The 144,179-nt window shown below is 36.9% G+C and overlaps 1 protein-coding gene across 1 annotated transcript; it reads left to right on the top strand.

The window, feature by feature from the left end:
• The first annotated feature begins 29,677 nt into the window (after window positions 1–29,677).
• On the top strand, window positions 29,678–139,825 carry LOC100485356 (mucin-2). Its single transcript, XM_031900760.1, has 47 exons — window positions 29,678–29,774; window positions 30,926–31,187; window positions 32,793–32,907; window positions 35,686–35,776; window positions 35,875–35,990; window positions 37,078–37,291; window positions 37,401–37,526; window positions 38,178–38,295; window positions 40,256–40,401; window positions 40,834–40,937; window positions 41,035–41,104; window positions 41,610–41,747; window positions 42,408–42,572; window positions 42,682–42,776; window positions 44,279–44,405; window positions 45,560–45,815; window positions 47,380–47,426; window positions 47,719–47,732; window positions 50,153–50,304; window positions 50,507–50,645; window positions 51,701–51,811; window positions 59,592–59,771; window positions 66,122–66,361; window positions 67,769–67,925; window positions 68,800–68,931; window positions 69,423–69,564; window positions 71,213–71,301; window positions 72,037–72,198; window positions 124,014–124,082; window positions 125,179–125,390; window positions 127,276–127,450; window positions 128,406–128,650; window positions 129,492–129,675; window positions 130,242–130,422; window positions 131,265–131,440; window positions 131,571–131,640; window positions 132,114–132,226; window positions 132,608–132,639; window positions 133,053–133,230; window positions 133,738–133,842; window positions 134,157–134,197; window positions 135,060–135,170; window positions 135,328–135,426; window positions 135,589–135,717; window positions 136,701–136,740; window positions 138,090–138,213; window positions 139,632–139,825. Exons 1-47 carry the CDS (start codon window positions 29,678–29,680, stop codon window positions 139,804–139,806), a joined length of 6,264 nt encoding a protein of 2,087 aa, XP_031756620.1. The 3' UTR covers window positions 139,807–139,825.
• Window positions 139,826–144,179: the final 4,354 nt, after the last annotated feature.

The following is a 144,179-nucleotide window of genomic DNA, read 5'->3' as shown; positions in this document are numbered from 1 at the left end:
GGTCATTCAGGTAGTCTTGTCAAGTTACAGATATAAAGACTTTTCCCGTCCATCCAAGTCACCTGCGGATCCTCGAGCAAGAAGAGATCTAGCGGAGCTTTTAGATGAATTGTTGAATCAAAAGGTAATAGGTCAAGTTTCTCATCAACAAAGAGGTCTGGGCATCTGGGTTATCCATAGCATATTTATTTTCAGGATGTGGAAGTTGAAGCTAATGGGATTTTAAAAAGTAATAGAGACTATCGTATTTTAAAAAAGGGAGCAATATTGGATTTAGACTTCTGACACTATAGATATTAATGAATCCTAGTGGTATTTGTGATTTCTTCTAATATTAAATTGTATTTTTAGGACTAATATATCTTTATATATTTATCTAATACTATGAAAAAGTTGGTCTTGGAAAAAAACATGTTGAGGGAATAGGAGCCACCACTGTCCAGCACTGTAAAAAGTGTTAAAATTTTCCTTTATTTTAATCCTGTCAGTGTATGCAATTAGTTAAAATATCTTTGTAGTAAAAGTAAACTTGGAATAGAATATTAGAATATACACTTATCACTGTTAAGATTTTCTCAACTGGAAACTGCTTTGTGATGCTTAGTTTTAGAAAATTTCTTATCAGGGTCTGGCTTCACTCGGCACGTCATGTTGGATAAAAAGATGAGCATCAGTGGGTACATTATAGCCCTGTTCTCAGCTAAGTATGGACAGGGCTATCTGTATGGTAAGTACAAGGTCCTAATGTGACTTGCACCCACCAGCACTCACTACCTTGTTTGTCTGGTTTAGGGGGGTGGGCAGTAGGATACCTATATGCCCCTACTTGCCTTCCCTTTATGTGTTACAGTACTGCTGAATGCTGGCATCACTGCATTTAAGTATCTGCTGGTCAAAGGCCAACATGATTGTAAACAAAATTGCAATACCTATTAATAGAATAAAACTAATACAAACATGAAGAACAGCAAAACTGAAAAAAGTACAAATAAAAATCATAATAAACCAAGACAGCAAAAAAAAAAAGGACCCACTGTAACAATAACAAAAATGTTTTGCATACCAAAACAGCATATTGTGAGACATTGTCGCACTCATAATGCAAAACCACAGAGGACACACATTAGATTAAATAAAGCTTTTGTATATAAGTAAAACACCTAGCGAAAGTATTCTTTTTTAAGTCTTTATTTTAATAAAGATATTATGAACATACAATAAAAAGGAACAGTAACACCAAAGAATGAAAGTGTATAAAAGTAACTAAAATATAATGTGCTGCTGCCCTGCACTGGTAAAAGTTGTGTGTTTACTTCAGAAAGTCTACTATAATTTATATAAATAAGCTGCTATGTAGCCATGGAGGCAGCCATTCAAAGGAGAAAAGGCACAGGCACTTAGCAGATAACAGATAAAACACTATTGTATTCTACAGAGCTTATCTGTTATCTGCAATGTAACCTGTGCCTTTTCTCCTTTTTTCCAGCTTGAATGGCTGCCCCCGTGGCTACACAGCAGTTTATTATATAAATTATAGTAGTGTTACTGTAGCAAACACACCAGTTGTACCAGTGCAGGACAATAGTGCATTATATTTTTATTACTTTAAAGCTCTTTCATTTTTTATTGTTACTGTTCCTTTAATATGGTGCAAAAGGAAAAAAAGGGGGGAAGCAAATATGCATCAGAGAAATACACAGCATAATCATATTAACTTACATTTATACAATGGTACAAGTGCTATGCCATCCTGGTGTTTATTTATCAAGCAAATGTTCAGGGGACCGAAAACTCAGGCAGGTTAATATCAAGCCATGAGCTCCATATTTTATCGAATGTATCTGGGCATCCTCAAGCCAGGTAGGTAAGCTTAATAGAGAGAAGAGTTTTGTTAATTAGATTGACCCACTGGGTGACTGTTGAGGCATTGTTTCCCATCCAGTTCATTAGAACTAGTTTCTTGGCATAGTACAGCATTACCCTCTTAAGTGATCTAGCCTTAGTCAAAGGTACTAGATCTTCCACTAAACCTAGTAAGCAATTCTCTAGAGAGTGGACATATGGTAATGCCAAATGCCAGCCTTTTATGTTATTTTTTTTTATTATTTTTGGCAAGTGGTAAAAGAAAGCTACCTGTAATGAAACTTTAGTCAGATATTTCATATCCTTCTAATGCATGTAAACAAGGCAGAGTCATATAACTCCTTAACTTCATTCATGTAGGACACTGTTAGAACTTCATTTAACAATACAGAATAGATAGCAATCCATAAAGTTTAGCAAAATAATCTGCCACATTTTGTACAGCCATACCTTTTTCTCTCTGAAAAAAAATTGTGTCTGTAATTCCTGTGCCAGAGACATGCTGCTCTCTGCTCTCTCCTGCTCCCCCTACCTATGTGGATCTGAGCCAATTTAGCAGGAAGCTGACTCATAGTCTAACTAACTGAGCATGTTCAGTTGGTCTCCGTGTCTGTGCAGGAGGCATTATGGGAACTTTCTTTACACAGCTCAGAGTTTTTTCTTCCTGTTCAGCTTCTGATCATCTGAACGGGAGAAATATGGGGAGACTTATGGGCACTATTGAGAGAACTGAAGGTATGCCTGAAGCTTGAGATTAACTCTTTATTAGCCTTTACTTCTCCTTTAAAGAATCAATCTCTATAAACAGTACTTAGTGTCTCTCTATATTTACTAATTAATAACATAATACCAAACAATGTGGTATTAATACACCCACTCCTTTTCTTCATGAAATTGGAAAAGTGTATAATTTTGACAACCTAAATCCCCCTCGGCCCCTTAGGCTGATATATTACTTCAAAGTGGCACAGTCCTTAAAAAGTCTTATTTCTTGGGAGGATAAAGTCTGTAATGAGAGCAATGAAACATTTAGTTAAACAGTTTAATATTTTGATCAACTTTTTTACTTAAATACTTTCAGATAGCGATCTGATTGTTGAATCATTCCTTCCATGATAATAGTCTCTTCTACTGCAAGTGAAGACATAATGATATACGTATATTCTTTCCCTGGTTGTTAAAACAAATAATTAATCTTGAGTTGCTGGACTGCTTATCATGCTCTCCTGTCTCTCCACACTACCCTGCAGTTCCTGGTTCTGGGCAACTTGTAGGTCAAATGCGTCACTCACAGTTTCCAGTCCAAGAAATCTAAACAGAAACATATACTCACTGCAAGTGTCAATGCCCTGAGCTATAAATGTTCTATTAAGCCTAACTGTACTGTGAATGATAACAGATACTGTTCAAAATGTGAATCATGTTAATTATCTATACAGGGTTTGAGGATGAAGTGTTTTTAGAGAATCATTAGATACAAATTGAAATAGCATGCCCTTAGAATATCATAACAAGGGATTGCCGCCTACATTCTTTTACCCACTCCACCTGAAGCACCACAACTGCAGCTCATATTACCGCCCCCAATCAAACATTGCATCTTATATCAGACAGACACCATATATTTTATATAGCCAATCAGCACTAGGAAAGTTGTCCTGGGACTACAGTCCCAGTATATTGGTCTTTCTACACATGCCTTTATTAACCTATCAGTCATCACTATACCAATTCAATGGTATAAGTACACAGCTGCCACATAGGACACATACCCAAGGTGTCCATTTGAAAAGAATAATTCCAGAAAATCCCTTTTCAAAGCACCACATAAGGACATGTTTAATATATCTAGATCAATTTCATTGTCATGATCCCCATCCCCAATTTCCAATATTGCATGTCTGAGGGCCATGCACCTATTTCTAACCACAAACATCCCAACCTCTGAGTTCACCCTAAGGGGTATATTTATCATGCTGTGTAAAAAGTTAAACATTACCAGTGATGTTACTCATAGCAGCCAATCAGATGCTTTGGAGATTTTGTAACTGTTGAAATTTAATTGCTGATTGGTTGCCCTGGGCAACATCAGTGATAATACTTTGCTCCACTTGACCAGACTAAAAACATTCTTCAAAAACACCCATGGTCATGCAAAACTTATATCTGGGGAACCTTATGACTGTCAGCAAAACAAGGCAAGAGATGCAGAAAACCCCAATGCAGTTTTCTAAGACCCAGTCATCTCACATTTGCTTGCTCTCTTGGTATACCAACCATCTGCTATATTTTTATTCCAAAGGAGTCACTCCACCCAGAATACAGATGAAATTCATTGCTGTTATCCAAATCTCCCTTTGTCAACAGGATCTCCCAATATATTTCCTTAGGAGGACTCAGTTTAATAAAATAGTAGCCATAGATAACTGCACGGTAAAAAATCTGGCCTTAGTACTTCATGCAAAACAAAGGGGCCGATTCACAAAATGGCGAAAAAATGTTATTTTTAGCATGCGTTAAAAATATTATCACTTCTTATATTTGAAGAATTAACAATCGATTCACAAAAAGGACACTTGTCTAAATTAAGAAGCAATTTTATTGTCGCTATTTTTAAGCAATATTTTAAAGCATGCAATATGTTTATGCATTATTTTAAGCGTGATTTCAAAATCAGCATTTTAAGATGTAAGAATCATGTGAGGAGCCTGGAAATCCTGACACAATACTCATGATATTCATCTTAATGTCACACATGACTTGGATATTCAGAGAATGGTAATTTTTGTGATTCCGGAAAACATGCTCTTTGTCTAGTGGGGAATTAAATGCCACATGGGTGCAATCTATGGCACCTAAGTTTGGGATGCCACTCACACAATAGAACTCTCTTGTGTTCCAGTCATTTGTATCGATGGGAAACTTCATATAATTCCCAGAGATTGAACGTATTACATCCAGGACCTGCCCAAGGCAACGTGAAAATGCGGACTCTGACACCCCTTCCTATATCCTTCCAACTTTCTGAAAACCTCAGTTTCAGAAAAAATGAAGGGAGCACCGAAGTTTGATAATGCCAGGAACAGCATGGCTTCTGTGTGTTAGTGGCTGCAGATAAGGCTCCATTACCTCATACAGGCTATATACTGCTGTTCTATTTAACCTACAGCGCCTCACTTTTTCCTCCTCTGATAATCCCTCTAGAGTTGATCTTAAAAACTCGAAGATGCATCACTCTAAGTCTAGGACAATCACATACCTGTGCATACTTGATTCTCTTTTTCACAATTCAACAAAAATCTGGCTGCAAACTCCTTGTTGTCTTCACAAACTCTCACAAACCACAATGTTTTTTTAGTAACGCACAGTCCTAGTAGGTGTTAATATTAGCACAAATTATCTCAATATTTCATGCATTTAACACTTCAAATATGTCTGTGAATTATGCGTTAGTATAATTTCTATTAGATAATTACCACAATGCAATAGACATAACGCCTTGTGATAACTGAGATTTTTGCACATGCGATGAGTAGTGCAAAATTACTTTGATGAATTGTTACTTAATTGCATTAAGTGTTAAAAACTTTAGTGAATCGCCCCTATAGTCTTGCTGGAATCCAGGCCTTTTATGCCAGGTACAGTGAGGCAGACACTAACACTTTCTTCTTGAAGTACCCATTGAGATTTATTTACTGTAGAAAAGATATGCTGTATAAAGTTTAAATGTACAGCTTGGTAGTATTCAGAAAATTGGTTGAGAAGATAGAATAGAGTTATGAGTGAGATATAAAATGATGTCGACGGTAAAAAAAGATAGTTTAGATAGATAGATCTTAATAATTTATATAATTGCGGAGGTATCAAAAATGCATTAATATGTGGGTCATGACTAATTGTTTCTGTAAGGGGTTCCATCGGGAGGACAAAAATGAATGGCGATAAAGGGCAGTCTTGACAGGTGCCGTTTGATGGCGAGCTCTAATTTTACATTTTGATAAATCTGTCCCATAGGGGCCTATTTATGATTGTTGATGTTTTTATCCACTACAAAAGTCTGTTCTGTTCAGGAAATAACAAAAGTTACAGAGCGTTAGCAAACTCACTCAGGGTTTCCTATTTAATAGACCCCTAAGTGTTAGATTTTGGATCTGACGTTTACAATGCTCTTGCAAATGCTGTCCCATAGTGTAGTGTAGACAAAATGTTTGGTCTTGATATCTGAGGCAATTTTTTAAAATGTAATGAATACCACTAATTTAGTGTACACCACTAAATCATTTCAGCTTAGTACATCAGTAAAATAAAATATTTTCTTGAAATATTTCTCTATATTATACAAACATTAGAAAGCTTAGGTTGAAGCTCTAGCAAGTGCTGGAGCATTAGGGGGAAAATAATATGATATGGTATGCCAAACACTTTGCACTTTGCTTAGCCTCTGTGTTAATAACATATGTGAACATGTGTCCTTAAAGTTTATGTTATTGAGGAGTATATTTGCTATAAAAAGGTACAAGACAGCAGGCATTATCATCTACAAGGCACTGCCAACTACTATCTCTGGTTAATTAATCATTTGAATTAATCCTCAGTGGTTTCCCAGAATTATTTTTTTTTTGCCAGCCATGGATTCGCAGAGAAATTCCGCATTTTGCCATTGGCAAATTGTTTCGTGAAACATGTGTCGCAGTCGTGGAAAAATGGGCGTGACTAACAAAAAAAAGATGCAGGTGACAAAAAAGTTGTGTAACAAACGCGTTTCGCAGATTTTTCATCCTTTTATGCATTTTCTTGCCGTTTCGTGAACTTTACATCAGAGTGAAATGGGACAGATGTATGTAAAAAAATATATTTTTATATGTAAGTTTTTGGAAATTTTCCCATTCCTTGCCATTATTAACTGATTTCACTTACAGGTCCCTCATTTCCACACCCAAACTGCCTAGGTAAACTGCCTAAAATGTTTATGGTTCACAGAATTGGTGCTGTAACTGCAAAGATTCACAGGAAGGTTGGAAAGACACCATAGTTGAACACAAATATTGAATATGGCTGTCTTAACCGACCAGGTATATGCTCAGAATTCCTGGTTCCACTGTGCATGCCTTAGTGACCCCTGTCAAGGAACTAGAAACCTGATACCAGCTGCATTGTGCTATTCTGTAGTTAAAATTATAATACAGAAGGCCCTAAGTGTTTTGATGACAACAACCAATTGGATTTGGGTAGATTACATTGGGGGAAGGCAATAGTTTTTTGTTTAGTTTTTTTCAAAAAAGGTGTGGGCAGCCATGTTATTTAGAGTACATGTGCATAATGAGCAAGACTCTCTGCTCGCTCACTATTACATGCATGTGATGTTGGCGCGGTGGATGCAACTCACCTGCCTACGTCACACACATGTCCATAATGAGAGAGTTGTGGACAACATGGCTGTTTGCACCGGGAGCTCCCTCCCAGTGTGGACAGCCTAGCATTGTAAGTCTGAGTGTACGCTATATTAGTCCGCACCTCCGATGGGGAAACCAACTTTATAGTGATAGGTGCCCTTTAAAACTGAAGGATGAGGGTCTCCTTTTAGTTTAATTCAATCGGTTATTTTGCTTAGCCTACTGTAGCTTATCTACGTGCCTTATCCTCAGGCTCCTGCCTGAATTGTTTGATTTTCTAATGTTTTAGTGTGACTGGTGAACATTGTGTTTAGCCTTGGAGTGATGATGTGAATAAACAATGTTAAACATTGGGGTGATGATGTAGACAAACAGATGACTAGATCCCACGTAATCAGATAACGTATGTACATTATGTACATTGACATTACAAAAAACATTATTGCACATGTTGCACATATTTACACATTTTAATTTACTTCTAATCAGAATTTCACCTTTTTTACTTGTTTGCATCTTTAGTAGCATATTTTTAATTCATGTTTTGATATTTTAATTATCATTTTTGCCTGACTGCTACTGAAAATGCAGTACAGGTATAGGACCCATTATCCAGAATGCTCGGGACCAAGGGTATTCCGGATAAGGGGTCTTTCCGTAATTTGGATCTCAATACCTTAAGTCTACTAAAAAATCAATAAAACATGAATTAAACCCAATAGGATTGTTTTGCATCCAATAAGGATTAATTATATCTTAGTTGGAATCAATTACAAGGTTCTGTTTTATTTCTACATAGAAAAAGGAAATCAGTTTTAAAATTCTGAATTATTTGATTAAAATGGAGTCTATGGGAGACGGGCATTCCGTAATTCGGAGCTTTCTGGATAACGGGTTTCCGGATAACGGGTCCGATACCTGTACTAATATCCAAAAAACATCTACCGAGAAGGTTCATTTTTATTTTCCAGATACTTATTTAATCATGTTCCATTATGATTCCCAAAGCACCTCTGTACTAGGATAACTAAGCATTAGTAACCAGATTTAGCAGTTTGAATTCCTATCCCAAGAGTAATATAACAAATAAATGTAAATATTCCACACATCACAATAAACTAAAAAGTTATTGCAAATTAGTTATGTAACCAATGATATGTATGCTATTTTTTACATAGTGAAACTTGGCAAACTGATGCTATAGAGCAAGATTTAAGAGGATTTGCAGAAATTTAATTAAAGAAACTTTAGCATAACATTACAGCTTGTTGGTTGTGGTTCCACCAATTAATTTCATTGGGTGCTTTTTTGGAGGTGTGTAACTACTAACCAGATGCATATTATGCAGTTTGTTGCTTCTATGGCCATCTACTAATGACTTATAGGGGCAGATTTAAGTGCAAAATCAGACCACACCACAGTAAAATCCCACCAATCTCTATTTATTACTGTAGCATTTCTTTATTGATTCTTTTTTCAATTTTCACAAAATAAAAAAGCAAAATGTGTACGATAAATTGAGTATGATAAAATATTATACACTGATGGCTTATAAAAGAGTACGGTCTTTGGTTTGTATAGCTAAGAAGGAAGAAGACAGGAAGAAAAAAGAAAAGAAGAAACAGGGGAAAAAAAGACATGGCAGAACGTGGTGTTATGTAAGTTCCATGTTTTTCTGGATCTCTTCAAACAGTGGTAAATGATTATTCAAGAACATTCACTAGCAGTATTATTTCAGAAATTAGGGGGGAAAATAAGGAATCAATTCTTTAAGGCTACAAATGGGAATTTAGCATAAGGACCATTTGTTAGTGGAGCAGAATGTATAAAAAGGTCCCATAATTTAAATATTGCCTGAGTAGTAAGAAGATGTTATTTGGCGCATAGTCTTGCTGGAATCCAGGCCTTTTATGCCAGGTACAGAGAGGCAGATACTAACATATTATACTTTCTCCTTAAAGTATCCATTGAGATTTATTTACTGTAGAAAAGATATGCTGTATAAAGTTTAAATGTACAGCTTGGTAGTATTCAGAAAATTGGTTGAGAAGATAGAATAGAGTTGTGAGTGAGAAATAAAAGTCAACTACTATCTCTGGTTAATTAATCATTTAAATTAACCCTCAGTGGTTTCCCAGCAACTGCTGAAGGGTGGACTTTACTGAAAAACACATGAGGGTTTATTCACTAAGGTGCAATAAGTGTTATCGCATGCTTTTTTGTGTTAAAATTGACACAAAATTATGCGTGATTCGCTAAAGTATTGTCACATATAGGGGCTGATTTACTAAGACACGAATTTGAATCCGAATTGGAAAAATTCCGATTGGAAAACGAACATTTTGCGACTTTTTCGTATTTTTTTGCGATTTTTTCGGCGCCTTTTACGACTTTTTCGGAAATTGTCGTGACTTTTTCATTACCAATACGATTTGCGTGAAAAAACGTGAGTTTTTCATGGCCATTACGATGCACTTGTATCTTTTCGCGACTTTTTCGTATTGAGTGCTCGTAAGCGGCGGGCGAAACTTTCAGACTTAGCATGATTTTGGAAGCCTCCCATAGGACTCAATGGCACCCTGCAGCTCCAACCTGGCCCAAGGAAAGTCTCCCATAGGGCTCAATGGCACTTTGCAGCTCCAACCTGGCCCAAGGAAAGTCTCCCATAGGACTCAATGGCACCCTGCAGCTCCAACCTGGCCCAAGAAAAGTCACCATACTGAAGCTTGAATGAATCCGAATCTTTCGTACTCGGCGCGAAGGCTACAAAAAAGTCGCGACTTTTCGCAAGTAGTAACGCTACAAAAAAATCGCCAGATTTTGCACAACATTCGGAATGGCAACGAAAAAGTCGTGACAATTTTCCGAAAAATCGTCAAATACCGATCATTACGAAAAAAACGCAATCGGACACATTCGGCCCGTTCGTGAGTAAGTTAATGGGCCCCATAGTGTGTGTTAATTAGCACACAACCGCATACGTTAATTTTAACCCAACACGGTAATTAGCAAATTAAAAGAATATTAACACATGATTCACCAAAGCACCTAAAGCGCTAAATGCGTTAATAAGCGCGCAGATTTGTGCATATTTTAGCGCCTAATTGGGGGAGGCATTGGGCAGAGCACATTTTTCATTTTTGAGTGGAAAAAGCTAAAATGGAGTTTGCAATGGGGTTTTTGCTTGATTTGGAGGAGGAACATCAAGTCCCCGAGCCTTCCAGAGTTATGCGGCCTCGCTTTTTTCGCGAAAGGGCCATGTTAGAGGGCTTAAGCGAGGATGAAGTGGTCAGGCGCTACAGGCTCAATAGGGCAGCCATAGCCAGCCTGTATGAGCTGCTTGAGCCTTCCCTGCAGCCACTGACTCGCAGAAGCCATATCCGGAATGGTTAAACTCCTGTGCTCCCTGCAATTTTTGGCCACTGGTAGTTTCCAGAGGGTTGGGGGGTTACGGGGGGTGTCACAGCTTACCTTTTTTGCGGGCCCTGGCCAGGTCCTGGATGCCATCCGCTCGGTGTCTGGGAATTTCATCTCGTTCCCCAAAAATCAGAATGAGTGGAACACATATTTAGGAACAGGAAGAGCTACCACTCCCTCAATGTGCAAGTGGTGTGTGATGCACAGATGAACATCCTGAGCATTGTGTCTGGGTTTCCAGGCTCCTCTAACAATGCTTACATCCTAAGGCAGTCCACACTTTAAAATTCTTTCGAGACAGGACAAATGCCTCATGGGTGGCTGTTAGGTAAGTATTTGTGTCATGTCTATGGGATTTGTGGGACCTATCTTTCCCAGGTTCCTGGGGGGCCACATTAGCTGTTCTGGCCTGGGTTCTGACTTCTTGCTGCTGTTGGCTGGCTCCTCATCTGAGAACAAGGCCACATCACTGCCACATACGTGTGACCCTCTCTCACTTGCCTCCCCACTAAAAGTTTCCCCTTCAATTGTAGGACCACATTGTGGTAAGTGGAGCAGAGACAAGGAGCGTCCACCTTTTGGAAAAAAAAAAGACTTTATTTAATTTTTTGTTATTATGTTCATGATGCCAGACAAACTTCATGGACAATAATGATTGTCATTTGTTTTAAAACATGACCAAGTTTATTTTGCAAAAACTATTTGTGGACATTGATTCATTCCAAATGAGGCAACAAGGTAAAATCAAGTTGAAAAGACTGACTGTCCAAAAGTACAAGATGAACTGACTGCACCTAACCCAGCAAGACACACTTGTCCAATAACACACCTATCTTATTAGCAATACACTGCACTTCTGTAATTGAAACACCTGAAATATACACAGACACAATTCACTATTATGCCACTGCACAAGCCTAACACAAAACACAGGTCCAACACAATTTGGTAACAAAAATACCTGGAATCAGAGCAGATGACGATTGTGTGTGTCTGCTTGTGGCAGGTGGTGGTAAGGATGAATCTGTTGTAGAAAACATTGTATAACATTAATATTGAGCTTCTCTGCAAGAGTAAATACACTTGTATTAAAGCGGACCTGTCACCTTAAGAAATAATTTCAAATTGTTTTCTATTGTGTTTGGCAAGCAAAATAAACTTTACTTACACTATATAAATTATTTTAATCTTATTTTCTTCAGCCTTGGAATTCACAATTGCAGCAAGCAGGCAGGGGCCATTTTGTGGACACTGTTATCAAAGCAGGCATTGCATCCTGCCAAAATCTTGTTTCTGTGCCAGTATGGGGGGACCTGGTGCCCATGTCTATGCACTGGTTACACAATTACATGGTGCGGAGGGAGGGGGAATGTGAGGAGGGCAGCAACATCTAAGAAGTTCTGAATTGAAAGTGAAAGTAACTGTCTGCCCCACCTCTATGCCTAAGGCATAGAGGCGGGGCAGGCATTATATGATTGACAGCTGGGATTTTAAAATGCTTTTATAATGGGTTTGGATGTGGTAATAAAAAAATGATTTTGGGTTTCATGTTTATTTTGAAAAGGGCTTTTATTATACAGCTTTTTATGTCTGGGTGACAGGTCCACTTTAATGTCATTACACCTACCTTGGCCAACATTCCTGTCCGAATCGAAGGTGCTGGACACACCACTCACGCTCTCTCCATGGATAAAAGGTAGGAGCTGCTCCTCATACCTCATGAAGAACACTTTCTTTGCAGGGCCACCTACAGTTCCAGATCTAAATAAAATATATGAATGCTTTTATTGCATTGGCTCCAATAAGAAAGCCATAACAACGCACTCACTTTTTGTTCCTCATTGTTGCCCCAATCAATTCCCTTTACTTTCAAGTGTAACAATACTAAGGCATGCTCTGACACAAACCCTACTAAAATGCTGCAAGCTGCTGCTAAGTGGCCTCATGCATGCTATAAACGCACCTTAGTGAATCAGCCCTATGATGTTAATGATGGTTACAATAGTTCCCCTTTAAGAGAAACTTGTTGTTAGAAGCAATAAGAAGAGAACGAGACTTCAAAAGAAGTTACTTATGCACCTCTGTGTCTAAAATAATGGGTACTGTGAGCAGAGGGCAATGCATCAGTATGAGATTTGCACCTGTAGATAAAATGTGTTTTATTATATAATGATAGCTGTTAAATAAAAATAAATCCAGTTCATGGTAACATATTGTGAAGTTACTTTAAACCATATTAAAAAAATGTATTTCTTATGTATTAGTGATGAGCGATTTTTTTTCATAGTCATAGTTACATAGTTACATAGGGTTGAAAAAAGACCAGTGTCCATCAAGTTCAATCCATCCAAGTAAACCCAGCACACCTAACCCACACCTACCAATCCATACACTCACATACATAAACTATACATACAACCACTAATACTAACTGTAGATATTAGTATCACAATAGCCTTGGATATTCTGATTGTTCAAGAACTCATCCAGGCCCCTCTTAAAGGCATTAACAGAATCTGCCATTACCACATCTCTAGGAAGGGCATTCCACAACCTCACTGCCCTCACCGTGAAAAACCACCTACGCTGCTTCAAATGGAAGCTCCGTTCCTCTAATCTAAAGGGGTGGCCTCTGGTGCGTTGATTGTTTTTATGGGAAAAAAGAACATCCCCCATCTGCCTATAATCCCCTCTAATGTACTTGTACAGAGTAATCATGTCCCCTCGCAAGCGCCTCTTTTCCAGAGAAAACAACCTCAACCTTGACAGTCTCACCTCATAGTTTAAATCTTCCATCCCCTTTACCAGTTTAGTTGCACGTCTCTGCACTCTCTCCAGCTCATTAATATCCTTCTTAAGGACTGGAGCCCAAAACTGCACTGCATACTCAAGGTGAGGCCTTACCAGGGACCTATAAAGGGGCAAAATTATGTTCTCATCCCTTGAGTCAATGCCCTTTTTTATACAAGACAGCACTTTATTTGCTTTAGTAGCCACAGAATGACACTGCCTGGAATTAGACAACTTGTTATCAACAAAAACCCCTAGATCCTTCTCCATTAAGGAAACCCCCAACACACTACCATTCAGTAGATAGTTAGTGTTTATATTATTTCTACCAAAGTGCATAACTTTGCACTTATCAACATTGAACCTCATTTTCCAGTTTGCTGCCCAGTTTTCTAATTTTGTCAAATGGCTCTGCAAAGCGGCAGCATCCTGCATGGAACTTATAGTTTTGCACAATTTAGTGTCATCAGCAAAAATAGAAACAGTGCTCTCTATGCCCACCTCCAGGTCATTAATAAACAAGTTAAAAAGCAAAGACCAAGGACTGACCCCTGCGGTACTCCACTAACCACACTGGCCCAATTAGAAAATGTTCCATTTACCACCACTCTTTGTACTCTATCCTTCAGCCAGTTCTCTATCCAATTACAAATATTATGTTCTAGGCCAATATTCCTTAATTTGATCATTAACCTTCTGTGAGGTACTGTATCAAACGCTTTAGCAAAGTCCAAGTAGATGACATTATCTGCCATTCCAGCATCGAGGTTCCTACTCACCGCCTCATAAAAGGCGACTAAATTAGTCTGGCAAGATCTGTTACGCATAAAACCATGCTGGCACAAACTAATAGTATTGTGAACTGCAATGTATTCAAGTACCCTATCCCTTATTACCCCTTCCAAAAGTTTTCCTACTACTGATGTCAGACTAACAGGCCTATAGTTTTCAGGCTGAGAACGGGATCCCTTTTTAAATAACGGCACCACATTAGCAATCCACCAGTCTCTCTGCGCCATGTCAGACCTCAATGAATCCTGAAAAATTAAGTGAAGAGGTTTGGCAATCACAGCCCTCAGCTCATTTAAAGGAACAGTAACTCCAAAAAATGAAAGAGCTTTAAAGTAATAAAAATATAATGCACTGTTGCTCTGCACTGGTAAAACTGGTGTGTTTGCTACAGTAACACTACTATAATTTATATAATAAGCTGCTGTGTAGCCATGGGGGCAGCCATTCAAGCTGGAAAAAAGGAGAAAAGGCACAGGTTACATAGCAGATAACAGATAAGTTCTGTAGAATACAATAGTGTTTTATCTGTTATCTGCTATGTGCCTGTGCCTTTTCCCCTTTGAATGGCTGCCCCTATGGCTCCATAGCAGCTTATTTATATAAATTATAGTAGACTTTCTGAAGTAAACACACAACTTTTACCAGTGCAGGGCAGCAGCACATTTCATTTTAGTTACTTTATACACTTTCATTCTTTGGTGTTACTGTTCCTTTAATACCCTGGGATGAATCCCATCCGGCCCTGGACCTTTGTTTACCTTTACATGTTCAAGTCTCTTTTGAATTTCCTCCCGAGTGACCCATGCGTCAGTAGCTAAATTACTAGAACTGGGTATATTAAAAGGGAAGCCTTCATTATCTGGCTCCTCAGATGTATAGACAGATGAAAAATAAGAGTTCAAAATTTCTGCTTTTTCCCATTCTCATCAACCAACTTACCCCCCGTGATAATAAGGTTCTCACCCCTTTTTGCTTCATTTTTTTTACTATTCACATAATTAAAAAATAATTTTGGATTCTTTTTACTCCTAGCTACAATATCCCTGTCCCAGCTAACTTGAATGCCCTAAAAGCACGTTTTTTCTTACCAACCTCGACACTATTCAGCCATAAAGGTTTTGCTTTGCAATGCCTCTCCTTGCTTACAAGGGGAATATACTGTTGTGTATACCTGCAAAGCAATGTTTTAAAGATGTTCCATTTTCCTTCTGTGTCTAACCCAATGAAAAGCCTTTCCCAGTTGACACATTGCAGAGATGCCCTTATACTGGCAAAGTCTGCACGTCTAAAATTGAGCGTTTTAGTTACTCCCTTATAGAGGTGTCTCTGCAGCATTATCTCAAAGGAGACCATGTTGTGATCACTGTTCCCCAAATGCTCACCCACACAAATGTTAGACATGGATTTGCAGAAAATATCCGCAATTTGCCATTGGCGAGTTGTTTCACGCAACATCTGCGAAAATGTGCCACGGTCACGGCAAAATGGGAGTGGCCAACAACAAAAAAGACGCGATGGATAAAAAAAGTCACGCGACAAACGCATTTCGCAGATTATTCGGCCTTTCGCGCATTTTCTTGTTGTTTCGTGAATTTTACGGCGGAGCGAAATGAGACAGATGTATGTCCTTGTATTATAAAATAATATATTTTTATTTGGAAGCTCTTTGGAAGCTTATATATTAAAGCATATATTTGGGAGATTATATATTACATTACATACATTTTTCATCAGATTTAAAAACTTAAAAAGGTTAAAGGTTGTCCTGAAAAAATTTATAACAAAATATAGTTTTCCTAGGTACTAAAACACCACCCCAGGAAATCCAAAGACCAAAAATAATTGTTGGGCAGTAACTGCAAATGAAGTACAAAATTCTTCGGGCTGTGAATGCATTATAAATACATATACAGTACATAAGCATATATTGTACCAACATACAAATCCATAAATGAAGTGCAGTGAAGCAGACTATTTAATAAAATCCTCAAGTCAAAGGGAGTAATCCTTACAAATGTGAGAAGTTTGCTACAGGTGTAGTCACCTATAGCGGTGCAGTCAAATATATCTTGCGTTTTACTGAATGGAGGTGAATCAGAAAAAGCAGTAAGGAAACAGGCTATGCCTACTATGTAAAGGAGAAGAAGCTTTCTATCACATTTTAGGAGACACCAGGTATTCCCAGGGGTGCTGCTGCCATGAGCTGGAGGCACCCCCAAAGTTGCTGTTCCTTGCAAATTTAAGAGTCTGATTTTCAGTTTTATTGTTATACTTTTTATAAAGCCTTGGAGTGATGATGTGAATAAACAATGTTAAACATTGAAGTGATGATGTAGACAAACAGATGACTAGATCCCACGTAATCAGATAACGTATGTACATTACGTACATTGACATTACAAAAAACATTATTGCACATGAATATTTACACATTTTAATTTAATCTTAATCAGAATTTCACCTTTTTTAACTTGTTTGGATCTTTTGTAGCATATTTTTAATTCGTGTTCATTGTTTTTTGTTTGATATTTTAATTAGGATTTTTGCCTTACTGCTACTGAAAATGCAGTACTAAATTCTAAAAACCATCTACTTTGAGGGATCGTTTTCATTTTCCAGATACTTATTTAATCATGTTCCATTATGATTCCCAAAGAACCTCTGTACTAAGATAACTAAGCATTAGTAACCAGATTTAGCAGTTTGAATTCCTATCCCAAGAGTAATATAACAAATAAATGTAAATATTCCAAACATCACAATAAATTAAAAAGTAATTGCAAATTAGTAATGTAATCAATATTATGTATGCTATTTTTTACATAGTGAAACTTGGCAAACTGATGCTATAGAGCAAGATTTAAGATGATTTGCAGAAATGTCATTGACGAAATTGAAGAATTGCAGTTTGTTAGTTGTGGTTCCACCAATTTATTTCATTGGGTGCTTTTTTGGAGGTGTGTAACTACTAACCAGATGCATAATATGCCCTAGGTCCTTTTATAGATAGTGAATTCCAGTTTGTTGCTTCTATGGCCATCTACTAATGATTTATAGGGCAGATTTAAGTGCAAAATCAGACCACACCACAGTAAAATCCCACCAATCTCTATTTATTACTGTAGGATTTCTTTATTGATTCTTTTTTCAATTTTCACAAAATAAAAAGGCAGAATGTGTACGATAATCGAGTATGATAAAATATTATACACTGATGGCTTATAGCAGAGTACGTTCTTTGATTCGTACAGCTAAGAAGGAGGAAGAAAGAAAAGAAGAAACAGGGGAAAAAAAGGACATGGCAGAATGTGGTGTTATATAAGTCACATGTTTTTCTGGATCTCTTCCAACAGTGGTAAATGATTATTCAAGTACATTCACTAGCAGTATTATTTCAGAAATTAGGATAAAAAAAGGAATCAATTCTACAAATGGGAATTTAGGATAAGGACCATTTGTTAGTTAAGCAGAATGTATAAAAAGGTCCCATAATTTAAATGTTGTCTAAGTAGTAAGAAGATGTTTATGTTATTTGGAGCATAGTCTTGGTGGAATCCAGGCCTTTTATGCCAGGTACAGAGAGGCAGATACTAACATACTATATTTCTCCTTAAAGTATCCATTGAGATTTCTTTACTGTAGAAAAGATATGCTGTATAAAGTTTAAATGTACAACTTGGTAGTATTCAGAAAATTGGTTGAGAAGATAGAATAGAGTTGTGAGTGAGATATAAAAGTGGTGAGAGATAAAATTATGTCAGCAGTGAAAAAAGATAGATAGATAGATCTAAATAATTTAGATAATTGCGGAGGTATCGAATAGCCATGAATATGTGGGTCATGCCTAATTGTTTCTGTAAGGGGTTCCATCAGGAGGGCAAAAATGAATGGCGATAAAAGGCAGTCTTGACAGGGTTTGATACAGGAAATGATAAGCTCTAATTTTACTCTTTGATAAATCTGTCCCATAGGGGCCATGTATGATTGTTGAAGTTTTTATTCATTACAAAAGTCTGTTCGGGAAATAACAAAAGTTACAGAGAGTTAGCAAACTCACACAGGGTTTTTAATAGACCCCTAAGTGTTAGATTTTGGATCTGACATTTACAATGATCTTGCAAATGCTGTCCCATAGTGTAGTGTAGACAAAATGTTTTGTCTTGATACCTAATAAAAAATCTGAGGCAATATTAAAAACTTAATGAATACCACTAATTTAGTGTACATCACTAAATCATTTCAGTAAAGTACATCAGTAAAATAAAATATGTTCTTGAAATATTTCTCTATATTATACAAACATTAGAAAGCATGTGTCTCTAAGTTAATATTTTTGAGGAGTATATTTGCTATATAAAGGTACAAGTCAGCAGGAATTATCATCTACAAGGCACTGCCAACTGCTATCTCTGGTTAATTAATCATTTAAATTAACCCTCAGTGGTTTTCCAGCAACTGCTGCAGGGTGGACTTTACTGAAAAATACATGATGCTAATGATGGTTATGGTAGTTCATTTTTAAAAGAAACTTGTTGTTAGAAGCAATAAGAAAAGAAGGAGACAGTCAACATAATTTACTTATGCACCTCTGTGTCTAAAATAATGGGTACTGTGAGCAGAGGGCAATGCATCAGTATGAGATTTGCACCTGTAGATAAAATGGGTTTTTAATATATAATGATAGCTGTTAATTAAAAATAAATCCAGTTCATGGTAACATATTGTGAAGTTACTAAAAACTTTTATTAAACTATGAATATTTGGTATTAGAGTGTTCAATACCATGGGGCTTTCCGAATCAGATGTATTTTCATATTCAAAAAATGTATTTCTTATATACTATTGATGAGCGAATTTTTTTCCCTAGACATGGATTTGCAGAAAATTTCCGCAATTTGCCATTGGCGAGTTGTTTCACAAAACATCTGTGAAAATCTGCCGTGGTCATGGCAAAATGGGTGTGGCCAGAAAAAAAAACGCGTTCGACAAAAAGGTCACACGACTAATGTGTTTCATGGATTATTTGGCCTCTCGCGCATTTTCTTGTCGTTTCGTCAATTTTACAGTGGAGCGAAACGGGACAGATGTATGTCCTTGTATTATAAAAAAATATATTTTTATTTGGAAGCTCTTTGGAAGCTTATATATTAAAGCATATATTTGGGAGATTATATATTACATTACATACATTTTCCATCAGATTTTAAAGACTTAAAAAGGTTAAAGCTTGTCCTGAAAAAATTTATAACAAAATATAGTTTTCCTGGGTAAACTAAAACACCACCCCAGGAAATCCTCCTAAACTGAAAGAGCAAAAATAATTGTTGGGCAGTAACTGCAAATAAAGTACAAAATTCTTCGGGCTGTGAATGCATTATGAATACATATACATAAGCATATATTGTACCAACATACAAATCCATAAATGAAGTGCAGTGAAGCAGACTATTTAATAAAATTCTGAAGTCAAAGGGAGTAATCCTGACAAATGTGAAAAGTTTGCTACAGGTGTAGTCGCCTATAGCGGTGCGGTCAAATATAACTTGCCTTTTACTGAATGGAGGTGAATCAGAAAAAGCAGTAAGGAAACAGGCTATGCCTACTATGTAAAGGAGAAGAAGCTTTCTATCACATTTTAGGAGACACCAGGTATTCCCAGGGGTGCTGCTGCCATGAGCTGGAGGCACCCCCAAAGTTGCTGCTCCTTGCAAATTTAAGAGTCCAATTTTCAGTTATAAAGCCAGAAATTTAGATACATAAAACATAGGGGAAATTATCCCATTCCTTGCCATTATTAACTGATTTCTTCTACAGGTCCCTCATTTCCACACCCAAACTGCCTAGGTAAACTGCCTGAAATGTTTATGGGTTCCTAGAACTGGTGCTGTAGCTGCAAAGATTCACAGGAAGGTTGGATAGACACAAAAATTTCTATTGAATTGTCTCAAATGTTGAATATGGCTGTCTTCACCAACCAGGTGTATGCTCAGTGTTCCTGGTTCCACTGTGCATGCTTTAGTAACCCCTGACAAGGAACCAGAAACCAGATCTTATACCACCTGCATTGTGCTATTCTGTAGTTAAAATGACAATACAGAAGCCCTATGTGCTTTGATGACAAAAACCAATGTGATTTGGGTAGACTACATTGGGAGGAGGCAATAGTTTTTTTTTTGTTGTTTTTTTAAAAAGTGATCCCGGTGTGGGCAGCCATATTATTTAGAGTGCATGCGCATAATGAATAAGACTGTCTGCTCACTCATTATGCACATGCATGTGATGTAGGCGCAGTGGATGCAAATCAACTGCCAATGTCACACACATGCCCATAATGAGCGAGTTGTGGACAACATGGCTGCTGACAGTGGAAGCTCCCTCAGTCTGAGTGTACTCTGTATTAGCCTGCACCTCCGATGGGGAAACTGATTTTATAGTGATAGGTGCTCTTTTAAACTGAAGGATGAGGGTCTCCTTTTAGTTAATTCAACAGGTTATTTTGCTTAGCCTACTGTAGCTTATCTACGTGCCTTATCCTCAGGCTCCTGCCTGAATTGTTTGATTTTCTAATGTTTTAGTGTGACTGGTGAACATTATGTTTAGCCTTGGAGTGATGATGTGAATAAACAATGTTAAACATTGAAGTGATGATGTAGACAAACAGATGACTAGATCCCACGTAATCAGATAACGTATGTACATTATGTACATTGACATTACAAAAAACATTATTGCACATGAATATTTACACATTTTAATTTAATTTTAATCAGAATTTCACCTTTTTAACTTGTTTGGATCTTTTGTAGCATATTTTTAATTCGTGTTCATTATTTTTTGTATGATATTTTAATTATCATTTTTGCCTCACTGCCACTGAAAATACAGTAATAATATCTAAAAACCATCTACTTTGAGGGTTCGTTTTCTTTTTCCAGATACTTATTTAATCATGTTCCATTATGATTCCCAAAGAACCATAGGATAACTAAGCATTAGTAACCAGATTTAGCAGTTTGAATTCCTATCCCAAGAGTAATATAACAAATAAATGTAAATATTCCACACATCACAATAAACTAAAAAGTAATTGCTCTTTTTTACATAGTGAAACTTGGCAAACTGATGCTATAGAGCAAGATTTAAGATGATTTGCAGAAATTTCATTGAAGAAATTGCAGAATTGCAGCTTGTTAGTTGTTGTTCCACCAAATTATTTCATTGGGTGCTTTTTTGGAGGTTTGTAACTACTAACCAGATGCATAATATGCCTTTGGTCCTTCTATAGATAGTGAATTCCAGTTTGTTGCTTCTATGGCCATCTACTAATGACTTATAAAGGCAGATTTAAGTGCAAAATCAGACCACACCACAGTAAAATCCCACCAATCTCTATTTATTACTGTAGGATTTCTTTATTGATTCTTTTTTCAATTTTCACAAAATAAGAAGGCAAAATGTGTAAAAGACGGAAGAGGAAACACCACACAGGTGGTCCTGATCAAGACTTCAAATTACTGCACCATTAACCCAATTATTATCAGGTAGATCAAGTAGTCCATTAAACTGAAATGATAAAACTTAACCTTTATTGCTAATCATTAAAAAAGGAAAAAAAAACAAAAGAAAGATGTGTGTCATTGCTCAAATCCCCATTAGAATTCGCAAAGGTGATTATCAGATATAAAATCTGCTATGAGATATGGTAGGGCCGCTGTTATCTAGCCTTTAAAAGGTGATACAATGAATATCAAGGCTCTCAGCACTTAAGTGTTCCTGTGGAGACAGCCAGAGAAAAAAGCCCCTTTGAGTTTGCAACATATGTTGCCAGTTCAAACTCGTAGAGTGAAAGGTGTAAAAATGATACAATGAGTACCAAAGGCTCTCAGCACTTAAGCGTTCCTGTAAAGACAGCCAGAAATAAACCCCTTTAAGTTTGCAACAAATGTTGCCTGTTCAAACTCGTAGAAAGAAAGGTATAGCGTTTCTGCCCCTTATCTCATTTCAACACAAAGAAAAACGGAGCCTGTTAGCACATGTATTTGGAGGTGCACATATGCTCGAATTTTAAGCTATAAATTAGCAAATTCATCAGCCCACCACCTCCCCAACATCAATAGCCACCCGGCTATGATAAAATATTATACACTGATGGCTTATAGCAGAGTACGGTCTTTGATTCGTACAGCTAAGTAGGAGGAAGAAAAAAAAGAAGAAACGGGAAAAAAGGACATGGCAGAATGTGGTGTTATGTAAGTTCCATGTTTTTTTGGATCTCTTCAAACAGTGGTAAATGATTATTCAAGAACATTCACTCAGTGGCGTAGCGAGGGGGGTGCCGAGGGGGCCATGGCCCCGGGCGGCATATCAGAAGGGGCGGCGGCGGCTCCTTCTCTCTTACAGGCAACAGGCGCTTTTATAAGGTTGCGCCCGTGCGTATGACGTCACACGTCAGCGACGAGGCGCAACCTTATAGAAGCGCCTGTTGCCTGTAAGAGAGAAGGAGCCGCCGCCGATCGTCTGTTGGGGGTATGTACTATGGGGGAAATTGGGGGCACTGTGTGGGGGCTACTGTCTATGGGGAAATTGGGGCACTTTCCATGGGGGGGGCCAGGTCTTTGTGGGGTATTGTGTATGGGGGCACTTCCTATTGGGGGCACTGTGTATGGGGCAATTGGGGCTCTGTGTATGAGGGCACTTTCTATTGGGGGGCAAGGTCTTTGGGGGGTATTGTCTATGGGGACACTGTGTATGGGGCAATTGGGGCACTGTGTATGGGGGAACTTCCTATTGGGGGCACTTTGTATGGGGAAATTGGGGGCACTGTTTATGGGGGCACTGTGTATGGGGGCACTTTCTATTGGGGGAACTGTGTATGGGGGCACTTTCTGTGGGGGGGCAAGGTCTTTGGGGGGTACTGTCTATGGGGGAACTGTGTATGGGGAAATTGGGGCACTGTGTATGGGGGCACTTCCTATTGGGGGCACTAAGGGCAATTGGGGGCACTGTGTGGAGGGGGCTGTCTATGGGGACACTGTGTATGGGGCAATTGGAGGCACTGTCTATGGGGAAATTGGGGCACTTTCTATGGGCAATTGGAGGCAATGTGTGTGGGGGGCACTGTGTATGGGGCAATTGGGGGCACTGTGTATGGGGGTACTGTCTATGGGGCAGTTGTATGGGGGGACCGTGGCCAGAATAGCGTTAGGGGGGCCTGGCCAGCATAGTGTTAGGGGGCACTGTGGTAGGGTGACCCTAATACTTTTTATGTCTGTGTGTCCTGTACTGATGGGAGGGGCCCCGTGATTTCTGATGGCGGCCCTGCCACCATGGGCAGCCACGGACGCACAGCTGAATCCACTTTTGACAATTATGACATGCGCACCGCATTTCAAATTCAATCAAAAAAAAAAAAATTTAATGCTGCTTTTTTTATTTTGTCTATTTTTTTTAAGAATAACTAAATAGAGGGGCGGCAAATTTCCGGTCGGCCCCAGGCGACGAAAGCCCACGCTACGCCACTGCATTCACTAGCAGTATTATTTCAGAAATTAGGATAAAAAAGGTATCAATTCTTTAAGGCTACAAATGGGAATTTAGGATAAGGACCATTTGTTAGTTGAGCAGAATGTATAAAAAGGTCCCATAATTTAAATATTGCCTGAGTAGTAAGAAGATGTCTATGTTATTTGGAGCATAGTCTTGGTAGAATCCAGGCCTTTTATGCCAGGTACAGAGAGGCAGATACTAACATACTATACTTTCTCCTTGAAGTACCCATTGAGTTTTATTTACTGTAGAAAAGATATGCTGTAAAAAAGTTTAAATGTACAACTTGGCAGTATTCAGAAAATTGGTTGAGAAGATAGAATAGAGTTGTGAGTGAGATATAAAAGTGGTGAGAGATAAAATTATGTCAGCAGTGAAAAAAGATAGATAGATAGATCTAAATAATTTAGATAATTGCGGAGGTATCGAATAGCCATGAATATGTGGGTCATGCCTAATTGTTTCTGTAAGGGGTTTTATCAGGAGGACAAAAATGAATGACGATAAAAGGCAGTCTTGACAGGTGCCATTTAATAAAGGAAATGGCGAGCTCTAATTTTACACTTTGATAAATCTGTCCCATAGGGGCCTATTTATGATGGTTGAAGTTTTTAATTATTACAAAAGTCTGTTCAGGAAATAACAAAAGAGTTAGCAAACTCACACGGGGTTTCCTATTTAATAGACCCCTAAGTGTTACTTTTTGGATCTGACGTTAACAATGCTCTTGCAAATACTGCCCCATAGTATAGTGTAGACAAAATGTTTTGTCTTGATACCTAATAAAAAGATCTGAGGCAATTTTTAAAAAAATCATGAATACCACTAGAGATGTAGTGAACTGTTCGCCGGCGAACTAATTCGCGCGAACATCGGGTGTTCGCGTTCGCGCAAATTCGCGGACTTTTGCCGATGTTCGCCACTTTGGGTTCGCCGCGTTTTTTCTTTGGCGCCGCGTTTTTTCTCCTTGGTTTTCCGCCACGAACATTTTTGCGCGGGTTCGCTACATCCCTAAATACCACTAATTTAGTGAACACCAATAAATAATTTTAGCTTAGTACATCAGTAAAATAAAATATGTTCTTGAAATATTTCTTTATATTATACAAACATTAGAAAGCTTAGGTTGAAGCTCTAGCAAGTGCTGGAGCATTAGGGGGGAAATAATTTGATATGGTATGCCAAAGATACGTGAACATGTGTCCCTAACTTAATGTTGTTGAGGAGTATATTCACTATATTTAAGAGTACAAGACAACAGGCATTATCATCTTCTTTGCTGCAGGTGACTAATCTCCCTGCAATGCCATCCCTAGTAGTTCATTACCCAAACAAAAAAGAAATTCTTCCCTATGTAAGCAACTCATAGTCTTGCATCATTTTATTATGTAAACCACTGATATTTACCCATCATTCAATTCTAAAACCAAGCAGGGAATTTTTTTAAACACAATAGCATTGAAGTTGCATGAGAGATGGAATGATCTATGTGTTATTTACTTTATGACTGGTTTGCTTTATTGTACTTGAATTTAGCCATATACGTGAATCCTGACACGAGGAGCGGTGAACCTTTCCTTGGGTGGCAGCACCCCAGAAGTTTCCAGCAAATTTTTAAAAAGCTGCTCTTTTTAAATTAAAGAGACAATTTTCTGTTTTTTTCTTGTGCTATGGGCCATATGGATCCCTTTTGGAGCAGTAAAGGAAAGCATGGGGGGGGGGGGTCATAGAGGAATTGCTTTTGGGCCAAAATAGCCCCTGCAAACAGTGGGCCTTTCTCTGTTTCTTCTAATAAGCAAAATGCTATACTTTTTTCTTTGTGTACAGTAGGATCATGGTTTTCTATACTATCAAGCAATGTCTTTGGGTTGGTGGGATGTCACATTTTGCTCTTTTCTCTCTGACTTGAACCCAGTCATAAAATACACAAATCTAGGGGGAGAGATTCTGTAAGTGAATAAATGTGCAGAAAACACAGAAAAAAATAGCCAGCGATCAGTCTAACCCACGCTGTAGCGTTGACCAGCTGCTAGAAACACTCTTGTGCCAGCACTCGGCCTAACCCACATTCTGGAGTTGACCAGCTGCTAGAAATGATAAAAAGACATTATTTATACACAAAGAGAAAGAAAGCACTTAGTTTGCCTTTAAAGATAATTTTTACAAAAAATGAGGTGTTAGTACCACACTTTGGCCAAAATATGTAAGCTCATGTGCCACGTCAAGGCCCCTCATAAATGCGCAGAACTTGCACATGTGATGAAATTCGCCATTTGCTAGAACTACAGATTTCTATCAAGATATAACACTTTGCACTACAATACATGACTCTTACTGTGGCTATTAAACTCATTACTATTTAACAAACATCTTGTTTCTAGTTTTGTCATAATGCATATTGCAATCTCAGACCTTTCTTATATTACAGAAGAAGCACATCTTGTCCAGATTAGCAAATGCTAAGCAAACACAATAAGAGATTACAGCACAGCACATTTGGTACAGGTATCGGACCCCTTATCCGGAAACCCGTTATCCAGAAAGCTCCGAATTACGGAAAGGCCGTCTCCCATAGACTCCATTATAAGCAAATAATTCAGAATTTTAAAACTGATTTCCTTTTTTTATGTAGAAATAAAACAGAACCTTGTAATTGATCCTAACTAAGATATAAATAATTCTTATTGGATGCAAAACAATCCTATTGGGTTTAATTCATGTTTTATTAATTTTTTAGTAGACTTAAGGTATGGAGATCCAAATTACGGAAAGACCCCTTATCCGGAATACCCTTGGTCCCGAGCATTCTGGATAATGGGTCCTATACCTGTATAGTGAAAGTGCCCACTTTGAACATAGTTTCACTTAATTTCCTTTACAAAAACTGAATGTCTGGAAAGGAATATAGTGTTTTTTCAAAGTTTACCTGTACATAGTACAGGTATAGGACCCATTATCCAGAATGCTTGGGACCAAGGGTATTCCGGATAAGGGGTCTTTCCATAATTTGGATCTCCATACCTTAAGTCTACTAAATAATTAATAAAACATTAATTAAACCCAATAGGATTGTTTTGCATCCAATTATTTATATCTTAGTTGGGATCAATTACAAGGTTCTGTTTTATTTCTACATAAAAAAAGGAAATCAGTTTTAAAATTCTGAATTATTTGCTTATAATGGAGTCTATGGGAGATGGGCTTTCCATAATTTGGAGCTTTCTGGATAACGGGTTTCCGGATAAGGGGTCCGATACCTGTATTTTTTTTGTCAATATACCTTCAGTCATAATTTGTCCTTACCCCATTACTAATAGGCTGCACTCAGATCAGTTCCATACCAAAGACATTATTTATTGTTGTATACATGTAAGTTTTAGTAATGGTTGTTATGGTTCTATCAGAATAAAAATGGTGGGTTAAATGCTAAAAGTATGCAATGTTATCAGATTCATTGTTTTATTGTTTTTCATGAATTTCTTTTTTATTCTTAATGGACTCTATAAAAATCTCCATGTGACTTGTAAGTTTAAATCATAAGGATTCTTTATGTTACTGAGAAGTATTTTAGCTACATTAAAGTTCAAGACAGCAGACACCATCATCTACAAGGCATTGCCACTTACTATCTATCTACTGCTGCACGGTGGACTTTACTGAAAAAAACAAGAAGTTTATGATAGTTATTATAGTCCTCTTTTTAGAGAATTTTGTTGCTAGAAGCACTAAGAAAAGAAAAAACAGCCAAAAGAAGTTACTTATGCACCTCTGTGTCTAAAACATTGTACACAGTGAGCAGAGGGCAATCCACCAGTATGAGATTTGCACCTATAGATAAAATATGTTTTATTATATTTGATAGCTATTAATTCAAAATGCATTAAATAAATTCAGTTTATGGTAACATCTTGTAAAGTTACTAAAAGCCTAAGTAGTTCATTACCCCCCCAAAAAAATGTATCAGAATGACAATGGCACGTTAAATGATAGAATGATGTAATGTTAACAGATTCATTGTTTAAAGGAGAAGGAAAGGCTAATAAAGAGTTAATCTCAAGCTGCAGGCATACAGTTGTCTCAATAGTGCCCCAAGTCTCCCCATATTTCACCTATTCAGATGATCAGAAGCCAAAAAGGAAGAAAAAATGCTGAGCTGTGTAAAGAAAGTTCCCATAATGCCTCACTCCTGCACAGACACCCAGACCAAGTGAACATGCTCTGTTAGTTAGACTATGGGGGAGATTTATTAAGACATGAACGCTCTGAGTGTATTTTCACAGCTTTTTTCGCACTTGCGCGACTTTTTCATACGCTTGCACAAAAAATTCGGAAAGGTTCTGCTGCTGTTTACAATAGTTCGGTATGAAAATTTTGTGACTTTCGGATCGCCAATACAATATTATCCTGACTAATACGATTTTTTAATAAGCATTTTCGTGATATTTACGATCTTCAGAAATTATCGTATCCAATCCGAATTTTTCCCATTCGGGATTCGAACTCGAGTTTTAATGAATCGGCCCCTAAGAGTCAGCTTCCTGCTGATTGGCTCAGATCCACATTCCTAAGGGGGGGAGTGAGTTCTTAGCATTCTTGAGGGAGGGGGGAGCAGGGGAGAGCAGAAAGCAGAGAGCTGCGTGTCTCTGGCACATGAATTACAGACACAAGAAATCTTTACACAGAGAAGTCAGTGCAGCGTTTCTGTGAGTGCTTATGGCTGTGTTTACATAGACCTTTCTGATAAAGCTTACTTAGTTTTTACCTTTCTTTCTCCTTTAATTGTTTTCACTGATTTCTTTTCATTCTTGTGACTGGTACAATAAAGAGATTTTATGTTGTTTAAATATTTGATTTATTTGAATATTTAGCAGGCTCCGGATTTAACGTTTTCCCGCTTTTTACACCGTTTGGTTGTGGTCCCACCAATTTTAATGCATTCCTATGGGCTTTATTCCTGCATTTTACACTGTTTTTATCATGCCTTTCCCTCGCTTAATTTTAAGCTTACTACAGCGGATTTTCATTAAAAGAGTACATATTTTTGTTTTAGATGGAACAATACAGTGCTCTACAGTATTCTTTTCCACATCTTTTTATGAATTTATAGTGATATTCAAACTTTTAGCAAACACATGCATTAAATGCAAAATGTTTTGCCGTACTGTAAAAAGTTGTTTCAGTACTTCTGCTAAAACCTGTGAAAAAACTGAGTAAAGGAACTGTGTTGCAAATAAAAAAATTACTCCTGAACATATTTCCTTTAAATTGTTGACATTTATGTGTCCTTAACACATTTCCCCGATGTTACATCTTTATTCCATGGTTCCCTGAAAAACGTAAAATGGGGGTTCTACTGTAATTCTAACTAATAATAATAATAGTTAATAATACTAACTAACTAATAATAATAATAATCTCATTAACTTCAAAGTTTTCATAATGAAACAGATTTTCCAAAAAATGCTGATGTATAGTTTTAAACTCACAGCCAAGGGTATTCTAGGCAATATTCACATATCACTACTTTGGCCAAGGTGTTTCTATGTCCCTATAGAACATGCCCCTATACAACTTTGATCTGATGCAGGATCTCTGACATGCTTGTGGTCCTGAACAACAGCGTTTGGGTAACCACAAATCTAAATGCAAATGTCACACAAGGGGGTAAAAACAAAGTCACTTCTGATTTGTTCCATCTAAGGACACACCAACTACATGTTTTGCATACATGAATAGATGGAAAACATTTAATGTTTGACCTTTAGCATCCCTTTCTTAAATAATGGATATTTCCATGTTCCGGCTAAGTAGAGGTCAGAAAAGGTCCTGCTGAGCATTATAAAAGGCAAGAAATGAGAGAAGCAGGTTGTCATTGCATGGCCAAGGAGCAAACCATGGGATTCCAGATTCCTAGGATCTGGGTATGGTTGGCTTTGACACTTTCCTTCTCAAGTGCCTATGACATTATTCCAGGTAAAATTCAATCTGTTTTTTGTTACTTAATTAGTCTCCCTATGATCATGATTATGATATGTTTTCAACTGCAGATTGGTAAAGAAAGCAGCAGAGCCCAATTATGGCTGTCCCTGCCACATGTTCAAGAGCGCTAAAGCCTCTTCATGATTATTTACATCAAACTTGCAGCAGGGGCAGTGCTGCACTTTGCACCTTGCATAAGATAAAAAATCCATCATGAGTGCAGCATCAGCGGGTGCAAGCCAGCACTTTCATTACCATCTGCCCCAGAGCAGAGAACAATATAATCACCATAACAAAATAATGCTTATGCACACAATTGAAATGTCCTAGGGGATCTGTCTTTATTTTTGACTATACTGGTGATGATTATTTCTAAAAATGCCCAAGATTTTTTGGAAATACCAAATTTGGATGTAGAAACAAAAATAAGTTCTTCTAGGGATTCATCTACTGCTAACATGGGTTATCTTCAAATAGGATAAGCTAATACTAGTATTTACAGTATTACTAGTTACTAGTATTAATTAAAGTGGATGGAACAGTATAATCACAATAACATTGTAATAGCGGTACATATGAGGCATGTAATGTATGGCTGGCATGGCATACTGTATGCTTTAAAATTGATTTAGCTGCATCTGTACAACACAAAGTGGCCACAGTTACCCTGAATATTTTTAGCTCTGATTGGCATAACATTGATGTGTGTTTGATGTGTGCCCAATTCTTGGGCATTGCTCTGCAGTGATTGCCACAGGTCACTGTGGGGAACCTGGAACTACCACCTGGCTTGGAGGTGGTGATAATTCCAGGGTTTTAACAGCACCCCATGCCCCACTCCCCATGCCTACTTTAAATGAATGGGATTTTTTTGCACTGCATGGAAATTTGAGGACCAGAACTACGTAAATAAATGTTCCCAAAAGTATTCTTGGAAATTTCTTTCAAATGTTTTAGTTCATATATACATCTAGCCTTTTAGTAATTAATGTATGTATGTTGTAATAGAGCCTATATAAATATAAAAATATCATACTCTACACAACGTATTTAGCAGTTTTATGTAACCTTTTGTCATATAATTTCAAACTACTGGATTCAAAAACATATAACCTTGACATCTTGTGTGATTTGTAAAACTGTAGGTAGACCAATCGACCACACTAAGTCTATCTGCAGTTCATGGGGCAACTTCCATTACAAGACATTCGATGGAGTGATCTATCAGTTTCCGGGCACCTGCAACTATAATTTGGCTTCGCACTGTGGGGACTCCTACCATGAATTTTCTGTCCACATCCAGCGTGCCATAGAGGATGGTGACCCAGTCATTCACCAAATCCTTATTCAAATCAAGGATGTTACCTTAGAACTGAAGAGAGATGCTAAGAAGGTGAATGGGGAAATGTAAGTCAATTGCATATTTTTACACTTAACACAATGAATGTGTGCTCTACTGCACAAGTTGCCACTCAATTTGTCCTTATCTTTTTTCATAAATATCTAACTTTGATACAAACTGTGTTTATTCTTGAGATTAACACAGAACAAGATCAAAGTTTATTTAAATACTTAGTGACATTTTACGCATTTTCTTTAATATATACTTTTAAAGGAAGCCTGTCGTGTCCAAATCCATCTGCTGGTAGTTACACAGGGAAAGACAGTAAATGCACATCTTCAATTCTATACTATGAAGTTTTCTTATATTTGCCATAAGTTATAGCATTTGTGAGACTTTGATAGCCTTGTTTGTCTACTGGTATCTCCTGTTGGAATTAATTTTTCTTTGCCAGTAATGATGTCATCACTTATCTCATGGTTTATTACTTGAAAACTCAATCAATGTTTGGGGGAAAATATGAAATTTAATTTAATTCCTATGAATTTTGTTTTACATTCCTAAAGGGAATGGGGGGGGGCTTGCTCTCCTTAAGTTTAAATATGTTGCAAAACAGGGGCACCAGCCCGGGGTACGAGGTAAGCGGTTAAAGTCACTTGGGGGTGCCTAACATTTTGGCACCCCCAAGTGATTTTGCCTTTCGTTTTCCTTTAACTTCTGAACAGAATAGCTCTTGTGGGAAAGGAGTTTGGAGGTGGGGGTAGTGGAGGTGGTGAAGGGTGAGAATAGGGTAAAATTAAGTTCTCCTTTGACTTTAAAGCTACAACTCCAAAAATCACCAAACATTATTTGACTGCTGCATTCTAAAACACGTGTAGGAAGTCACTACAACCTACTACTGGACATCCATTATCATCCAAAATTTAAACATTGATTGTTACTGTATGTATAACATTATTTATGATTGAAGTTTATTACCTGGGATGTCAGTTCAAAAGTATCTTACTCAAAAAAAAGTCCAGTAGTTATCTTTTATGAAATTCTAATTCTGTTGTTTTTAACAAAATACTAAGAACCAATTTATCAAAACGTGAGTTAAGAGCTTAATACATAAAAACTCACACATGTTCTATTCATTCCTGTGTGATTTATAGAATCATTTTTATCAAATCTGCTCCTTAGGGGCCCATTCATGAAAGCACAAATTTTTGATTGTTAAAAGCACGATTGGAAAAAATTTGGAGTAACCACAATAATTTCTGATGTGTGAAAATGTAATGAAAATTATTTTCTTGGTCGTATGAAAATATTGTGTTTGTGATCTGAAATTTTCGGATCCGAATGATCATAAATGGCGCAAAAACCTTTCTGCATTTGAAACTTCAATGCATGATTTCGGAAGCCTTCCATAGGACTCAATGGCACTGAACAGATCCAACCTGGCCAAAAGATAGTCATGATATCAAAGCTTGAATGAATTCCAAAATGGTCGTAGTCTTTGCGCAAAATATTACTTTTTGGTGGAAGCAGTTTGAATGAAGTGGTCCTAACGAAAAATTCTATAAATTAGAAAAAATATGATTTTTTTCTGAAAAAAAAAATAAAAATTGTGCTTTCATGAATAGGCCCCTTAGTGTTGCTTATTAAGACTGATTTATAATCTTCCTCAGCTTTGAAAGCCCTTATTTCAACTATGGAGTTTCAATAACCAAGAAGGATGGGTACACAAAGGTGCATACAAAGATTGGCCTGACCCTCACATGGAACCAAGAAGATTCAGTTATGGTGAGTATCTAGTATAAGAATACTATGTGGCACTTTCTATGCACTATAGGCTTTTATTTGAAATAAAATATAGAATTATTACCAATAAACCCCCCCCCCACAAATGTGGTTAAAAAAACAACCATGATTTTCCCTGTGATCACATATTGGTTTCTGTTAATTGCAGCACATTTATTAAAAATCTAAACAGGATACATAAGATCACTTGACTGGAGGTGACAAATCACAGGTGAAGTCTCTAATAGCAGTTGTCTATTTATTTTCAAACAAGAAAAAAAATGTAAATTGTTCACCTTGCATGAATGCTAAAGATACACTTCGCATTGATTTGTATGGCATCTCAACTGATTCACAGTGGCAAGATTTTAGTTTTTTGTAAAATTTCTTAAACAATTGAGAAATAAATTAAATTTATGGATTGATATCCCCTTAAATGCTTAGTTTGTAATCTAAGACATTGCAGTGAGCCACATTCAAATGTAATAAGTGTTGGGGAGCAACACAAGTATGGAAAAAGTTCCTGGGGTGCAAATAAAAGCTGTAATTGGCCATGTAAACTGATAGCCTGTAGAAGGCTCTGTTTGGTTTTACACTGGGTTTTATGCAATCAAAACTTCCCTCCTAACCAGAAATTCAAAAATAAGCACCTACTTTGAGGCCACTGGGAGCAACATCCAAGGGGTTGGGGAGCAACATGTTGCTCCAGAGCCACTAGTTGGGGATCACTGCATTAGATAAGGTGTAACTATAAATCACACCACTTGTGAAATGTATATATAACTCACACCACTTGCAGTAAGCCCAATGTATATTCATAATGGAATGGCAGCAAACTTTGTGTCCCTGTAGGGACTGTAGCAGATGCAGGTGCAGGGTAAGACATAGCAGTGCATTAACTAAGAATGGCAGTTTTAAACCAGACCATGAACCATTGTATGCTCACAAGCCACACAAGAATGCTGAACTTGCTAGGATAATTAGTACTGTATAATATCTCCTAGAGCACCAACCTGTTGGCCAATTCGCACACCCCTATATGTAGCTCCATTAGAAAATGACCACAAGTGCACAACCAATGGAGCAAATGTGCAGATATAACAAAATGATGAAAAAATAAAATACACCTAAAAAATAAAGAAAAAAAAAAAAATACAATTAAAAGTTATTAGTACTCCCTATTAGCCCTGTGGTAGCCTGATTTTTAGAGCAGTGAAGGCAATCTGGAATTAGTGGCAATAATGACTTAATGCCAGTTGAGGAAATAAGCGAAAATAGAGCATTAAATAGAGCAGTGCTGTCCTACTGGCGGCCCACGGGCCACATGCGGCCCTCGACCCCCCTCTGTGTGGCTCCCCACCTGTCTGGCTGCTTTGATGGCTTAACTTTGTGTAAGCTTTAAATGGTATCAGTACTGAGATTAACTGGCCCCCTGCATGGTTCACACCTCAGATTCAGGCTGTAATCCCCCTGTATTGTTTAAAAATGTAATCCCCTGTGTTGTTCACACCTTTTAATCTCTGCATTGTTCAACCCCTGTAGTGTTCACACCTCAGGCTCAGGCTGTAATCACCTCATTGTTCACACCTCAGACATTGTATGTACTGCCTGGCCTATGCTGCCTTTGTATAGGCAGCATAGGGTAGGCAGAGTATGGCACATAGGCAGCAAAGGGCAGGGAGGGTATGGCACCCACAGGCAGCATAGGATAGGCAGAGTATGGCACACACAGGCAGCATAGGACAGGCAGAGTGCTGCCTGTGTGTGCAATACTCTGCCTACCCTATGCTGCTTGTGGGAGGTGAATCTTGTTGTGCTATCCACAGGGGACGAGGCATACTGATTTAAGGGTATGTCTTAATATGACATAATATAATTCTTTAACATATGAATGATGGTTGATATCCCTGCAGCGGCCATTGTGATAAAATGGGTGTGGTTTGAAGTGGGTGTGGTCTAATATGGGGGAGTGACCAAAACTGACTTCCATTAGCGGCCCTCCATCATGTATGTAAGAGAAATTCCGGCCCTCGGCACCGCAGAAGTTGGACTGCACTGAAATAGAGCATAGACAATGAAATAAAATGTCAGCACATGAGGAACGATGTACATACTTAAGGAAAAAAGCAGGAAGGGGATAGAAATACAGCCTGACTGTGTGTTATGTGCTAGGAAAAATGTGAGGTGATGGGGGACATCTAGGAAATGATGACCACTGAAAGGTTACAGGGGAACATAAATAGTAAGGGTAATATAAACCCACAAAGTAGAACAATTGATAAGAAAATAACCCAACAATAAGTATATATATATATATATATATATATATATAATAGAAAGAGTGCAGCACCCACAGGGACTTGATACAAAAGAAAAAGTGGTTTTATTGAAAAAATTCCAACGTTTCGAGCACAACCAGTGCTCTTACTCAGGGACAAACCAACCTGCACCAAGGGCATTTGGACTTGTATAGGGTGTGCTTCTCCCTGTGTACTATATATATATATATATATATATATATATATATATATATACAGGTATGGGACCCATTATCCAGAATGCTTGGGACCTGGTGTTTTCCGGATCTAGGAAATGTCATTCATATGCTTTATTTTACAAAGACATTATCGAAAGCTGCAGATATTTTTTTTCCTCCTGCCCTGAATTGGATTCTGCCTGTGTATTTATTTCCAGTTTTAAGAAACAATGATATTGTAAGTCACATTTTTGTATCATTTAAGCATTGATAAATTACTTAAAGCATGGTTTATCCTCACACAGTTGGAGGTGGATTCCAAGTATCAAAACAAGATGTGTGGCCTCTGTGGGGACTACAATGGTGCTCCAGTCAGTAATGAATTCTATCTGAATGGTAAGTTTGCTTTCTAGATTAGGCCATACTAAATAATTTCAGAACCTTTTTGGGGTAGATTTGCATGTTCAATTATTAACTGATCTTTTCCATATTAGATATGCCACTCAACCCTATCCAGTTTGGAAATATGCAAAACATCAATGATCCCACTTTAACCTGCACAAATGTAGATGAGAGCCAACAAATGAACGTGTCCAGTTGTGGGCAATACGTAAGTATACTGTACATGTATTTAGTCATAATTATAAAAGTATTTGTGTACCCATCAGCAATTAGCTTTATCAAGTTCAGTGCAGTTACAATAACAGTATAAAAAATCAGTTTGGTAGTTAGTCATGTTAGTAAAGAAAAGTCAGTGGGTTCCTGCACTTTAGGGAAAAAACTGTATCCTATGTGAGTGACTAGAATTAAGGGACCTCTTAGGGCTCTGGCACACGGGGGAGATTAGTCGCCCGCGATAAAACTCCCTGTTCGCGGGCGACTAATCTCCCCGAGTTGCCTACCTCTGCCATCCCACCGGCGAACATGTAAGTCGCCGGCGGGATGGCAGACGCGGCGGCGCGATTTCGCGCAAATCGCCGAAAAAGACTCGCAAGTCTTTTTCGGCGATTCCCTGAAATTGCCCCGCCGCGTCTGCCATCCCGCTGGCGACTTACATGTTCGCCGGTGGGATGGCAGAGGTAGGCAACTCGGGGAGATTAGTCGCCCGCGAACAGGGAGTTTTATCGCGGGCGACTAATCTCCCCCGTGTGCCAGAGCCCTTAAACTAACAATAATGCTAATCCAGTGTAAAAATTGGTCTTATAGTATCAACAAAGATATATGCAAAATCCCCATGCTCTAACAAGACATTTGCACATTTTATGTATACTTTTGTGGTATTTTTTATTGTCTGATTGTTGATCCCTTTTAAATTGCCCCTTTATTGGTTCCTTTTATTTGCCATTACCCTGGTAAGTGACCAAGTAAAGGTTTTCTTTGTCTGCTCTGATTTAATTTCACTTACAGAAAGACTTGTGAGTACTAGGCTAGTCTTTTAGTTTCCACTTGCATCTTCAAGGTTAACTATAACAGAAGAAGTTTTCACTTAAGGCTGCAATCCTATTTTGATATTGATAAGCACTCTGTAAACAATAATTTGATAGGTGAAACAACACAAAATAAATTTCTCTAGAAAGCTGATTAAACACAGTTATGTCTACTACATTTTATAGTAACAAACCATTATTATATCTAAAAAATTAGTACTCCAGAATGCATAACATAGACTAATTCTAATTTTTTTATTTCTTTTTCAGTACTCTGTGTGCAAGAGTTACCTCAGCCAAAGTGCTTTTTCATCATGCCAAGATCTTTTTGACATATCAGATTATGTTATGGCCTGCATGCTCGATGTGTGCTCCTGTAGCAGTGCCGATGTCTCATGTCTATGCAGTACATTAACTGAGTTTTCAAGGCAATGCACTCATGCAGGAGGGATCCCACAGAACTGGAGAACCAATGACCTCTGTCGTAAGCATCTTTTTATATTCCTCATAATTGTATGATGACATCAAACCTTATATCCTAGTTCTAATTTTTTAAATAAATGTTACAAACATATATTTTTTTTATTTAAAAGCTAAACAGTGCCCTGGGAACATGGTATACAAGGAGAGTGGTTCCCCATGCATAAGTTCGTGTTCTCACCATGAAATAAAAAGCCATTGTGAGGAACATGATGTAGATGGCTGTTTCTGTCCTGATGGTAAGTCTTGTGGAAATGTTATGCTACAGAATATATCTGTTGCATCTGTTACATTATTAAGGGGATAGCCAACCAAAGAGTATAGGATTTATCCTTCACAGTGTCAGTGTTACAAACAGTAGGAGCCCCAGAGGTCCTAGACTGGCCAGACATGATAATAAAGATTCTAGTTGAAATATACTGTATGTAGCCATGCAAAAATCTGAGCAGACAGAAGAAGAAGATGTAAACCATCACTAGGCCAAAGGGCAAAGCAGGTGGCAGCTGTCACAGTCAGAATCATGGCCAAGGATCAAGGATGCTGCCATGTATCCGAATCTGTGAACACAAAAGGGTCATAACCTTGACAGACTAAAAATTTAAATAGTATTAACAAAAAAGTGTTCAGATTCTGCAGAAAAGGGACTGCAAAGCATCCTGCAATTGTCTGACAGTGAGTAGTCAACATTCAACAAGTAAAAAAGTTCATATTCACCTAACATTAGTAATTTGATTAGATCAGTAATAGCATACAATTTTCTTTCAATTCCCCAAACTCCTTTAGACTACAGTCTAAAATTCCCTAATTGTATACATTTTTTAATGAAGTCCATCAAATGCTAGTACTTTATTCCAAAGAAAATGGCAACTGACTCTCTTGGCTTTCTTTAGGCACAGTGTGGGATGACTACAATAAAGCAGGCTGCATTTCAATTAGCGAATGTCACTGCAAGTATCAAGATCAGCTCTATGCTCCAGGATCAAAGATTTTAAATGATTGTGAAGAATGGTAAGGTTACTGTATGGCTCACATCAAGAAAGTTTATAAGTACCCTAATATGCATAAATGTAAACATTTAATTTTTATATATTTTATTTACCTTACAAATACAGTATACAGGTATTGGACCCCTTATCCGGAAACCCGTTATCCAGAAAGCTCCGAATTACGGAATGCCCGTCTCCCATAGACTCCATTTTAATCAAATAATTCAAAATTTTAAAACTGATTTCCTTTTTCTATGTTGAAATAAAACAGAACCTTTTAATTGATCCCAACTAAGATATAATTAATCCTTATTGGATGCAAAACAATCCTAATGGGTTTAATTAATGTTTTATTGATTTTTTAGTAGACTTAAGGTACTGAGATCCAAATTACGGAAAGACCCCTTATCCGGAATACCCTTGGTCCCGAGCATTCTGGATAATGGGTCCCATACCTGTATCAGCAAAATATTTAAGAAAGTTTTACATTTCATTTACAATATATCTTGAAGGCAGAGACTGACCCATACCACTTACACCTCTAAATATATTCATGTAGCTCTTATATTATGGGCCCTTTTTTATTAAGTGCTGAAGTAGGTATATTTTCTTCTTTGGCAAACATCAACAATTTCCTTCAAGTAAATATAGCTTATAGATATAGCTTCAAGACATCCCTATATAAGACATAAATATTATCTTGATGTAGTAATTACATTTTTTTGTAGTGTTTATATGTTGCTAAAATTGATTTATTTTAGCAAGACATAAAGAAATATCAATGAGCAGTAAATTATTGGTGATTATACTTTCCTCTTGGAGATATTGGAATTTTACTAGTTTTGGGCTGAAAAAAAGGTTAATTGATAATGTTGTTGAGAGTTATTTCAAAGTTCTTTATGAATAAATTAAAAATTAGAAAAAAGCAAAGCAGAATTGTCATTGAAAAGGTTGCCAGCTCATAATATTGTTAGTGAGGGTAAATGTTCTTTTGTTTCTTGCAGCTCTATATTTGATAAGCAAAATACTATATCAAATTACTATATTTCAAATGCAAGATGTAGGAAAGCCTCTTTTGCCTTTTGCTGGTGGCACCCATTTTTTTTTTTTTCAAATAAGCCAATACCCATTTGAAAAAACAAGTGAAATTAGATAATTATTATTAACATTTATTTATAAAGCACCAACATATTCCATAGTGCTGTACAATAAGTGGGGTTCATACATTGGACATACAGAGTAACAAATAAAGCAACCAATAGCTGATAAAAGAGGTGGAGAGGGCCCTGCCCAAAAGAGCTTATGAAAGAAAGGGTTGATACACAAGGTGTGAGAATGGGCAAGATCAGAATTAAGCAATGTGAGAGGTGTGACACAGTTTATTGCCTTTAGCAGCACACTGAGGTTATGTTAAACTAAATGGGGTTAAGCTTCTCTAAATAAATGTGTTTTTAGAGATTTTTTGAAGGCTCAGAGATTGAGAGAAAGTCTGACAGATTGTGGGATGTGGAGGGATGCTCTCATCTGGTTCCCAATTTATTTCAGTACATGACAAATATACTTTATTTGTATCAGAATTCTAAATAGGGCATATAGTGTCATGCTATAAGACAATACTGTACATCAGCCCAGTGGCAATTCTGTACATCTTCTAGAAAAGTCCCATCAGTGATGAGGACATTTGTGGTGAGAGGCTGTCCTAAAAAATCCACTGCCATATAGGTGCATGGTTGGTCACACAAGAAAGTTGAATGTAACAGATATATGTGAAAAGATGCCCCTATATATATTTCTTTACTCTGTTACTAAGGAATATGGTGGACCTACAGTTTCATTCACATCACTTTTGTCCTAGCAAAAGTACTTTGCATTCTAATAGTTATATTTTTTGCTTTGTAGGCTACTGCCATGCTCTGAGGAGAGTTCTCTGCTATGCGTTTCGGTGCTTTATTATTTTAAAGACTGTTTCTCTTTTTTTTTAGCTCTTGTAATGCAGGTAAATGGACCTGCACCCATGGAATATGCCCCAAAGTTTGTTCCATTGAAGGAGGAGCTCATTTCAAAACATTTGATGGGAAATCTTACAAGTTCCATGGCAACTGTTACTATTTGCTAACAAAGGCAAGGCCCCTTTCAATATCATATTTCAACTGATAGGAATATTTTCAAATTAATCAGTATTAAAGTTGTATCGAAGTACTGATGAAATAATACTAGTGGGGATTCATGGAAAAAAAGAGGCAAAATTTAAATTTGCACCTTACCTGTACAATTTAAAAGCATACATTTGTATTGTGTGCTTCTAAGTGCAGGTTATCTTATTTACACAGTGTTGTGTACAGTGTTTCTATCTGTAGTAATAATCTGCTGCTATTTTCTTCATACTTAGTAATGATTTTTTTGTACTTTATGGGGAATTTTCATTATCGTTGCTGTAAAACACTATATATATAACTATAATTACTGTTGAAAATAATTCAAATGTTTGTGTTATGACTTACAATATATGTATTAGATTCCACTTTTAATGACTGTTTTGACCTCTAGATTGAATTAAAGAATGGTGAGACCCATGCTATTGTAGCCGAGCTGACTCCATGCAATGCTCACTCACGGGAGACTTGTCTAAAAACCATCCAGTTCTACACAGATGACAATAAAAACGTATGTTCATGGAAGAAGTTTTATGAAATATTATACCATTTTTTATTTTTACTTATATGTATGATAATTGTTACATAACATTTCTTCAATTATGCAGGTCTTGTCCATCAGAGCCGATGGTTCTGTTTTATTAAATGATCTCAAAATTAGCATCCCTCAAGTGACAGGTAAGATCCATTATATGGTAGGAATGAGATTAATTAAGATATTAAAGAAGTTTTTGTTTTCTTGAGGAGGCCTAGATATATATGCAAACAGAGTACATTATAATGCTATATGTGATCTGTCATTTAATCCAGGACTTGCTGTGCTTTGTAAGTAGCTGTTTGTGGTGCTATTGTTATCCCACAGGAATCCACCAAGTCCAGTTTTTTTAAGGGATCTACTCTATTGAACAAATGACTGCAATGTAAATTACATGTGTTTAGCACTGTACTACCTTAATAAATAAACCCCTACAAATAACTACACAGAAAAGATGTGTATATTTTGATTATACGATTATGATTTTGATTTTGTGAGGAGTTGGATACTGTGAGATTCAAAGATTTTTTGGGCCCTCAGTGTTCACAAACACTCTAAATAGAATGCTGTATAGCATTATAATTTTATGAGAATAAAAACTCACTTAAAAATATTGGTATAAACAGACTTTGAACAATCTCTTTCTAGGAAGTTTCTCAGTTATACAGCCCACAGAATCAAACATCTTTGTCAAGACAAAATTTGGTCTCCAAATTCAAATCTATCTTCTACCACTGATGCAGCTGTATATTAGCATGGATAATTCTGCTAAGAATACCTTTGAAGGTAAGTTTATAATTATAAACATAAATTAATGATATCTAACTAGCCTAGAGGCAGGGTGAACATTCAGAAAACACCCTGCTCTCCCTAAGAAATATTTTACATTTCTATATTTAAAAAAAACACCACCACCACCAGTGCCAAGGAACTAGGATAAACTATAGACTTTTCCAGATCATATTCACTTTTTTAATGGTGTTGAGAAAAGGCCACATAGTTGTCCCAAAGGGCAAGCATAGTAATATAGTAATTTAGACTGAAAAATACATAATTCCATCAAGCTCAAACTTTTTGTCACAATAAAAAGTAATTAATGAAAATGTATATTGAAATTATCATCCAGAATATTGTAGTATAGTATAGTATACACTATGCAAAAGTTTACACCTTTAAAAAGGTTATGTCCAGTAGATTAAGACAGGTGGTCTGAAAGATGCAATTACAGTATGTGTTCTGTTCAGAAGGACAAAAGCATACAGACAGCAAAGAAAATTGTTCTTTCCCATATACTATGATTTATTTTTACTTTTTATCCTGTTTTATGAAGTTTGCCTAGAATAGCTAATAGAAAGCTAATCACCAGTCAGTAAACTTGCTGGAATAGAGTATCTATTAGTGATCCAGAGTGAACAGAAAAATGTAAAAATATTTTCTTCTTCATAGGTCTTTGCGGTAACTTTAATTACATAGAAGGAGATGACTTCAAAACATCTGCAGGTATAGAAGAATCAACAGCATCAGCCTTTGCCAACACCTGGAAAATACAGTCTACCTGCCAAGAGTCAGTAGAGGTTTTAATAGATCCTTGCAGCTTCAGCATTGAAACGAGTAAGCACCCTATTAAATCAAACCAGTTACACAGGCTGTATATTCTTATACCATTTCTTACAGACCTTTACTTTCTCCATTGTCACATCATTTAATTTATCTCCTGCAGAAATCTATGCTGAGAAATGGTGTTCTAAGTTAAGAGATTCAGAGTCTCCATTTTGGAAATGTCATTTTGCAGTAGACCCAGTAGAATATTATAAGGTAATTGTTCTTAAGCTCTGACTTTGTCAGTGCCTTATGTTAATGTTATGCATGCAATAATTTCTTTCCTTTTTGTTTTATTCCTTTTTGTTACTGTTTGTAAAATTTCTTAAATAGCTCAATAACCCCACTGTGACAAAAAAAATAATTACTTTTAACCTCTTTTTACTGATGCAAGTAATTCACAGCTTTGTTCAATCACACAGGTTTATCTTATACAGTTTGTAAAATATATGTAGGAATCAAAAACCTTTACATAGTAACTATAAGAGCCTTATTTTAGTTGGATGACTAGAACTTCAGCTCTTCTTGTACAGACAAAAATATTGCACTCAATATACTAGCAATGAATGAAGCCCACCTTACCCTCATTGGAGTGCAAAAAATGTGTGGGAGACATTGGCACCAATATAAAAAATGTTCCAGCCCCCACCCAACTGTGGGTCTGGCAAAATATTTATTTATTATTGTCTATCTGCAGTCCTTCATTTAAGTATTGTATAATCTCCCTGATCCATCTTCTAATATTATTATTGAATAGTAACTTAACTCTAACACTCTGTTGCAAGTTAGCAAGATGCTAAATGTCTAAAGAGTTTGTCAATCTACAAGTATACATTTGTCACAAGAGAGACTATTCAAAACAAAACATCTTTCCATTACAGTCCATAAAGCATACTATTTTTATATATTTACATGTATGAGTGATTTCAAACAGTAATTTTTCACCAGCTTGCTTCCTTAAATCAGGCTAACTTTGTTTATGCACAGATCTAGTCACCTTTAGTGAGTAATCATCAGAAAGCATATATTGGTAACCTGTTTCTATGGCTTACTGCAAGTACCCCAACTTTGTGCCTTTTATTACATATGGGGTGAAAAAATCTACCTAAAGTTATTTGTATGATTGCCCACTCTCCCTGCATCTTCTCAGACTTATTTTTCCATAATCCACTTTTCCAACCATGTGACTAATGGTAGCGACTGCAGCCTCTGTTTTCATCATCCTGTCTCAGACACATCCTCTTTTAGAACCCCCCTTTGCACATAAACTCTTTCCCCATCATCACCTTGTGCAATCATTCTCCTTCCCTACTGATACTACTATTTGATTTGCACACAACATCTTTTTCCATCTTGAACACAATTCCTTTCATTCTACCCTTTTTCCCTTGGACCTTTGTTGCACATATATTCTTTTCTCTTAGCTCATTTTTGCACACTTTCTCATTTCCTAGTCTCACTCTTGCATACATCATCATTAACAGCTTCTTTTAACATCAACCCTTCCTCCAAAACTTTTTCCATCATCCATTCTTTTGCACTCTTCCTCTTTTTCCCATCATTCTATGATAATTAAATATATAGAGAGTGATCACTTCATCATACATCTTTCTATTCCATTCAATTTTAAACATTTTATTTTGTCACTATAGATATTTCTGTATAAGAGCCTTAACCTGAACCTATTTTAGAACCTTAACATATTTTTCCTTCCATAGAGATGTGAGTACGATACCTGCAGCTGTAGTCATAGCGAAGCCTGTATGTGCGCAACACTGTCCTCATATGCCAGAGCCTGTGCTGCAAAAGGAATCATCTTGTGGGACTGGAGGAGAGGAATCTGCGGTAAGACAAGTTTAATTCTCTTACATTTTATTTACAGATATATAAAGCAGGATACTGTGTGTACAGTATGTTCAGTTTCACTGCAGTGGGCAAGAATTCAGGCACACATCAGTACAAAGGCACAAATATTGTACCAGTAACGTCTATATTCTTAGAATTGTACATATTCATTAATTAGGTATTATATCTGTTTAAAAAAGTCATTTTCAGTAGTTCCCCTCCAGTTCCATGAGAATGCTTCTTGAAAAATTCCCAAAATAAATGTGACCTATGGGTCAGTACCTAAAACTGGATTGTCTTGTTGTATAAAACATAAGCACCTTCTCACTTTCCTCCACTGTGAGTTGCAAGTTAACCCCCATTCATTAAAGATATTTGCATCAAAATGTGCTCTCTGCACTTCAGTATAGTTTTGCTCATTATCACACAGTCAGTCCTCCCTTCCATTCCAAACTGAGCTGCCAAACACTGCTGCACTTATTGATGCATGGGAACCCTACAGCATTGTAGGAAAAATGTAAATTGTAACTGTAATCACTTTGTAGCTTTTTAGAACTTAAAACTGCTTTTTTGATGGTTATTAATAGATAAATCAATATTGGGTTATTAAACAGACATGCTTAATTCAAGTTCCATTTTTCTTAATGGTTCAAAGATCCAACAAAGAACAAGGCATTGCTATAATTCTGTATATTATGGCAGTAATATGCACAGCAAAAAAGGGGAAAGTTGTGCTCAACCATTACATTTTAAACCATTAGGCGGGGGTGAAATGAGGTTGTGACCACAAAATACATATAGACAACAACAAGAAATCCTCTGCACTCACCCATTATCAATATATATAGGACATTAAGACATTCTGTGCATTAAGCTACTAAGAAATGCCCCCCCGTTAAACAAAACAGGAATTGTTTGGCCAACTACGTCAAAGTCATCCCTTCTGGCCAGTCCTACATTGACCTAAGCGATTCATTAAGAATTCTACTGCTTCAATATACGTTTAGCAAAGGGACTAAGTTTTACCTGCAACTTACTTGCTTTCAAGGTTAAAACCCCCACACAGTTATTTGAGGGTCAGAAGTGTATGATCGTTTACCTATTAGTATTTAGGTATTTAGTATTTATCTAAATATACTCAAAATCCTTTTTAGATAAAGAGATTCCCAGCTGCCCAGGCTCCCAGACATACTTGTATAACATCACTACTTGCCAGTCTACTTGCCGCTCCCTGGCACTTGGAGAAAAAGAATGTGACAGTGAATTCACCCCAATTGATGGCTGTGGTTGCCCAGACGGAATGTATCTCAATGAAAAAGATGGTTGTGTTCCCATATCACAGTGTTCTTGCTACCACCAAGGAATGTATCTTAGACCAAATGAGGTTTTCTACAAATTAGATGAGCGATGGTAAGTATAGAAATAAGGGATCCTACATTAATAGCTGGACAGGCACATTTGGCCTCACTTTTTTCATGTCCTTGCCTCAACTTTGCATATTAAAAACTGTTTCCGTATTGCATACTATAGCCACAATCAAATAACTACTGGAGTTATTTGATAACTACTAACTAATTCCGCAATTGCAAGGCCTGTTAGGCACTGCGAAAGGAGTGATTTGTTTGACATGAGCATGTGACATGTAGCAATGCCCCAAGTTCATACAAGAGACAGATGGGATCTAAAAATGTTCATTTCACTAGGCCAGGAAGTTGCAATGCTGTATCCCTCCACCTTTTTTTTTTTAACAAATCAAACTCTATTGAGCTTATTTATCAATTTTCAAGTTTGTGAATTTGAGTGTTTTTTGTAATTAAAAAAAAAAAAACCTCAAAAAACCCTTCAAAAACTACCATTGACTTCTACATGAACTTGCAAGCCTTTAGCTGCCCAATTTTGAAATTCCAATTCTTTAAGTTTTTGCATTTAATAAATACCAAAAAATGTGAGGTTTTTGTTACCCATAATTCGAATTTTGGGAGTATTAGCAACAAAAAATCATACAGCAAACCTAGGAACTTCGGTTAATTTTATTAGGTTCAGCTTACTAGCAGATTTATTGCATGCTGGACTGTATTTAGATCTGGGGATGCCCTAGCTCAGGGATCCCCAACCTTTCTTACTCATGAGCCACAGTGCCAATAAGAGCTATAATTGGCTATCTGGTAGCTCCTATGTTGACTGGCAGCCTACAGAAGGTTCTGTTTGGCAATTTCACTGGGTTTTTATGCAACTAAACCTTGCCACCAAGCCAGGAATTCAAAAATAAGCCCCTGCTTTGATGCCATTAGGAGCAACATCCAAGGGGTTTTTATATAGGAACTTGAGGTTTGGCCCCTTAAGCTCTATCCCTAGCACAAGTCCTTGGGTGCCTATGCAGTAAATAAGGTACTGATTGTGGTGTTTGCTCTTATATACTCCCCATGTGTGATTTATATGTTACTAGCATAAGCATTACAATTGCATACAACCGCCACCTTGAAAGTTACAATACTTCTACAGTAGGAAAAGTAGTACATCAACAGATACAAGTACTTTATTTTTTTTTATGAAAGAAAAAGTTAATGCTTTGCTGATCCCCTCAGCTAGGGTGTGTTGTTGGGCATTTCTGTAAGACTTTTACAGTGTAAACATAATGCACATTAGTTTTTTTACCAGTGGAACTTACAATCTAACTTTCCTATAACATTCACAAACACTTTGGCCAGTTTAATCAAGAGCCAGTTCTAGCTCAATGTAAAAAAAAAACATCTTTAGAACTTCATATGGTTGTGCAAAGACCCATTGATACATAGAAAGGAAAAAATACAGCACTCTAAAATCTTTTAAGTAACCAAGACCTCAAGATTGATGCTTTGTTTTCCAATAGAGTGATGCGAAAATTTTTAAAAAGCCAATGTTTTGCTTAATATTTGTACACTGTGTTTTTCTGGAGTGTTTTTGTCATTTATGCTGTTGTCTGTTTTCTCACCAGTCACTGCCATGAAGGAAAACTTAATTGTGAATCTTTTATCAATGAGAGTAAGTAATAGATCACTTTTTTTACTTGTCTATAGATGTTTCCATTTCCTAAAGCCGTTTTAAAGGGTATTTGATGCTTCATAGTTGTTTTTCAGAGGGCCATCAAGAACCTCAAATGAATGCACTTTAACAACTTTTAGTTGTTATGCCATAATCCATGGACATTTTAACTTTTGTGGTGATTTTACTTTTAGTTTTTTGTAAATAAAAAGCATTAGCTTGAACATATATATATTAATATATTATACATGAATTAACATTCACAGATTAACTGATTTTCATCTTCTATAAGGTTTCTTATATCAGGTAGGACACCTAATCTAACACAAGGTTTTTGTTGCAGCTTGTGCCAATGGGAAAGTCTTCCTTGACTGTAAAAAGGAAAAGAGATCTCACATTTCACGACATAGGAGCTGCCAGACCCTGCATATCGGACCTGTATGTTGTATTATTTGTTTTATTATAATTTCAACAAGTTCTTGCAAAGTGCCAAAATAGGATAGTATTGTATGTAATTTATACACAAATGCAGACTATGAGCAGATGCTCCTCTACATAGTTATTTCTTTACTACAAAGCAGATAAAACTCCAAAGTTAGCTATATGTGTTGATATATTTGTTGACATGTTTCTGGCACCATAGGTGATGTGGGATTTAGATTTGTTATATATATTTGTTATAATATATTCATAGACAGATATATATTCATTGACAATATATTCATAGACAGATATATTCATAGACAGATACATATTCATAGAAGACTGCACTGATTAGGATTACATGCTGAAAGTTTCATTAAAGAAAATCAGATTTTTTGATTGGTTGATGGTGATTCTCCTCAGAAAAAAACAAACTAAAAACTGACTAGTGCAAGTGAATATGAACCCCCCCACCAAGAAATAGCACCAAAAACTGAACTAAGTAACCATAGCAACCACTGTGCATACTAGAAAAACAGTGAAATCGTAATTAGAAAAAAAGATTTACATATGTTACACAAATGTTAAATAAATGTAAACAAAATATAGAAAAAATACAAATGGATAGAGCTAATGTAACATACTGATTTGGTTTTGTATGGTACTGAATGGGAATCGTAACTAAGTGATCTGTTAAAAGGATATGTAGCAACACAGAAGTGAAAAGGAAATAATAAAGTTAAGGCTACCCAGTCAGTACCTGAATAGTGTGCAACTCCAAACTGCTCAAGATCAATCACCTGGTAAGGCTTTAGCTGTGTAAAAGAGCAAAGGGGGTATGATAATGGGCATTGCAGAGTGAATAGAAGAAAACAAAGAAACACTGTTGCTGCAACTACTAAAGAAAACTATCTTAGACTAATGCCACACGGAGCTTATTCTCGGCAAGCTGAAAAACTCTTGCTGAGAATACACCCCGCTAATGTAAAATTTGCCTGCCCCCCAAAACATGGAATACGCTCATGTATCCGATATCCTCCAAAAAAAAACACAAGACTTGTGATTGTGATTTTATCCCAAATACAGATGTGAATACTGGGGGGGGGGATGTTGATTAGTTTGGTGAGAGTGGGCTAGTGTTACAATCAACTGCAGAGAATTAAGGGTGTTTTTGGAAGAAATAGTGAAGAGTACACACTATATCTTTTCTCTCCCTTGATTTACTAATGAGTGTTGAAGGTGTATTATTCATTTTAGCCTTGTGTTAGTCACTGTGATATAATTTCCTCAACCCCTTCCCCCCCAATATATTCCTTTTATGAGAACAATGACAAATTTCGTATGTTGTCTCTCCCTTCAGTTTTTTGTTGATTTTTCATGTGAAATATGTGTCTATCTGACCCTACACATTCCCTTTATATACAGTATATTTGTCTCCAGATAAGTAGAAGGTGCTCCTCTTTATATTTATTTAATATTTCCTTCCATTTATACCATAGTAGAGCTACAACTAACTACCTATGTTCTCAGAGAACAGATATTGGGGGAGAGATGTAGCATGAATTAATGAGTTGATTAATGAATTAATTATTGGATTTTTGTGATTTTATTGCATTTTGCACTGTTCTTTGTTACTTGTTGGTGCCAATGGGAATCGAGTCTGCTACATATTTATTTGGGGGCTTCTGTATGCCAAATAGTTTGTTAAATCTATGCATATTGGCCATCAAACTGCTCATTAGATCCCTGGCATTCACATTTAGAATGTTTTATATTGGCACGTTACAATATGTGGGGCATAAAATAGGATAAAAAGCAAGCTTTGTGACAATTTACAGAAAATTAATAAAAACTTCTAAAGCTTTGTAGTTTGGTAGTTTGCAATAAAAAGATACATTTACCTATTTTCATTTCAGCAGAATGTGTAAGTTTGGAAAATATATGGTTTTCTGGGATCCCCATACTGTTAGGGGGTTATATGGCACATAATACACATACCAGGAGCTTATTTTGCAGCAGCCAGAGTACAGAACATACATGCACTATTTACATTTGGTTGCCTTTGTACACCACATAGTTTGGTAAATATATGCATATTGGGCATCATTGGTATTGACATGTTCAAAAGACATGAAACATGATTTCAGATGTATTTTTGTCCATACAGTAAAAATCCCCATATGGCCCACATAAGCATCTACAACTTGGGAGGGTGGGTGGAAATTCCTGAAATTTATAGAAAAATTGACAGCTTTGCATGTTGTAATTTTTATTTTGAATTATTTTTTTCTTTCTTTGGATAGATGGGGGCAGGCTGCATCTCTGGATGTGTGTGCCCAGACGGTTTGCTTGATGATGGGAATGGAAGATGTGTCCATGAAAGTTCCTGCCCTTGCTCATATAATAATGAAGTGTTTCCTCATGGATATAGGCTGATTGAGGAATGCAAATCCTGGTGAGCCTATTTTCAAGTTTATGTTTACAGCACTAGATAAAAGTTGGAGATAATGATGCAGGTGACACTCATACTTATATCCCATTAAACTGAAAGGTGTTCTGTTTGTACTATATGTGTGCATTAAACCATTAAAATATTTTTATATGTGCAATTACAAATCAAAAGAATATTAGTTTTTACAGATATGTTATTTCTGCAGCACATGTGAGAGTGGGCTTTGGTCATGCATACAAACACCTTGTTATGGAACATGTACCATCTATGGGAGCGGCCATTATATTACCTTTGACAAGAAATTCTATGAGTTTGATGGAAGTTGTGAATTTGTAGTTGCTCAGGTAAGCAATTGGATGTTTTTAGGAATACTATATCTTACTTAAAACTATGTTTTGCAACTATTTAGCATATAAGTATATGTCAAACAAAATATATAGATGATTATGAAAAAAATAAATGTTTGAATTCTATATCCAAAGGGTGTGTGCTGCATGCTTGGGTGAAAAAGCTTAAATAAAATGTAAACTCCAAAGGGGGATGTGTGGAAAGGGTCAAAGATGACTCTTTGGGGCCGATTCATTAAAACACGAATTCGAAAATTCGGATTGGATACGATAATTTCTGAAGATCGCAAATATCATGAAAATGGTTACGAAAAAATCGCATTAGTTACGATAATATCATATTGGCGATCTGAAAGTCACAAAATTTTCGTACCGAACGATTGTAAACAGTAGGGAAACCTTTCCGATTTTTTTGCGCAAGCGTACGAAAAAGTCACGCCAGCGTACAAAAAAGTCGTGCGGGCGTAGAAAAATTCGGCAAAAATACGCTCTCGGAGCGTTCGTGGATTAGTAAATATGCCCCTTTGTGTGCATTGATGCTTTATAATAATGTGCATACTATGCAACCACCAAAAGTGCATTAACTACATAGTCAGTGGAGCCCATTGTAAGGTTGAAAATACATCTTTACAGCATAGTGCACTGTTGTAAATCTATAGAAATGTTTTCTACACTGGCAAGCCAGAAAGTCACAGCTGCACTTTACATTCCAACTGACTGGACAGAGCAATTATAGATAAGTGTCTATACTGGAACTGTCAGAAGTACATTTGAAGAAGACAAAACTACATTATGACCCCATAAGGCCTTCCTTGTTTAGTTTAATGGTGGGAGAGAAAGACTAAAATCATTTATTAAAAAATATGGACTGTACAGTTAGTTCACTTTGTTTCTGAAAGGGTTTCACATAATTAACATGATTTAATTTTTTTAAAAGTAAGTGAAATCAAAAGGGAAAAAAAGTGTAAACCTAAAGATAATGTTCCATTTGTAATTATGTTATTATTGTCTTATTTATATTATATTTTTAATGGCATTTATTTAAATTATAGGACTATTGCGGTGACAGTGCATCAAATGGTACTTTTAAAATAATCACAGAGAATATCCCATGTGGCACTACTGGAGTAACATGTTCAAAATCTATTAAGATATATTTAGGGGTAAGTATTGCAATGTTATACTTCTCTGGCACATATTTCCTGTGTAAAATATTATTTAGTAGTAAAATTGTTTACATTAGATAAAAGGGCTTTTGGGAAATTTGGGAAAAATTACATTTTAAGTCTGCAATCAGGTGAGATGCCCCACCAAATGCCCATTTAACATCAGAAAAACGTTATGATACACATTACTTCTCAAATCTTTTTTTAACCCTTTTACTGCCAGCCATTTTGGTCAAAGCGGAACTTGTATTGCCAGACAGTTTTTGAACATTTTGCACTGTTTCACTTTAGGGGCCTTTCCTCGGGGGGACTTTTAGTTTACCAAGGAAAACAATATATCGTTTTTTTCAGAACAACCTAAGCTTTCAAAATATGGTAGAATTTTTGTGTAATTCCAATTCTGTAACAAGATATAGGCTTCTAAATGTCTAAAAATGCAAAAAAAATCAAATTTTCCATAATATAATCACACATACTAGAAACAAAAATTATTTTATGCACGAATATACAACTGATTTGGAAAGTCCCATGTCTCCTGAACGTGCCAATACCAAATATATATAGTTTTATGGAGATTTCTCACTTGTATAGGTCAAAAACTCCCAGCAGTACACTACCAAATTCCCAAAGCACTGCTCCAAAAAAACTGCATACTTTGGATTTCAAGGCCAAAATTCCACTAACAGAAGGTTTATCCCAGAAAATTGTACATTTTTGGAAAGAACAGATTCTGGGGAATACAGAATAGGCACAACTGTCTGTCTACTCCAAACTATCAAGTCGCAATGCTTTCCTAAAGTTATTGGTTTTTATCAAAATTTGTGATTTTTTTTAAAAATCGCTTCAAAGCTTCTAGTCTATAGTATCTTATCTCCTACAGGTCATAAAGTAACCAAATAAAACACCCTAAATATGAATGCCTGGGGTCCACTGAACAGTTTGATGCCCAATATGTATAGGTTTACCTAAGTATGTGGCATGTAGGGGCCCCAATGTGAACATACCCCCATATGAACTGTCATTTCTGTCATTTCAGCTTCTGCAAAATCAACACATTTACATCATTATATGTGGGATGAAGCTAGTAAAAAGTACGCTCACCCCAGAAAGTCATATATTTTTGGAAAGTACACATTCCCCCGAATCTAAAATGGGTACCCATGTCTTTCTACTCCAAAGTACCAAGCCGCACAGCTTTTCTAAAGTTAGCAATTTTGATGACATTTCCAAAAATCCCCTCAAAGCTTCCACTTTGAAGCATCTTATCTCCCACATAGCATTAGGTACCAAGATAAAACACCCTGAATTTGAACGCCAGGGGTCCACTGAACAGTTTGATGCCCAATATGTATAGGTTTACCTAAGTATGTGGCATGTAGGGGCCCCAATGTGAACATACCCCCATATGAAATGTCATTTCTGTCATTTCAGCTCCTGCAAAATCAACACATTTACATTATTATATGTGGGATAAAGCTACAAAAAAGTACGCTCACCCCAGAAAGTCATATATTTTTGGAAAGTACACATTCCCCCGAATCTAAAATGGGTACCCATGTCTTTCTACTCCAAAGTACCAAGCCGCACAGCTTTTCTAAAGTTAGCAATTTTGATGACATTTCCAAAAATCCCCTCAAAGCTTCCATTTTGAAGCATCTTATCTCCCACATAGCATTAGGTACCAAGATAAAACACCCTGAATTTGAACACCAGGGGTCCACTGAACAGTTTGATGCCCAATATGTATAGGTTTACCCAAGTATGTGGCATGTAGGGGCCCGAATGTGAACATACCCCCATATATACTGTCATTTCTGTCATTTCAGCTTCTGCAAAATCAACACATTTACATCATTATATGTGGGATAAAGCTAGTAAAAAGTATGCTCACCCCAGAAAGTCATATATTTTTGGAAAGTACACATTCCCCCGAATCTAAAATGGGTACCTATGTCTTTCTACTCCAAAGTACCAAGCCGCACAGCTTTTCTAAAGTTAGCAATTTTGATGACATTTCCAAAAATCCCCTCAAAGCTTCCACTTTGAAGCATCTTATCTCCCACATAGCATTAGGTACCAAGATAAAACACCCTGAATTTGAACGCCAGGGGTCCACTGAACAGTTTGATGCCCAATATGTATAGGTTTACCTAAGTATGTGGCATGTAGGGGCCCCAATGTGAACATACCCCCATATGAACTGTCATTTCTGTCATTTCAGCTCCTGCAAAATCAACACATTTACATCATTATATGTGGGATAAAGCTACAAAAAAGTACGCTCACCCCAGAAAGTCATATATTTTTGGAAAGTACACATTCCCCCGAATCTAAAATGGGTACCCATGTCTTTCTACTCCAAAGTACCAAGCCGCACAGCTTTTCTAAAGTTAGCAATTTTGATGACATTTCCAAAAATCCCCTCAAAGCTTCCACTTTGAAGCATCTTATCTCCCACATAGCATTAGGTACCAAGATAAAACACCCTGAATTTGAACACCAGGGGTCCACTGAACAGTTTGATGCCCAATATGTATAGGTTTACCCAAGTATGTGGCATGTAGGGGCCCGAATGTGAACATACCCCCATATATACTGTCATTTCTGTCATTTCAGCTCCTGCAAAATCAACACATTTACATCATTATATGTGAGATAAAGCTACAAAAAAGTATGCTCACCCCAGAAAGCCATATATTTTTGGAAAGTACACATTCCCCCGAATCTAAAATGGGTACCCATGTCTTTCTACTCCAAAGTACCAAGCCGCACAGCTTTTCTAAAGTTAGCAATTTTGATGACATTTCCAAAAATCCCCTCAAAGCTTCCATTTTGAAGCATCTTATCTCCCACACAGCATTAGGTACCAAGATAAAACACCCTGAATTTGAACGCCAGGGGTCCACTGAACAGTTTTATGCCCAATATGTATAGGTTTACCTAAGTATGTGGCATGTAGGGGCCCCAATGTGAACATACCCCCATATATACTGTCATTTCTGTCATTTCAGCTCCTGCAAAATCAACACATTTACATCATTATATGTGGGATAAAGCTACAAAAAAGTACGCTCACCCCAGAAAGTCATATATTTTTGGAAAGTACACATTCCCCCGAATCTAAAATGGGTACCCATGTCTTTCTACTCCAAAGTACCAAGCCGCACAGCTTTTCTAAAGTTAGCAATTTTGATGACATTTCCAAAAATCCCCTCAAAGCTTCCACTTTGCAGCATCTTATCTCCCACATAGCATTAGGTACCAAGATAAAACACCCTGAATTTGAACACCAGGGGTCCACTGAACAGTTTGATGCCCAATATGTATAGGTTTACCCAAGTATGTGGCATGTAGGGGCCCGAATGTGAACATACCCCCATATATACTGTCATTTCTGTCATTTCTGTCATTTCAGCTCCTGCAAAATCAACACATTTACATCATTATATGTGAGATAAAGCTACAAAAAAGTACGCTCACCCCAGAAAGCCATATATTTTTGGAAAGTACACATTCCCCCGAATCTAAAATGGGTACCCATGTCTTTCTACTCCAAAGTACCAAGCCGCACAGCTTTTCTAAAGTTAGCAATTTTGATGACATTTCCAAAAATCCCCTCAAAGCTTCCATTTTGAAGCATCTTATCTCCCACATAGCATTAGGTACCAAGATAAAACACCCTGAATTTGAACGCCAGGGGTCCACTGAACAGTTTGATGCCCAATATGTATAGGTTTACCTAAGTATGTGGCATGTAGGGGCCCCAATGTGAACATACCCCCATATATACTGTCATTTCTGTCATTTCAGCTCATGCAAAATCAACACATTTACATCATTATATGTGGAATAAAGCTACAAAAAAGTACGCTCACCCCAGAAAGTCATATATTTTTGGAAAGTACACATTCCCCCGAATCTAAAATGGGTACCCATGTCTTTCTACTCCAAAGTACCAAGCCGCACAGCTTTTCTAAAGTTAGCAATTTTGATGACATTTCCAAAAATCCCCTCAAAGCTTCCACTTTGCAGCATCTTATCTCCCACATAGTGTTAGGTACCAAGATAAAACACCCTAAATTTGAACGCCAGGGGTCCACTGAACAGTTTGATGCCCAATATGTATAGGTTTACCTAAGTATGTGGCATGTAGGGGCCCCAATGGGAACATACCCCCATATGATCTATCATTTCAGCTCCTGCAAAATCAACACATTTACATCCTTTATGTGGGATAATGCTACAAAAAAAGTACATTCACCCCAGAAAGCCATATATTTTTGGAAAATACACATCCCCCCGAATCTATAATGGGTAAATATTTCTTATTGCTACAAAGTACCAAGCTGTAAAGCTTTCCTAAGTTTGCAGATTTATATGACATTTTCGAAAATCGCATAAAAATGTTGCAATTTGCCGCATTTATCTCTCACAATTTCTTGATAAAGATCAGATAAAGACAAATCACCCCAAAAAGGAACCCCAGAGGTCTACTGAACAGTTTGATGCCCAATATGCATAGATATACCAAAGTCTGCGGTATGTACTGAACCCTAAATGAAAATAGCGCATAAGGATTTCTCGCCTGCCAGCTCAGCTTTTGCACACAGAGCCCCCTGTCAGTGTATTATGTGCCAAAACTTCCCCTAACCATACAGTGACCCCCACAAAACCATATATTTTTGGAAAGTACACATTCTGACAAATCCAACAAGGGTAAAGAGTCCTTTCTACACCAAAGTACCAATCTGCAGAGCTTTCCTAAAGTTATTGGTTTTTATGACATTTCAGAAAATCGCCTAAAAATGTTGCAATTTGCCGCATTTATCTCACACAATTTCTTGCGTACAAAGGCAAGTCACCCCAAATAGGAACACCAGAGGCCTACTGAACAGTTTGACGCCCAATATGCATAGATATACCAAAGTCTGCGGTATGTACTGAACCCTAAATGAAAATAGCGCATAAGGATTTCTCGCCTGCCAGCTCAGCTTTTGCACACAGAGCCCCCTGTCAGTGTATTATGTGCCAAAACTTCCCCTAACTATACAGAGACCCCCACAAAACCATATATTTTTGGAAAGTACACATTCTGACAAATCCAACAAAGGTAAAGAGTCCTTTCTACACCAAAGTACCAAGCCGCAAAGCTTTCCTAAAGTTATCAGTTTTTATGACATTTCAGAAAATCGCCTAAAAATGTTGCAATTTGCCGCATTTATCTCACACAATTTCTTGCGTACAAAGTCAAGTCACCCCAAATAGGAACACCAGAGGCCTACTGAACAGTTTGATGCCCAATATGCATAGATATACCAAAGTCTGCGGTATGTACTGAACCCTAAATGAAAATAGCGCATAAGGATTTCTCGCCTGCCAGCTCAGCTTTTGCACACAGAGCCCCCTGTCAGTGTATTATGTGCCAAAACTTCCCCTAACTATACAGATCCCCCACAAAACCATATATTTTTGGAAAGTACACATTCTGACAAATCCAACAAGGGTAAAGAGTCCTTTCTACACCAAAGTACCAATCTGCAGAGCTTTCCTAAAGTTATTGGTTTTTATGACATTTCAGAAAATTGCCTAAAAATGTTGCAATTTGTCACATTTATCTCACACAATTTCTTGCGTACAAAGGCAAATCACCCCCAATAGGAACACCAGAGGCCTACTGAACAGTTTGATGCCCAATATGCATAGATATACCAAAGTCTGCGGTATGTACTGAACCCTAAATGAAAATAGCGCATAAGGATTTCTCGCCTGCCAGCTCAGCTTTTGCACACAGAGCCCCCTGTCAGTGTATTATGTGCCAAAACTTCCCCTAACTATAGAGATCCCCCACAAAACCATATATTTTTGGAAAGTACACATTCTGACAAATCCAACAAGGGTAAAGAGTCCTTTCTACACCAAAGTACCAATCTGCAGAGCTTTCCTAAAGTTATTGGTTTTTATGACATTTCAGAAAATTACCTAAAAATGTTGCAATTTGTCGCATTTATCTCACACAATTTCTTGCGTACAAAGTCAAGTCACCCCAAATAGGAACACCAGAGGCCTACTGAACAGTTTGATGCCCAATATGCATAGATATACCAAAGTCTGCAGTATGTACTGAACCCTAAATGAAAATAGCGCATAAGGATTTCTCGCCTGCCAGCTCAGCTTTTGCACACAGAGCCCCCTGTCAGTGTATTATGTGCCAAAACTTCCCCTAACTATACAGAGACCCCCACAAAACCATATATTTTTGGAAAGTACACATTCTGACAAATCCAACAAGGGTAAAGAGTCCTTTCTACACCAAAGTACCAAGCCGCAAAGCTTTCCAAAATTATCGGTTTTTATGAGATTTCAGAAAATCGCCTAAAAATGTTGCAATTTGCCGCATTTATCTCACACAATTTCTTGCGTACAAAGGCAAGTCACCCCAAATAGGAACACCAGAGGCCTACTGAACAGTTTGATGCCCAATATGCATAGATATACCAAAGTCTGCGGTATGTACTGAACCCAAAATGAAAATAGCGCATAAGGATTTCTCGCCTGCCAGCTCAGCTTTTGCACACAGAGCCCCCTGTCAGTGTATTATGTGCAGTAACCCCCCCTAACTATACAGTGACCCCCACAAAACCATATATTTTTGGAAAGTACACATTCTGATGAATTCAAAATAGGTAAAGTTATTTTTGTACACCAAAGTTACACCTGGCAAAGCTACGCTAAAAACAGATCAGGAATACTTATATAGGGATAAAATGTGATAAAACCACAAAAATTGTGCAAATCAGTGAAACAACAAAATAAGTTACATGACAGTGTAATTAGTGGCCAGAATATCTGATCCAATAGTTACGCTGTCAAAATAAACAGTTTTTAGGTAAAAGAAAATAAAAACAAAGTGGTAAAATGAAAAAAAAAAAAAAAAAAGCAAAACAAAAAAAAACCAAAGTGTTTGTGTATACATGTGTGTACATGTGTAAAAGTTGTGTGATAGTGTGTAAGTGTGTATATGAGTGTAAATAAGTGTATAAAAGTGTGAAAAATGAAAAAATAAAAAATAAAAAATAAAAAATAAAAAAATGCTAAAATGTGTGCTGTAAGTGTGTGTAAATGTATGTAAGTGTGTATAAATGTATGTAAATGTGTGTATAAGTGTGTAAAAGTGTGTAAATGCAATAAAAAAAAAAGTCCTTACCTGTTCCTGAAGACCGATCGCCTCCTTCGTCATTTGGGCCGGCGCTGGGGGAGAGGGAGGAAGCAGGAAGCAGCAGATGCGATGCGATCGCATCTGCTGCTTCCTGGAGGGTCCTGCGAGCGATCGGCTCGCAGGACCCTGATGACAGCCCCCCTGGCACATTGCCCAGGGGGGCTGTCATTGTTAGAAGCCCTCTGCAGCGGCGGCACATGCCGCCGCTGCAGAGGGCAGCGCTTAAACGCCAACGACGTATGAGACACGTCGTTGGCGTTTAAGCCCTTTTACTGCCAGCACGTATGCCATACGTGCTTGGCAGTAAAAGAGTTAAACAAAAGATCTTTTATTAGAAACCTACAAGTTTACTGCATTAATGTACACATAGACATCAAAATTTGATTGAAATACAACCCCCAGGATCTCAATAACAGCTAAAAAATGTAATGGGCAACTGAGCCACATAACATAAGGTGGGTTAGTAAGACTATACAATTAACTGTTTCACGTTACTTTTTGAGTTCTTATTTGAGATGTCCTACATTTAACATAAAATCACTGATTTGTTTCACTATTCAGAATACAGAACTGAAGTTGACTAACAGTCACATGGAGAAAAAGTTTGGAGAATCTGAAACTGATGTGAAGTATAGAATCCGTGAAGTGGGTCTTTACTTAGCAATTCGTACAAGCAGTGATATTTCCCTCATCTGGGATAAGAAAACCTCCTTATTAATCAGATTGCCTTCTTCTTACAAGGTAAAATAAGGTGTATTATTTACTACTGATTAATAATAATAATAGTTCATTACAAAAAATTAAACTGTAAACTTTTAGCCTCACTGAAAATGAATGAAACAGCGTGATTCTCACCAGCATGCAACTTTTTTCTGCAAAAAAAGTGCATAGTTTTGTTTTAAATTAGCTTAAATAAGCTAGCATTTTTTTTTGCTTCCATACTTGAATACAATCTATTCTCCTCCTCTTTGCACTCTCATTGCACTTCATCACCTTTCTTAAAACACTTCTTTTGCAATTTACAGTGGTATAAAAATGTAAAGTTGCCCTTACCTAAACTCTCCACCCATGGAGTTCCTATAGCACTCTATTTGACAGCTTTTCTAGCTTCCATGTAAAGCTGGCCATATAATATTCGGTGCATCTATGGTGGATTGAACAGGCTGATTCGCAAAAGCCTTGGATATTGGTCATCTCTTTAATTGGGCGGGACAAAAGACAACGGCTTCTGAGTAAAAGCTGTGTTTAGGCTGTATCATCAGATAGGATTCCTTTTGTTTCTACCTCCATATCTGACGATTCAGCCCTGAATGTCAGTGGAAGGTATGAAGATCGTAATTTTTACCTGTATGGCCAACTGATGTCACACTCCCAGAGTTGGAGACAGATAGGCAATGTAGGCAGCCTGCGCAAGATTCTTCCTTTTTTTCCTGCTCCACATTTAAAGTTTTCCCACCTGTTCCACCATTTCATTTGCCTTTGAAGTATTGCTGTATTACTGTATTGCTTTTCATTGTTGCCATATAACAACCTCCTCAACCAACCTAACATTTTTTGACAACTTAACTGCTTGGTGTTTGCATTTCCTTTGATACCATCAATTATGCTTGGTGACTCAAACATAGCAACTATCAATCTTAAAGACCCAGCATTTTCTAAACACCTTGCCCTATAACAACCTCCTTTGGCTTTTCTCTGCGCTTAGATTCCCCTCTCATTCCAATGGTAATCCCCTTGATCCAGATTCAACATAATTTCCAACTTTGCTATTTCCCCATTGCCCCTCTCTGATCATAATCTGTTGACATTTGAAAACTCACTAGCTCCCTGCACACCTACTTAAACACGTACATTGAATAAACTGCAAAATCTAGATATGTCACAATTCTCTTCTTCCTTTGACTCTCTATATGCTGACTTCTTGAATACCTTCTCTTATTATTTGGCTACTTCAGGTCAACATTGCGCACTCTCCACTGCTCTTAATGTGTCATAAGGCACAGGACCCAAACAGTTCCAAAATGGCATACACAATATGCCAAAAATTCCAAAGATGGTCATATCTGAGTGCTGCTGGAACAAATCTCATTTAGGAAAGATCTGACAACTTTACATAGTTACATAGTTACATAGGATTGAAAAAAGACCAGTGTCCATCAAGTTCAACCCATCCAAGTAAACCCAGCACACCTAACCCACACCTACCAATCTATACACTCACATACATAAACTATAAATACAACCACTAGTACTTACTGTAGATATTAGTATCACAATAGCCTTGGATATTCTGATTGTTCAAGAACTCATCTAGGCCCCTCTTAAAGGCATTAACAGAATCTGCCATTACCACATCACTAGGAAGGGCATTCCACAACCTCACTGCCCTCACCGTGAAAAACCACCTACGCTGCTTCAAATGGAAGCTCCGTTCCTCTAATCTAAAGGGGTGACCTCTGGTGCGTTGATTGTTTTTATGGGAAAAAGAACATCCCCCATCTGCCTATAATCCCCTCTAATGTACTTGTACAGAGTAATCATGTCCCCTCGCAAGCGCCTCTTTTCCAGAGAAAACAACCTCAACCTCGACAGTCTCACCTCATAGTTTAAATTTTCCATCCCCTTTACCAGTTTAGTTGCACGTCTATGCACTCTCTCCAGCTCATTAATATCCCTCTTAAGGACTGGAGCCCAAAACTGCACTGCATACTCAAGGTGAGGCCTTACCAGGGACCTATAAAGGGGCAAAATTATGTTCTCATCCCTTGAGTCAATGCCCTTTTTTATACAAGACAGCACTTTATTTGCTTTAGTAGCCACAGAATGACACTGCCTGGAATTAGACAATTTGCTATCAACAAAAACCCCTAGATCCTTCTCCATTAAGGATACCCCCAACACACTACCATTCAGTAGATAGTTCGCGTTTATATTATTCCTACCAAAATGCATAACTTTGCACTTATCAACATTGAACCTCATTTTCCAGTTTGCTGCCCAGTTTTCCAATTTTGTCAAATCGCTCTGCAAAGCGGCAGCATCCTGCATGGAACTTATAGTTTTGCACAATTTAGTGTCATCAGCAAAAATAGAAACAGTGCTCTCTATGCCCCCCTCCAGGTCATTAATAAACAAGTTAAAAAGCAAAGGACCAAGGACTGACCCCTGCGGTACTCCACTAACCACACTGGTCCAATTAGAAAATGTTCCATTTACCACCACTCTTTGTACTCTATCCTTCAGCCAGTTCTCTATCCAATTACAAATATTATGTTCTAGGCCAATATTCCTTAATTTGATCATTAACCTTCTGTGAGGTACTGTATCAAACGCTTTAGCAAAGTCCAAGTAGATGACATCAACTGCCATTCCAGCATCGAGGTTCCTACTCACCTCCTCATAAAAGGCGACTAAATTAGTCTGGCAAGATCTGTTATGCATAAAACCATGCTGGCACAAACTTATAGTATTGTGAACTGCAATGTATTCAAGTACCCTATCCCTTATTACCCCTTCCAAAATTTTTCCTACTACTGATGTCAGACTAACAGGCCTATAGTTTTCAGGCTGAGAACGGGATCCCTTTTTAAATAACGGCACCACATTAGCAATCCGCCAGTCTCTCGGCACCATGCCAGACCTCAATGAATCCTAAAAAATTAAGTGAAGAGGTTTGGCAATCACAGCGCTCAGCTCATTTAATACCCTGGGATGAATCCCATCCGGCCCTGGACCTTTGTTTACCTTTACATGTTCAAGTCTCTTTTGAATTTCCTCCCGAGTGACCCATGCGTCCGTAGCTAAATTACTAGAACTGGGCATATTAAAAGGGAAGCCTTCATTAGCTGGCTCCTCAGATGTATAGACAGATGAAAATTTCAGCTTTTTCCCCGTTCTCATCAACCAACTTACCCCCCCATGATAATAAGGTTCCCACCCCTTCTTGCTTCATTTTTTTACAATTCACATAATTAAAAAATAATTTTGGATTCTTTTTACTCCTAGCTGCAATATCCCTTTCCATTACTATTTTAGCTTGCCTGATAGCTTTTTTGCATGCTTTATTTGCTTCCTTGTACCTGATGAAAGTTTCCGCTGTCCCAGCTAACTTGAATGCCCTAAAAGCACGTCTTTTCTTACCAACCTCAACACTAACACCTTTATTCAGCCATAAAGGTTTTGCTTTGCGATGCCTCTCCTTGCTTACAAGGGGGATATACTGTTGCGTATACCTGCAAAGCAATGTTTTAAAGATGTTCCATTTTCCTTCTGTGTCTAACCCCATGAAAAGCCTTTCCCAGTTGACACAATGCAGAGATGCCCTTATACTGGCAAAGTCTGCACGTCTAAAATTGAGCGCTTTAGTTACTCCCTTATAGAGCTGTCTCTGCAGCATTATCTCAAAGGAGACCATGTTGTGATCCATGTTGTGATCACTGTTCCCCAGATGCTCACCCACACAAATGTTAGAGATGAGTTCATTATTATTAGATATCACCAGGTCCAAAATAGAGTCATTCCTAGTAGGTTCTTGAACCGCCTGAAATAAAAAGTTGTCATTTAGCATATTTACAAACCTACTAGCTTTTTCTGATAATTAAAGTCCCCCATAATAACAACTTGACCCAGTTTTGAAGCCTCCTCCATTTGCAACAATAGCTGGGCCTCATCCCCCTCATCTATACGGGGTGGTTTATAGCATACACCAATGACCATTTTCTTTGTGACCTTCAGCCCTACTGAAATTTCTACCCAAAGAGATTCGACATTTTCATTGGTAATGTCTTTATTACACGGCTTTAAATCTGACTTTACATAAAGACAAACCCCTCCACCCTTTTTAATCTCTCTGTCCCTCCTAAAAAGTGTATAACCATTTAAATTCACAGCCCAGTCACATTTATCATCCCACCAGGTCTCAGTGATAACTATTAAATCATAATTTTCAATATATGCAATAGCTTGCAGCTCCCCTAATTTACCCGACAAGCTTCGCGCATTAGCCAGCATGCAGCGGAGATTTCTACTTCTCCCTCTGATGTTTACATCAGCTAATGGAGAGTTAGAGCTAAGGCAAATATGAGACTGTTTTCCTTGTAACGGAAGCTCCTTATCTGATAAACTATATGCCCCCCTCACTCCTCCCCCACAACCCTTTGCTAGTCCCCCTGCCCCGTCTACACTAATATTCCCATAGAACTCTAGCTCACCCAACCCCCCCCCTTGTCTAGTTTAAACACTCCTCCAACCTCTTAACCATTCTCTCCCCTAGCACAGCAGACCCCCTTCCATTGAGGTGCAATCTGTCACGGCTGTATAGATTGTACCCCAAGGAAAAGTCAGCCCAGTGCTCTAGGAACCCAAACCCTTCCTTCCTACACCAAGACTTTAGCCATGCATTTAGCTCCCTAAGCTCCCGCTGTCTCCCTAAACTTGCACGTGGCACCGGCAAAATTTCCGAAAAAATGACATTGGAGGACCTTTGCTTAATCTTAGAGCCTAGATCCCTGAACTCACTCTTTAAGGTCCCCCACCTACCGTTCATTTTGTCGTTAGTACCAATATGTACCAAGACAGCCGGATCATGCCCAGCCCCTCCCAATAATGTGTCAACCCGATCAACCACATGCCGAACCCTGGCACCAGGAAGACAGCAAACTGTCCGATTGAAGCGATCCGCTTGACAGATTACCCTGTCCACTTTCCTAATGATCGAATCCCCTATAACCACCATCTGTTTAGTCCTAGCTCTGCTCTCCTCCCCACCACTACTAGAGAAACTGGTCTCCCGGCTGTTAGAGAGATCAGCCTCATCAAGAACCGCCAGTCCAGAGTTCACACTCCCATCTTCTTCACACAATCTGGCAAATCTGTTGGGATGCGCAAACCCTGGAGCAGCCTCCCTTTTCCTTTTCCCCACACTAGATTTTCTAACTGTCACCCAGCTTACTGCCCTATCATCCTTTTGCTGCTCCCCTCCCCCCATACTATCTGACCCTGCTAGTTCTTGTTCAGTTAGCAAGAGACTTCTTTCAAGATTGTTAATCGAACGCAGTGTTGCAACGTGTTCCTCTAGAGCTCTAACGCGAGCCTCTAAAGTGGCAATTCGCTCACATCCACAACAGAGGTATGCACTTTGGAACTGTTGTTCCACAACTGCATACATGTGGCAGGCTGTGCACTGTGTCAGACCTTCAATGTTGCTACCACTCATTCTCCCAGTTACAAGAACAGTTAAACAAAAAAAGGTGAAAGGGCTTGTAGTAAATACCTTGTTTTACCTTGTTTTGAACTCCCTTAGGGGCACATTTACTATGGGTCGAATCCGAGTCCGAATTGGAAAAATCCGATTTGAAAACGAACATTTTGCGACTTTTTCGTATTTTTTGCGATTTTTTCGGCGCCTTTACGACTTTTCGGAAATTATCGCGAGTTTTTCGTTACCAATACGATTTGCGTGAAAAAACGCGAGTTTTTCGTAGCCATTCCGAAAGTTGCGATTTTTTCGTAGCGTTAAAACTTAAAAGGCGCGACGTTTCGCGCAAGTTTTAACACTACGAAAAAAAATCGCAATTTTTTGCGCAAGTTTTAACGCTACGAAAAAATCGCAACTTTCGGAATAGCTACGAAAAACTTGCGTTTTTTCGCAAAAATCGCATTGGTAACGAAAAAGTCGCGTCAATTTTCCGAAAAAAATCGCAAAAAATACCGATCATTACGAAAAAAACGCAATCGGACGCATTCGCCCAGTTCGTGGGTTAGTAAATGTGCCCCTTAGTGTTTAACTCCTGAGTTTATAACTCCACTTACAGAGCACCCACTAACTCCTGAGTTTATAACTCTTCTTTTAATTCAAATTCCACCATTCCCCCCTCCAATCACCACTAGAAAATATTATATCATTGCCCTATATTTTTCCTTTCTTAGCTTTCTTTCTGATTATAACAATTTTAAACATTTTTATTTTTAGTTGCAGTTTATACGAATCATAAGATGAGCAATGTTAATCAGATTGGGTGCTTGCTCCAAAATTATTATAATAACTCATTTGTTTATATAATAGTTTTTTTTTGTTGATAATTTTTTTTTAGGGCAAAGTTTGTGGCCTGTGTGGAAATTATGATGATAATTCCAACAATGACTTCCTGACCAGCCAACTGATACAAGCCAGCAATGTAATACCATTTGGAAACAGTTGGAAGCGTAGTAATGAGTGTCCTGATGCAAATAGTATTCCCCAGCCATGCCTGGCAGCACCCCACCGCAGATCTTGGGCTGAAAAGAAGTGTGACATTATCACCAATGATGTATTTCGAAGCTGCCATAGCAAGGTACACTCTTTTTTAGTGTATTCAGTGATATGTTTAGTCATCATTTGTTTACTTAGCAGGAGTTGTATTAGCATCGGATTTAACAGGTACATTTTACTTGCACTGTATATTTTCCGTATGATAATCCATTTTATATAAGCATAGGTGAATTTACAAATCTGACTTAGTATTGTTCAGCATATTCCACCACTCATCCGACCAGTTCTCTTTTATCTGAATTTATCACTACAGGATACTGTATTTCATAGCCTTCATAAAAATGTAAAAAATATATATTAAAAGACCCTAAATTGTTATGCCCATTGCTATTTGGTTACTGTATTAGGTCAATTATTCAGATCTATTTTACATTTCAACTATTTTCTAAGTTCAGGCAGATGACACATGCAAATATTGATCATCATCATTGTACCCTGTTTTCATATAGTTTTATAACACAATGTATATAATAATTATATACAATATAATAACAATGTAAGCAATAAAAATGTTCAGAAATATTAACATTAGAAAGTCCTTTTGCTGTGAAGTAAATCTCCAAAATGGTGGGTATTGTATTTTAAAGGAGAAGGAAAGGCACAATCACTAGGGGGTGCCAAAATATGAGCCCCCCCAGTGGTTGTAATAACTTATCTTTTATTTTGGAGTGGTGCTCCTGTTAGGAGACAATTGCATCAGCCCAGGGTAGCTGCCAGCAAGCGATCCTCTTCTTTCTTCTTACTTTGCACCATTTGTGCATGCTCAGTAGAGGGAAAATGCAAACTTTAACAAAAAGCCATCTTCTTTCACTCTGCTGCGCATGCGTGTGCCCCAAGACTTGAAGAAGAAAGAAAGAGGATTGATCGCTAGCAGCTACCCTGGGCTGATGAAAATGTTTATTTCTAATGTTAATATTTCTGGTAAGATATTACTACTATTAAAATTTGGCAACCCCCCCAGTAATTTTATCTTTCTTGCTCCTTTAAGAATGTGTTTCTCTTATTGAGGTGCATTTAACTTAAATGTTCTGCAAGTGGGGAAATAATGTACTAATTGAATAACCTCAAAGTAATTTTCATGGCTTTACAAACCAAATCACCTTGCATCATTCATGGGGCTCCTAAATAATTCTTGGAATAAATTAAGAATTGTCTTAACACCAGCTACTTGTTTTTTGCAGTGGAAGTATGTAGTAGAAGTAGAAGTATGTCACACTAGATGAGCTTCTTGTATCAATGTGGCTGTTGAAAAGAAATGCAAACCTTTTTTGCACAGTGTAGCTTTAAGAATGAATCTGTATGGTTGCTAAACTACAGCACCCATCATATTTTAACCCTTAATAATTTGCTGGAGCATGTTGGGAGTTTTAGCCTAGCAGTATATTGGTGGGCCAATAATATCATGCACTGATTTGTTGTTCTCCGATAGGTGGATCCAAAACCCTTCTATGATGCTTGTGTAAATGATGTGTGCTCCTGTGACACTGGTGGGGACTGTGAGTGCTTCTGCACTGCTGTGGCTGCCTACGCTCAACTCTGCGCTAAAGCAGATGTCTGTATTCACTGGAGAACACCAGAAATATGTCGTGAGTATATAAGCCTTTTAATAATAAATGTGAGAAATATATATTACCTTGAAAAATGTAGCTTTCTAAAAACAAATGTTTAATGTTTATCCATAAAATCTATTATTTTTTCAATAGTAGTAATAGTATTAATAGTATTAGTGGACCATTTACTAACCATCAGATTTTTTTGTTGACTACGCATCATTTTACAAATTTTTCATTGTTTCGCACATTTTTCTAAGTTTCCCACATTTTTCAATGAAGTGAAACAGGACATATTTGTTTATGACTATTTACTATGCGTCAAAACAATTGAAAATCCGAATTTGACACTTTGCCAGATAAAACTTGTCAAGATCATGAAAACAAAAGAAATCAATGGCAGAAGTCCTTTTCCTGGGTGATCCATATTTATCTCAAAACTTTAGAGGTTTTGGATTTTTGATGCTGGCTTGTTGTGCGACAATTACAAAAAGTTGTGGTTTTGGTGCAACAATTCAAAAAAGTTGAGTTTTTTGGGGCTACAATTTGAAAAGGCCTGTTGCTGTTTCCCGCACAGTCTTTTTATATCAGATTTTTTCTAGTAAATGTCAGACATTTGAGGAAATGAGTTTAGTTGAATTATAAAATGAATAAAAAAAAATGACAAGTAATTGAGTTTTAGTAAATGTGCCCCGTAGTGGTAGTATTAATGCTTGTGTCTTTCAACTTAGAAGTCTTTTCATAATGAGGAGCACCATGGTTTAGGCATACTAAAGAAATCAAGACTTAAATATTACACTTTGGATCTTATTTAAAAATATATATTTGGATGATAGATCCCATCAATGCTTGATAGAAAATAAACACACATCAGCATTAATTTTAATTAATTCTTGTTTTACAACTCTAGCAATATTCTGTGACTACTATAACACCAATGAGAATGAATGTATGTGGCACTACTTTGCTTGTGGTCCAGAGGATAGAAGCATCCACCACATTACCAAGTACTGCCACTCACCATCTGTCACACACCTGGAAGGTAAGTTCATTATTCATGCACTGCCTTGCATCACTGAATGCTGGAAAATAATAATTATTTTCAAATGCAATGCTGCTTCTTTTTTTGTCATCTGTAACAGCCTTTCGAGATTGAAATGGCTAATCCAGACAAAGCGCTGTATTCCTGAACAATACAGATAGCATTCAATAATACTTTGTACAATGGTTTGTGATCAAACTGATTACCCATTATTTACAAATCCATTATCACCCACAATCCAGTTAAGCATACTAAAATGAAATATAACCGATGAAATGAAAGGGAGCAGAAATGAGTTACCATCAATACAGTCACTCAAAATGAATATGTGTAATGCAAGAGTAAAAGATTTTGATCCTGTGTTATGGTACTAGGATGCTAAATAGGACAAATGTTTTCATTTGTGGGTATTTAATGGTATTTTAAAGTTTGATGTTTTAAACATTTGTAATTTAATTTAATTAAATCTTTGATCTATTTGTTGTTTGAAGGGTGTTACCCAACTTGTCCAGCTGAACGCCCATACTATGATGAAATACAAAAAAAATGCTTCAAACATTGTCCCTGTATTATCAACAATATTACCTACAGCTCTGGTGAGCACATTCCTAATTCTGACCCCTGCTTAATTTGGTAAGTTAAAAAAAACAAGCTGTAAAATAAAATATTTTGGAACATTGTCTACCAGATGTTAAAAGAAACAGTTTTCCTATTAATGTAAACACTTGTTTGTAACATATAACAACAACAAAAATCATGAATGTTAACAAAACATTTAATATTTTTAATATCCAGTCTCTTCTTGATAAGCATTCATTTTTGCAGTCAAAAAGGAAGGCTTTTTATCTATATAGAAATATTTTACTTCTTTCTCAGCACATTTATGGAAGTTTAGTTTCTACAAAAGTCAACTGGAATTAAATCAAGCAACTGCATTTTAATAATTTATTTCCCAGTTTATTAAGTATCTAAGATTTTAAGTCCCTTTGAAAATAAACAGAACAATTTGATACCGGTGAAAAAATGCAATCTGAGTAAGCTAGTGTTAGAGGGGGAAAAAGCAATCGGAGGAAGAAAAAACATGCATTATAGTTACATATATTACATAGTTACATAGGGTTGAAAAAAGACCAGTGTCCATCAAGTTCAACCCATCCAAGTAAACCCAGCATACCTAACCCACACCCACCAATCTATACACTCACATACATAAACTATAAATACAACCACTAGTACTAACTGTAGATATTAGTATAACAATAACCTTGGATACTATGCTTGTTCAAGAACTCATCCAGGCCCCTCTTAAAGGCATTAACAGAATCTGCCATTACCACATCTCTAGGAAGGACATTCCACAACCTCACTGTTATGGTGCAAGTTTTTCCACAATGGCTGTTTTTTCCCTTGACCTTGATAAATATGCCTGTAGTGCTGATTTCTGAGTATTCAAAATCAGGTTTTTACCCTAATTTAATTTTTTTTGCACTTAAACTAATGAATTTGAATAAATGTTTCTAAATGTTGAATGTTGAATATTTATTAAAGAGGACCTGTCACCCAGACATAAAAAGCTGTATAATAAAAGTCCTTTTCAAATTAAACATGAAACCCAAATTCATTTTTATATTAACACATCCAAACCCATTGTAAAGGCATTTAAAAATCCCAGCTGTCAATCATATATTGGTTGCGCCACCTCTATGCCTTAGGCCTGGTCCCCCATTCTGGCACATAAACAAGATTTTGGCATGATACACAGCTTGCCTTCATAACAGTGTCCACAAAATGGCGCCTGCCTGCTTGCTTTGATTGAGTAATTCCAATGCGGAAGGAAACAAGATTTTTATTATTTATATAGAGTAAGTAAAGTTTATTTTGCTCAACTAACAATATAGAAAATAATTTGAAGTTATTCCTTAGGGTGACAGGTCCCCTTTAAGTGCAAAAAAATTAACAAAAACTTGAAAAAATGTAAAACTTGGGCATCTAAAAGCTTTCAAGTTCACATAGAAGTTAGGGTGAATTGTTCTAGTCAGATTTAAGACATTTTTTTTTTTTCAATTCAAGTTTTTTTTTAAATTTTTTGAGAGTTTGTGGACCCATAAAATGAGTAAAATTCAGATTTACTGCTAGATGTTGCTGCTGTTTTTTGAATAAATACTCAGGGGCCAAGCCCCACTTGCATTACACTCATTGTGCCCGTCAACTATTTTTTGCTAGAATGTATAATGTCTGAATTGCTATGTTTCAAAAATGTTTCACACTTTTTCTGTTCCAGTTATAAGAAAGGGAAATTATTTACAGATTTCAATTTCTCTTTCAGCACTTGTGATGAGCATGGAGAAAAGAGTTGTTCTCGCAACTCAGGTATCAAAACCTATGCATTCCTTATAGGATTCTTTGTAAATTGTGCCCCAGTGTCAGTTAAAGTAAAATTACCATGGCTTAAATGCATAGCTCTGTATCAAATATCACAGTGACATCACTTAACAATAAGAAAACCATTATGTTATTGATGATATTAAGTATACAATCTTACTTTTTATTAAATGAGTACACCCTGATATTTTATCATTCTACTTTTCTGTTATATGTAACAAAATTTGTGCAGAAATAAGAAATATCACTCTAGTGCCACTTTTTATATTCTTTTAGACATATAGGAGCATATATTGGCCGAATTTAGGGTAGGTTAATTTGCCATGGATTGACTACATTAAAATGGGCTCATTAGATGAGGGGGGAAAAATCAAAGTAAATGCAAAGTGCATGTCATATTACAGTTGGTAGATATTGTCATAAGGGGTTTCCACACTACAACCCTTTAGTTCAGACTCCCAACAACAACCAATCTGCAACTCAGAATTTCATAAACAAACAAATATTAATGGAAAGACAAATCTGGTAAATGTGATTCAACAATAGATGAACATTTATACTGTGACCCTGGGTCAAATAGCTTAAATGTCAGCTTTGACAGTTTCCTTTCTCTCTGGCAGTAAGATTGTAATTTCTTCCCAAACCTTGAGGTAATAAATACTATCAACTGAATCAGTTTTATAGTCCATGCTCACCAGTAATCTGTTTTATATTTTTTGCTAGAATGCTGCATAGATAACTTTACTACTGGCACACCTTCAATACATCCACCAGATACAACTATTTCAATACATGCTTCAAAAGGACTCTGTGCTCATAGGAAATGTGTCAACGGAAAAATAATTACCACCACCAAACTGTGTTCAATCCCAACCACCACTACTGGTAAGATTTCTAGCCAAAATAAAGGGTATTTATTAGGTGACTACAATAAGGATATTTAAAACAATTGTGTACATGCATTGATAAATTTAAACATATTTTTGCCAAAAAAATAAATAAATATACACATATATTTGGTTGTAACCACAGTCAGACTCATGACAAACAAAAAAACAGCACTGCTTTGGGCACTAATATTAACATGCGTAAATACACAAATAAGGAAAAAGGAAGGCCACAAAGGCAAAACACTTGTTTGTATGCCACAAAGGCCAATCACTTCCATGTTTGGAACATTTATGGGGATTTGATTTTACACTGTTTTTGAAAAACTATCTTATTGATTGCCATAGCAATGGGAGTTATCAACACTAGTGGGCTATTGCAATCTTAAATATGTAATATATAAGTCACAACAAAAAGCAAATAGTAATTTTATAGGCACCTTCAGACACAATTATTGATGACATCCCAGATTACAAGTGTTCAATAAAGTAAGAAGGACTTGTGGCATGTGTTTAAGGTTTTGGTTATCCATACATAAGGAATCAGTGGTTTTGCAATGAGTGAGTTCATGTTACTTAGTTATAATTATAGTTTACAAATAGTGATGAGAGAATCTGTCCCTTTTCACATTGCCGAAAAATATGTGAAACTTTTAAAAGATTCATGAAGCGAGAAAATGACGCGTGTAAAAGAAAATTGTTGCATGCATCAAAAAACTGTTGCGCTCGTCAAAAAAAATGACACCCGAGATAAATTTTTTATGCATGCCGGTTTTTTAACGCGTGCAACAATTTTTTTGACGCGCACAACTTTTTTTGTTTAACAGCAATTTTTTTTCTCTTGTTTTGTGAAACAATCTGACAATGACAAAATGCAGTTATTCAGTGCGAATACATGCTTGGCAAAAAATTTCGCTCATCACTATTTACAAACAATTATAAGCATCCGTTGGAATAAACTTGATATTCTATCAGTCACAATTAGGGGGTACCAAAGCCCAGTTAAAGAAATTGGAAGGTTTCTTGTTAAGCCAATGCTCATTTAGGGAAAAAATACACCAGCCCAGTGAACTTTGTAGTTCAGGGCCATGCCTTTTTTTTTTTTTTTTTTTTACCTTTCCTATGATAGTAGTGGAAAGGATAAAAATCATCATGAAACAAAAAGTGTCCCCAAACTTTTCATAGTTTGTCTCCAATGGACTAAGGTTAACTCTCAGAAACTTGATAATCAGTAATGCCCAGTGAGGATTTCTGAACATTATTTCTCATTTCACTTTCTTAGTGTATTCAGTATGTGTATTATAACCCTTAGAAGGCCCAGACTGGCAATCTGTGGATTCTGGCAAATGACAAAGGGGCTGCTGAGAATGCTGGGATTTGTGGTCCAAGCTAAATCAGATTGCCAGGGTAGTCAGATAACAGGAATGATAAGCAAATTTACAATTGAATGGTGGAACAGAAAGACAGTTCCTTCCCAACACCCACACTGTAATTTGACTCCTGTGCTTAAGGGCAAATGCCCTTACCTGGTACACTCTTACCTTCCAATTTGTGCCTGTATGTTACCACTTAAATTGAAAGCTCTACAGGGCAGGGACCTCCTTCCTACTGTGTCTCATACCACATGGCACTTAGTTCCTGTGCATTTATATATATTTATTGTATTTATTTATTATAACACTTGTCCTCGCTGTGTGTAATTGTGTATATTGTAAGATTGTACAGCGCTGCGTACCCTTGTGGTGCTCTTTAAATAAAGTTATACATACATACATATGATTATGCACCTGATATACGTTGTACCAACTGGATTTGCCCAGAAACAGCCCAGTGTGTAATTACCCACAGCAGAGATTAGTGCTCTATTTGCTTTTACCAGGGGGTAATCTTAATCACTCTTAGCACTTCCCACATTCCAAAAACATACAGATAAAGCAGATGAAGCCTGGTATCAAAGTGGATGCCCTTCTGTGCATGTTCCCTTTCCAGGCACCACCTGCTGTCTGAAAACAGAATTTTTTCCCCTGACACAGCAGGGAGATGGCACAAGATAACACAAACAGGATAGCCTGTGTTATCTCTTGTAACTAGTTAAGTTTTGGGAAACCCAGCGCTTCATCTGTACATTTTTTCCATGGGCTTTTGCAACACTGATTTTTGTTATTTTGTGCTCTTCATTTTAGTTATCAGAGAATATTGAAATATATATATTTATCCAACATTTCAAGCACAAGCAGTGCTCTTAATCAGGGTGATTTGTCCCTGAGGAAGAGTACTGGTTGTGCTTGAAATTTTGGATATACTGTATTTATATATATATATATTTTTTTCCCCTGAGAAAGAGCACTGCTTGTGCTCGAAACGTTGGAATTTTTTCAATAAAAAGACTTTTTCTTTTGTATCAAGTCTCTGTGTGTGTGGCATTTTTTCTATTATATTTTTGTTTTTTACCTGCACCAAGGGCATTTGAACTTGTATAGGGTCTGCTCCTCTCTGTGTACTATATATATATATATATATATATATATACCCATAAAAAGGACCAGCATACCATTTCACAGCAATTCTTATTTTTATTTATTCATTCACTTTGCATTCCAATGTTTGGGTCCCTCCTGGGACCTTTATCAAGGACATTGTGCAAAAATAAAAACTTAAATAATACAAGAAATTAAGAAACTCCAGTGACATCATAATTTGCATAGAATGTTTATCCAATGCTATCACAGTAAAAATCATATATAATTAACCAATCCAATGGTATATAGTGTTAATACATAAAAAAGTCAATGTGATTACTCTCACTCACCAATAGGTGCCAGTATATGCATGTGTGATTTTCAAGTTTGAAATCTATAGAATGTACATATGTATAAAACATAAAAAACATTTTTTTTATATAAAATACAATTCCCTTCTGTGTCTCTTATTTGTAAAATGTTAGCCACCTTCATTACATATTCACACAGTAAGACAAAAAAAAAGAGTGGAGGATTGCACAACAACACATAAGTAATTACCACTAAAAGACACATATGCTATCACTGAGGAAGATGTTAAGAGCAAGGATCAAATGAAAGGACAAAACCAAAAGCATCTATTTTTACTATATTGCTTTCAAGTACAATTCAATTTATGAAACTTCATCTTTTATTTCCCTCACATAGAAGTATTCCAAAGTGAGGAATATGACTTTACACCAAACTTTATGTTACATCCTGTTAGCAATGTCTTATTAATTTCTAATGTATTCTTACAGCAACAACAACCACACACACAAGATGTTTCTGTTATTACAATGGAGAGCGGTACTGGCCAGGTAAAGCAGTCAATTCTAGAATGTTTGCATGTTCCTTAAATTGATCTTACCCCCAGAAAGGATGCGGTTTAAACTTACTCATAGTGATCAACTTCTTCTTGCAGGTCAGACTATAAGCAGTAGTACAAGTGATGAAGGGCATGGAAAATGCTCACATCATCATCTTAAATGTGAACACAATTGTATGACAAAAGAACACATGGGGAATTGCACAACAACAACAACACGTAAGTAATTACCACTAAAGACAGATATGCTATCACTGAGGAAGATGTTAAGAGAAAGGATCAAATGAAAGTACAAAACCAAAAGCATCTATTTTTACTATATTGCTTTCAAGTACAATTCAATTTATGAAACTTCATCTTTTATTTCCCTCACATAGAAGTATTCCAAAGTGAGGAATATGACTCTACACCAAACTTTATGTTACATCCTGTTAGCAGTGTCTAATTTATTTCTAATGTATTCTTACAGCAACAACAACCACACACACAAGATGTTTCTGTTATTACAATGGAGAGCGGTACTGGCCAGGTAAAGCAGTCAATTCTAGAATGTTTGCATGTTCCTTAAAGGGGATCTATACCATAAATTTTTACAATGCACTAAACAATGTAAAATAATAGAAGGAAGTGCTTTTATTTTAATACCTTTGGCTTCAAATATGTCCATAACTGCTTGAAAACTTTGCTCTACCCATACCTTATGCCAGCTTCCGGTTTAGACTCTTCAGTATAAGGCTCAGAGAGCCACCGGCCCAGAGAGACTTTAAGGACACCACCTCACCTACTTAAAGTGAAGTGAATATGCATAGAGTGGATTGGGCTTAGCTATGTCACAGACAGTCCGTTTCTGCTCTACACGCTCCCCTCCCCACCAGCAGCAGCACAAGCAGAGAGATACAGAAGGAGGGAGGGGTTTTCCCTGTTGCTGCTGAGTAAAGCCTGTCCGTCAGTGCTGTGACCACTTCCTGTGGGAGACTGAAGGGACACTCCCATGTCTCATTTCACTCTGGCTTCAGACTGGAGAGCTTGTCTATGCAGATCTTATATAATGGCAGTTTTTAGGACTTAAAATGCTTTCAAAACATCTTTCTTTCTTCATCATTTCACATTTTGAAGGAGAATGAATATTATAACTAAATATGAACGTTATATCAAATGTCTCCTTTAAATGGATCTTACCCCCCGAAAGGATTCGGTGTAAACATACTCATAGTGATCATCAACTTCTTCTTGCAGGTCAGACTATAAGCAGTAGTACAAGTGATGAAGGGCATGGAAAATGCTACCATCATCATCTTAAATGTGAACACAATTGTAAGACAAAAGAACATAAGGAGAATTGCGAAACAACAACAACACGTAAGTAATTACCACTAAAAGACAGATATGCTATCACTGAGGAAGATGTTAATAGCAAGGATCAAATGAAAGTACAAAACCAAAAGGATCTATTTTTACTATATTGCTTTCAAGCACAATACAATTTATGAAACTTCATCTTTAATTTCCCTCGCATAGAAGTATTCCAAAGTGAGGAATATGACTTTACACCAAACTTTATGTTACATCCTGTTAGCAATGTCTTATTTATTTCTAATGTAATCCTACAGCAACACCAACCACGCACACAAGATGTTTCTGTTATTACAATGGAGAGCGGTACTGGCCAGGTAAAGCAGTCAATTCTAGAATGTTTGCATGTTCCTTAAATTGATCTTACCCCCAGAAAGGATGCGGTTTAAACTTACTCATAGTGATCAACTTCTTCTTGCAGGTCAGACTATAAGCAGTAGTACAAGTGATGAAGGGCATGGAAAATGCTCACATCATCATCTTAAATGTGAACACAATTGTATGACAAAAGAACATAAGGAGAATTGCACAACAACAACAACACGTAAGTAATTACCACTAAAGACAGATATGCTATCACTGAGGAAGGTGTTAAGCGCAAGGATCAAATGAAAGTACAAAACCAAAAGCATCTATTTTTACTATATTGCTTTCAAGTACAATTCAATTTATGAAACTTCATCTTTTATTTCTCTCACATAGAAGTATTCCAAAGTGAGGAATATGACTTTACACCAAACTTTATGTTACATCCTGTTAGCAGTGTCTAATTTATTTCTAATGTATTCTTACAGCAACAACAACCACACACACAAGATGTTTCTGTTATTACAATGGAGAGCGGTACTGGCCAGGTAAAGCAGTCAATTCTAGAATGTTTGCATGTTCTTTAAAGGGGATCTATACCATAAATTTTTACAATGCACTAAACAATGTAAAATAATAGAAGGAAGTGCTTTTATTTTAATACCTTTGGCTTCAAATATGTCCATAACTGCTTGAAAACTTTGCTCTACCCATACCTTATGCCAGCTTCCGGTTTAGACTCTTCAGTATAAGGCTCAGAGAGCCACCGGCCCAGAGAGACTTTAAGGACACCACCTCACCTACTTAAAGTGAAGTGAATATGCATAGAGTGGATTGGACTTAGCTATGTCACAGACAGTCCGTTTCTGCTCTACTCGCTCCCCTCCCCCCCCAGCAGCAGCACAAGCAGGGAGACACAGAAGGAGGGAGGAGTTTTCCCTGTTGCTGCTGAGTAAAGCCTGTCCGTCAGTGCTGTGACCACTTCCTGTGGGAGACTGAAGTGACACTCCCATGTCTCATTTCACTCTAGCTTCAGACTGGAGAGCTTGTCTATGCAGCTCTTATATAATGGCAGTTTTTAGGACTTAAAATGCTTTCAAAACATCTTTTTTTCTTCATCATTTCACATTTTGAAGGAGAATGAATATTATAACTAAATATGAATGTTATATCAAATGTCTCCTTTAAATGGATCTTACCCCCCGAAAGGATTCGGTGTAAACATACTCATAGTGATCATCAACTTCTTCTTGCAGGTCAGACTATAAGCAGTAGTACAAGTGATGAAGGGCATGGAAAATGCTCACATCATCATCTTAAATGTGAACACAATTGTAAGACAAAAGAACATAAGGAGAATTGCGAAACAACAACAACACGTAAGTAAATACCACTAAAGACAGATATGCTATCACTGAGGAAGAGGTTAATAGCAAGGATCAAATGAAAGTACAAAACCAAAAGGATCTATTTTTACTATATTGCTTTCAAGCACAATACAATTTATGAAACTTCATCTTTAATTTCCCTCGCATAGAAGTATTCCAAAGTGAGGAATATGACTTTACACCAAACTTTATGTTACATCCTGTTAGCAATGTCTTATTTATTTCTAATGTATTCTTACAGCAACACCAACCACACACACAAGATGTTTCTGTTATTACAATGGAGAGCGGTACTGGCCAGGTAAAGCAGTCAATTCTAGAATGTTTGCATGTTCCTTAAAGGGGATCTATACCATAAATTTTTACAATGCACTAAACAATGTAAAATAATAGAAGGAAGTGCTTTTATTTTAATACCTTTGGCTTCAAATATGTCCATAACTGCTTGAAAACTTTGCTCTACCCATACCTTATGCCAGCTTCCGGTTTAGACTCTTCAGTATAAGGCTCAGAGAGCCACCGGCCCAGAGAGACTTTAAGGACACCACCTCACCTACTTAAAGTGAAGTGAATATGCATAGAGTGGATTGGGCTTAGCTATGTCACAGACAGTCCGTTTCTGCTCTACTCGCTCCCCTCCCCCCAGCAGCAGCACAAGCAGAGAGACACAGAAGGAGGGAGGGGTTTTCCCTGCTGCTGCTGAGTAAAGCCTGTCCGTCAGTGCTGTGACCACTTCCTGTGGGAGACTGAAGTGACACTCCCATGTCTCATTTCACTCTAGCTTCAGACTGGAGAGCTTGTCTATGCAGCTCTTATATAATGGCAGTATTTAGGACGTAAAATGCTTTCAAAACATCTTTCTTTCTGCATCATTTCACATTTTGAAGGAGGATTAATATTATAACTGAATATGAACTTTATATCAAATGTCACCTTTAAATGGATCTTACCCCCAGAAAGGATTCGATGTAAACATACTCATAGTGATCATCAACTTCTTCTTGCAGGTCAGACTATAAGCAGTAGTACAAGTGATGAAGGGCATGGAAAATGCTCACATCATCATCTTAAATGTGAACACAATTGTAAGACAAAAGAACATAAGGAGAATTGCACAACAACAACAACACGTAAGTAATTACCACTAAAAGACAGATATGCTATCACTGAGGAAGAGGTTAATAGCAAGGATCAAATGAAAGTACAAAACCAAAAGGATCTATTTTTACTATATTGCTTTCAAGCACAATACAATTTATGAAACTTCATCTTTAATTTCCCTCGCATAGAAGTATTCCAAAGTGAGGAATATGACTTTACACCAAACTTTATGTTACATCCTGTTAGCAATTTCTTATTTATTTCTAATGTAATCCTACAGCAACACCAACCACGCACACAAGATGTTTCTGTTATTACAATGGAGAGCGGTACTGGCCAGGTAAAGCAGTCAATTCTAGAATGTTTGCATGTTCCTTAAATTGATCTTACCCCCAGAAAGGATGCGGTTTAAACTTACTCATAGTGATCAACTTCTTCTTGCAGGTCAGACTATAAGCAGTAGTACAAGTGATGAAGGGCATGGAAAATGCTCACATCATCATCTTAAATGTGAACACAATTGTATGACAAAAGAACATAAGGAGAATTGCACAACAACAACAACACGTAAGTAATTACCACTAAAGACAGATATGCTATCACTGAGGAAGATGTTAAGCGCAAGGATCAAATGAAAGTACAAAACCAAAAGCATCTATTTTTACTATATTGCTTTCAAGTACAATTCAATTTATGAAACTTCATCTTTTATTTCTCTCACATAGAAGTATTCCAAAGTGAGGAATATGACTTTACACCAAACTTTATGTTACATCCTGTTAGCAGTGTCTAATTTATTTCTAATGTATTCTTACAGCAACAACAACCACACACACAAGATGTTTCTGTTATTACAATGGAGAGCGGTACTGGCCAGGTAAAGCAGTCAATTCTAGAATGTTTGCATGTTCTTTAAAGGGGATCTATACCATAAATTTTTACAATGCACTAAACAATGTAAAATAATAGAAGGAAGTGCTTTTATTTTAATACCTTTGGCTTCAAATATGTCCATAACTGCTTGAAAACTTTGCTCTACCCATACCTTATGCCAGCTTCCGGTTTAGACTCTTCAGTATAAGGCTCAGAGAGCCACCGGCCCAGAGAGACTTTAAGGACACCACCTCACCTACTTAAAGTGAAGTGAATATGCATAGAGTGGATTGGACTTAGCTATGTCACAGACAGTCCGTTTCTGCTCTACTCGCTCCCCTCCCACCCCAGCAGCAGCACAAGCAGGGAGACACAGAAGGAGGGAGGAGTTTTCCCTGTTGCTGCTGAGTAAAGCCTGTCCGTCAGTGCTGTGACCACTTCCTGTGGGAGACTGAAGTGACACTCCCATGTCTCATTTCACTCTAGCTTCAGACTGGAGAGCTTGTCTATGCAGCTCTTATATAATGGCAGTATTTAGGACGTAAAATGCTTTCAAAACATCTTTCTTTCTGCATCATTTCACATTTTGAAGGAGGATTAATATTATAACTGAATATGAACTTTATATCAAATGTCACCTTTAAATGGATCTTACCCCCAGAAAGGATTCGATGTAAACATACTCATAGTGATCATCAACTTCTTCTTGCAGGTCAGACTATAAGCAGTAGTACAAGTGATGAAGGGCATGGAAAATGCTCACATCATCATCTTAAATGTGAACACAATTGTAAGACAAAAGAACATAAGGAGAATTGCACAACAACAACAACACGTAAGTAATTACCACAAAAAGACAGATATGCTATCACTGAGGAAGAGGTTAATAGCAAGGATCAAATGAAAGTACAAAACCAAAAGGATCTATTTTTACTATATTGCTTTCAAGCACAATACAATTTATGAAACTTCATCTTTAATTTCCCTCGCATAGAAGTATTCCAAAGTGAGGAATATGACTTTACACCAAACTTTATGTTACATCCTGTTAGCAATTTCTTATTTATTTCTAATGTAATCCTACAGCAACACCAACCACGCACACAAGATGTTTCTGTTATTACAATGGAGAGCGGTACTGGCCAGGTAAAGCAGTCAATTCTAGAATGTTTGCATGTTCCTTAAATTGATCTTACCCCCAGAAAGGATGCGGTTTAAACTTACTCATAGTGATCAACTTCTTCTTGCAGGTCAGACTATAAGCAGTAGTACAAGTGATGAAGGGCATGGAAAATGCTCACATCATCATCTTAAATGTGAACACAATTGTATGACAAAAGAACATATGGAGAATTGCACAACAACAACAACACGTAAGTAATTACCACTAAAGACAGATATGCTATCACTGAGGAAGATGTTAAGCGCAAGGATCAAATGAAAGTACAAAACCAAAAGCATCTATTTTTACTATATTGCTTTCAAGTACAATTCAATTTATGAAACTTCATCTTTTATTTCTCTCACATAGAAGTATTCCAAAGTGAGGAATATGACTTTACACCAAACTTTATGTTACATCCTGTTAGCAGTGTCTAATTTATTTCTAATGTATTCTTACAGCAACAACAACCACACACACAAGATGTTTCTGTTATTACAATGGAGAGCGGTACTGGCCAGGTAAAGCAGTCAATTCTAGAATGTTTGCATGTTCTTTAAAGGGGATCTATACCATAAATTTTTACAATGCACTAAACAATGTAAAATAATAGAAGGAAGTGCTTTTATTTTAATACCTTTGGCTTCAAATATGTCCATAACTGCTTGAAAACTTTGCTCTACCCATACCTTATGCCAGCTTCCGGTTTAGACTCTTCAGTATAAGGCTCAGAGAGCCACCGGCCCAGAGAGACTTTAAGGACACCACCTCACCTACTTAAAGTGAAGTGAATATGCATAGAGTGGATTGGACTTAGCTATGTCACAGACAGTCCGTTTCTGCTCTACTCGCTCCCCTCCCCCCCAGCAGCAGCACAAGCAGAGAGATACAGAAGGAGGGAGGGGTTTTCCCTGTTGCTGCTGAGTAAAGCCTGTCCGTCAGTGCTGTGACCACTTCCTGTGGGAGACTGAAGTGACACTCCCATGTCTCATTTCACTCTGGCTTCAGACTGGAGAGCTTGTCTATGCAGCTCTTATATAATGGCAGTTTTTAGGACTTAAAATGCTTTCAAAACATCTTTCTTTCTTCATCATTTCACATTTTGAAGGAGAATGAATATTATAACTAAATATGAACGTTATATCAAATGTCTCCTTTAAATGGATCTTACCCCCCGAAAGGATTCGGTGTAAACATACTCATAGTGATCATCAACTTCTTCTTGCAGGTCAGACTATAAGCAGTAGTACAAGTGATGAAGGGCATGGAAAATGCTACCATCATCATCTTAAATGTGAACACAATTGTAAGACAAAAGAACATAAGGAGAATTGCGAAACAACAACAACACGTAAGTAATTACCACTAAAGACAGATATGCTATCACTGAGGAAGATGTTAATAGCAAGGATCAAATGAAAGTACAAAACCAAAAGGATCTATTTTTACTATATTGCTTTCAAGCACAATACAATTTATGAAACTTCATCTTTAATTTCCCTCGCATAGAAGTATTCCAAAGTGAGGAATATGACTTTACACCAAACTTTATGTTACATCCTGTTAGCAATGTCTTATTTATTTCTAATGTAATCCTACAGCAACACCAACCACGCACACAAGATGTTTCTGTTATTACAATGGAGAGCGGTACTGGCCAGGTAAAGCAGTCAATTCTAGAATGTTTGCATGTTCCTTAAATTGATCTTACCCCCAGAAAGGATGCGGTTTAAACTTACTCATAGTGATCAACTTCTTCTTGCAGGTCAGACTATAAGCAGTAGTACAAGTGATGAAGGGCATGGAAAATGCTCACATCATCATCTTAAATGTGAACACAATTGTATGACAAAAGAACATAAGGAGAATTGCACAACAACAACAACACGTAAGTAATTACCACTAAAAGACAGATATGCTATCACTGAGGAAGAGGTTAATAGCAAGGATCAAATGAAAGTACAAAACCAAAAGGATCTATTTTTACTATATTGCTTTCAAGCACAATACAATTTATGAAACTTCATCTTTAATTTCCCTCGCATAGAAGTATTCCAAAGTGAGGAATATGACTTTACACCAAACTTTATGTTACATCCTGTTAGCAATTTCTTATTTATTTCTAATGTATTCTTACAGCAACACCAACCACACACACAAGATGTTTCTGTTATTACAATGGAGAGCGGTACTGGCCAGGTAAAGCAGTCAATTCTAGAATGTTTGCATGTTCCTTAAATTGATCTTACCCCCAGAAAGGATGCGGTTTAAACTTACTCATAGTGATCAACTTCTTCTTGCAGGTCAGACTATAAGCAGTAGTACAAGTGATGAAGGGCATGGAAAATGCTCACATCATCATCTTAAATGTGAACACAATTGTATGACAAAAGAACATAAGGAGAATTGCACAACAACAACAACACGTAAGTAATTACCACTAAAGACAGATATGCTATCACTGAGGAAGATGTTAAGCGCAAGGATCAAATGAAAGTACAAAACCAAAAGCATCTATTTTTACTATATTGCTTTCAAGTACAATTCAATTTATGAAACTTCATCTTTTATTTCTCTCACATAGAAGTATTCCAAAGTGAGGAATATGACTTTACACCAAACTTTATGTTACATCCTGTTAGCAGTGTCTAATTTATTTCTAATGTATTCTTACAGCAACAACAACCACACACACAAGATGTTTCTGTTATTACAATGGAGAGCGGTACTGGCCAGGTAAAGCAGTCAATTCTAGAATGTTTGCATGTTCTTTAAAGGGGATCTATACCATAAATTTTTACAATGCACTAAACAATGTAAAATAATAGAAGGAAGTGCTTTTATTTTAATACCTTTGGCTTCAAATATGTCCATAACTGCTTGAAAACTTTGCTCTACCCATACCTTATGCCAGCTTCCGGTTTAGACTCTTCAGTATAAGGCTCAGAGAGCCACCGGCCCAGAGAGACTTTAAGGACACCACCTCACCTACTTAAAGTGAAGTGAATATGCATAGAGTGGATTGGACTTAGCTATGTCACAGACAGTCCGTTTCTGCTCTACTCGCTCCCCTCCCCCCCAGCAGCAGCACAAGCAGAGAGATACAGAAGGAGGGAGGGGTTTTCCCTGTTGCTGCTGAGTAAAGCCTGTCCGTCAGTGCTGTGACCACTTCCTGTGGGAGACTGAAGGGACACTCCCATGTCTCATTTCACTCTGGCTTCAGACTGGAGAGCTTGTCTATGCAGCTCTTATATAATGGCAGTTTTTAGGACTTAAAATGCTTTCAAAACATCTTTCTTTCTTCATCATTTCACATTTTGAAGGAGAATGAATATTATAACTAAATATGAACGTTATATCAAATGTCTCCTTTAAATGGATCTTACCCCCCGAAAGGATTCGGTGTAAACATACTCATAGTGATCATCAACTTCTTCTTGCAGGTCAGACTATAAGCAGTAGTACAAGTGATGAAGGGCATGGAAAATGCTACCATCATCATCTTAAATGTGAACACAATTGTAAGACAAAAGAACATAAGGAGAATTGCGAAACAACAACAACACGTAAGTAATTACCACTAAAAGACAGATATGCTATCACTGAGGAAGAGGTTAATAGCAAGGATCAAATGAAAGTACAAAACCAAAAGGATCTATTTTTACTATATTGCTTTCAAGCACAATACAATTTATGAAACTTCATCTTTAATTTCCCTCGCATAGAAGTATTCCAAAGTGAGGAATATGACTTTACACCAAACTTTATGTTACATCCTGTTAGCAATGTCTTATTTATTTCTAATGTAATCCTACAGCAACACCAACCACGCACACAAGATGTTTCTGTTATTACAATGGAGAGCGGTACTGGCCAGGTAAAGCAGTCAATTCTAGAATGTTTGCATGTTCCTTAAATTGATCTTACCCCCAGAAAGGATGCGGTTTAAACTTACTCATAGTGATCAACTTCTTCTTGCAGGTCAGACTATAAGCAGTAGTACAAGTGATGAAGGGCATGGAAAATGCTCACATCATCATCTTAAATGTGAACACAATTGTATGACAAAAGAACACATGGGGAATTGCACAACAACAACAACACGTAAGTAATTACCACTAAAGACAGATATGCTATCACTGAGGAAGATGTTAAGAGAAAGGATCAAATGAAAGTACAAAACCAAAAGCATCTATTTTTACTATATTGCTTTCAAGTACAATTCAATTTATGAAACTTCATCTTTTATTTCCCTCACATAGAAGTATTCCAAAGTGAGGAATATGACTCTACACCAAACTTTATGTTACATCCTGTTAGCAGTGTCTAATTTATTTCTAATGTATTCTTACAGCAACAACAACCACACACACAAGATGTTTCTGTTATTACAATGGAGAGCGGTACTGGCCAGGTAAAGCAGTCAATTCTAGAATGTTTGCATGTTTCTTAAAGGGGATCTATACCATAAATTTTTACAATGCACTAAACAATGTAAAATAATAGAAGGAAGTGCTTTTATTTTAATACCTTTGGCTTCAAATATGTCCATAACTGCTTGAAAACTTTGCTCTACCCATACCTTATGCCAGCTTCCGGTTTAGACTCTTCAGTATAAGGCTCAGAGAGCCACCGGCCCAGAGAGACTTTAAGGACACCACCTCACCTACTTAAAGTGAAGTGAATATGCATAGAGTGGATTGGGCTTAGCTATGTCACAGACAGTCCATTTCTACTCTACTCGCTCCCCTCCCCCAGCAGCAGCACAAGCAGAGTGACACAGAAGGAGGGAGGGGTTTTCCCTGCTGCTGCTGAGTAAAGCCTGCCCGTCAGTGCTGTGACCACTTCCTGTGGGAGACTGAAGTGACACTCCCATGTCTCATTTCACTCTGGCTTCAGACTGGAGAGCTTGTCTATTCAGCTCTTATATAATGGCAGTTTTTAGGACGTAAAATGCTTTCAAAACATCTTTCTTTCTACATCATTTAACATTTTGAAGGAGAATGAATATTATAACTGAATATGATCTTTATATCAAATGTCTCCTTTAAATGAATCTTACCCCCCAAAAGGATTCGGTGTAAACATACTCATAGTGATCATCAACTTCTTCTTGCAGGTCAGACTATAAGCAGTAGTACAAGTGATGAAGGGCATGGAAAATGCTCACATCATCATCTTAAATGTGAACACAATTGTAAGACAAAAGAACATAAGGAGAATTGCACAACAACAACACGTAAGTAATTACCACTAAAAGACAGATATGCTATCACTGAGGAAGATGTTAATAGCAAGGATCAAATGAAAGTACAAAACCAAAAGGATCTATTTTTACTATATTGCTTTCAAGCACAATACAATTTATGAAACTTCATCTTTAATTTCCCTCACATAGAAGTATTCCAAAGTGAGGAATATGACTTTACACCAAACTTTATGTTACATCCTGTTAGCAGTGTCTAATTTATTTCTAATGTATTCTTACAGCAACAACAACCACACACACAAGATGTTTCTGTTATTACAATGGAGAGCGGTACTGGCCAGGTAAAGCAGTCAATTCTAGAATGTTTGCATGTTCCTTAAAGGGGATCTATACCATAAATTTTTACAATGCACTAAACAATGTAAAATAATAGAAGGAAGTGCTTTTATTTTAATACCTTTGGCTTCAAATATGTCCATAACTGCTTGAAAACTTTGCTCTACCCATACCTTATGCCAGCTTCCGGTTTAGACTCTTCAGTATAAGGCTCAGAGAGCCACCAGCCCAGAGAGACTTTAAGGACACCACCTCACCTACTTAAAGTGAAGTGAATATGCATAGAGTGGATTGGGCTTAGCTATGTCACAGACAGTCCGTTTCTGCTCTACTCGCTCCCCTCCCCCCCAGCAGCAGCACAAGCAGAGAGACACAGAAGGAGGGAGGGGTTTTCCCTGCTGCTGCTGAGTAAAGCCTGTCCGTCAGTGCTGTGACCACTTCCTGTGGGAGACTGAAGTGACACTCCCATGTCTCATTTCACTCTAGCTTCAGACTGGAGAGCTTGTCTATGCAGCTCTTATATAATGGCAGTATTTAGGACGTAAAATGCTTTCAAAACATCTTTCTTTCTGCATCATTTCACATTTTGAAGGAGGATTAATATTATAACTGAATATGAACTTTATATCAAATGTCACCTTTAAATGGATCTTACCCCCAGAAAGGATTCGATGTAAACATACTCATAGTGATCATCAACTTCTTCTTGCAGGTCAGACTATAAGCAGTAGTACAAGTGATGAAGGGCATGGAAAATGCTCACATCATCATCTTAAATGTGAACACAATTGTAAGACAAAAGAACATAAGGAGAATTGCGAAACAACAACAACACGTAAGTAATTACCACTAAAAGACAGATATGCTATCACTGAGGAAGAGGTTAATAGCAAGGATCAAATGAAAGTACAAAACCAAAAGGATCTATTTTTACTATATTGCTTTCAAGCACAATACAATTTATGAAACTTCATCTTTAATTTCCCTCGCATAGAAGTATTCCAAAGTGAGGAATATGACTTTACACCAAACTTTATGTTACATCCTGTTAGCAATTTCTTATTTATTTCTAATGTAATCCTACAGCAACACCAACCACGCACACAAGATGTTTCTGTTATTACAATGGAGAGCGGTACTGGCCAGGTAAAGCAGTCAATTCTAGAATGTTTGCATGTTCCTTAAATTGATCTTACCCCCAGAAAGGATGCGGTTTAAACTTACTCATAGTGATCAACTTCTTCTTGCAGGTCAGACTATAAGCAGTAGTACAAGTGATGAAGGGCATGGAAAATGCTCACATCATCATCTTAAATGTGAACACAATTGTATGACAAAAGAACATAAGGAGAATTGCACAACAACAACAACACGTAAGTAATTACCACTAAAGACAGATATGCTATCACTGAGGAAGATGTTAAGCGCAAGGATCAAATGAAAGTACAAAACCAAAAGCATCTACTTTTACTATATTGCTTTCAAGTACAATTCAATTTATGAAACTTCATCTTTTATTTCTCTCACATAGAAGTATTCCAAAGTGAGGAATATGACTTTACACCAAACTTTATGTTACATCCTGTTAGCAGTGTCTAATTTATTTCTAATGTATTCTTACAGCAACAACAACCACACACACAAGATGTTTCTGTTATTACAATGGAGAGCGGTACTGGCCAGGTAAAACAGTCAATTATAGAATGTTTGCATGATCCTTAAAGGGGATCTATACCATAAATTTTTACAATGCACTAAACAATGTAAAATAATAGAAGGAAGTGCTTTTATTTTAATACCTTTGGCTTCAAATATGTCCATAACTGCTTGAAAACTTTGCTCTACCCATACCTTATGCCAGCTTCCGGTTTAGACTCTTCAGTATAAGGCTCAGAGAGCCACCGGCCCAGAGAGACTTTAAGGACACCACCTCACCTACTTAAAGTGAAGTGAATATGCATAGAGTGGATTGGGCTTAGCTATGTCACAGACAGTCCGTTTCTGCTCTACTCGCTCCCCTCCCCCCCAGCAGCAGCACAAGCAGAGAGACACAGAAGGAGGGAGGGGTTTTCCCTGCTGCTGCTGAGTAAAGCCTGTCCATCAGTGCTGTGACCACTTCCTGTGGGAGACTGAAGTGACACTCCCATGTCTCATTTCACTCTAGCTTCAGACTGGAGAGCTTGTCTATGCAGCTCTTATATAATGGCAGTATTTAGGACGTAAAATGCTTTCAAAACATCTTTCTTTCTGCATCATTTCACATTTTGAAGGAGGATTAATATTATAACTGAATATGAACTTTATATCAAATGTCACCTTTAAATGGATCTTAACCCCCGAAAGGATTCGATGTAAACATACTCATAGTGATCATCAACTTCTTCTTGCAGGTCAGACTATAAGCAGTAGTACAAGTGATGAAGGGCATGGAAAATGCTCACATCATCATCTTAAATGTGAACACAATTGTAAGACAAAAGAACATATGGAGAATTGCACAACAACAACAACACGTAAGTAATTACCACTAAAAGACAGATATGCTATCACTGAGGAAGATGTTAATAGCAAGGATCAAATGAAAGTACAAAACCAAAAGGATCTATTTTTACTATATTGCTTTCAAGCACAATACAATTTATGAAACTTCATCTTTAATTTCCCTCGCATAGAAGTATTCCAAAGTGAGGAATATGACTTTACACCAAACTTTATGTTACATCCTGTTAGCAATTTCTTATTTATTTCTAATGTAATCCTACAGCAACACCAACCACGCACACAAGATGTTTCTGTTATTACAATGGAGAGCGGTACTGGCCAGGTAAAGCAGTCAATTCTAGAATGTTTGCATGTTCCTTAAATTGATCTTACCCCCAGAAAGGATGCGGTTTAAACTTACTCATAGTGATCAACTTCTTCTTGCAGGTCAGACTATAAGCAGTAGTACAAGTGATGAAGGGCATGGAAAATGCTCACATCATCATCTTAAATGTGAACACAATTGTATGACAAAAGAACATAAGGAGAATTGCACAACAACAACAACACGTAAGTAATTACCACTAAAAGACAGATATGCTATCACTGAGGAAGATGTTAAGCGCAAGGATCAAATGAAAGTACAAAACCAAAAGCATCTATTTTTACTATATTGCTTTCAAGTACAATTCAATTTATGAAACTTCATCTTTTATTTCTCTCACATAGAAGTATTCCAAAGTGAGGAATATGACTTTACACCAAACTTTATGTTACATCCTGTTAGCAGTGTCTAATTTATTTCTAATGTATTCTTACAGCAACAACAACCACACACACAAGATGTTTCTGTTATTACAATGGAGAGCGGTACTGGCCAGGTAAAGCAGTCAATTCTAGAATGTTTGCATGTTCTTTAAAGGGGATCTATACCATTAATTTTTACAATGCACTAAACAATGTAAAATAATAGAAGGAAGTGCTTTTATTTTAATACCTTTGGCTTCAAATATGTCCATAACTGCTTGAAAACTTTGCTCTACCCATACCTTATGCCAGATTCCGGTTTAGACTCTTCAGTATAAGGCTCAGAGAGCCACCGGCCTAGAGAGACTTTAAGGACACCACCTCACCTACTTAAAGTGAAGTGAATATGCATAGAGTGGATTGGGCTTAGCTATGTCACAGACAGTCCGTTTCTGCTCTACTCGCTCCCCTCCCCCCCACCCAGCAGCAGCACAAGCAGAGAGACACAGAAGGAGGGAGGGGTTTTCCCTGCTGCTGCTGAGTAAAGCCTGTCCATCAGTGCTGTGACCACTTCCTGTGGGAGACTGAAGTGACACTCCCATGTCTCATTTCACTCTAGCTTCAGACTGGAGAGCTTGTCTATGCAGCTCTTATATAATGGCAGTTTTTAGGACTTAAAATGCTTTCAAAACATCTTTCTTTCTTCATCATTTCACATTTTGAAGGAGAATGAATATTATAACTAAATATGAACGTTATATCAAATGTCTCCTTTAAATGGATCTTACCCCCAGAAAGAATTCGGTGTAAACATACTCATAGTGATCATCAACTTCTTCTTGCAGGTCAGACTATAAGCAGTAGTACAAGTGATGAAGGACATGGAAAATGCTCACATCATCATCTTAAATGTGAACACAATTGTAAGACAAAAGAACATAAGGAGAATTGCGAAACAACAACAACACGTAAGTAATTACCACTAAATGACAGATATGCTATCACTGAGGAAGATGTTAATAGCAAGGATCAAATGAAAGTACAAAACCAAAAGGATCTATTTTTACTATATTGCTTTCAAGCACAATACAATTTATGAAACTTCATCTTTAATTTCCCTCGCATAGAAGTATTCCAAAGTGAGGAATATGACTTTACACCAAACTTTATGTTACATCCTGTTAGCAGTGTCTTATTTATTTCTAATGTATTCTTACAGCAACACCAACCACGCACACAAGATGTTTCTGTTATTACAATGGAGAGCGGTACTGGCCAGGTAAAGCAGTCAATTCTAGAATGTTTGCATGTTCCTTAAATGGATCTTACCCCCAGAAAGGATGCGGTTTAAACTTACTCATAGTGATCAACTTCTTCTTGCAGGTCAGACTATAAGCAGTAGTACAAGTGATGAAGGGCATGGAAAATGCTCACATCATCATCTTAAATGTGAACATAATTGTATGACAAAAGAACATATGGAGAATTGCACAACAACAACAACACGTAAGTAATTACCACTAAAGACAGATATGCTATCACTGAGGAAGATGTTAAGCGCAAGGATCAAATGAAAGTACAAAACCAAAAGCATCTATTTTTACTATATTGCTTTCAAGTACAATTCAATTTATGAAACTTCATCTTTTATTTCTCTCACATAGAAGTATTCCAAAGTGAGGAATATGACTTTACACCAAACTTTATGTTACATCCTGTTAGCAGTGTCTAATTTATTTCTAATGTATTCTTACAGCAACAACAACCACACACACAAGATGTTTCTGTTATTACAATGGAGAGCGGTACTGGCCAGGTAAAGCAGTCAATTCTAGAATGTTTGCATGTTCTTTAAAGGGGATCTATACCATTAATTTTTACAATGCACTAAACAATGTAAAATAATAGAAGGAAGTGCTTTTATTTTAATACCTTTGGCTTCAAATATGTCCATAACTGCTTGAAAACTTTGCTCTACCCATACCTTATGCCAGCTTCCGGTTTAGACTCTTCAGTATAAGGCTCAGAGAGCCACCGGCCCAGAGAGACTTTAAGGACACCACCTCACCTACTTAAAGTGAAGTGAATATGCATAGAGTGGATTGGACTTAGCTATGTCACAGACAGTCCGTTTCTGCTCTACTCGCTCCCCTCCCCCCCCAGCAGCAGCACAAGCAGGGAGACACAGAAGGAGGGAGGAGTTTTCCCTGTTGCTGCTGAGTAAAGCCTGTCCGTCAGTGCTGTGACCACTTCCTGTGGGAGACTGAAGTGACACTCCCATGTCTCATTTCACTCTAGCTTCAGACTGGAGAGCTTGTCTATGCAGCTCTTATATAATGGCAGTTTTTAGGACTTAAAATGCTTTCAAAACATCTTTTTTTCTTCATCATTTCACATTTTGAAGGAGAATGAATATTATAACTAAATATGAATGTTATATCAAATGTCTCCTTTAAATGGATCTTACCCCCCGAAAGGATTCGGTGTAAACATACTCATAGTGATCATCAACTTCTTCTTGCAGGTCAGACTATAAGCAGTAGTACAAGTGATGAAGGGCATGGAAAATGCTCACATCATCATCTTAAATGTGAACACAATTGTAAGACAAAAGAACATAAGGAGAATTGCGAAACAACAACAACACGTAAGTAATTACCACTAAAGACAGATATGCTATCAGTGAGGAAGAGCTTAATAGCAAGGATCAAATGAAAGTACAAAACCAAAAGGATCTATTTTTACTATATTGCTTTCAAGCACAATACAATTTATGAAACTTCATCTTTAATTTCCCTCGCATAGAAGTATTCCAAAGTGAGGAATATGACTTTACACCAAACTTTATGTTACATCCTGTTAGCAATGTCTTATTTATTTCTAATGTATTCTTACAGCAACACCAACCACACACACAAGATGTTTCTGTTATTACAATGGAGAGCGGTACTGGCCAGGTAAAGCAGTCAATTCTAGAAAGTTTGCATGTTCCTTAAAGGGGATCTATACCATAAATTTTTACAATGCACTAAACAATGTAAAATAATAGAAGGAAGTGCTTTTATTTTAATACCTTTGGCTTCAAATATGTCCATAACTGCTTGAAAACTTTGCTCTACCCATACCTTATGCCAGCTTCCGGTTTAGACTCTTCAGTATAAGGCTCAGAGAGCCACCGGCCCAGAGAGACTTTAAGGACACCACCTCACCTACTTAAAGTGAAGTGAATATGCATAGAGTGGATTGGGCTTAGCTATGTCACAGACAGTCCGTTTCTGCTCTACTCGCTCCCCTCCCCCCCAGCAGCAGCACAAGCAGAGAGACACAGAAGGAGGGAGGGGTTTTCCCTGCTGCTGCTGAGTAAAGCCTGTCCGTCAGTGCTGTGACCACTTCCTGTGGGAGACTGAAGTGACACTCCCATGTCTCATTTCACTCTAGCTTCAGACTGGAGAGCTTGTCTATGCAGCTCTTATATAATGGCAGTATTTAGGACGTAAAATGCTTTCAAAACATCTTTCTTTCTGCATCATTTCACATTTTGAAGGAGGATTAATATTATAACTGAATATGAACTTTATATCAAATGTCACCTTTAAATGGATCTTACCCCCAGAAAGGATTCGATGTAAACATACTCATAGTGATCATCAACTTCTTCTTGCAGGTCAGACTATAAGCAGTAGTACAAGTGATGAAGGGCATGGAAAATGCTCACATCATCATCTTAAATGTGAACACAATTGTAAGACAAAAGAACATAAGGAGAATTGCGAAACAACAACAACACGTAAGTAATTACCACTAAATGACAGATATGCTATCACTGAGGAAGATGTTAATAGCAAGGATCAAATGAAAGTACAAAACCAAAAGGATCTATTTTTACTATATTGCTTTCAAGCACAATACAATTTATGAAACTTCATCTTTAATTTCCCTCGCATAGAAGTATTCCAAAGTGAGGAATATGACTTTACACCAAACTTTATGTTACATCCTGTTAGCGGTGTCTTATTTATTTCTAATGTATTCTTACAGCAACACCAACCACGCACACAAGATGTTTCTGTTATTACAATGGAGAGCGGTACTGGCCAGGTAAAGCAGTCAATTCTAGAATGTTTGCATGTTCCTTAAATTGATCTTACCCCCAGAAAGGATGCGGTTTAAACTTACTCATAGTGATCAACTTCTTCTTGCAGGTCAGACTATAAGCAGTAGTACAAGTGATGAAGGGCATGGAAAATGCTCACATCATCATCTTAAATGTGAACATAATTGTATGACAAAAGAACATATGGAGAATTGCACAACAACAACAACACGTAAGTAATTACCACTAAAGACAGATATGCTATCACTGAGGAAGATGTTAAGCGCAAGGATCAAATGAAAGTACAAAACCAAAAGCATCTATTTTTACTATATTGCTTTCAAGTACAATTCAATTTATGAAACTTCATCTTTTATTTCTCTCACATAGAAGTATTCCAAAGTGAGGAATATGACTTTACACCAAACTTTATGTTACATCCTGTTAGCAGTGTCTAATTTATTTCTAATGTATTCTTACAGCAACAACAACCACACACACAAGATGTTTCTGTTATTACAATGGAGAGCGGTACTGGCCAGGTAAAGCAGTCAATTCTAGAATGTTTGCATGTTCTTTAAAGGGGATCTATACCATTAATTTTTACAATGCACTAAACAATGTAAAATAATAGAAGGAAGTGCTTTTATTTTAATACCTTTGGCTTCAAATATGTCCATAACTGCTTGAAAACTTTGCTCTACCCATACCTTATGCCAGCTTCCGGTTTAGACTCTTCAGTATAAGGCTCAGAGAGCCACCGGCCCAGAGAGACTTTAAGGACACCACCTCACCTACTTAAAGTGAAGTGAATATGCATAGAGTGGATTGGACTTAGCTATGTCACAGACAGTCCGTTTCTGCTCTACTCGCTCCCCTCCCCCCCCAGCAGCAGCACAAGCAGGGAGACACAGAAGGAGGGAGGAGTTTTCCCTGTTGCTGCTGAGTAAAGCCTGTCCGTCAGTGCTGTGACCACTTCCTGTGGGAGACTGAAGTGACACTCCCATGTCTCATTTCACTCTAGCTTCAGACTGGAGAGCTTGTCTATGCAGCTCTTATATAATGGCAGTTTTTAGGACTTAAAATGCTTTCAAAACATCTTTTTTTCTTCATCATTTCACATTTTGAAGGAGAATGAATATTATAACTAAATATGAATGTTATATCAAATGTCTCCTTTAAATGGATCTTACCCCCCGAAAGGATTCGGTGTAAACATACTCATAGTGATCATCAACTTCTTCTTGCAGGTCAGACTATAAGCAGTAGTACAAGTGATGAAGGGCATGGAAAATGCTCACATCATCATCTTAAATGTGAACACAATTGTAAGACAAAAGAACATAAGGAGAATTGCGAAACAACAACAACACGTAAGTAATTACCACTAAAGACAGATATGCTATCAGTGAGGAAGAGCTTAATAGCAAGGATCAAATGAAAGTACAAAACCAAAAGGATCTATTTTTACTATATTGCTTTCAAGCACAATACAATTTATGAAACTTCATCTTTAATTTCCCTCGCATAGAAGTATTCCAAAGTGAGGAATATGACTTTACACCAAACTTTATGTTACATCCTGTTAGCAATGTCTTATTTATTTCTAATGTATTCTTACAGCAACACCAACCACACACACAAGATGTTTCTGTTATTACAATGGAGAGCGGTACTGGCCAGGTAAAGCAGTCAATTCTAGAAAGTTTGCATGTTCCTTAAAGGGGATCTATACCATAAATTTTTACAATGCACTAAACAATGTAAAATAATAGAAGGAAGTGCTTTTATTTTAATACCTTTGGCTTCAAATATGTCCATAACTGCTTGAAAACTTTGCTCTACCCATACCTTATGCCAGCTTCCGGTTTAGACTCTTCAGTATAAGGCTCAGAGAGCCACCGGCCCAGAGAGACTTTAAGGACACCACCTCACCTACTTAAAGTGAAGTGAATATGCATAGAGTGGATTGGGCTTAGCTATGTCACAGACAGTCCGTTTCTGCTCTACTCGCTCCCCTCCCCCCCCAGCAGCAGCACAAGCAGAGAGACACAGAAGGAGGGAGGGGTTTTCCCTGCTGCTGCTGAGTAAAGCCTGTCCGTCAGTGCTGTGACCACTTCCTGTGGGAGACTGAAGTGACACTCCCATGTCTCATTTCACTCTAGCTTCAGACTGGAGAGCTTGTCTATGCAGCTCTTATATAATGGCAGTATTTAGGACGTAAAATGCTTTCAAAACATCTTTCTTTCTGCATCATTTCACATTTTGAAGGAGGATTAATATTATAACTGAATATGAACTTTATATCAAATGTCACCTTTAAATGGATCTTACCCCCAGAAAGGATTCGATGTAAACATACTCATAGTGATCATCAACTTCTTCTTGCAGGTCAGACTATAAGCAGTAGTACAAGTGATGAAGGGCATGGAAAATGCTCACATCATCATCTTAAATGTGAACACAATTGTAAGACAAAAGAACATAAGGAGAATTGCGAAACAACAACAACACGTAAGTAATTACCACTAAATGACAGATATGCTATCACTGAGGAAGATGTTAATAGCAAGGATCAAATGAAAGTACAAAACCAAAAGGATCTATTTTTACTATATTGCTTTCAAGCACAATACAATTTATGAAACTTCATCTTTAATTTCCCTCGCATAGAAGTATTCCAAAGTGAGGAATATGACTTTACACCAAACTTTATGTTACATCCTGTTAGCGGTGTCTTATTTATTTCTAATGTATTCTTACAGCAACACCAACCACGCACACAAGATGTTTCTGTTATTACAATGGAGAGCGGTACTGGCCAGGTAAAGCAGTCAATTCTAGAATGTTTGCATGTTCCTTAAATTGATCTTACCCCCAGAAAGGATGCGGTTTAAACTTACTCATAGTGATCAACTTCTTCTTGCAGGTCAGACTATAAGCAGTAGTACAAGTGATGAAGGGCATGGAAAATGCTCACATCATCATCTTAAATGTGAACATAATTGTATGACAAAAGAACATATGGAGAATTGCACAACAACAACAACACGTAAGTAATTACCACTAAAGACAGATATGCTATCACTGAGGAAGATGTTAAGCGCAAGGATCAAATGAAAGTACAAAACCAAAAGCATCTATTTTTACTATATTGCTTTCAAGTACAATTCAATTTATGAAACTTCATCTTTTATTTCTCTCACATAGAAGTATTCCAAAGTGAGGAATATGACTTTACACCAAACTTTATGTTACATCCTGTTAGCAGTGTCTAATTTATTTCTAATGTATTCTTACAGCAACAACAACCACACACACAAGATGTTTCTGTTATTACAATGGAGAGCGGTACTGGCCAGGTAAAGCAGTCAATTCTAGAATGTTTGCATGTTCTTTAAAGGGGATCTATACCATTAATTTTTACAATGCACTAAACAATGTAAAATAATAGAAGGAAGTGCTTTTATTTTAATACCTTTGGCTTCAAATATGTCCATAACTGCTTGAAAACTTTGCTCTACCCATACCTTATGCCAGCTTCCGGTTTAGACTCTTCAGTATAAGGCTCAGAGAGCCACCGGCCCAGAGAGACTTTAAGGACACCACCTCACCTACTTAAAGTGAAGTGAATATGCATAGAGTGGATTGGACTTAGCTATGTCACAGACAGTCCGTTTCTGCTCTACTCGCTCCCCTCCCCCCCCAGCAGCAGCACAAGCAGGGAGACACAGAAGGAGGGAGGGGTTTTCCCTGCTGCTGCTGAGTAAAGCCTGTCCATCAGTGCTGTGACCACTTCCTGTGGGAGACTGAAGTGACACTCCCATGTCTCATTTCACTCTAGCTTCAGACTGGAGAGCTTGTCTATGCAGCTCTTATATAATGGCAGTTTTTAGGACTTAAAATGCTTTCAAAACATCTTTCTTTCTTCATCATTTCACATTTTGAAGGAGAATGAATATTATAACTAAATATGAACGTTATATCAAATGTCTCCTTTAAATGGATCTTACCCCCAGAAAGAATTCGGTGTAAACATACTCATAGTGATCATCAACTTCTTCTTGCAGGTCAGACTATAAGCAGTAGTACAAGTGATGAAGGGCATGGAAAATGCTCACATCATCATCTTAAATGTGAACACAATTGTAAGACAAAAGAACATAAGGAGAATTGCGAAACAACAACAACACGTAAGTAATTACCACTAAATGACAGATATGCTATCACTGAGGAAGATGTTAATAGCAAGGATCAAATGAAAGTACAAAACCAAAAGGATCTATTTTTACTATATTGCTTTCAAGCACAATACAATTTATGAAACTTCATCTTTAATTTCCCTCGCATAGAAGTATTCCAAAGTGAGGAATATGACTTTACACCAAACTTTATGTTACATCCTGTTAGCAGTGTCTTATTTATTTCTAATGTATTCTTACAGCAACACCAACCACGCACACAAGATGTTTCTGTTATTACAATGGAGAGCGGTACTGGCCAGGTAAAGCAGTCAATTCTAGAATGTTTGCATGTTCCTTAAATTGATCTAACCCCCAGAAAGGATGCGGTTTAAACTTACTCATAGTGATCAACTTCTTCTTGCAGGTCAGACTATAAGCAGTAGTACAAGTGATGAAGGGCATGGAAAATGCTCACATCATCATCTTAAATGTGAACATAATTGTATGACAAAAGAACATATGGAGAATTGCACAACAACAACAACACGTAAGTAATTACCACTAAAGACAGATATGCTATCACTGAGGAAGATGTTAAGCGCAAGGATCAAATGAAAGTACAAAACCAAAAGCATCTATTTTTACTATATTGCTTTCAAGTACAATTCAATTTATGAAACTTCATCTTTTATTTCCCTCACATAGAAGTATTCCAAAGTGAGGAATATGACTTTACACCAAACTTTATGTTACATCCTGTTAGCAGTGTCTAATTTATTTCTAATGTATTCTTACAGCAACAACAACCACACACACAAGATGTTTCTGTTATTACAATGGAGAGCGGTACTGGCCAGGTAAAACAGTCAATTATAGAATGTTTGCATGTTCCTTAAAGGGGATCTATACCATAAATTTTTACAATGCACTAAACAATGTAAAATAATAGAAGGAAGTGCTTTTATTTTAATACCTTTGGCTTCAAATATGTCCATAACTGCTTGAAAACTTTGCTCTACCCATACCTTATGCCAGCTTCCGGTTTAGACTCTTCAGTATAAGGCTCAGAGAGCCACCGGCCCAGAGAGACTTTAAGGACACCACCTCACCTACTTAAAGTGAAGTGAATATGCATAGAGTGGATTGGGCTTAGCTATGTCACAGACAGTCCGTTTCTGCTCTACTCGCTCCCCTCCCCCCCAGCAGCAGCACAAGCAGAGAGACACAGAAGGAGGGAGGGGTTTTCCCTGCTGCTGCTGAGTAAAGCCTGTCCATCAGTGCTGTGACCACTTCCTGTGGGAGACTGAAGTGACACTCCCATGTCTCATTTCACTCTAGCTTCAGACTGGAGAGCTTGTCTATGCAGCTCTTATATAATGGCAGTATTTAGGACGTAAAATGCTTTCAAAACATCTTTCTTTCTGCATCATTTCACATTTTGAAGGAGGATTAATATTATAACTGAATATGAACTTTATATCAAATGTCACCTTTAAATGGATCTTACCCCCAGAAAGGATTCGATGTAAACATACTCATAGTGATCATCAACTTCTTCTTGCAGGTCAGACTATAAGCAGTAGTACAAGTGATGAAGGGCATGGAAAATGCTCACATCATCATCTTAAATGTGAACACAATTGTAAGACAAAAGAACATATGGAGAATTGCACAACAACAACAACACGTAAGTAATTACCACTAAAAGACAGATATGCTATCACTGAGGAAGATGTTAATAGCAAGGATCAAATGAAAGTACAAAACCAAAAGGATCTATTTTTACTATATTGCTTTCAAGCACAATACAATTTATGAAACTTCATCTTTAATTTCCCTCACATAGAAGTATTCCAAAGTGAGGAATATGACTTTACACCAAACTTTATGTTACATCCTGTTAGCAATGTCTTATTTATTTCTAATGTAATCCTACAGCAACACCAACCATACACACAAGATGTTTCTGTTATTACAATGGAGAGCGGTACTGGCCAGGTAAAGCAGTCAATTCTAGAATGTTTGCATGTTCCTTAAATTGATCTTACCCCCAGAAAGGATGCGGTTTAAACTTACTCATAGTGATCAACTTCTTCTTGCAGGTCAGACTATAAGCAGTAGTACAAGTGATGAAGGGCATGGAAAATGCTCACATCATCATCTTAAATGTGAACACAATTGTATGACAAAAGAACATAAGGAGAATTGCACAACAACAACAACACGTAAGTAATTACCACTAAAAGACAGATATGCTATCACTGAGGAAGATGTTAAGCGCAAGGATCAAATGAAAGTACAAAACCAAAAGCATCTATTTTTACTATATTGCTTTCAAGTACAATTCAATTTATGAAACTTCATCTTTTATTTCTCTCACATAGAAGTATCCCAAAGTGAGGAATATGACTTTACACCAAACTTTATGTTACATCCTGTTAGCAGTGTCTAATTTATTTCTAATGTATTCTTACAGCAACAACAACCACACACACAAGATGTTTCTGTTATTACAATGGAGAGCGGTACTGGCCAGGTAAAGCAGTCAATTCTAGAATGTTTGCATGTTCTTTAAAGGGGATCTATACCATTAATTTTTACAATGCACTAAACAATGTAAATAATAGAAGGAAGTGCTTTTATTTTAATACCTTTGGCTTCAAATATGTCCATAACTGCTTGAAAACTTTGCTCTACCCATACCTTATGCCAGATTCCGGTTTAGACTCTTCAGTATAAGGCTCAGAGAGCCACCGGCCTAGAGAGACTTTAAGGACACCACCTCACCTACTTAAAGTGAAGTGAATATGCATAGAGTGGATTGGGCTTAGCTATGTCACAGACAGTCCATTTCTGCTCTACTCGCTCCCCTCCCCCCCACCCAGCAGCAGCACAAGCAGAGAGACACAGAAGGAGGGAGGGGTTTTCCCTGCTGCTGCTGAGTAAAGTCTGTCCATCAGTGCTGTGACCACTTCCTGTGGGAGACTGAAGTGACACTCCCATGTCTCATTTCACTCTAGCTTCAGACTGGAGAGCTTGTCTATGCAGCTCTTATATAATGGCAGTTTTTAGGACTTAAAATGCTTTCAAAACATCTTTCTTTCTTCATCATTTCACATTTTGAAGGAGAATGAATATTATAACTAAATATGAACGTTATATCAAATGTCTCCTTTAAATGGATCTTACCCCCAGAAAGAATTCGGTGTAAACATACTCATAGTGATCATCAACTTCTTCTTGCAGGTCAGACTATAAGCAGTAGTACAAGTGATGAAGGGCATGGAAAATGCTCACATCATCATCTTAAATGTGAACACAATTGTAAGACAAAAGAACATAAGGAGAATTGCGAAACAACAACAACACGTAAGTAATTACCACTAAATGACAGATATGCTATCACTGAGGAAGATGTTAATAGCAAGGATCAAATGAAAGTACAAAACCAAAAGGATCTATTTTTACTATATTGCTTTCAAGCACAATACAATTTATGAAACTTCATCTTTAATTTCCCTCGCATAGAAGTATTCCAAAGTGAGGAATATGACTTTACACCAAACTTTATGTTACATCCTGTTAGCAATTTCTTATTTATTTCTAATGTATTCCTACAGCAACACCAACCACGCACACAAGATGTTTCTGTTATTACAATGGAGAGCGGTACTGGCCAGGTAAAGCAGTCAATTCTAGAATGTTTGCATGTTCCTTAAATTGATCTACCCCCAGAAAGGATGCGGTTTAAACTTACTCATAGTGATCAACTTCTTCTTGCAGGTCAGACTATAAGCAGTAGTACAAGTGATGAAGGGCATGGAAAATGCTCACATCATCATCTTAAATGTGAACACAATTGTTTGACAAAAGAACATAAGGAGAATTGCACAACAACACGTAAGTAATTACCACTAAAGACAGATATGCTATCACTGAGGAAGATGTTAAGAGAAAGGATCAAATGAAAGTACAAAACAAAAAGCATCTATTTTTACTATATTGCTTTCAAGTACAATTCAATTTATGAAACTTCATCTTTTATTTCCCTCACATAGAAGTATTCCAAAGTGAGGAATATGACTTTACACCAAACTTTATGTTACATCCTGTTAGCAGTGTCTAATTTATTTCTAATGTATTCTTACAGCAACAACAACCACACACACAAGATGTTTCTGTTATTACAATGGAGAGCGGTACTGGCCAGGTAAAGCAGTCAATTCTAGAATGTTTGCATGTTCCTTAAAGGGGATCTATACCATAAATTTTTACAATGCACTAAACAATGTAAAATAATAGAAGGAAGTGCTTTTATTTTAATACCTTTGGCTTCAAATATGTCCATAACTGCTTGAAAACTTTGCTCTACCCAAACCTTATGCCAGCTTCCGGTTTAGACTCTTCAGTATAAGGCTCAGAGAGCCACCGGCCCAGAGAGACTTTAAGGACACCACCTAACCTACTTAAAGTGAAGTGAATATGCATAGAGTGGATTGGGCTTAGCTATGTCACAGACAGTCCGTTTCTGCTCTACTCGCTCCCCTCCCCCCCCAGCAGCAGCACAAGCAGAGAGACACAGAAGGAGGGAGGGGTTTTCCCTGCTGCTGCTGAGTAAAGCCTGTCCGTCAGTGCTGTGACCACTTCCTGTGGGAGACTGAAGTGACACTCCCATGTCTCATTTCACTCTGGCTTCAGACTGGAGAGCTTGTCTATTCAGCTCTTATATAATGGCAGTTTTAGGACGTAAAATGCTTTCAAAACATCTTTCTTTCTACATCATTTAACATTTTGAAGGAGAATGAATATTATAGCTGAATATGAACTTTATATCAAATGTCTCCTTTAAATGGATCTTACCCCCCAAAAGGATTCGGTGTAAACATACTCATAGTGATCATCAACTTCTTCTTGCAGGTCAGACTATAAGCAGTAGTACAAGTGATGAAGGGCATGGAAAATGCTCACATCATCATCTTAAATGTGAACACAATTGTAAGACAAAAGAACATAAGGAGAATTGCACAACAACAACAACACGTAAGTAATTACCACTAAAAGACAGATATGTTATCACTGAGGAAGATGTTAAGAGCAAGGGTCAAATGAAAGTACAAAACCAAAAGGATCTAATTTTACTATATTGCTTTCAAGCACAATACAATTTATGAAACTTCATCTTTAATTTCCCTCGCATAGAAGTATTCCAAAGTGAGGAATATGACTTTACACCAAACTTTATGTTACATCCTGTTAGCAATGTCTTATTTATTTCTAATGTAATCCTACAGCAACACCAACCACGCACACAAGATGTTTCTGTTATTACAATGGAGAGCGGTACTGGCCAGGTAAAGCAGTCAATTCTAGAATGTTTGCATGTTCCTTAAATTGATCTTACCCCCAGAAAGGATGCGGTTTAAACTTACTCATAGTGATCAACTTCTTCTTGCAGGTCAGACTATAAGCAGTAGTACAAGTGATGAAGGGCATGGAAAATGCTCACATCATCATCTTAAATGTGAACACAATTGTATGACAAAAGAACATAAGGAGAATTGCACAACAACAACAACACGTAAGTAATTACCACTAAAGACAGATATGCTATCACTGAGGAAGATGTTAAGCGCAAGGATCAAATGAAAGTACAAAACCAAAAGCATCTATTTTTACTATATTGCTTTCAAGTACAATTCAATTTATGAAACTTCATCTTTTATTTCTCTCACATAGAAGTATTCCAAAGTGAGGAATATGACTTTACACCAAACTTTATGTTACATCCTGTTAGCAGTGTCTAATTTATTTCTAATGTATTCTTACAGCAACAACAACCACACACACAAGATGTTTCTGTTATTACAATGGAGAGCGGTACTGGCCAGGTAAAGCAGTCAATTCTAGAATGTTTGCATGTTCTTTAAAGGGGATCTATACCATAAATTTTTACAATGCACTAAACAATGTAAAATAATAGAAGGAAGTGCTTTTATTTTAATACCTTTGGCTTCAAATATGTCCATAACTGCTTGAAAACTTTGCTCTACCCATACCTTATGCCAGCTTCCGGTTTAGACTCTTCAGTATAAGGCTCAGAGAGCCACCGGCCCAGAGAGACTTTAAGGACACCACCTCACCTACTTAAAGTGAAGTGAATATGCATAGAGTGGATTGGGACTTAGCTATGTCACAGACAGTCCGTTTCTGCTCTACTCGCTCCCCTCCCCCCCCAGCAGCAGCACAAGCAGGGAGACACAGAAGGAGGGAGGAGTTTTCCCTGTTGCTGCTGAGTAAAGCCTGTCCGTCAGTGCTGTGACCACTTCCTGTGGGAGACTGAAGTGACACTCCCATGTCTCATTTCACTCTAGCTTCAGACTGGAGAGCTTGTCTATGCAGCTCTTATATAATGGCAGTTTTTAGGACTTAAAATGCTTTCAAAACATCTTTTTTCTTCATCATTTCACATTTTGAAGGAGAATGAATATTATAACTAAATATGAATGTTATATCAAATGTCTCCTTTAAATGGATCTTACCCCCCAAAAGGATTCGGTGTAAACATACTCATAGTGATCATCAACTTCTTCTTGCAGGTCAGACTATAAGCAGTAGTACAAGTGATGAAGGGCATGGAAAATGCTCACATCATCATCTTAAATGTGAACACAATTGTAAGACAAAAGAACATAAGGAGAATTGCGAAACAACAACAACACGTAAGTAATTACCACTAAAGACAGATATGCTATCACTGAGGAAGAGGTTAATAGCAAGGATCAAATGAAAGTACAAAACCAAAAGGATCTATTTTTACTATATTGCTTTCAAGCACAATACAATTTATGAAACTTCATCTTTAATTTCCCTCGCATAGAAGTATTCCAAAGTGAGGAATATGACTTTACACCAAACTTTATGTTACATCCTGTTAGCAATGTCTTATTTATTTCTAATGTATTCTTACAGCAACACCAACCACACACACAAGATGTTTCTGTTATTACAATGGAGAGCGGTACTGGCCAGGTAAAGCAGTCAATTCTAGAAAGTTTGCATGTTCCTTAAAGGGGATCTATACCATAAATTTTTAAAATGCACTAAACAATGTAAAATAATAGAAGGAAGTGCTTTTATTTTAATACCTTTGGCTTCAAATATGTCCATAACTGCTTGAAAACTTTGCTCTACCCATACCTTATGCCAGCTTCCGGTTTAGACTCTTCAGTATAAGGCTCAGAGAGCCACCGGCCCAGAGAGACTTTAAGGACACCACCTCACCTACTTAAAGTGAAGTGAATATGCATAGAGTGGATTGGGCTTAGCTATGTCACAGACAGTCCGTTTCTGCTCTACTCGCTCCCCTCCCCCCCAGCAGCAGCACAAGCAGAGAGACACAGAAGGAGGGAGGGGTTTTCCCTGCTGCTGCTGAGTAAAGCCTGTCCGTCAGTGCTGTGACCACTTCCTGTGGGAGACTGAAGTGACACTCCCATGTCTCATTTCACTCTAGCTTCAGACTGGAGAGCTTGTCTATGCAGCTCTTATATAATGGCAGTATTTAGGACGTAAAATGCTTTCAAAACATCTTTCTTTCTGCATCATTTCACATTTTGAAGGAGGATTAATATTATAACTGAATATGAACTTTATATCAAATGTCACCTTTAAATGGATCTTACCCCCAGAAAGGATTCGATGTAAACATACTCATAGTGATCATCAACTTCTTCTTGCAGGTCAGACTATAAGCAGTAGTACAAGTGATGAAGGGCATGGAAAATGCTCACATCATCATCTTAAATGTGAACACAATTGTAAGACAAAAGAACATAAGGAGAATTGCACAACAACAACAACACGTAAGTAATTACCACAAAAAGACAGATATGCTATCACTGAGGAAGAGGTTAATAGCAAGGATCAAATGAAAGTACAAAACCAAAAGGATCTATTTTTACTATATTGCTTTCAAGCACAATACAATTTATGAAACTTCATCTTTAATTTCCCTCGCATAGAAGTATTCCAAAGTGAGGAATATGACTTTACACCAAACTTTATGTTACATCCTGTTAGCAATGTCTTATTTATTTCTAATGTAATCCTACAGCAACACCAACCACGCACACAAGATGTTTCTGTTATTACAATGGAGAGCGGTACTGGCCAGGTAAAGCAGTCAATTCTAGAATGTTTGCATGTTCCTTAAATTGATCTTACCCCCAGAAAGGATGCGGTTTAAACTTACTCATAGTGATCAACTTCTTCTTGCAGGTCAGACTATAAGCAGTAGTACAAGTGATGAAGGGCATGGAAAATGCTCACATCATCATCTTAAATGTGAACACAATTGTATGACAAAAGAACATAAGGAGAATTGCACAACAACAACAACACGTAAGTAATTACCACTAAAGACAGATATGCTATCACTGAGGAAGATGTTAAGCGCAAGGATCAAATGAAAGTACAAAACCAAAAGCATCTATTTTTACTATATTGCTTTCAAGTACAATTCAATTTATGAAACTTCATCTTTTATTTCTCTCACATAGAAGTATTCCAAAGTGAGGAATATGACTTTACACCAAACTTTATGTTACATCCTGTTAGCAGTGTCTAATTTATTTCTAATGTATTCTTACAGCAACAACAACCACACACACAAGATGTTTCTGTTATTACAATGGAGAGCGGTACTGGCCAGGTAAAGCAGTCAATTCTAGAATGTTTGCATGTTCTTTAAAGGGGATCTATACCATTAATTTTTACAATGCACTAAACAATGTAAAATAATAGAAGGAAGTGCTTTTATTTTAATACCTTTGGCTTCAAATATGTCCATAACTGCTTGAAAACTTTGCTCTACCCATACCTTATGCCAGCTTCCGGTTTAGACTCTTCAGTATAAGGCTCAGAGAGCCACCGGCCTAGAGAGACTTTAAGGACACCACCTCACCTACTTAAAGTGAAGTGAATATGCATAGAGTGGATTGGGCTTAGCTATGTCACAGACAGTCCGTTTCTGCTCTACTCGCTCCCCTCCCCCCCACCCAGCAGCAGCACAAGCAGAGAGACACAGAAGGAGGGAGGGGTTTTCCCTGCTGCTGCTGAGTAAAGCCTGTCCATCAGTGCTGTGACCACTTCCTGTGGGAGACTGAAGTGACACTCCCATGTCTCATTTCACTCTAGCTTCAGACTGGAGAGCTTGTCTATGCAGCTCTTATATAATGGCAGTTTTTAGGACTTAAAATGCTTTCAAAACATCTTTCTTTCTTCATCATTTCACATTTTGAAGGAGAATGAATATTATAACTAAATATGAACGTTATATCAAATGTCTCCTTTAAATGGATCTTACCCCCAGAAAGAATTCGGTGTAAACATACTCATAGTGATCATCAACTTCTTCTTGCAGGTCAGACTATAAGCAGTAGTACAAGTGATGAAGGGCATGGAAAATGCTCACATCATCATCTTAAATGTGAACACAATTGTAAGACAAAAGAACATAAGGAGAATTGCGAAACAACAACAACACGTAAGTAATTACCACTAAATGACAGATATGCTATCACTGAGGAAGATGTTAATAGCAAGGATCAAATGAAAGTACAAAACCAAAAGGATCTATTTTTACTATATTGCTTTCAAGCACAATACAATTTATGAAACTTCATCTTTAATTTCCCTCGCATAGAAGTATTCCAAAGTGAGGAATATGACTTTACACCAAACTTTATGTTACATCCTGTTAGCAGTGTCTTATTTATTTCTAATGTATTCTTACAGCAACACCAACCACGCACACAAGATGTTTCTGTTATTACAATGGAGAGCGGTACTGGCCAGGTAAAGCAGTCAATTCTAGAATGTTTGCATGTTCCTTAAATTGATCTTACCCCCAGAAAGGATGCGGTTTAAACTTACTCATAGTGATCAACTTCTTCTTGCAGGTCAGACTATAAGCAGTAGTACAAGTGATGAAGGGCATGGAAAATGCTCACATCATCATCTTAAATGTGAACATAATTGTATGACAAAAGAACATATGGAGAATTGCACAACAACAACAACACGTAAGTAATTACCACTAAAGACAGATATGCTATCACTGAGGAAGATGTTAAGCGCAAGGATCAAATGAAAGTACAAAACCAAAAGCATCTATTTTTACTATATTGCTTTCAAGTACAATTCAATTTATGAAACTTCATCTTTTATTTCTCTCACATAGAAGTATTCCAAAGTGAGGAATATGACTTTACACCAAACTTTATGTTACATCCTGTTAGCAGTGTCTAATTTATTTCTAATGTATTCTTACAGCAACAACAACCACACACACAAGATGTTTCTGTTATTACAATGGAGAGCGGTACTGGCCAGGTAAAACAGTCAATTATAGAATGTTTGCATGTTCCTTAAAGGGGATCTATACCATAAATTTTTACAATGCACTAAACAATGTAAAATAATAGAAGGAAGTGCTTTTATTTTAATACCTTTGGCTTCAAATATGTCCATAACTGCTTGAAAACTTTGCTCTACCCATACCTTATGCCAGCTTCCGGTTTAGACTCTTCAGTATAAGGCTCAGAGAGCCACCGGCCCAGAGAGACTTTAAGGACACCACCTCACCTACTTAAAGTGAAGTGAATATGCATAGAGTGGATTGGGCTTAGCTATGTCACAGACAGTCCGTTTCTGCTCTACTCGCTCCCCTCCCCCCCAGCAGCAGCACAAGCAGAGAGACACAGAAGGAGGGAGGGGTTTTCCCTGCTGCTGCTGAGTAAAGCCTGTCCATCAGTGCTGTGACCACTTCCTGTGGGAGACTGAAGTGACACTCCCATGTCTCATTTCACTCTAGCTTCAGACTGGAGAGCTTGTCTATGCAGCTCTTATATAATGGCAGTATTTAGGACGTAAAATGCTTTCAAAACATCTTTCTTTCTGCATCATTTCACATTTTGAAGGAGGATTAATATTATAACTGAATATGAACTTTATATCAAATGTCACCTTTAAATGGATCTTACCCCCCGAAAGGATTCGATGTAAACATACTCATAGTGATCATCAACTTCTTCTTGCAGGTCAGACTATAAGCAGTAGTACAAGTGATGAAGGGCATGGAAAATGCTCACATCATCATCTTAAATGTGAACACAATTGTAAGACAAAAGAACATAAGGAGAATTGCGAAACAACAACAACACGTAAGTAATTACCACTAAATGACAGATATGCTATCACTGAGGAAGATGTTAATAGCAAGGATCAAATGAAAGTACAAAACCAAAAGGATCTATTTTTACTATATTGCTTTCAAGCACAATACAATTTATGAAACTTCATCTTTAATTTCCCTCGCATAGAAGTATTCCAAAGTGAGGAATATGACTTTACACCAAACTTTATGTTACATCCTGTTAGCAGTGTCTTATTTATTTCTAATGTATTCTTACAGCAACACCAACCACGCACACAAGATGTTTCTGTTATTACAATGGAGAGCGGTACTGGCCAGGTAAAGCAGTCAATTCTAGAATGTTTGCATGTTCCTTAAATTGATCTTACCCCCAGAAAGGATGCGGTTTAAACTTACTCATAGTGATCAACTTCTTCTTGCAGGTCAGACTATAAGCAGTAGTACAAGTGATGAAGGGCATGGAAAATGCTCACATCATCATCTTAAATGTGAACATAATTGTATGACAAAAGAACATATGGAGAATTGCACAACAACAACAACACGTAAGTAATTACCACTAAAGACAGATATGCTATCACTGAGGAAGATGTTAAGCGCAAGGATCAAATGAAAGTACAAAACCAAAAGCATCTATTTTTACTATATTGCTTTCAAGTACAATTCAATTTATGAAACTTCATCTTTTATTTCTCTCACATAGAAGTATTCCAAAGTGAGGAATATGACTTTACACCAAACTTTATGTTACATCCTGTTAGCAGTGTCTAATTTATTTCTAATGTATTCTTACAGCAACAACAACCACACACACAAGATGTTTCTGTTATTACAATGGAGAGCGGTACTGGCCAGGTAAAGCAGTCAATTCTAGAATGTTTGCATGTTCTTTAAAGGGGATCTATACCATTAATTTTTACAATGCACTAAACAATGTAAAATAATAGAAGGAAGTGCTTTTATTTTAATACCTTTGGCTTCAAATATGTCCATAACTGCTTGAAAACTTTGCTCTACCCATACCTTATGCCAGCTTCCGGTTTAGACTCTTCAGTATAAGGCTCAGAGAGCCACCGGCCCAGAGAGACTTTAAGGACACCACCTCACCTACTTAAAGTGAAGTGAATATGCATAGAGTGGATTGGACTTAGCTATGTCACAGACAGTCCGTTTCTGCTCTACTCGCTCCCCTCCTCCCCCAGCAGCAGCACAAGCAGGGAGACACAGAAGGAGGGAGGGGTTTTCCCTGCTGCTGCTGAGTAAAGCCTGTCCATCAGTGCTGTGACCACTTCCTGTGGGAGACTGAAGTGACACTCCCATGTCTCATTTCACTCTAGCTTCAGACTGGAGAGCTTGTCTATGCAGCTCTTATATAATGGCAGTTTTTAGGACTTAAAATGCTTTCAAAACATCTTTCTTTCTTCATCATTTCACATTTTGAAGGAGAATGAATATTATAACTAAATATGAACGTTATATCAAATGTCTCCTTTAAATGGATCTTACCCCCAGAAAGAATTCGGTGTAAACATACTCATAGTGATCATCAACTTCTTCTTGCAGGTCAGACTATAAGCAGTAGTACAAGTGATGAAGGGCATGGAAAATGCTCACATCATCATCTTAAATGTGAACACAATTGTAAGACAAAAGAACATATGGAGAATTGCACAACAACAACAACACGTAAGTAATTACCACTAAAAGACAGATATGCTATCACTGAGGAAGATGTTAATAGCAAGGATCAAATGAAAGTACAAAACCAAAAGGATCTATTTTTACTATATTGCTTTCAAGCACAATACAATTTATGAAACTTCATCTTTAATTTCCCTCGCATAGAAGTATTCCAAAGTGAGGAATATGACTTTACACCAAACTTTATGTTACATCCTGTTAGCAATTTCTTATTTATTTCTAATGTAATCCTACAGCAACACCAACCACGCACACAAGATGTTTCTGTTATTACAATGGAGAGCGGTACTGGCCAGGTAAAGCAGTCAATTCTAGAATGTTTGCATGTTCCTTAAATTGATCTTACCCCCAGAAAGGATGCGGTTTAAACTTACTCATAGTGATCAACTTCTTCTTGCAGGTCAGACTATAAGCAGTAGTACAAGTGATGAAGGGCATGGAAAATGCTCACATCATCATCTTAAATGTGAACACAATTGTTTGACAAAAGAACATAAGGAGAATTGCACAACAACACGTAAGTAATTACCACTAAAGACAGATATGCTATCACTGAGGAAGATGTTAAGAGAAAGGATCAAATGAAAGTACAAAACCAAAAGCATCTATTTTTACTATATTGCTTTCAAGTACAATTCAATTTATGAAACTTCATCTTTTATTTCCCTCACATAGAAGTATTCCAAAGTGAGGAATATGACTTTACACCAAACTTTATGTTACATCCTGTTAGCAGTGTCTAATTTATTTCTAATGTATTCTTACAGCAACAACAACCACACACACAAGATGTTTCTGTTATTACAATGGAGAGCGGTACTGGCCAGGTAAAGCAGTCAATTCTAGAATGTTTGCATGTTCCTTAAAGGGGATCTATACCATAAATTTTTACAATGCACTAAACAATGTAAAATAATAGAAGGAAGTGCTTTTATTTTAATACCTTTGGCTTCAAATATGTCCATAACTGCTTGAAAACTTTGCTCTACCCATACCTTATGCCAGCTTCCGGTTTAGACTCTTCAGTATAAGGCTCAGAGAGCCACCGGCCCAGAGAGACTTTAAGGACACCACCTAACCTACTTAAAGTGAAGTGAATATGCATAGAGTGGATTGGGCTTAGCTATGTCACAGACAGTCCGTTTCTGCTCTACTCGCTCCCCTCCCCCCCCAGCAGCAGCACAAGCAGAGAGACACAGAAGGAGGGAGGGGTTTTCCCTGCTGCTGCTGAGTAAAGCCTGTCCGTCAGTGCTGTGACCACTTCCTGTGGGAGACTGAAGTGACACTCCCATGTCTCATTTCACTCTGGCTTCAGACTGGAGAGCTTGTCTATTCAGCTCTTATATAATGGCAGTTTTTAGGACGTAAAATGCTTTCAAAACATCTTTCTTTCTACATCATTTAACATTTTGAAGGAGAATGAATATTATAGCTGAATATGAACTTTATATCAAATGTCTCCTTTAAATGGATCTTACCTCCCAAAAGGATTCGGTGTAAACATACTCATAGTGATCATCAACTTCTTCTTGCAGGTCAGACTATAAGCAGTAGTACAAGTGATGAAGGGCATGGAAAATGCTCACATCATCATCTTAAATGTGAACACAATTGTAAGACAAAAGAACATAAGGAGAATTGCACATCAACAACAACACGTAAGTAATTACCACTAAAAGACAGATATGCTATCACTTAGGAAGATGTTAAGAGCAAGGGTCAAATGAAAGTACAAAACCAAAAGGATCTAATTTTACTATATTGCTTTCAAGCACAATACAATTTATGAAACTTCATCTTTAATTTCCCTCGCATAGAAGTATTCCAAAGTGAGGAATATGACTTTACACCAAACTTTATGTTACATCCTGTTAGCAATGTCTTATTTATTTCTAATGTAATCCTACAGCAACACCAACCACGCACACAAGATGTTTCTGTTATTACAATGGAGAGCGGTACTGGCCAGGTAAAGCAGTCAATTCTAGAATGTTTGCATGTTCCTTAAATTGATCTTACCCCCAGAAAGGATGCGGTTTAAACTTACTCATAGTGATCAACTTCTTCTTGCAGGTCAGACTATAAGCAGTAGTACAAGTGATGAAGGGCATGGAAAATGCTCACATCATCATCTTAAATGTGAACACAATTGTATGACAAAAGAACATAAGGAGAATTGCACAACAACAACAACACGTAAGTAATTACCACTAAAGACAGATATGCTATCACTGAGGAAGATGTTAAGCGCAAGGATCAAATGAAAGTACAAAACCAAAAGGATCTATTTTTACTATATTGCTTTCAAGTACAATTCAATTTATGAAACTTCATCTTTTATTTCCCTCACATAGAAGTATTCCAAAGTGAGGAATATGGCTTTACACCAAACTTTATGTTACATCCTGTTAGCAGTGTCTAATTTATTTCTAATGTATTCTTACAGCAACAACAACCACACACACAAGATGTTTCTGTTATTACAATGGAGAGCGGTACTGGCCAGGTAAAACAGTCAATTATAGAATGTTTGCATGTTCCTTAATGGGGATCTATACCATAAATTTTTACAATGCACTAAACAATGTAAAATAATAGAAGGAAGTGCTTTTATTTTAATACCTTTGGCTTCAAATATGTCCATAACTGCTTGAAAACTTTGCTCTACCCATACCTTATGCCAGCTTCAGGTTTAGACTCTTCAGTATAAGGCTCAGAGAGCCACCGGCCCAGAGAGACTTTAAGGACACCACCTCACCTACTTAAAGTGAAGTGAATATGCATAGAGTGGATTGGGCTTAGCTATGTCACAGACAGTCCGTTTCTGCTCTACTCGCTCCCCTCCCCCCAGCAGCAGCAGCACAAGCAGAGAGACACAGAAGGAGGGAGGGGTTTTCCCTGATGCTGCTGAGTAAAGCCTGTCCATCAGTGCTGTGACCACTTCCTGTGGGAGACTGAAGTGACACTCCCATGTCTCATTTCACTCTAGCTTCAGACTGGAGAGCTTGTCTATACAGCTCTTATATAATGGCAGTTTTTAGGACGTAAAATGCTTTCAAAACATCTTTCTTTCTGCATCATTTAACATTTTGAAGGAGAATGAATATTATAACTGAATATGAACTTTATATCAAATGTCACCTTTAAATGGATCTTACCCCCAGAAAGGATTCGGTGTAAACATACTCATAGTGATCATCAACTTCTTCTTGCAGGTCAGACTATAAGCAGTAGTACAAGTGATGAAGGGCATGGAAAATGCTCACATCATCATCTTAAATGTGAACACAATTGTAAGACAAAAGAACATATGGAGAATTGCACAACAACAACAACACGTAAGTAATTACCACTAAAAGACAGATATGCTATCACTGAGGAAGATGTTAATAGCAAGGATCAAATGAAAGTACAAAACCAAAAGGATCTTTTTTTACTGTATTGCTTTCAAACACAATACAATTTATGAAACTTCATCTTTAATTTCCCTCGAATAGAAGTATTCCAAAGTGAGGAATATGACTTTACACCAAACTTTATGTTACATCCTGTTAGCAATGTCTTATTTATTTCTAATGTAATCCTACAGCAACACCAACCACGCACACAAGATGTTTCTGTTATTACAATGGAGAGCGGTACTGGCCAGGTAAAGCAGTCAATTCTAGAATGTTTGCATGTTCCTTAAATGGATCTTACCCCCAGAAAGGATGCGGTTTAAACTTACTCATAGTGATCAACTTCTTCTTGCAGGTCAGACTATAAGCAGTAGTACAAGTGATGAAGGGCATGGAAAATGCTCACATCATCATCTTAAATGTGAACACAATTGTAAGACAAAAGAACATATGGAGAATTGCACAACAACAACAACACGTAAGTAATTACCACTAAAGACAGATATGCTATCACTGAGGAAGATGTTAAGCGCAAGGATCAAATGAAAGTACAAAACCAAAAGCATCTATTTTTACTATATTGCTTTCAAGTACAATTCAATTTATGAAACTTCATCTTTTATTTCTCTCACATAGAAGTATTCCAAAGTGAGGAATATGACTTTACACCAAACTTTATGTTACATCCTGTTAGCAGTGTCTAATTTATTTCTAATGTATTCTTACAGCAACAACAACCACACACACAAGATGTTTCTGTTATTACAATGGAGAGCGGTACTGGCCAGGTAAAACAGTCAATTATAGAATGTTTGCATGTTCCTTAAAGGGGATCTATACCATAAATTTTTACAATGCACTAAACAATGTAAAATAATAGAAGGAAGTGCTTTTATTTTAATACCTTTGGCTTCAAATATGTCCATAACTGCTTGAAAACTTTGCTCTACCCATACCTTATGCCAGCTTCCGGTTTAGACTCTTCAGTATAAGGCTCAGAGAGCCACCGGCCCAGAGAGACTTTAAGGACACCACCTCACCTACTTAAAGTGAAGTGAATATGCATAGAGTGGATTGGGCTTAGCTATGTCACAGACAGTCCGTTTCTGCTCTACTCGCTCCCCTCCCCCCCAGCAGCAGCACAAGCAGAGAGACACAGAAGGAGGGAGGGGTTTTCCCTGCTGCTGCTGAGTAAAGCCTGTCCATCAGTGCTGTGACCACTTCCTGTGGGAGACTGAAGTGACACTCCCATGTCTCATTTCACTCTAGCTTCAGACTGGAGAGCTTGTCTATGCAGCTCTTATATAATGGCAGTATTTAGGACGTAAAATGCTTTCAAAACATCTTTCTTTCTGCATCATTTCACATTTTGAAGGAGGATTAATATTATAACTGAATATGAACTTTATATCAAATGTCACCTTTAAATGGATCTTACCCCCCGAAAGGATTCGATGTAAACATACTCATAGTGATCATCAACTTCTTCTTGCAGGTCAGACTATAAGCAGTAGTACAAGTGATGAAGGGCATGGAAAATGCTCACATCATCATCTTAAATGTGAACACAATTGTAAGACAAAAGAACATAAGGAGAATTGCGAAACAACAACAACACGTAAGTAATTACCACTAAATGACAGATATGCTATCACTGAGGAAGATGTTAATAGCAAGGATCAAATGAAAGTACAAAACCAAAAGGATCTATTTTTACTATATTGCTTTCAAGCACAATACAATTTATGAAACTTCATCTTTAATTTCCCTCGCATAGAAGTATTCCAAAGTGAGGAATATGACTTTACACCAAACTTTATGTTACATCCTGTTAGCAGTGTCTTATTTATTTCTAATGTATTCTTACAGCAACACCAACCACGCACACAAGATGTTTCTGTTATTACAATGGAGAGCGGTACTGGCCAGGTAAAGCAGTCAATTCTAGAATGTTTGCATGTTCCTTAAATTGATCTTACCCCCAGAAAGGATGCGGTTTAAACTTACTCATAGTGATCAACTTCTTCTTGCAGGTCAGACTATAAGCAGTAGTACAAGTGATGAAGGGCATGGAAAATGCTCACATCATCATCTTAAATGTGAACATAATTGTATGACAAAAGAACATATGGAGAATTGCACAACAACAACAACACGTAAGTAATTACCACTAAAGACAGATATGCTATCACTGAGGAAGATGTTAAGCGCAAGGATCAAATGAAAGTACAAAACCAAAAGCATCTATTTTTACTATATTGCTTTCAAGTACAATTCAATTTATGAAACTTCATCTTTTATTTCTCTCACATAGAAGTATTCCAAAGTGAGGAATATGACTTTACACCAAACTTTATGTTACATCCTGTTAGCAGTGTCTAATTTATTTCTAATGTATTCTTACAGCAACAACAACCACACACACAAGATGTTTCTGTTATTACAATGGAGAGCGGTACTGGCCAGGTAAAGCAGTCAATTCTAGAATGTTTGCATGTTCTTTAAAGGGGATCTATACCATTAATTTTTACAATGCACTAAACAATGTAAAATAATAGAAGGAAGTGCTTTTATTTTAATACCTTTGGCTTCAAATATGTCCATAACTGCTTGAAAACTTTGCTCTACCCATACCTTATGCCAGCTTCCGGTTTAGACTCTTCAGTATAAGGCTCAGAGAGCCACCGGCCCAGAGAGACTTTAAGGACACCACCTCACCTACTTAAAGTGAAGTGAATATGCATAGAGTGGATTGGACTTAGCTATGTCACAGACAGTCCGTTTCTGCTCTACTCGCTCCCCTCCTCCCCCAGCAGCAGCACAAGCAGGGAGACACAGAAGGAGGGAGGGGTTTTCCCTGCTGCTGCTGAGTAAAGCCTGTCCATCAGTGCTGTGACCACTTCCTGTGGGAGACTGAAGTGACACTCCCATGTCTCATTTCACTCTAGCTTCAGACTGGAGAGCTTGTCTATGCAGCTCTTATATAATGGCAGTTTTTAGGACTTAAAATGCTTTCAAAACATCTTTCTTTCTTCATCATTTCACATTTTGAAGGAGAATGAATATTATAACTAAATATGAACGTTATATCAAATGTCTCCTTTAAATGGATCTTACCCCCAGAAAGAATTCGGTGTAAACATACTCATAGTGATCATCAACTTCTTCTTGCAGGTCAGACTATAAGCAGTAGTACAAGTGATGAAGGGCATGGAAAATGCTCACATCATCATCTTAAATGTGAACACAATTGTAAGACAAAAGAACATATGGAGAATTGCACAACAACAACAACACGTAAGTAATTACCACTAAAAGACAGATATGCTATCACTGAGGAAGATGTTAATAGCAAGGATCAAATGAAAGTACAAAACCAAAAGGATCTATTTTTACTATATTGCTTTCAAGCACAATACAATTTATGAAACTTCATCTTTAATTTCCCTCGCATAGAAGTATTCCAAAGTGAGGAATATGACTTTACACCAAACTTTATGTTACATCCTGTTAGCAATTTCTTATTTATTTCTAATGTAATCCTACAGCAACACCAACCACGCACACAAGATGTTTCTGTTATTACAATGGAGAGCGGTACTGGCCAGGTAAAGCAGTCAATTCTAGAATGTTTGCATGTTCCTTAAATTGATCTTACCCCCAGAAAGGATGCGGTTTAAACTTACTCATAGTGATCAACTTCTTCTTGCAGGTCAGACTATAAGCAGTAGTACAAGTGATGAAGGGCATGGAAAATGCTCACATCATCATCTTAAATGTGAACACAATTGTTTGACAAAAGAACATAAGGAGAATTGCACAACAACACGTAAGTAATTACCACTAAAGACAGATATGCTATCACTGAGGAAGATGTTAAGAGAAAGGATCAAATGAAAGTACAAAACCAAAAGCATCTATTTTTACTATATTGCTTTCAAGTACAATTCAATTTATGAAACTTCATCTTTTATTTCCCTCACATAGAAGTATTCCAAAGTGAGGAATATGACTTTACACCAAACTTTATGTTACATCCTGTTAGCAGTGTCTAATTTATTTCTAATGTATTCTTACAGCAACAACAACCACACACACAAGATGTTTCTGTTATTACAATGGAGAGCGGTACTGGCCAGGTAAAGCAGTCAATTCTAGAATGTTTGCATGTTCCTTAAAGGGGATCTATACCATAAATTTTTACAATGCACTAAACAATGTAAAATAATAGAAGGAAGTGCTTTTATTTTAATACCTTTGGCTTCAAATATGTCCATAACTGCTTGAAAACTTTGCTCTACCCATACCTTATGCCAGCTTCCGGTTTAGACTCTTCAGTATAAGGCTCAGAGAGCCACCGGCCCAGAGAGACTTTAAGGACACCACCTAACCTACTTAAAGTGAAGTGAATATGCATAGAGTGGATTGGGCTTAGCTATGTCACAGACAGTCCGTTTCTGCTCTACTCGCTCCCCTCCCCCCCAGCAGCAGCACAAGCAGAGAGACACAGAAGGAGGGAGGGGTTTTCCCTGCTGCTGCTGAGTAAAGCCTGTCCGTCAGTGCTGTGACCACTTCCTGTGGGAGACTGAAGTGACACTCCCATGTCTCATTTCACTCTGGCTTCAGACTGGAGAGCTTGTCTATTCAGCTCTTATATAATGGCAGTTTTTAGGACGTAAAATGCTTTCAAAACATCTTTCTTTCTACATCATTTAACATTTTGAAGGAGAATGAATATTATAGCTGAATATGAACTTTATATCAAATGTCTCCTTTAAATGGATCTTACCTCCCAAAAGGATTCGGTGTAAACATACTCATAGTGATCATCAACTTCTTCTTGCAGGTCAGACTATAAGCAGTAGTACAAGTGATGAAGGGCATGGAAAATGCTCACATCATCATCTTAAATGTGAACACAATTGTAAGACAAAAGAACATAAGGAGAATTGCACATCAACAACAACACGTAAGTAATTACCACTAAAAGACAGATATGCTATCACTTAGGAAGATGTTAAGAGCAAGGGTCAAATGAAAGTACAAAACCAAAAGGATCTAATTTTACTATATTGCTTTCAAGCACAATACAATTTATGAAACTTCATCTTTAATTTCCCTCGCATAGAAGTATTCCAAAGTGAGGAATATGACTTTACACCAAACTTTATGTTACATCCTGTTAGCAATGTCTTATTTATTTCTAATGTAATCCTACAGCAACACCAACCACGCACACAAGATGTTTCTGTTATTACAATGGAGAGCGGTACTGGCCAGGTAAAGCAGTCAATTCTAGAATGTTTGCATGTTCCTTAAATTGATCTTACCCCCAGAAAGGATGCGGTTTAAACTTACTCATAGTGATCAACTTCTTCTTGCAGGTCAGACTATAAGCAGTAGTACAAGTGATGAAGGGCATGGAAAATGCTCACATCATCATCTTAAATGTGAACACAATTGTATGACAAAAGAACATAAGGAGAATTGCACAACAACAACAACACGTAAGTAATTACCACTAAAGACAGATATGCTATCACTGAGGAAGATGTTAAGCGCAAGGATCAAATGAAAGTACAAAACCAAAAGGATCTATTTTTACTATATTGCTTTCAAGTACAATTCAATTTATGAAACTTCATCTTTTATTTCCCTCACATAGAAGTATTCCAAAGTGAGGAATATGGCTTTACACCAAACTTTATGTTACATCCTGTTAGCAGTGTCTAATTTATTTCTAATGTATTCTTACAGCAACAACAACCACACACACAAGATGTTTCTGTTATTACAATGGAGAGCGGTACTGGCCAGGTAAAACAGTCAATTATAGAATGTTTGCATGTTCCTTAATGGGGATCTATACCATAAATTTTTACAATGCACTAAACAATGTAAAATAATAGAAGGAAGTGCTTTTATTTTAATACCTTTGGCTTCAAATATGTCCATAACTGCTTGAAAACTTTGCTCTACCCATACCTTATGCCAGCTTCAGGTTTAGACTCTTCAGTATAAGGCTCAGAGAGCCACCGGCCCAGAGAGACTTTAAGGACACCACCTCACCTACTTAAAGTGAAGTGAATATGCATAGAGTGGATTGGGCTTAGCTATGTCACAGACAGTCCGTTTCTGCTCTACTCGCTCCCCTCCCCCAGCAGCAGCAGCACAAGCAGAGAGACACAGAAGGAGGGAGGGGTTTTCCCTGATGCTGCTGAGTAAAGCCTGTCCATCAGTGCTGTGACCACTTCCTGTGGGAGACTGAAGTGACACTCCCATGTCTCATTTCACTCTAGCTTCAGACTGGAGAGCTTGTCTATACAGCTCTTATATAATGGCAGTTTTTAGGACGTAAAATGCTTTCAAAACATCTTTCTTTCTGCATCATTTAACATTTTGAAGGAGAATGAATATTATAACTGAATATGAACTTTATATCAAATGTCACCTTTAAATGGATCTTACCCCCAGAAAGGATTCGGTGTAAACATACTCATAGTGATCATCAACTTCTTCTTGCAGGTCAGACTATAAGCAGTAGTACAAGTGATGAAGGGCATGGAAAATGCTCACATCATCATCTTAAATGTGAACACAATTGTAAGACAAAAGAACATATGGAGAATTGCACAACAACAACAACACGTAAGTAATTACCACTAAAAGACAGATATGCTATCACTGAGGAAGATGTTAATAGCAAGGATCAAATGAAAGTACAAAACCAAAAGGATCTTTTTTTACTGTATTGCTTTCAAACACAATACAATTTATGAAACTTCATCTTTAATTTCCCTCGAATAGAAGTATTCCAAAGTGAGGAATATGACTTTACACCAAACTTTATGTTACATCCTGTTAGCAATGTCTTATTTATTTCTAATGTAATCCTACAGCAACACCAACCACGCACACAAGATGTTTCTGTTATTACAATGGAGAGCGGTACTGGCCAGGTAAAGCAGTCAATTCTAGAATGTTTGCATGTTCCTTAAATGGATCTTACCCCCAGAAAGGATGCGGTTTAAACTTACTCATAGTGATCAACTTCTTCTTGCAGGTCAGACTATAAGCAGTAGTACAAGTGATGAAGGGCATGGAAAATGCTCACATCATCATCTTAAATGTGAACACAATTGTAAGACAAAAGAACATATGGAGAATTGCACAACAACAACAACATGTAAGTAACGAAAATATTTTTTAAAACTTATGAATTGACTTAATGAAATCTGATTGTAAGCTGGCTTCACCCAATTTTCTAACTTTGGACCACAGTTATTGAAAGTCATAGAGTGACACCTAATTGCCAATTGGTGGCTTCACCTTCTTTTTCTAACCTTAAACTGTATTTACCCAGTGACTAACTGTGCAAAGTTTGGGGACCGTATCATAAATGGTATGAGAATGGCATTTCAAAATTAAACAAAAACAGTAGGTTAAAGCTGACTGGCTGTTTGTGATTTTGCCCACTTTTTCAAACCTTATACTACAGTCTATTACTGACTAACTATGAAGAGTTTGCATTAATACTATAAGAATGTTAGAAGCTTCAATTTCCCCATTAAAAATCAATAAGTTTAAATCTGATTGCCTGTTTGTGGCTTCACCCACTCTTGTCTAACCCCAAACTGAACTTACCCAGTGACTAACTTTGTCATGTTTGGGGACCCTGGTATTAATATTTAAAGAATGGCAGCAGTTTAAATGTAAACCATTGAAAGTCTATAGGTTAATTCTGATTGGCTAATGTTGGCTCCACCCACTTTTGAGTATCCAACAAATATTGCCTATTCATTTGGGATGACCCCAGGACTATGTAATTCAAGTTTGGTGACAATGGGTCTAATTTGAATGGCCGTTGTTGGCTCCCTTCACTTTTTCTAACCTTTAATTTCAGTTTACCATTGCCCAACTGTGAACAGTTTGGTAACTCTGGCTTAGCAGTGTGAAAATGGCAGCACATCAAATTTCCCCCATGGAAAGTCAATGGGTAAAATCTGATTGGCTGCTGGTGGCTCCACCCACATATTATAACCTTGAATTGTAGTTACCCAGGGACATACTGTGCAAGGTTTTGGGATATTGGCAGCAGGTTAAGTGTAAATCAATTACATTCTATGGGCGAAATCTAATTGGCTGTATTAAGAATTGTATTAAGAAAGAAATAAAATAAAAATAAGAAAATAAATGAAGTGGAATAATAAGATGAAGTCAAAGAACAGTTTGTTAGTTTTTCAAACCAACAAACCAAGAATAAGTTGAAGCACAATATGTTGGTTTTTCCAACCAATATAATTAAGAAAAAGAGTAGAACAAGTGGAAGAATAAGCTAAAGTTAAAGTACATGATGATGGTTTTTCAATTAGGATGGGTTGTAAATAGTCCAGGGATCTGGATTCAGTTCAGGTCACATAGCCTGACATGGAACCCAACCTCAAATTAAGGCCATACCTGCTTCTCTCTACAAGTCATTTCTATCTATCTGTACCTTCATAATTTATTGCCTATGAACACTTTTGATCTAATAGTATATATGCTGTTCCTTTCCAGCTTTCATTAGTATTTTTAATTAGCCCTTGTCTTAAAGGGGTTGGTCACCTTTAAATTAACTTTCAGTATGATGTAGAGAGTATTATTCTATGGCTATTTGCAGTTGTTCTTAATTTTTTGAATGTGTGGTTTGGGAATCATTATATTTATTTATTATAGTTCCATTTGAAAAAGACCAACATAAAAAAGTAAATGTAGATAAGTGTCTGCTTTAGACAATGGGCACAGGGAGATGACCTGTATTTAAGAAGGGGAAATACATATTCCTCTTACATAGAGTTATTAGAATGTTAAGAATATGGTTTTATTTTCACAGAATATATTTTATCCTGTTAGCAATTTACAAATATATGTATTTATAATTTCTAATCTATTCTATCTAACAGCAATCCACCGAACCACAACACACACCACAAAATGTACCTGTTATTATAATGGAACTGTATATACACCAGGTAATTCTACACTTATGTAGGATAGTATTTGCTCTCACCCACCAACTTTAACTCAATATGCATGGTTAATATTAATTCCTGGCTTTTGATAGGACATTGCCAGTATCCAACAGGATATAAATTGCATTTAATATTTTATAATAATAAGCAGGTTTGAATGACTATTTCTAGTTTGATTGATACATTGACATCTATGGATATTCTATACTTCTAGTCAGAACAAGGTTCCAGAGCAGTAGCAGTGCAGAAAGGCTATTTTACTGGGGATTACAGCAAATATCAAATCATTGACACATTTTGCTTTTTTTCATTTGCAATGTCAACATTTCCAATGTCATACTTGTCCTGGCCTATCCACAGTCATAGTGTATTGGTAAAATTAATGAAAGATAGAATAGAGTTAAGATAGATAAGACTTTATTGATATGCTCAACACAGTACAACATTACATAGCCATTGCTTAAGTGAATGGAGTTACTTATCAGCAGATTCGGGAAAGGCAGTAGTACAGTACTTTTATACAAGTATATTACAAAATGATGTAGTTACCTGCAAGTTATAATAAGAAGTAGAAATGAGGGAACTTTTTCACATGGTACAGTTTTGCAAAAAAACTAAACAAAAAAAAATGCTGATTTCTCTAGTATGCACCCCTTACCTTCCACAACAACCTCTGAGATCAGAGCCCTTCCCAGTCTTCCTTTCTGTCAAACATACTGCCTGGTAATAAATTTACCATTTATATAATTTTATGCTTTGCTTATGCACACTTGATCTGCCCTACAATAAAATTAGAACTTTTCAATGAACATTTACTCTTTGCAGTTAAAGGTACTGGATGTTATGTTTATTTTCTATAAATTAAAAATAAAAAAAGAAGCTGCCTGGGTGCCATTTGTGGACAAAATTGGCAATATAGAAGCATTTTTCTAATAAAGACTAGGTTTAGCATAGTAAAAAGGAGCTTGTATTACATGGTGGGGTAATGTACATGCAATGTCACCTTTTTGTAAAATGTTCCATGGTTTTATGAACAGACTAGACTCACACATAATTATTAACAAAGTCAAGCAACTAAAAGAACGTTTTCTTACAGGTCAGGAAATAACACGTAGTGTTGTTTATGGAAAATGCTACAAAGTTGTATGTGATGGCAATTGTGGGGAACCACCTGCAACTGAGATACCTTGTACAACAACAACAACACCAACAACTACACACACTACAACTAATACAACTACAAGTACAACTAAAACAACCACCAAGTCAACCACTGTCACAACAATCAGTACAACTACTCCATGTGTGGTGAGTTCCTCTCAGTGATTTATCATACTAGTATCCAGAATACATCAAATGACTTGTAATATTTAAGTTTAAATGCATAACAACTGCTATTTTGCTGCTGCCACATCCATTTCTAAAAGTTGTACTTCTTTATAAAATTCCTCTTTTAACATATGCTGTAGCTCTGATACAAAAAAATTTGATCAACTAGAGTCAGAATTTTCATCTGTAAATTTGTCGTAGCAGTACCCTGTATACCAATAACATGTTGTTCAAGTAAAACCTCTATTACTTGCATTATTTATTTTAGTTTTTAGATCAGCTCTAATTTTACTCTACCCACAGAGCAGTGGATCTCACTAAATTGCATACATAAACAGTGTCTAAATCTTGATGGTGAAATTTGATTCAATAGCTTTAAACATACGTATATGAGTTAATAATGAACTTTTGTGCCCCTCACTATTTTCTTTTTTATCCAGACCTTGCTTTTCAGTAGTAATCTGGCACCAAATCCAGGGTTTGTCCTAATCCCAGCAATTCTTGTAGGTTCCATATTTTAGGGCTGATTCACTAAAGTGCGATAAATTTTATCGCACTTTTTGTGCGTTAAAATAGACACGAAAATTAGCGAGCGATTCACTACAGTTTTAACACGTGCGTTAAGTAGCGTATCGCATGCATTATTTTTCTCGCAACCGCATGTGTTAGTTTTAACACATGCGTTAAATAGCAGGCTGGAAAGAATACTAACGCATGATTCACAATCACTTAGCCATGCTAAATATCGCATTAGGCTATGTGAAAAATAACACCTACTTGGGGCAGGCGATAATTATAGAAAAGTACAGTAAATGAGCTTCTGGCAATAAAATATGGACTTTGCAGTGCTATTTATTCAAGTATGTGTTGGCCCTAGAGTGACGCTGCCTCCAGTTTGCAGGGAAATGGTCATTTTTAATACAGTAATTTTACGAAAGTATTGGCATGCATGGCGTGCGTTTATTCGCGTGACTAATTATATGCGGCTACAATTGATGAAATGTTTCGGCAGGCATGGATTTGCGGCAAATTTTGGGACGTGCAGCGAATTTTTCCACGGTGAATTTTTTCATGCGTTTCGCAAAACAGTCCGCCAATGGCAAAACGCATGAAAAAATTTGCAGCAGAAAAATTCGCCGCACGTCCAAAAATTCGCTGCGAATCCATGCCTGGCGAAACATTTAATCAATTGTAGCTGCATATAAATAGTTGCGGGCAACAATTTTTTTGGCCGCACGACATTGCAAATTTTTCGCTAAAGATAAACGGAACAGATTCGCTCATCACTAGCAGTTACTCTTTATAAGCAGCTACTAATTATATGCTACCATTTATATGCTACCATATATATGTGGAGACAATTCATATGCGGCTACTATCTATTTGTGGCTACTATCTATTTGCGGCGACTATACGCGGGCGTTAATTAGCGCATGTACCGTCAAATACCAAACGAAAATAGTCTTTGCGAGTTAAATAACGCATGCAATATCGCGCATAAATTAGCGCAAGTATGCTTATAGTGAATTTAGACGCGATAAAATTTTTAACGCACGCTATAAATAGCACATGTTTTATTGCACTTTAGTGAATCAGCCCTTTTGTGTTTACTGGCACCCTGTAGTAGAGTTTCTATGCCACTATTTGTATATGTAGAAACAAAATGATTTGTGTAGCCTTATATGGGTAATCTCTAGAATCATTTCATTGAAGATTATGGTTGTAATAGAATAATATTGTTTATAGAAATATTGCTCATCCAGCATTCATGAAAATAAGGAACAATACTACTGAGATTTGAACTGCAGTCTTTAAAATACTATCATACAAATTTCTGTTTACTCAACCTTTCTTGCATCTACAGCCCCATACAAGCTGGCAGATTTGTAATTGCACTAAAGCTGTATGTAATTCAAATGGTCAACTACAGATTGTTCAAAAATCTTGCACACCTCCACCAGAGATTACATGTGCCAATAAAATGAAGCCAATAGCTGTGCCTGATGATGACTCCTGTTGCTGGCATTGGGAGTGTCCTTGTGAGTATATATGTTAATAATACAAAAGCTAGACTCTAAAAGGCTATTATTATTTAAATAGTAAAACAGTTCAATTAGATATTAGCTATTATACAGTACAGTAGCTGCCAGTAATCTTTGTGGCTACATATATTACATATATTAACCAGTTACAGAGTAGAACACAGACATAGCATCCCCCTTAGTGTTAAAGTGCAAGGAAGATTATCAATAACCAATGCAAAAGAAGCATAAAGAAAGGACATCTTGCATAGTGCACCTAGTAGACTTAATATGGGTAGTAGTGATTTATTAATGTAAAGTGATATAGTCAGGTAGCACATAAACAAAGGGGAAATCTGGACTTAAAGCTGTCTACTGCTATTTCTCCTCCTCTGTGAAGATGTTTTGCCACTTTCACAAAGATGTCTTCTGTCTGGATTATCCACTTATATCTAGTGCTTTGCTTCAAATTTTTCCCAAGTGCAAAAATCAAATGTTCAAATGATGGATTTAGCAACTGTGTAAATGAGCCCAAGAATCTTAAACTAAATGCTAGGGTAGCCAGCAATTAAAACACATATATTTTGGAGGCATATTTATCAATAAGAGTAGGTGTGAGTTTACCTTTTGATAAATACTTGTTTAAAAATTCCATAAAAATAAATAGTGAGGTAATAAAAGCACAAGAAAAAAAGACAAAGAAGAAGAATAAGAAAAACAACAAAAAAGGAACATAGAACACATGGAACAAGAAAGATTTTTTAAGCCATGGTAAAACATTAAGCATTCCAGATATTTCCATTAGGAAAGGGAAACAAGTACAAAGTTAAGCTCTGCATTCAGCTAAAAATGAATAATATACATTTGGTGTGAGTGCTTTAATATGAAGAATTCATAAACATGTAAATCTTTCATTGGAACTCTAATAATTTGTTCAGGTTGACAACTTACCTAAATTAATATTGTTCTGTAGGTATGTGTGGTGGTTGGGGAGATCACTATCTTACCTTTGATGGAACCTATTATGCATACCAAGGAAGTTGTTCCTACGTTCTTATGGAAGAAATTGTGAAAACAGTTGATAACTTTGGCATTTACCTCGACAACTATCACTGTGAAGATAAAACTGGTATTACCTGCCCACGCAAACTTACTGTACGACATAAAAATCAGGAAATTACAATTTCACCCAAAACATTTTCTCCTATAAGCTTAGAGGTAAGTAACAGCTACATTCGTCTAAAGAACCTGGTGACAATGTAGCCACTAAATTGCACACAAAAAACAAGGTGGCCATTTACTTGGTCAAATTTATTTTTCCAAATCGGATTTTTAGCTCTAAAAGTCACCAAAAAAAATCTGCCCTTTCAAAATTGATAGTTCACATTAATATATCAATCATATCAAAACATTGGTGCTCATTTATAAACTTTGCACAGCATAGAATGATTTGCACAGTGACCATATTTAGCTTGCTTGTTTGTTATAAAGCTGAGCAAGATTGGTGCATTTGACTCCCAGACATAATTGTTCATTTTTATTTGTACTGTGCTTTCCATTAAAGGAGAAAGAAAGGTTTAAACTATGTAAGCTTACCAGAAAGGTCCATGTAAATATATCTGCTAACACTCACTGTGTCACTGTTCTAAGCCCTCTGTGAAAAGAAGCTCTGCATTGTACAATGTTTAGAAATGACCCCATTGTGTAGATGTTATTATGTGGGATAACCAGACTTGAATTTGTGGGCAGGCCACAAAGGCCCAGCCCTAATGTAGCAAAAATCTTGGGGGGGCATGCCTCCCAATGGGCACATGTGCAATAGTGCCAGTGATTGGTAGCAGCAGCCAGGAAGTGAGTGCAAGCAGGGGAGGCATATGCAAGTGTGGGAGGGGTGTGTGAGTGGGAGGGTGTGAGTACGGAGGCATGTGTAAGTGGTGAGGGGTGTATGAGTGGAGGGGGTGCGAGCAGGGGGGACAGTGTCTGTGAGTGGCCTAGATTCACCCTAACTTTAAATCTGATCCTAGGGATAACAGGTATCCATTCACATTTTCTACCCTAGACTCGTGTAAATGGAGATCTCGTATTGCTTCCGTATACACAATATGGAATAACAGTTTACCAATCCGGAGTATATGTAGTAATTGAAATACCAGAGCTGCAGACAAATGTCACTTATAATGGTTTGACCTTCAGTATAATGATGCCATTTGGAAAGTTTTATAAAAACACACATGGACAATGCGGTAAGTGACAGCATAAAGTTGAAGCTTTAACACTAGAGACTGGTAAATATTTATCATCCTTTGTGTAATAACAGCCTTGTGTGTTCTAACTTGTGGATTGTCAATGTGTGTTTCTGAGGAATTTGCCAAATTAGTATTGAATCTTTATTTTACATTCCTTTTCCGTGTCATATAATGTATTAATGTGTCAAACTGCACCAGTGGAGTGTGGTAGAATGTTTCTTGCTAGCTTTTTTAATTAATCCTTTCTTTAAATGTATTGACATGTGTAGGAATTTATTGATTGTACTAAACCGTGTTCACATAACACAGCTTGCCCATACACATATCCTGCAAGCCCCCTGTATGAGCATTCTGAGAATGTGTGATGTGGCTATCAACAGTTGTGTACTTGGTGTTTGGCAGACACCTCAGTAAACTCACTGGGCATAACACTGTTGTGCAATACCACTGGGGTGAGATAACAATATTGTAAATGCTGGTTTATATATATTGTGTTTTGTTTTATTAACATTAGTAGTAGGATCCTCAAAAAAATATAACATAATGTAATTGTTTTATCTTAGGTACTTGTACCAACAACCAAGCTGATGACTTTTTGATGGCTAATGGTAAAATCACAACTAACGCTGTAGCTATGGCTGATTCTTTTATGGTGCATAACCCAGACAAGCCTCGATGCAAGAGCATTCCTCCAGTACATCCTAAAACTTGCAAATCTCCTCTCTGTGATCTCATCATGGGACCGTAAGAATTCATTTTAGATTCATTCACACTAAATTTATAAAATAATAAAAGCATTAAGCATTGTTGCCTTTACAGTCCAATGCTAAGTAATGATAGGAAGAAATGTATTGTGGAAGGTTACTGAGTACAGAAAATATCTTGAGTTATCATTTATAATACAGAACCATGTATAAATACAACCTGCAACATAAAGCATAAAATTTTACTTTGTTTAAAAAAAATACGCATTTCTTGTTCTTGCTTGCTCTTATTAGTGTTTGGGAAACCTACTAGCTTTAACTGGTTTTTAAGGCAACCAAAAACATAAGATTTGTATTTCTGCCTTAACATCTCTAGTAATTCAGATATTCTATGAAAGGATGTTATTTAGTTAATAATTAGTTGAGGTAGGATGCAAAAAATAGCATACCAACAAGACAATAATGTTGCATTTACCAGTCCATTGCCCAGGTTCAAAAACAGATATTATATGGAGTTAATTTAACTCAATGAACAACATTCTCACTATTTATCACATACATTTTCTTTTAAAGAGCCCTCCTGTTCTCCCAACTTATACCAAACATAAACTGTAATTGCATCATGGTTTATCTTCCAGCATGGGAGGATAAAAGAGGGAAAAGGACTGAATGAAAGAGAAAAGTCAAAATTGTACAGGGGCAAAGGCGAAGAGATATTTAGAACAACCCAGAGCAAGTGAACAGAAATGACAAAGGGCCATTAAATAGAATAAGAATATATTTGTGGATAGAATAAACAGTTTGAGAAACACTACTTTTAAAAGCCATTTATCCTTTCACATATCACAGGTGAACTAATTCTCTGTTGGTTTTTATTTAAAGGGTTTTCCAAAACTGCCATGCATTCCATTCACCAGAACCTTTCTACCAAGCCTGCCTTTTGGACAGCTGCAATAAGGCCAATTCAAACAATGAATGTACAAGTTTACAACATTATGCTTCAATCTGCGGTGATCGTGGTGTCTGCATTCAGTGGAGAAGCCATGCCTCAACTTGCCGTAAGTTTCCTATTCAGCTCTTTCTCATTAGGTCAAACCCCATCACTAAATATCGTTGCAGCATATACATGTTCTATAAAATCATCTACTTTATAATAAGAGGAATAATTTATATCTTTCTTTGTTTTAGCAATGACTTGTCCTTCTGACAAAGTGTATAATGCATGTGGCCCGGCTCTTCCTATAACCTGCCAATCTATGTAAGTAGCCATTTCTGTGTAATAGATTCTGGGGAAAAATAATAGAACCTTCAATTACTAATTTTTATTTATCAGTTACTATATTTGTATAATACTGAAATGTAAGTAATGAAGTGTTATAACTATACTAAATGACACTGCATATATATATATATATATATATATATATATATATATATATATATATATATATATATATATATATATATATATATATATATAACAGTTTATTCAGTTGCAAAATGAATGATAATATATTTATAATATTTACCCATTCTTTTCAGAAAGAGATTTTTTGCAAGTTTTCATAGCAGTTTATAGTTAATTCATGCTTGTAAAATTATTAATTAGGGAAAAGAGGAATCACATTTGTTCCCTTTGTTGTCTTAATGCATATTCCATGAAGAGCATTAATTCACCAACCCCAAGTTTGAAGTACACTTAATTGCTGAATCTGTGTGATCCTTTTTCAGACCAGCAGATGCAATGTCACTGAAACATGACAGACGTGTTATGGAAGGATGCTTCTGTGCCAAAGGCAGCATGCCATTTAGCATGGCAACTGATGTCTGCGTAAGCAGCTGCGGTGAGTATATGTAAAGAAAGGAGGAAGGCATGTAGGCACCCCCTCCCTGTTTCCCAAATTGTGAATCATACATATTTACAATTTAGGGAACACTGATTGGGGCAGTGTTTTAGGAGGAAACATCCGAGTGAGATTTTAGACAGAGGAACAGAGATCTTGCATCATGCTCAAAACATATTTTTTTTTACTGATAAATGTTTTTACCAAAATCCCTTTTTATTAAATTTGATATTAATTATTAATTGAAACAACTGCAAAACTGCATGCTCAGAAATCAAAATCAAGCAATTTCTGATCAAAACTAAGTTTGTTTTAACTCCTGGTATATGTGGCTATTCCTTCATTCTTCTGAACTGTTTTATTTTTTTTTGTTACTTCTAGGATGTGTTGGGCCAGACAATGTTCCCCGCAAGGTATTCATTTTTTGTATTCATATATAAGAAAATAAGTATGGTTGTTTTTCTAGACTTTTGCCATCATTTTAACTTTAAAAATAGCACTGGTGGTTTGACAGTTTAGATAAAAATAAAACATTATTAGCCATCCTTACTGTTTTGCTAAGGCAAGTGGTAACCTAATGCACAAATTGTTTAGACATTTTCCATCTATTTTCCTGTAATATTGAATAGCATTCCATGTGTTCTCTGGAAAAAACACACAAAAGTGTATTTTATGGTCCTCTTATTTACATTCACCTAATATTCTCATATAACTCAACTAATGATCAGAATATTATGTAACCTGGCTCTAGTCACAAAAGTTTGCAGGGAGTTTTACTTCTGATCAATTAGGGTAGAAGTATTAAACACTGTTCCTTTCTTTGCAGTATGGAGAATCCTTTGAGTATAATTGTGAGACCTGCACATGTTTGAAGGGTGGTCGTGGAATAACCTGCCAAAGACAGCAGTGCCATCATGTAAGAAATGAGGAGTGTACTCGGGAAGGTTTCTACAAAGTGACTCAAATCAGTTCTACAAACAAGTGTTGTGAAGAAACTGTATGCAGTAAGTATATAATACACTTATTATCAAGTTTTGTGCACTAACAGCAAATCCTATACAATCCTGTAATCTGCATAAAAGAAAAAAGCCACACTAAATTGCTTATGCATGTTACACCAAAGAATAATTCCCAAGAGACAAGACAGGAAAAAACTCAGCCAGAGATCATTCACCCAGATGTCTAAAGCTGTGCGGATTTGGTTGAGCTGTTTGGTTAATTTTGACCATATTCTTTGCATAATTCCAAAACATAGTTCACAATTCTAAGCAACTATGATATATAATTCAATTTTGTCAAGAATTTCGATATTATATATCAGTTTTCCAAGCAACAATGTTCTGAAACCACCATTCATAATTATTTATTTAGTGAACTGAATTTTTTTAATTCAGCTCACCTCAGAATTCCAGTACCTAATATTTTTTTCTTAAAGTTCTTACTTCAAATTATATTTGTGATGTTTGCAAATCAATTGATATCAACTAATTTTTTTATAAACTTCTTTGAAGGATGTGACCTAAGTCGTTGCTCAAATACCTTCCCTAAATGTGGGCCTGGATTTGAACTTAAGTGGGGCATCAAAGAAGGGCATTGTTGTCCTACTTATGTTTGTGGTAAGTTTTTTGTAAAGTGATCAATTCTTTTGCAAGTTTTTTATTAACTTCTGTAGAGAATTTAAGAGGACGGTTTTTTAAAACTTTTTTTATTAAAAAAAGGGAAATCATAGTTATAAGTTGAGAAAAAAAAACTTCATTTAAGGGTTTGTTATGACCTTGTCAATACTAAATTCTTTCTTGTTTGAGCCTATAAAAACTTCAGAAAAAAGCAAACAACATAATTTAATTTCACTGTAATTTTGGGACACCACATGTTAGGAGATATGTAACTTAAGTAACATCTCATGCATTTTTGCATGTCTTTCTTCCAGAACCAAAACATGTTTGTGTTAGTGGAAACGCTGAATACTTGGTAAGCAGCATTTTGAGATTCAAAGCTATTAAAAAACTAGTTTTAATATAAATATGTGTACATGTATAGAAACCAAATATGAGAAATAATACATATTTCCCTTGTTCAGCGTAGGTTCAGTGCATAGGACTTGTTCTGAACAAACTTTTTGTCTATTATTTTAATCATAAAAATCTATGTAATAATCTTTTTGTTGTTGCTTAAGCTAAACATGTCAAACAGGGAAACTAAAGCTTACTCCATGTTTGGTCAATATGAGTTAGATAATTAGATTAGCAGTATACAACCCCCTTCACTCTTTGTTGTGTTACACTGGTAATCTAATTATCAGCCTTGCAAGAATAAAACATTGAGCAGCTTCAATTTCCCTACTGAGCTCCAGAAAAACAAAACAGAGTAATATATTCAGACAGCCCTTAGAATAGAATGGGGTTGAAACACATAGACCCGTTCAGTTTTTCTGTTAACTAGCTACAAACAATCCCTTAAAACATACTACCGCCCAAAAAAGTAAAATCTGTGGTATTAGGGCTTGTGCATTTGAGTGTCAGCACTGTAGTTTTAGTGCTTTATAGCAGGTAAGCAGTCAAAAATGTATTTGATATACACAATTGAGGACAGATATCCTCAAAGTTGCAATGAGTAAACATTTACTAAAGACACATTTATTTTATTATTTTTATTATTAACATCATATGTCACTGTGCTGTGCAAAAAGTTAAGTTTACCTACAAAAACTGACACAAGAGATAAATGTGTCAGTTACATTTTTGTAACGTGGTTAATTATGGGTAATAGCTGGCATTGCAATACTGTAGCCTAAAAGATTTATATTTGCATCATTTGTTTTGTGTTCCCACAGCCTGGGTCTCATGTTTACTCAGAGAAGTGCGAGAGCTGTATCTGTGAACAACATAAAAACAATTTTTCAATAGCCTGCCATCCAATTGTCTGCAACATACACTGCCCAGCTGTAAGTAGAGTGCAATGAACATTGAAATATTTTCATATCTTTTTTTCTTTCACAAACAATGTACTCTGTTTATGCAATGGAACAAATCTCTTTGATATCTATAACTGAAATGTAGAAAGCATCCCATTTTAATATTAGCTTCTATTTGCTTCAACAGGGTTTTAAGGTGAAGAAAAATTCCCCAACTGACTGTTGTGGTACCTGTCAGCAAACCAACTGTGTTGTTAAGTATGGTGGATCCAACCGGCTTATGAATGTAAGTTCAGTCATAGCCTAAATGCTATGCAAAATTATCTGCCCACAATGTATATGTAGTTTTTGTATTCATTTATTATTTTTGTTTTCAATGTCAATTAAAAATGTATCATTTAACAAAATCATGCAATTTACCCTACTTTATGTTTGTCTTATAATTTAGCCTGGAGATGTTCTGCCCTCCATGAATGATAACTGCACAATGTACAAATGCTCATTAATTAATGATCAGTTCGTCACCACTGTCTCCCAAACCTCTTGCCCCTCATTAAATGAAGAAGAATGTGAGCCTGTAAGTAATCCATATTTGCCATAAGCAATAATGCATATTCACATGATACCGTATTTTGCATCATGTTATTGTGTGAAGACTATAAGGTGTCGCTAATTTAGGTTGTTGGTTACAGAAGGCTACATATCTAAATGAAATAGGATCATGTATATATCATATGTATCATACCTGAATGCATATTTTGTATAGGGCTTCCAGAATTCCTATAGTTAAGCAAAACTGATTACTCAGTATAGCAAGTTACATGTCCCTACTGTTTTTTTTTATAGAAACTTCCTGCTTTACCATTAAATGCAAGCTGAACAGCTTCCTGTCCACTTTCTTGCAATCTCTATACCTAAAGAACATAGTCAAAAATGTCACATTGTAATTGTTGTCCATTTCTTGAAACCTCAGTAAAGTATTAAAGCTACCTGTGGTTCAAGGCAGAACTCAAGACATGATCTACTTAAAATTATGTCTCTCAAAATAACAGACCTGACCTGCTGTTTGCTGCCTACAATGGTCTGGCCACATATATATATGGGTACTTTTGACCGGTGGCAATGAACAAGGCTTATAAGTTAGACCACGGTTCCCCACTTTTTTTTTTTACCTGTGAACCACATTTAAATGTAAAAAGACCTGGGGAGTAACACAACCATAAAACATGTTCCAGTAGGTACCAAATAAGGACTGTGATTGGCTACTTGGTAGCCCCTATATTGACTGGAAGCCTACAGAAGGCTCTGTTTGGCAATTACACTGGGTTTGTATGCAATCAAAGCTTGGCTCTTAAAAAATCAAAAACAAGCACCTGCTTTAAGGCCACTGGGAGCAAAATCCAAGGGGTTGGAGAGCAACATGTTGCTCACGAGCCACTGGTTTGGGGTCACTGAGTTAGACAGACTAATATGATTAATTGCTGTCAAAAGATGTTAAAAATATTGCATGTGGCAAATGCTATTTTCAAAAAAATACTAACATTTTTTCTCCAATACCAGGGAAGCATTCAACTTTCACATAATGGATGCTGTAAAACATGTAAGTACTTTTTACATTTATTACGATTTTATAGATTTCCATACCTTTTTATTTATATAACATCCATTATACAATTATTTTATTTTAAAAAAAGGTGCTTTGAACAATGCAAAGAGCAATGACGTGGTAAATCAAGGCAATTTCCCAGTGGTGATTAAATGCTAAGCCAAGGACCTCAAACTGTACAGTAATAAATGTCTTTTATGGAGCTAGGCACATGAACCTGTGAACCTAGTTCAAAAGTACAAACGAATCAACAGCTTATATTTGAATTTAGTTTATATATATAAATATATATATATAGACGTAGATAGATAGATAGATAGATAGATATCTTTGGCTAGATAAAACATAAAAACAATGTCAGTCATGGAGTCCTATAGGGCCTAATGTGGCTCTCTTCCTTCCTCTCACAAGTGGTTTTTCATGGTGAGGACAGTGAGGTTGTGGAATTCTCTTCCTAGAGATGTGGTAATGGCAGATTCTGTTAATGTCTTTAAGAGGGGCCTGGATGAGTTCTTGAACAAGCATTGTGTCTAAGGTTAATGTAATACTTAAATCTACAGTTAGTATTGATGTTGGTATATATGTACCTCTTTATGTATGTAAGTGTATAGATAGGTCAGTATAGGTATGCTGGGTTTACTTGGAAGTGTTGAACTTGATGGACTCTTTTTTCAACCCAATGTTACTATGTTACTAGTTACTAGTCCTGTGTGACTGAATGGACAGTAGAATCGTTTTACCTGATATTAGTTACTAAAACTAATCTTATTTATGATTGCAAAGCAGAAGACAAAAGCAAAGTAAAAAAGAAATAAAAAAATATTACAGTCAGCCAATCGTGTTGGACTAAATTAGAAAATGTTTTAATATTAATGCAGTTAATTATTAACTAATTAACTGAATGACATGGAGATTTCTAATACAGTACAGGTATGGGACCTGTTATCCAGAATGCTCAGGACCTGGGGTTTTCCGGATAAGGGATCTCCGTAACTTAAGTCTGCTAAAAATAATTTAAATATTGAATAAACTCAATAGGCTTGTTTTGCATCCAATAAGGAATAATTATATTTTAGTTGGGATCAGGTACATGGTACTGTTTTATTATTACAGAGAAAAAAGGAAATAATTTCATAAAATTTACATTATTTGTTTATAATGGAGTCTATGGGAGATGGCCTTTCCATAATTCAGAACTTTCTGGATAACGGGTTTCCGGAAAAAGGGATTCTATACCTGTACTACAAAATGTATATAGCTTCTTTGTTACATTTGGCTAAATTTTGTTGGTTGATATAAATTAGTCATTTTTTTTAAATGGCTGCAATGTAATTACCCTACAGGTATCCAAAAGAAGAGCTCCTGCAAGCTACAGGCAGTTGATGATTACTTGACCTACCAAGGCTGCACATCAGTGACAAGGGTCAGAATGTCTCGCTGTGAAGGATCTTGTGGAACCTTTTCAATGTAAGATAAAAATAACTGTTACATAAACTAAATCTAGAATATTATCATATACATATATATGGTTCCAATTACTTTTTGGCAGATTTATCTACATTTTACTTTTTTACCACAAATAATTATTTGTGGCAAAATTGCTAATTTGAATTTGAGTCTTTAAGACTGAAAGTGCAAAAAATTCAAGTTTTTGAGAATTACTTTAAATTTAATAGACTCATTGAAAAAGTTGTGAAGAATGTAATATCAATGAGTTTTATCTTGTTTTTACACAATCTAGTGTTTGCATTTCAAGTTTTAATGAGCACACATTCAAGATTTGAATTTTAAGGTTTTTTTTAGTTGGAAAAAAAATTAGCAAATTTGATTTTTGACAATTCAGCCTCCTCGTGTCCAGCTGTTCTGCATTGCCCAGCTTTCTCATATTTTTTGTGACTTTTTGTTGCAATAGTAAGTGGCCCTTCCATTTACAAAATTAACTATGCATGAGGTTAGATTTAATATGTATGCTATCTATACCTAGCATTATTTTAAAGATTTCTTATTTCTATTCAAAATATAGCATATATACCCTTGTCTATCTCGAGCACGACTTGTCTTTTAAAATAATATGAATAATCCCCTAATGCTGCAAAAAATCAGCCAGATTTAATGAGCACATTTATTAGACTGCTTTTAGAACTGGAGACTCTGGTGCCAATAATATAATTTGTAATAAACCAAACATCACCTTCTCTATGACTATTCAAAGGAACATGCTCATCTAGATAATTTTGTATTAAACATTGAGCTTATGTGGATTGCTTGCTGCTGACATAATTAGCTGAATATGCATAGACTTAATAGACAGGATTCAGGAAAAAAATGTGTAAATGTCTTGTTAAACATTCAGTAAACCTACATGTTTTAATTGCTCCTTATCAATTTTCCTAATATTCCCAAGCTTCTCTAAAGGAAACACCCACTCAGCCTACAGTTTTAGCATTGCTTAAGCAATCACTGTAACCTCAATCTCCTTATTCCTTACACATTGATAATATTGTATTTATGATCTCATTACATAAAAGCAAAAGTGGGCTTGTCTTGATTATGGTCTAAGAAGTTTGTGTAAGTTTGCATAACCAGCCTAACACCAATCAGCTGTTTGTTTTCAGACAGTTGAACACTATACCTACTGATTGGTTGCTAACATATGACTATTTATTACAGTACTCCCAACTTATTATTAAATAAGATTCAAGTTAGTTTAATTCAGTTTAACTTAGTAGATATAGCAGACATTTGTAATGCATAAGGGATTTGCAAATATCCCAAAAGCTGATTTTAATACAATAAGTGAACCATTGTGACTTGGAAAGAAAACACTTCTGTGTAAGCCCCCTATAGTAATTTCTATGTAACATCAATGTATTTTCTCTGTATAGGTACTCTTCTGAAGAACGTACTATGTCCAAAAAATGTTCTTGCTGCCAAGAGGTTCAGACTGCAAGAAATAAAGTCACCCTGAGGTGCCCTGATGGAACATTACTTGATCATGAGTACATTGATGTGCTGGAGTGCAAGTGTGCTGGCACCAAATGTCATGATGGAAACGTCTAGTATAAACATTTAAATCTTTCAGGAGGTATTATTAATTAAATTAAAAAAAATTAATTATATAATTATCTCTTTACTTTCCAAAAATTTTATTCTTGATTTGTTTGATTTATCTGTTTGCCTCCTAAAAATAAAGTTCCTTCTTATGCATCGCAATGCAGAGTCATTCATTTTTTTTTACTTCTTGTAACACTGGTCAATAATGACATGAAAATATTTGTTGTTTAGTGTGTTCATACATAAATTAACATAACTGATATGGGGCAAAGGTAGAGTGAACTATTGCATGTGATTGGGCAAGATTAACTGAATGGTGATGTCAATGTAGGTGGGTGGGGTGTGCAAGAAAGAGAGTGGAGAGCATGTAAGAGACATATGGTAAGCACAGTATTAAAATATTTTAGTTTAGTCTCCTGAATTCTACTGAATTCTGTTAATTCCCCTCAATATCAAAAATATTTTCAAATACTTTCTTAAAAATCATAAGAGAAATGTGGTATTCTATTTTCCTTATATAACTTATACCACTTACACTAAACAAATTACGTATGCGGGATATACATACATAAAAAGATTTAAAAGTGGCTGTTCTATCTTATAATGGGATAGGAGAAACTTCTCTCGTCAAATATTCATTTTTGTGCTCTTTGTAAATTGGCAAATATTCACAGTTTCGTAACAAGATGAGAGTGTTTGCTAATTCAAAGAGAATATTCACCAAGGTGAAGTTGATATCACCAGAAATGTCTTTTTAAACTTGTGCCTGATACAGATGGACATTGCAGATTTATTTCAACCCTGAGGAAGTCAGTTTAGCTATTGAAATGCATAGGTTTATATTTTATTTTTCAATGGACTAGCCAGCTTACTAACATAAGGACCATACACAGAACTGCAGATGTGAGGATTCCTTACAAGCAATCCTGTATCAGAGATGAGAGGATTTTATTGTTATATTTTGAGTGTAATTTTATGGTTTTGGTTTTAGTAAAACAATTTTACAGACACTGTGGTTTTTATGTTTTAGATTTGCATTACTTTTAGAAAATTGGTGAAATGAATTTTAAACTTTAACTGCAAATGTAAATGTGCCCAAGTGTGGAGTTTAGTTAGATCCCTAAATCATTTTGGACTCTTAAGCCTACAGGGATGTCTCAGAAGTGTAAATCAGATTTATATTGTGAATTTAGAGAAAAAAATAGAGCGGAAATGACCCTGGTGTTGAGAAATAACATAGAAAAGAATTTCATAGTGGAAAAGTTGATAATAGCAGCAGGTTTAAAAAAAACAAAACACTACACTAGTGGGCTAAACAGAAAGAAATGGGGATTTTAGTGACTTATCTTGATATATAAGACCAAATGTCCTATCACCATTGTTATATTTTATTCTTCTGGGCAGGGAGATATCCTCCTTTCTTCAGTGACCTAAAAAATGGAGGGAAACTGTCTCATCTTTATCCTGCCAACAGTAAATCAATGGAAAGCCTCTCACTATTTAATACAAAACCTTTAGGCAGCTGATAAGCTGACCCATTGGTACTTGCTAAAAAACAATCAAAAAGTCAATGAGACTGCTTTATTTAGCTCTTTAACTGGGCAACATTCCCCCCACCTCTTCTGAAATATAGGACTTCAACTTCTTTCTCAAGAAATTGTACAGCTATGGACAAATACCCTCCATTTTAAATTATAGGGACTTGAAGAATTACCTCTTGGTCTCTTCCCACCACTGCTTTGGTGAATAATTAAACAAAACATTTCTTACATTTCTTTGCAGTCCTTTATCAACCTACATTTATAAACAAAGCACCAAGTGATTAAAAACCAAATTAATCTCCCTAATTCATAAAAAGGAGTATCAGCTTTGACATATACAGTATTTGGTCAATTCTCCTACTGCAAGTGCCACAAAAATATGTGCACTTTTCCTTCCTACCCCCTTCTGTTTGCCTTAGAGGGGGAAAAATTCCTTCTTGACACCAAGATGGCAATTAAACCTGTCCATGTATTAGTACTAAGAACTCCTTTCTAGTGATGAGTGAAAAATATCACCATGTACAGTTTTACTCTGAATTTCTTCACTTTGCTGCTGGTGAAAAGTTTTGTGAAACCACAACAAAGGTTCACCACACAGTTAGTTTCATGAGAAAAAAGGATGCATGGCAAAATTTATGTGAGCATTAAAAATGATGCACAAGAGCAAGAAAATATGTACATGTAACTTTATCCTTCCTCTTTCCTTCCAAATCAACCAATGGAATCGGAGTCCTCCCACTGTCTATATAAGGAGGTGCAGATGTGGCCATTACTACTTGTTGGTAGTGGTTAAAGTAGGAGCTTATGAGCATTCTTGTGTGGATTATCTTGGTAGAGTAGGCATTTGTTGAGCTCATAGCTTGAGTCAGTACAACTGGAAGTTCTGGATTTCAGTTTTGCTGCTTTCCCTCTTCTGCTTGCCTGCACACTGTCAAACCCAAGAACCCTTGTTAGGGCTATGTTTGTCTATCTGCATCTGTCTGTGTGTGCATCCCATGTGGGTGCACACTACTACAGAATTATTTTTTAATTTTTATTTTTTGGGGGCGGTTAGTGTTTTATGTATTTATCCCTCCCTTCCCCCATATTTCCAAACCCCCATTTTTTTGAGTTAATTTAGGTGTGGGAGTATGAGGGGCCATGGGAGAGGGTGTGGTGCTGGTTGTGAGTATGCTACCCCACAACAGCCCAGCCCACAAAATGTGCCCTGTCTGTGCAATGTTGCACAGCAACTGGTGCAACCTCAGCAACAGCAGCAGGCTTTAAAAACAAATAGTATATGTACAGTAATACCAGATCTCAGCACTCTCGGTGGAAATTCTTGGAAAAGCGAAACTCTTCCGTGGTGTTTGAAAAGTCCAAATACATATACAGCTCTCTCTTTAGCCAACCCCTTTGAGTGGGTCTCAGAAATGTAGCCAAATGTGGTAATGGAAGCGCATGAAAGAAATAAAAATAAAAAATATCTAGTGCAATACGTTTGCATTGTGATTTATTCACATACGTATTTCACTAGATATGTTATATTTTTTATTCTTTTATGCGCTTCCATCACCACATTTGTCTACAGCAGCAGGCTTTAGTTTGCAGTCGGACACCTGGCATGCACAGGACTAGTGCAGATATTTTTACTTCCAGTATGCAGCCAATACAAATGCAGCGGGCAAAGACAGTGGTAGACTGGCTTACCAAGGCTACCTCATCTGCTGCTGGCACAAGTGAGCAGCAGGAAATAGTGTCACCTGCCAGTTCAGTGCTGGGGGACATCCCATCTCCATTATTATTTCATCCTGAGGTGGACTTGGGTCTAGACACCCAAGATATTTTTGAGGAGCAGACAGGGATGGGGTGCATTCCTTTCAGATGAGGTGAACATTGTGGCACAGCCAGTAGCAGTAGGGGGTGTTAGGCAGGGTCCCCTAATGGCAGGGCAGCAGGCTACCGGTGTTGAGAAGCAGAAGAGCATGCTGGATGAGGGTGCCAAATTTGATGTAGAGTCTGATCCAGAGGAGAATTTTGATGATGACAGGGACAGACACTGAGTGCAGCCTCAGGAGTATTACAACAGCAATTCAGAGGGGGAATTGTGTGTTGTTGATGATTATGAACAGCCGGTCCCACAGAGGCAGCAGACCCCACCTACCGGGGGGGGACAGGCAGAGTGGCAACACTGCATCCAGATGCTCTGAGGGTACAGCTGGGGACCAACAGCCACCAACAGCCTTTGGCTCCCTAGCCTACCAGGGCAGACAAGGTAGTGGCCCCACTTCACTGGTGTGGGCATTTTTTACTTGACAATCTGAGGATTATTCAATAGTGGTGTGCCAACTCTGCCAGCATAAAATTCATAGAGGGCAGCCAGGATCACATATGGGAATTTCCAATATGAAACATCTTCACAGGATGGTGTGGCAGGCAACAGGGTAGTAATGCTTCCTGTCCTGTATTCCTCAAGGAAGGAGCAAAGCTAAAAAGAAACAAAGGAGAAAAAAATTATGTATATTTTCTAAAATTCAGCAACAAGAATCCAGATATACAGCTTCACAAGACCTTCAAATTCTTGCGGATCTAACACTAGCACCCAAAGAAATTAAATCCTTAATAAAAACACAGACAGACAAATCCACCTTCTTAAAGAAAGATCTGTGTGGCAAACTTCTGGCCAGATCATCGAAATTTAAAGAACACAAAAAACATAAATTTTAAATAAAATCCCCAAATGAGCAGATTTCAGACTCCCAGCATTCTTGCTACATGCATGAAACCTGGATTATACCAAATAATACATACAGGCAAAGCAGGTTTCCTTCCAGGAAGAGAAAGAAAAGACAACCTTAA

Source organism: Xenopus tropicalis, chromosome 4 (assembly GCF_000004195.4).
Source record: "Xenopus tropicalis strain Nigerian chromosome 4, UCB_Xtro_10.0, whole genome shotgun sequence".
NCBI classification, from domain to species: domain Eukaryota; kingdom Metazoa; phylum Chordata; class Amphibia; order Anura; family Pipidae; genus Xenopus; species Xenopus tropicalis.
Note: the sequence above shows the minus strand (reverse complement) of the source record. Positions and strands in the feature narration are given on the sequence as shown.

Bases quoted from the DNA above. Each gene is read 5' to 3' on its own strand.
- LOC100485356 (XM_031900760.1), top strand. From the start codon at position 29,678: ATGGCCAAGGAGCAAACCATGGGATTCCAGATTCCTAGGATCTGGGTA. The intron at 132,227-132,607 runs GTGAGTATATGT...TGTTACTTCTAG, and splicing joins TGTCTGCGTAAGCAGCTGCG to GATGTGTTGGGCCAGACAAT. The intron at 134,198-135,059 runs GTAAGCAGCATT...GTGTTCCCACAG, and splicing joins GTGGAAACGCTGAATACTTG to CCTGGGTCTCATGTTTACTC.